Source organism: Panthera tigris, chromosome E3 (assembly GCF_018350195.1).
Source record: "Panthera tigris isolate Pti1 chromosome E3, P.tigris_Pti1_mat1.1, whole genome shotgun sequence".
Taxonomy (NCBI): domain Eukaryota; kingdom Metazoa; phylum Chordata; class Mammalia; order Carnivora; family Felidae; genus Panthera; species Panthera tigris.
In genome coordinates this window covers 22,892,958-22,994,050 of record NC_056675.1, presented here as the reverse complement: position 1 = coordinate 22,994,050, position 101,093 = coordinate 22,892,958, and the positions used below count along the sequence as shown (strand labels likewise).

At 47.3% G+C, this 101,093-nt stretch overlaps 4 protein-coding genes across 7 annotated transcripts; 1 reads left to right on the top strand and 3 right to left on the bottom strand.

Moving 5' to 3' along the window:
- Positions 1-228: 228 nt before the first annotated feature.
- Positions 229-34,363, bottom strand: GGA2 (golgi associated, gamma adaptin ear containing, ARF binding protein 2). The gene is made up of 17 exons (XM_042971473.1): positions 34,240-34,363; positions 26,202-26,286; positions 24,990-25,065; positions 23,768-23,866; positions 21,569-21,692; positions 19,236-19,339; positions 17,812-17,892; positions 17,167-17,304; positions 13,444-13,525; positions 9,478-9,603; positions 8,654-8,776; positions 7,885-7,913; positions 7,383-7,516; positions 5,748-5,905; positions 2,956-3,125; positions 1,918-2,028; positions 229-1,374 (listed from the first exon to the last, which is right to left on the bottom strand). The coding sequence occupies exons 1-17, from the start codon at positions 34,340-34,342 to the stop codon at positions 1,264-1,266; spliced, it is 1,854 nt and encodes a 617-aa protein (XP_042827407.1). The 5' UTR covers positions 34,343-34,363; the 3' UTR covers positions 229-1,263.
- Positions 34,364-44,729: 10,366 nt separating this feature from the next.
- On the bottom strand, positions 44,730-65,341 carry EARS2 (glutamyl-tRNA synthetase 2, mitochondrial). The gene is made up of 9 exons (XM_007084095.3): positions 65,162-65,341; positions 62,709-62,864; positions 59,365-59,554; positions 55,563-56,035; positions 54,055-54,163; positions 52,282-52,435; positions 52,057-52,187; positions 45,607-45,742; positions 44,730-45,147 (listed from the first exon to the last, which is right to left on the bottom strand). Exons 1-9 carry the CDS (start codon positions 65,298-65,300, stop codon positions 45,064-45,066), a joined length of 1,572 nt encoding a protein of 523 aa, XP_007084157.1. The 5' UTR covers positions 65,301-65,341; the 3' UTR covers positions 44,730-45,063.
- A 90-nt stretch (positions 65,342-65,431) lies between these two features.
- Positions 65,432-80,526, top strand: UBFD1 (ubiquitin family domain containing 1). Of its 4 annotated transcripts, none has more exons than XM_042971326.1 (8): positions 65,432-65,726; positions 65,909-66,241; positions 67,153-67,361; positions 70,102-70,167; positions 70,326-70,431; positions 71,702-71,772; positions 74,321-74,403; positions 79,077-80,526. In XM_042971326.1, the coding sequence occupies exons 1-7, from the start codon at positions 65,702-65,704 to the stop codon at positions 74,399-74,401; spliced, it is 891 nt and encodes a 296-aa protein (XP_042827260.1). In that variant the 5' UTR covers positions 65,432-65,701; the 3' UTR covers positions 74,402-74,403; positions 79,077-80,526. The 4 variants fall into 4 exon arrangements, with proteins under 4 accessions (XP_042827260.1, XP_042827259.1, XP_042827261.1 ...); XM_042971325.1 differs by lacking the exon at positions 79,077-80,526 and adding an exon at positions 76,784-76,871 and having other exon boundaries at positions 65,433-65,726; XM_042971327.1 differs by lacking the exon at positions 71,702-71,772 and having other exon boundaries at positions 65,434-65,726.
- Positions 80,527-86,699: 6,173 nt separating this feature from the next.
- NDUFAB1 (NADH:ubiquinone oxidoreductase subunit AB1) lies at positions 86,700-95,957 on the bottom strand. The gene is made up of 5 exons (XM_042972109.1): positions 95,775-95,957; positions 89,936-90,052; positions 88,694-88,781; positions 87,653-87,752; positions 86,700-86,858 (listed from the first exon to the last, which is right to left on the bottom strand). Exons 1-4 carry the CDS (start codon positions 95,940-95,942, stop codon positions 87,661-87,663), a joined length of 465 nt encoding a protein of 154 aa, XP_042828043.1. The 5' UTR covers positions 95,943-95,957; the 3' UTR covers positions 86,700-86,858; positions 87,653-87,660.
- Positions 95,958-101,093: the final 5,136 nt, after the last annotated feature.

The following is a 101,093-nucleotide window of genomic DNA, read 5'->3' as shown; positions in this document are numbered from 1 at the left end:
GAATGGACTATAAACATGAATTTTTCCTTCAAACCATAAACATAACAAAAAAATCCACCTCTCTTTTCCAGCTTTGTCCAGACCCGCAGGGCCTTGAAGCAGTTCGTCAGGTTCCACAGCATGAAGTCTCCCTACTTCCTCTATAGGCAACGGTGCCCTTTAGGCTGGTCGTCTCTAAATGCAACAGGCTCTGTGTCTCCTACTTTACTCAAAACTCCACAAAGCGTATTTGCTACATGGGTATTTATTCAAGGACTTTCTATATTCAGTTCACCACTTAAATCACTGCTAAGCTCTTTTCAGATCTATTTGCATCAGTCCTTCATCTTGGACGGTGAAGTCAACAGGCAAGAGTGAGCCTGTTAGTTATGGCTGACAATGACTGGCACGGCGTCACAATCAAAGAGCTTGGAGGGTAAATGCTTGTGGAGAAACAAGATGAGAATGGAGAGGAGGGTCCTGAGTAAGGGCCCAGACAGGCTGCCCCACCCACGGAACCTGAGGCCTGCATTAAGGCCTAGGATCTGCTTTCCCCTCTGCCCTGGAAGGTCCTCTCTGGGTGATTCTAAGGCACAGTGGTGAAGGACATGCTTGGCCCACTAAGTGTGGTCCTCTCGTCTAGTGGCAGCCCCTCGCCTGGAAAACAGTGCAATAAGCATTCCATTTAGAAGATCTTCTCAAAAACAAGCAAGCAGCATTCTCTAATGGAAATGGAGACAAGGTCTTTCTTGGAAGAGAGTGCCCCAGAAGACACTCTCTGTCCCAAGACCAACCAGGTCCCTTTTAAGGTCCCTGAGAACAGCAGCCTGGGAGCAGCCGAGACTTTCAAAGGCTGACAAGGCACAGAGTGGATGGATGAAAAGAGAACAATACACAGAAAAAACACAACACAACACAACTTTGGCTTATAAAACCTCCAACCTGAGGCGGGGACATCAGTGTCCACCCACATGCAGAAACAGATGATTGTAGCAGATGGTTGTCAGAAATGCTTTAGCATTTCCCCACACTGCCCACACCCCAAGCCCTGCGCTACCCACCCCCACAACCCCCCACAACACACACACACACACACACACACACACACACACACACACACACACACACGTAGTATCTGCAGAATAAGTCAGAGGTTGGGATCCAGAGCCTGACGTCGGGATAGAACTCTTGGCACTCCGCACTAAATCACCGTGATTAGTCCTATCTAGACAGCAACATTCACACTGGCCTAAGCTCGAGCGGCAGGGTCTGTCTCGTGAAAAGTTAGGCTGCACCCAAGACTGCCAGGTCTGGAAAGTCTTTCACTTCTCCTACTTCGCTGAAAGGCTGTCCGCCCTGGTTGAATGTCAGCTTATACCGTAACCGGATGGGCTCCTGGGCAAAGATAGAAGATGTTAAATTAGTGGGGAGAGACACAGACCAGCCCAGAATTAAGAGCCTTTACCCACCCAGTAGTCACCAAGGAACAACATACGTATGTAAGCTCCACCCCAGTGAGACCTCCCAACAACTGTATGACAGGAACACCTGGCCGGGACCCTTTGGGACGACAAACATGAGGGAAGCCAGTCATACATCCTGGGAGCACTCCCACACCTATGCAGTCCTGAGGTGGACCTCGACTTGGAGGCCAGCTAAGGAGGACGGGCAGGCCTCACCCTTTCAGATGACTCCAGGGTACTAGGGGGAGTCTGTATCACTCTCTTGGTTCCCAGCTATGGCCCTCCGGTCACAGATCCTCTTTCAATAAGCTCCGAAGGAAAACAGACTCAGTGAGGAATATTCCACCACCACTCCCAACCAGGGACTTTAGAGCAAGACCTAAATACACATCTCTCAACCTACCACATTGCCTCCCTAGAGTTGAGGCCCACCCCCTCGCCCCATTCCCCTGCTAGCAAAAGTGCCAGAACATACTTTGTGTGGATTGTCAAGCAACAGCATCTGAGAGATCACAGCTGGAGGCGTCAACGGACTGAATGCAGGGAGCTTGGAGCTGGATGCCGGCTGCAGCTTCACTCTCATAGACTATGGGGCGGGGAGGAGGAGGGGGCAGAGAAAAATCCAACATCTAACTGATTCCTAATCAAGTACAGTGTCAAAGAGGGAGATGAGGTAAACGGGAAAACTTGACCTGTACCCACCACCTGATTAAAGGGTCCAAAAGTCCTTCCTTTCCATAAATAGAATGTACCTGAAGTTGTACAGCTGGCTTCCAAGAGGCAGCATGAGGAGCTAAGGCACATCTTGGGCTGCATTCTCATTCTGCCTCTTACTAGCTCTGTGATCTTGGGCAAATACTTAACCTCTCTGAGCCTTGGACGAGAAATTTATAAAATAGAAGTAATAGTAACACATGTCCCGCAAGATTACCATGAGGATTAGAGAATGTATGTCTTTATTTTTGTCTATCTTAGATCTTTACTTTTAGGACATTCCTCCCATGTTCACTGTGATGCTGGTATGGCTGTTAATCAGGGGGCCCAACTTCCCATGAAAAGCAGTGGATGAAAGATCTTCACTGGCCAGAGTACCTTCTACTCCTGAATACAAGTAACTGGTCCAAGTTGTGCAAGTAACACCAACAGGGTGAATCCTAGCCCTTTCTTGGGTACCCAATATGCATGCCTCGTGCCAGGGGAAAGTTTCCTTTTGAGGTAAAGAGGTTTAAGGACTATGTAACTCTGGAGCTGCTAATATCCATTTCCATGCTCTGTGGAGTCTGTCACAGAAGATGCTCCAAAGAAGAAAAGTCAAGAGGTGGAAAGCGATTCTTAAGGAATCGTTTTAAGATTTTATCTGGATTCGGACATATACTGAAGTCAGATATTCAGAGACCTCCAGTTAAATAAGCCAATAAAATTCCCATCTTAAACTACTTTGAAGATGGTGTCTCTTACACGTAACTAAAGCTTTATTGAGAGAGTCAAAGGAGCTGGCCAGCAGAGGACTCACCTTCGGCACAGCCACTTGAAACATGATGTCCCAGACAGGCTGGGTGGCAGTGCTCATCATGGTCAATAGCAACACCTGCACCTCTGGGTGACCAGGGGCCCCGGTCTGGGAAAAGTGGAGCAGAATTCTGAATCCGTTCCGGTCATACACGATGAGAGGCGGTAGGCTGCCTGGTAGAGAAGGACCGAACCGAAAGGGTTAGCACGACTGCAAACTCCCCAACAGCCCGGCCTAAAAGAGACGTGCGTGTCGTTATCACCCAGTGCTACGCCTTCTCCAGTCAACGCAGCTCCGAGACTTACCTCCTTGGTCCCAAGCTTTCTGCGCAGCCACAACCCAGCCCTCACTACTTCTAGCTGGATTCCTAGAGCCCGTCAAACTGATCTCTCCCACCATCCAGACATCTGAAGCTCATTACCAGTTGGAAAAAAAAAAAATGAACTTTTTTGAAGGAGATAGACTAAAATACTGTAAGAACACTAGAGAAAATACAGAATACCATAAAGAATGAAATAATAAAAAAAAAAAAAACCCACCATTATTTCTACCCAGAAATAAGCATTGCTAATAACATTTGGGCCTATTTCCTCCTCATCTCTTTTGTATGACTACATACACACACGTTTCTTACATTTAATTTTACAAAACTGTAAAGATGCAGATTTCTTCAAATCAGTAGGTTTAATGACATTCCAATGGAAATCCTAACGGGATTTTTTTAATTCCATTAAGAATTGATTCTAAAGCAAATGGAGGGGAGGGGGGTAAATTCAGGAGACTATCCATTTAAAGACAGGGAGTAAGGGCTATTTGCATCCATAAATACTCAAAAGCACAAAACTGAGAGAAATGTAAAACAAAGAATGCACAACAGACCCAAAAGGGGAATTTAACATGTTAGAGCATCTGTTTCAAAATCAGTGACTGATTCACTAAGTGGCAGACAACTATCTAACCTGGAAAAAAATTTTTTTAATGTTTATTTATTTTGAGAGAGAGAGAGAGAGAGAGAGAACGAACAAGTGGGGGAGGGGAAGAGAGAGGGAGACACAGAATCCAAAGCAGGCTCCAGGCTCTGAGTTGTCAGCACAGAGCCCAACACGGCTCGAACCCATGGACCATCAGATCTTGACCTGAGCAGAAGTCGGATGCTTAACTGACTGAACCACCCAGGCGCCCCTGTAAAAAATTTTTTTAATGAAAGATCTTTACCTCATGCCAAACATCACTCATCAAAATGCACGTTCTATAGTTTAAAAATGAGACTATCAAAGATTTAAAAGACTGAAAACATTCTTGAGGCTATGGGGAAAGAGGCAACCTTTCTGGAGGGATCTTGGTTATGCAGAACAAAATTTTAGATGTGTACACCCACATTTCAAAGAATATATCCTAATGAACTAATCAGGAAAATTTAAAACAATGCGTGTCCAAAGATGTTCGTTGTAGCACTGTTTTTAACAGCAAACAACCAAAAACAACACAACTAGAAATAAAAATTATCCTTCAGAAAGGAATTCAAAAGCTGAATGATGGTACCGTGATTATACGTATGTATGAAAACATTTAAAAAAATAAAGGTTTTGAGTGGCCTGGGTGGTGCAGTCAGTTGAGCGTCCAACTCTTGACTTCCACTCCGGTTGTGATCTCACGGTCATGAGATCAAGCCCTGTGTCGGGCTCTGCGCTGAATGAGGAGCCTGCTTAAGATGCTCTTTCTCTCCCTCTGCCCCTCTCCCCAGCTCTCGCACATTTGTGCGTGCTCTCTAAATAAATAAAGGTTTTGAAGAACAATCAAGAGCATGAAAAAACGCTATGGCTTATGGTAATAATGCAGGCTGTAAAACAGTCTACATATACTGTGGTGCCAATTTATTAAGAATATATACGTACATGGCTAAAACAAGAAAATACATTAAGGTATGAATAGAACTTCCGTTTCTGGGTGAACAGTACGATTTAATTTTCTATTTTTTCTGAAATTTCTACATTGAATATGTATTTTCTCACTTTTAATTTTTTAGACATTCTTTTGTAATAGTTTCAGATTTACAAAATGTTACAAAACGCAAAGAATTCCCATATGTTAACATTTTACATAACCACAGTACAATGACCAGAATCAGGAAACTAACATTGAACATGTATTATTTTTAAGTTAAAGTAAGTGTTGGAAGGGCTTACCAACTGTTTAAATTCCTATGCCTGTATCCAGGGCTCTTTGCAATCTGACCCCAGCACACTGAGCCACAGGAGAGCCATGTGCCCAGAGAGAAGGGCCTGCGCTGTATTTCTAAAGACCCTGGTGTCTCCTGCTCACATGCCAGTGTGCTGACCCTATGCAGTCACCTTACTTACTGGGCCTGCTGTTCCTTTCCTTTGTAAGGAGGTAACCTCTGCTCTCCTGCTCTAATGAGGACCCCTAATGGAAGAGGACCACCAGCCAAGTCCTTCCTTTCCTACTAATCCCACCTTTTTGGAGTTATTTCTGCCACACTTGACATTCCCTTCTTGAATTCCCAATGAGTGAGCACCAGGTCTATGAATAGAATCAAGCCCCCTAGTTAGATTCTGCCTGCCAATAGCCTTCACCTTTAGTGTCAGTCCCAAGACAGAGAAATCTTTATGAAAAATAATAGGTAAAGAGACTATGAAGCCACCTCCTTACCCTCTGCCCCCAGGCCTAATCTCTACCACTCAACTTCCCCAGTTTCAGAGCCACCTCCTGCCAATTCACAGCAGATAAAGCTGGCCATCTAATACCAAGGGGCGGGGAGGTAAAATTGTACTTACTGGGTTTAACAGACTCCAAAGGGACAAACACTTGAGCCAGAGGTGTATTCTGGGAGGATGGGGAAGAAGACAATGGGCCAGCTTCCCAGGACCAACCTGGAGAGGACTTAGTGCCGGGGGGCACTTCCTTAGGGATACTTTTCTGTGGAACATAATTCCTGCCAAGAAATTAAAAAAAAAAAACAATGTATCAAGACTAGCAAAAATTGTAGACAATTCCGGGAATCTGAAGAACGAGGTTAAGGAAGGGGAAAAACAAGAAATATGTGTGTCTGTGTGTATTTTAGAGAAATAGGACTCTAGACATGGAATTTAACCTGTGCTTCAGTCGTCTCATCCGTAAAATGGAAATAATTTAGCATCTACTTCATGGGGCTGTTATCAGAATTAAATGAGAAAATGTATGAAAAACACTTAGCGGGCTGTGTGCACATAATAAGGACCCAATAAACTAGAGGTGTTATTAAGATAATCAAGGTTGCAGCTGTCAGGCAGCCTCTGACAACAAGCCGCTCAGTCAGGTTACCTTTCTTGTACATGATCACCAGAGTAACAAGAGCTAGGAAGAGGAGAATTCCAATTTTACACTGACCTCTTCATTCACACTTCGTGACTTTGTCCATTGGGAACACAGATTGCAAAATTTTTACTACAAAATGAAAACTCCAGTCTAGACAGAAGCAGCCCACCCAAATCAGGAAGACTACTGGCCCCCTGTTGAATGGTTAGGAATAAACGGAAGGAAACCCTCCAGGGGTGCAAACAAGAATGAGCGCCCGGCACATCTCTGTTGCCACCGGGGCCCTGTGCCTCTATCGTGGACACAGACACATTCAGGCCATCTGCAAGAAGACAAACTGCTCCAACCTTTCCAGAGGCAAACCAGCCTGTCCGTGTGTTTGCATCCACACCCTAGAGCACCTCTAGTTCTAGGAATCTGTATTACAAAAGCATTCCAAGTGCTTCCAAACAGAAAGCTGTGTAAATACCCGCAAGAGGGAAATGACTAAATATGTGTACACTGTATGCATGTGAATTATTAAACTAGAAGAATGAGCCAAAGTTATATAAATTGATATGCACATGTATCAAAGATGTGACATGAAAAAAACCGCACTGGAGGACAGGTTGTCAATTATGAGCCCATTTGTGTAAAAATAAAACAACATGCGGCGTTACTACACGCATAGAGAGAAAAGCAAAAAAGGAGCATTCGAAATTGTCTTTAGGCAGTGATTTTTGAGACTTTCTACATTATCTATTTGCCTAATGATCAAATTTTGCTCAACTTCAAATTACACTATAATTGGGGGGGGGGGACCCCATGAACACCAAAATCAGCAGCAGCAGCATCTACTGCTGCTACACCTTGAACCAACCCCCTTTTCAGAGGTCCTGACCAAACTACGTCTTTTCCTCTGACTAGGATAGGGAGTCAAAGGACAAGGGGAAAAGTACATATTGAACACTTGGCAGAAAGGAAGAAGCCCTTCCAGGGAGAGAGGTCCCTGGCCGTCTTCAAGTATCGTCCCCGTATTCTGGCACGCTAACCCTGCCCTCTGACCCGGCCCCATGGAAGGAACATGAAGTGCACATGGGAGCCACTCTTCTACTGTCCTTGCCCACAAGACTCACAGAGGCCCTGGACATGGCTGTGGGGAGAGGAGATCCAGCAAGTTCTTTTCTGCAGAAGGGCTCTGAACACCACCACCCGGCAGTGTGCTGGCAGTGGGATTCCTCTTTTCCTCACAGCAATTCTGACCGGCAACCTGTCAAACCAGGAATGGCTAAAATAAGGCCAGAGTATGAATGATCATGAGCCATGGTGACACCATGCTTACAACATGTCCTGGGGCAGGAGAAAGAAAGGGCAAGAGAACATACAACTCCTGATCAGACCTTCAGTAAACTGGAACCTGGATACCGCTAAAGGGAGGAGGAGTATAAGGAGAGGGAAAAACATGTCTCTTTGGAGGTCCAAGCCAGACAGTACAGGCAAGGACGAGGCTTTGGACCTCCAAGTCCACAATCGCCACCAGGCTATGCTGTAGCCCCTTCCCCCATGCCCAGGCAGCACTGCCCTCATGAAGGTAGGTTTAGGGACCTCCCCTCCAGTCCCCAGGAAGAGATGCCTTACCTTGTCAGCAACTGGAGCATCACTGAGTCCTGTAAGGAAGAAACAGAAAGATGCACACCAGTAACTCTATCTGACAGCAGCTGGAGATCGAAGTCATGTTCACCCTTTCTAAGGCATTTAGAAAAGCCTAGGCAAAGCAGATTACCTAAAATCATCCAATTCATTCATGGCAAATCTGAGATTAAATGCAAAGACGACCTGTCTGAACTTCCCAGGACAGGAGTCCCCACCTTATTCATTCGGGAAGATGTTCTAAGACCCCTGGTGGATGTTTGAAAAGGAGAAGAGTACCGATCCCTACATATACCATGTTTTTTCCCCACACAAACATACCTGTGATTCAGTTCAATTTATAAATCAGACACAGTAAGATAATGAAATAGAATAGCAATGTACAGTAGTAAGAGTTATGTGAATGTGGTCTCTCTCTCGAAATTTATTATACTGTACTCACCCTTCGTCTTCTTGTGATGGGAGATGATAAAATGCCTACGTGATGAGATGAAGTGAGGTGAATGACATAGGCCTGTGATGTAGCGCTAGGCTACTACTGACCTCCTGACCATGTATCAGGAGGAGGATCATCTGCTTCCAGACCTCGGGGAACTGGAGCCGTGGATAAAAGGGGGGGGGGGGGGGTGGTCGGGCACTGTATACCCAATTCCCTCTGAAAACAGGCATATTCTCCCCAAGGAGGACCAGCTGACTCGCTCTCCCTGGGAGTCAGGACCACTCTCTGTGCCTGCTCCCCCTAAACACCTTCCCTCACCTAAGGCTGCCAGGTCCTGGTGAAGCAAAGATGGTGCCACAGTCCCAGCCTGCTCAGATCCGCTGTCCACCTCCAAGTCGATCAGAGGGCAGTTCTTCCTGCAGCCTGCTGGATTCTGAAAGACTACGAAACAGTTAGGAAAATATATCAGAACAAGAGCAAAGAGTCCACTTAATGCCTGTCAGCTTCCCACGGGCCTCCTCCCAATCAAAAGACATCACGTCACCCCACTCAATGCACTTCCGCTGAATGGCTTCATGTACAGCCTGAACTGGCCTGTAGAATAGGAAGCAGCCAGAGGACCGCCTTCCTACCCACAGCGGTCCGTGTCCTCCGCTGATGGTCCATTCACCCTGGCTACCAACAGCCCTCCTGAACACAGATAATCAGCATCACTGGAGCGCTTGATAAAAACACCCCCATCCCCACCCCCAGCCAAGCTCTAAGCAGGCTTGATTCAGCAGGTCCCAGCTGGGGACCTAAGAATCTGCATTTCAGCCAGTATTCCGGATGATTCTGACGCAGCTAGCCTAGCCTGCTAGGGACCACTGAAGAAGATGATTATTTTGGTCTTTAGCTCTTATAAATAGGCATTTATGACCTGGGTGCAATGTAGCCATCTGCTTCTGTGGATAGCCAAAGTGAGGGTCCAGCCTGCCAGTTACTTTGTGACGGCACAGGTGGCAGGGGCTGGCGATGTAAAACCAACTCTCAAAGGAAAGGGAAAAAAGGGCAAGGCCTCTCATTTCTATACCATAACCCAGAATATTCTGAGGATCCAGTTCTTCCCCAGGATCTGCAGGATGTCAAGGCAGAAAGCATACCTCTGGAGACAGGTAGGTCTCCCACTGAGCTGGTCACTGTGTTCCCAAAGATGACACGGCCCTCCATCACCTGTTTGTACAGCAGAACTCCCTGGGTGAGGAGGTCATTTGCCTGGAGAATCTCAGCTGGAGGAGGAAAGAGGAAAGTCCCCCTGGTTTAGTTACCAACAGTCTCAGTCTTTTATAAGTCATTCCACAAAGCAGCCACCCATGGCTTCACCAGGTTCAGTACAGCCATACCCCTGCCCCCAGACCCTGTGCTAAGGCCCCTAGCAGACCTAGGTGCTCAATCCCTGAATCCCAATACTTCTAGTTCTCAAGATGCAAGAGGAACCAAATTTCTTCACCTCCTTTCCCAATACCGTACAACATAACTGCCAACATGATTGAAACATGATTCTTTCAACTAAGGAATTGCAACTTTAATTTTTTTTTTTTTTTTGGTGATGAGCACTGTGTATGAAATAAAACTTTAATTTTATTTTTTTAAGTTTATTTATTTATTTTAAGAGAGCAAGTGTGTGTGCACGCATGTGCAAGGGAGTGGCAGAGGGGGAGAGAATCCCAAGCAGGCTCTGCACTGTCAGCACAGAGCCCGACATGGGGCTTGATCTCACAAACCATGAGATCATGACCTCAGCCCAAACCAAGAGTCAGATGCTCAGGGCACCTGGGTAGCTCAACCAGTTGAGTGTCCAACTTTGGTCCAGGTCATGATCTCACAGTTCATGAGTTTAAGCCCCACATCAGGCTCTTTGCCATCAGCACGGAGCCTGCTTTGGAGCCTCTGTCTCCCTCCCTCTGCCCCTTCCCCACTCACACATGTGGTTTCTCAAAAATAAACACTAAAAAAAAAAAAAAAAAAAGTCAGATGCTTAACCAACTGAGTCACCCAGGCACCCTAAAACTTTAATTTTATTTATTTTTTCTAAAACTTTAATTAAAATTAAAAACTGAAATGGTTTTGTCAGTGTAGGATATGAATATTAAAAGAGTCTTATTGGTACTTCATTCAGTTATTGGAAAGCTTTTAAGTGTACAGGGAACAAATTGGTACGTGAATCTACATTTGCACCTGTAAATTTCATAGAGTCTAAACAGAGATCAAGTATTACTGATGAACACTTGGCACACAAATTGAAATGTCGTAAGTATAAAATACACACTGGATTTCAAAAACTCATAAGCATTTCAGTCTACTGAACAGTGTCTCCTGAGAGACCGAGAAAGAACTGGCAGCAGGGTTGAGGCTACATGTAACACTTCGGGCCACAGAGCTAGACTGCTGATTCTCAGGAGTGACCAACTATTTCCTGCCATTTTTCTTAACTGTGGACAGGGGCTGCAAACCGACAAGGGGTTAAATTCACGTGGCAAAATGTTTTATTTTGCATGTGCAAGTTGTTTAAAAATTTAAATTTGATTGTCTTTCAGCTCACTGCCATCAGAGAAAATGATGGGTTTAGACAATAATCACTAAGAGACAACCAAAACCACAGGCCTCTTGAAAACCACCCATGAAATGTTCTTGCTCCCCAGCCCCTCCAAGTGAACCTGCATCTACTCAAGCCCCCATCCAATTTATTATGAATATTAGGAATTTGGGGTGCTTGGGTGGCTCAGTCGGTTAAGCGTCTGACTCTTGGTTTCAGCTCAGATCATGATCTCACAGTTCGTGAGTTCGAGTCCCACATTGGGCTCTGTGCTGACCGTATGGAGTCTGCTTGTGATTCTCTCTCTCCCTCGCTCTCTGCCCCTCTTGCTCACTCACTCTCTCTCTCAAAATAAATAATTAAAAAAAAAACTTAAAAAAAAGATGTATCAGGAATTCATAAGAAGTACCAGATACAGAAAAACATATTAAATGTCATGGAGAATGCCATCAGAAAACCAAGGCCCAGAAAAATTCTATAGGTCAAAGAACATGTTCTTTAGGTAAGAAACAAGAGACAAAGAATGGAGGAGCTATCTATTAAAAAAATAAAAAAATTTAAATAAAGACTGGACGAGGGGCGCCTGGGTGGCTCAGTCAGTGAAGCATCCAACTTCAGCTCAGGTCATCATCTCACAGCTCATGAGCTGGGAGCCCTGCATCAGGCTCTGTGCTAACAGCTCAGAACCTGGAGCCTGCCTCGGATTCTGTGTCTCCCTCTCTCTCTCCGCCCCTTCCCTGCTCACGCTCTCTCTCTCCTTCAAAATAAACACTAAAAAAAAAATTTTTTTAAACATAAAAAATAAGAAAGAGACAAAGAATAAAAAAAAAAAAAAAAAAAAAAAGACCAAAATGGGGCACCTGCGTGGCTCAGTCGGTTAAGTGTCCGACTTTGGCTCAGGTGATTATCTCGCAGTTTGTGAGTTCAGCCCCCCACGATCGGTTCTGTGCTTGATAGCTCAGAGCCTGGAGCCTGCTTCAGACTCTGTGTCTCCTTCTCTCTCTGCCCCTCCCCCACTTGTGCTCTCTCTCGCTCTCTCTCTCAAAAATGAATGTAAAAGAAAAAAAAGACCAAAGCGGGGGGTGCCTGGGTGGCTGTTGGTTAAGCATCCAACTTCAGCTTAGGTCATGATCTCATGGTTCGTGGGTTTAAGCCCCGTGTCGGGCTCTGTGCTGACAGCTTGGAGTCTGGAGCCTGCTTTGGATCCTGTGTGTGTGTCTGTCTCTCTCTCTCTCTCTCTGCCCCTCCCCCATTCATGCTCTGTCTCCTTCTCTCTCTAAAAAATAAAAATAAACATTAAAAAAAAGATTTTTTAATTAAAAGAAATTTTTAAAGTGTAATTTCTAAAAAAAAAAAAGACTCTAGAAATATCACCAACTACAAAGTATGGCTTTTCTGAGTCTGATTTATTTATTTGTCTTTTTATGTTTTTTAATATTTATTTACTTTTGAAGGAGAGAGACAGAACGCGAGTGGGGAGAGGCAGAGAGAGGGAGACACAGAATCCGAAGCAGGCTCCAAGCTGTCAGCACAGAGCCCGATGTGGGGCTCCAACTCACCATCCGTGAGATCATGACCTGAGTGAAGTCGGTCGCCCAACCCACTGAGCCACCCAGGCGCCCTTCTAAGTCTGATTTAGAACAAACAAGAGGCACCTGAGTGGCTCAGGCGGTTGAGTGTCAACTTCAGGTCAGGTCACGATCTCACAGTTTGTGAGTGAGTTCAAGCCCCATGTCAGGTTTTGCACTGACAGTGGGGAGCCTGCTACAGATTCTCTGTCTCCCTCTCTCTCCGCCCCTCCCTGAAACTAAACACACAAACAAAAATTTAAAACAAGAAATGCGGGGGCAGTTAGCAAGAGATGCTAGAGAGAGAAATGCCCAGGGAAATCCGAACACTGAATAGTTGATCACCTTAAAATGTTTGGAATTTGCTTCAATGAGAATAGGTTTGGGGTGGGGAGAGAGCAGTACACATGAACAAGATGAAAAAAGATGGGCCATGAGCTGTTAATTGTTAACAATAGGTGAAAAGCACATAGGACTTATCCTACTATTTCCCTTTCATGTTCTGCAATTTTCCATAATAAAAAGTGTAAGATGTTTTAATACCTTTGCACAGGTACTGAAATTCTCCATCGTCTCTACCATTATCCCTTCTGCTCCTCACCAGCCTGCCTCATTTAGGTTGGCTACCCAGCCCACCAACTCAGGTCGGTGAAACCTTCAAGATGCTGCTGTTTCCCAGATTTCTGTGGACCTGAGCCTTCCTTCTGGCATCGCCCTCTTGCCCCACCTCCAGGGCACGTTTCCACCTCTTCTTTCAGACCTGCTGACGGTTGCTTGCTCAAGCCTAGGCTTTCCTGGGAATCGGTTCGAAGCCAACACAGGCCATGCCCTTCCAAAGCCCAACTTCCATAAAACCTAAGGTCCATCCTGTCTTGTTTCTGGCACCACCGCAGCCCCGCAGTAAGGAGCACGTCTGTTCTGCCTCTGGTGTACCGTCTGTGCCTAGAGAAACAGAACCACATTACCGAGTGCGTCATCGTCATCTGTGGTGTCACTCGCCAGCCGGAACAGGGTGGGCCGCAGCTTTTCACACCGTTCATACACGACCTGAGTGAACAGAGCTTGGTTTCACCACACACAACAAGGGCCCACAGCAAGGCCCTAGGTGCCCCCAGGAAGCAAACAGCAGAGTCTGGGGCTGCAGAATTCTTAGGCTGTCCCAAATGCACGACTGCAGGTTTGAAGTGACGTGGCCACTACAGTGTCAGAAAAAGTTTGGGTTACGGTTACACGAATTTGTAAACTCACTAAAAAGGGGAAAGAAGACCTCAGAAAAGAATCCACGTTCTGAGTGTGTATGGCATTATCTCTTCTCCAAGCTCCTTTCCCTGTGCCCCCAGAAGAGCTTTAACAATGGGGTGACTCCATATGGAAGCCCTCCGTGACTACCCTGCTTTAAAACTAATATCCAAACTCCCCATCCAACTTCCCTCTCCAACAATGCCCCCGGACTCCCACTGCAGGCTCTCCCAGAGCTAAACCTCATTCCCCACCAGGACCGTCTGGGCAAGCTCATTCTCCTCCTCCCAGGGAGAGTGCTCCGGACAACTGCACCTCCCACACGCCACGTGTTGAGGAGGACACGCAGCCTCTGCACGTGTGAGGCTTCCCTCCTTGCAAGGGAGCTCAATGAACACACGAGTCCTCCCTCACAGTAGTGCTCCCTTCCCCGAGCTGTGAAAGGACATATCTGATAGGGGAGTCTAGGAGACAAGCAGGACGGAGCCCCTTCCTCCTGCTTTGCTCCTGAGACCCAGCTGCCCAGACGGAAGCCAACACTGGGCTCTGCTCCTACCAGCTTTATGTTTTAGAGAAGGAAGCCCCTTGCGAGGAGAAGAGTGATGTGCCAGCATCATCTCAGGTGGTAGGCAGACCTGCCTGATTAAGGTTCAGCATCAGGAAGCCACTTGCCAACACTTCCGTGCCACTTTTTCCAAATGGGCTTTACCCACTGTAAAGACGAAGTTTTGTCTCCTGCCAAGTCTCTCCTGTCTCCTAGCTGGTTATCACCCTGGCGGGGGGCGGGGGGGGGGGGGGAGGGGGGGGAGTTGTACTATTTAGAAGCCCAGCAGGCCAACCTTCCAGAGGGACTTTGGAGCCAACTCACCACAGGCGACTGGTTTTGGAGTGTCTGCCTGGCCCAAGCCCACTAATCCTTCTGAGAACTGTCCCCTCTGGCCACAAAAGGCCAGCATGACCCTCTCTGTAATTCCATCCAATCCTGGATGTAGGTAGGTTGATTGACCTGGGATAGATACAGGAGCCGTGCTGGACAAAGAGGTTTCTCTCAGGAATCTGGAATTAGGAAAGATACTAGTTGTTTCTGTGAACCCTGTGAAATGGAAGGACAGGGAAACTAAGGTACCACATGAAGGCTGCTGCTCCTGGGCAGAGAAGCATAAAAAGCTGGAACGCAGAGAGAGAAGACAAATGTAGCTTGCAGAAGGCTGGAGAAAGCAGAGCTCCAAAGACAGACTAAGAGTGGCAGGCTGGGACAGCATTTCAGTGCCACCGCCATCTGTCTGCACCAGGCTGCAGTGGCTCAGCTACAACACCAAAAGCATCAGCAACAAAAGATAAATTGAACTTCAAAATTAAAAACTTTTGCTTCTTGGGGTGCCTGGGTGGCTCAGTCGATTAAGCGTCTGACTTTGGCTCAGGTCATGATCTCGCAGTCCGTGAGTTCAAGCCCTACGTCAGGCTCTGTGCTGACAGCTCAGAGCCTGGAGCCTGTTTCGGATTCTGTCTCCCTCTCTCTCTGACGCTCCCCCGTTCATGCTCTGTCTCTGTCTCAAAAATAAATTAAAAAAACAAACAAACAAAAAACCTTTTGCTTCAAAAGACACTGTCAAGACAGTGAAAAGACAACCCACCTAATGGGAGAAAACTGTGTGACAAAGGACTGGTACCCAGGATATATAAAGAACACTTATAACTCAAAAATAAGGAGACAACCCCATGAAAAACTGGGCAGGGACACCGGGGGGCTCAGTCAGTTAACAGTCTGGCTTCGGCTCAGGTCATGATCTCACGGTTCATGAGTTCGAGTCCCACGTCAGGCACTGTGCTAACACCTCAGAGCCTAGAACCTGCTTTGGATTCTGTGTCTCCCTCTCTCTCTCTGCCCCTCCCCTGCTCGCACTCTGTCTCTCTCTCAAAAAAGAAAAAAAAAAGTTAAAAAAAAACTGGGCAAAGGATATGAACAGACGTTTCTATAGACAAGATGATACACAGGTGGCCAACAGACACAGGAAAGGAAGCTCAACTTAAACTATCAGGGAAATACATTTCCAAGCCACAGTGAGGTGCCACTCTACACCCACTAGGATAACTATTATGAAAAAGACAATAACAAGTGTTGGCAGCATGTGGAAAACTTGAACTCTCACACGTTGCTGGTAGGATTATAAAACGGTACAATGATTTAGCAAACAGTCTGGCCGTTGCTCAGAAAGTTAAACGGAACCACCATATGATCCAGCAGTTCCAGTCCTAGATATATATACGCTCAAGAAAATTAAAAGTTTACATTTTACAAAAAACACTTCTATACGAATGTTCACAGCATTTGTCACAGCCCAAGTGGAAACCCAAATGCTCAACTGATGAATGGACAAAATGCGAGCTAGCCATACAATGGAATGTTATTCAGTCATAAAAAGGAATGAAGTTCTGATACATCCTACAAGATGGATAAACCTCCAAAACATTAAGTGAAAGCAGCCAGGCTCAGAACACCACATTCTGTAGGATTCAATTTACACAAAATGTCCCAATAGGCAAATCTACACACCCAGAGCAGATTAGTGGATGTCAGGAGCTGGGGAGGCTGGGCGTGGGGGTGGAGAGTGACTGCTATGGGTACTGGATTTCTTTTAGGGCTGATTAAAATCTTCTAGTTAGTGTTGATGGCTGCTTTTAAGATATATACATTCTCAATAAAGGTGTTATAAAAAAAAAAAACCCTCAAGATGTGTAGGACGTGGTGGAACTGGAACTCTTAAGCAACGCTGTTAGGAACATAAAATGGTACAACCACTTTTCAAGAAACTGGCCAACTATTTTCCAAAGTTAACTATACACTTAGCATATGACCCAGCAATCCCACGCCCAGGCATGTACCCAAGAGAAAGGAAAATGTATGTTTATGCAGAATCCTGTACACAACTATAAACAACTGTTTATAGCAGCTTAATTCATAATCACCCAAAGCTGGAAACAACCCAAATAGCCATCAACAGATGGACAGACATATTGTAATACATGCATACAATGTAATACCACTCAGCAATAAAAAGCAAGCGATCAATACACACGCCATGAATGGATCTCAATTACGCCAAGAGGGAGAAGCCGGGAGGGAAAGAAAGAGAAAGAAAAAAAGAAAGAAAAATTTTATCATTCCATTCATACAAAAGTCTAGAAAATATAAATTAATCAGAACAGAAAGCAAGCCAGTGGCTGCTTAGGGATAGGGAGACAGGGAAGAAAGGAGGAGAGGGATCACCAAGGGGCATGAGGAAATTCGGGGCGGGGGCGGGGGCGGGGGGGGGGGGGGGGGTGATGGGGTTTAGGGACATGTTTACTATCCTGATTATGATGATGCCTTCATGGACATTCACGTGTCAAAACATGTCAAATTTCTAGTATGTCAATTACACTCCGTTATACTTGAATTTACTTTTTACCTGCAAGGCCTCCTGGTCTGGTGGGGCCTGCCCCGGCCTGCGGTACACGCTTAGCATTTCCTGCAGCACCTTCACATGACTCCGTACCTCCTCCACAGCACTGACTCTCTTGGACACCTTCTCTGATTTCTCTTGTTCCTTTCGGGAGAGAGAGGATGGAAGTGAAGGAGCAGAAACCCTGGATAAAGCCTGAATGAGGGACGGGAAAAGAGGCACTGTGCTGGCGAGCTCAGGCAAGTCACTAACACAGTGAGTAGGCGGGAGTGTTCCCTCAGTGGGCGAAGAAAACTCAGTGGGCCGAGAATTCCTGTGAAAGGCAACGCAGTCCAGGGACAGGGCAATCTGCAGCTTTGTACCACCAAACTCAATCCCTCCGAAAAACAGATTCCCAAATAGACTTTCTGTCACTGGGACAGAAACCAGGGTCTATGAAATGCTTTGGGCCCCTGGACAAACGTACTTGGGAAGTACCCTGCATGGTTTCTGCTTCCAGTCACCATCTTGCCCTTCAGGGAGCCCGTGGCTGTGCCCCAGTTTTGGGCCCAGAGCCCATCCTTTTTCCAGTCCAATTGGGCACCTATGCCCTCACACACATATACGTGTGTCAAATGCTGTTTCTGCAGAACCCAGTGGAAAGACGCCCACCTCCTTGACCAAATTCTTGATCAGCCTGTTTGCAGCCTGAAGATCCTCAGGGTGATTGCTCTTCAGAAGCCTCGTCAGAAGCTGAAGAATGAACAAAAAGAACAGGTGAAACCACTTCCCTCTGTGACAAATGGCCCAGACTAGTAGAGGCAGCAACAAGAGAACAGGAACAACACCTCCTTACTTTACAAGCATCATCTTACCAAATGCTCACAATGACACCATGTAGGGATTAGGACTATTCCCACAGACCACAGGTTTTCAATGGGGCAGGAGGGTGGAGGATTATATCCCCCAGGAGACATCTGGCAAAATCTGGAGACGCAACCAGTGAGTAGAGGCCAGGATACTATAAACTTCCTACAGTGAACAGGAACAGCCCCCAGTAAGAAAACGATCTGGCCCAAAATATCACTAGCACTGAGGCTGTCCTGGGCCATGTACTCTGTGATGTGACAGACCTCGGTGATCTTGTTCACTTTACTCCCCATGCCCAGCAGAACGCCTTGGACGTGGGAGTCACTCGGTCGTCCCTGATGGCACTAAAGATGGCTATACTGATGCCCAGAGTGTATAAGCAGCTTGCCCGAGGTGACACAGGATTCTATCTTTCTCCAAAGTCTGTGCCATCCTTCGTCTTCCCCCCTCTGCAACTGTAAGGCATCAGTAGGAGAAAGGCCAAAGAGAAAGGCAGCCCAGAACCTGGCCCTGCTTGTTCTGACCTCATGGCCACTGAACATCTAAGTCCAAGGGAAGGGCACAGCTGAGGGGTGCAGTGAGAAGGCAGCGCGTACTACGGACTCACACACAGCCTGAAGCTTTCCTGGTACTACATTTCCCAGACCTTGTGTGTGACTGAGAACAGTAATCACCAAAAGCACCACCAGTGCTCCAGGGCCCTCTCCCCATTCAGAGGCACTCTGACGCTATTCCTAGGTCTTTGTCCCACTCCTTACTGATGTCTGAGGAGCAACAAATTATGGGAGGCAGTGGCAGAAGGAAAACGGGTGGCACCAGGCTTACTGGCACTAAAGAAAAAGAGCTGAGCCAACATGTAACCAATTCTTTCCACCATCTTCCCCTAATACCACACATACGCTGGATACGACTGATCATCCACACTGCCCACTTGGGTCATCCTTTTGTACCTTGTCTCCCTCGGGAATGCTTGCACAGATAAGGTGGAGGGCACAAAGAACGTGGCTTTACTATGTGGCCCATCCATGAAGAAAACATCCAGACCTTATGTCACCTTATTCTAAGAGCCTCCTCCAGAGAGAACTCACTAATGCACCTCCCCACATTCCCCCACACTTTGGTTCAGGGATCAGAGCACATTCCAGGGGATATTTCAGGAGAGTCTCTACAGGAAGGGGTCCGATCAGATTCAGGTCAGTCACCAAGGTCAGGGAGGGGCTCCTTACCTTGGACTTTTCCTCATCAGCATCAAAGATAGAGCTCTTGGGCCAGGGAGAAGGTGGAGGCAAAATTTTATCCACTGGTAGTTTAGGGTCTTGCTTTACGATCCCTAAAACACGCAATTCATGAAGTTACAATATGGATATGGGTACCCACTGACTTCACATAAAGTCTAGAAACCCCCAGTTCCTGATGTCCCACTGGGAAAACACTGTCAATGACCTTAAAGGAATACACCCAGGGTATGACCAAGGCTCTGCATCCCCCCTCAGGAGACTCCAAGGAAGGAGCACACAAAGACAGGGGCATCAGAGCCAACTAAGTGAGAACAGAGCCAGACCCTAGGGCTAGTGGGCCATGGGCCTCATGCTATAAAAAATACTGATCATTGTATGCAAGTACATAAACCTCCCAGGGCCCAGAAATTACTGTAAGATCTGACACTTATAAAAACAGTGACTACAGGGGCACCTGGGTGGCTCAGTTGGTTAAGCATCTGACTCTGGATTTTAGCTCATGTCATGAATTCACAATTCATGAGATCGAGTCCCACATCCAGCTCTGTGCTGACAGCACAGAGCCTGGCTGCGATTCTCTCTCTCTCTGCCCGTCCCCCACTTGTGTTCATTCCTCTCTCTCTGTCTCTGTCTCAATCTCAAAATAAATAAACTTTTGGGTGCCTGGGTGGCTCAGTCAGTTAAGCGTCCAACTTTGGCTCAGGTCATGATCTCATGGTTCGTGAGTTCAAGCCCCACGTCCAGCTCTGTGCTGACAGCTAGGAGCCTGCTTTAGATTTTGTGTCTCCCTCTCTGACCCTCCCCAACTCGTGCTCTCTCGCGTGTGCATGCTCTCTCTCTCTCTCTCTCAAAAGTAAACTTTAAAAATTTTTTTAGGGGCGCCTGGGTGGCGCAGTCGGTTAAGCGTCCGACTTCGGCCAGGTCACGATCTCACAGTCCGAGAGTTCGAGCCCCGCGTCAGGCTCTGGGCTGATGGCTCGGAGCCTGGAGCCTGTTTCCGATTCTGTGTCTCCCTCTCTCTCTGACCCTCCCCCGTTCATGCTCTGTCTCTCTCTGTCCCAAAAATAAATAAAAAACGTTGAAAAAAAAAAAAATTTAAAAATTTTTTTAAACAAAATAAACTTTAAATAAATAAATAAATAAATAAATAAATAAATAAATAAATAAAAACAGTGAGTACGTTTGACAGGAAAAGATAGTCCATCCTGAATCCAGGTTCCCTCCTGTACAGAGCCCTACAGACTCCCAGCTTCTGCACAGGACACAGAAAGGCATGAACTGCTCCTCCAACACTGACCAACATGACCCCGGACAAGCTACAAATCTACCACTTTTCTTGAATCCACCAGAGTGGAGATTGCAAGGCAACACACACCCTGGAATCTGAGGAAAAATGGGAAGGCAACACCAATGTGAGTAATTCAGATAAAATGGTTTCTAAATGGTTTACAGGCTGGCATACGCCAGCAAGAGAACACAACCTCTGAGGCCTGTAACATGAGAGGAACAGGCTCTTCTCCAGGGCCCTCACCCGCACTCCTGGAAAGACAATGGGAAAGGCCTGACGTCCCACCTAAATTCTTCTCTCTCCTTCCAGAACCTTCAACTGCTGGGGAAGGACAATAAGCCCTGGAGTTCTTAGAGCAGTGCTGAAGACTTACTACAGCTGAGGAACAGTAAAGAAAACCCTGTGGCCCTGGGGGAGGGGCAGGATCACGAACAGGTCCTGCCGGGACCCAGGGACACAATGTCCACTGAAGACAGAGGCTTAGACAGAATGGAGAATGATGGTGCCTGCCCCCACCAGGCTAACGGGCACTGGGTAACAAGTAATAGCAGTTGACCGTTAGGAAAGTATCTGGAATAAAACCCTCTCTGAGGCGCAGAGCAAAAAGGAAGACCTAATGCTTGGATGGAGCAGATACAGAGGAAAACTCTAGCAAATCAGCTCCCACACTAAACACAAGCTAACACTGTAGGAACTTAAAATCTGGTATAGTGAGAGTAGCTATAGCAACAATAGTCTCAAACTCAGCTCAACTCCTGCCCACGAGAAGGAAAGGTCTGTCCATTGCCAGGGATCAAAAATTATTTATGGGATGCCCGGGTGACTCAGTCAGTACAGCACGCAACTCTTGATCTTGGGGTTGTGAGTTCGAGCCCCCACGTTGGGTGCAGAGATTACGTAAAAATAAAATCTTAAAACAAAAAAATAACCTATTTGTCTCAGTCTCTACTGTCCTACACAAAATGTCCAGTTTTCACCAAAAAAAGCAAGAATACTTCTGTGAAGAGGAAATGCAATGTAAACGGAGTCCAACCTTGTTTCTTCAGCATCTGGTAAGCATCTCGGATCTTGATATCCTCTGGAAACCAGACTGTCCAACTAAAAAGTATTTCAATGACTCTTCCTTTAACTTTTTCCGTGGTCCAGGACCCTAGGTACTGAAAATAAAAAGGAAAGAATTAGAAAGCTGGAAAGGACTGAGCAGACCAGCCAGCACACGCTACTACTAAAGAGGTAGCCGCTGAGGTCCAGGGAAGCGAGATGCCCATGGCTGGTTGAGAGGTGAGGCAACAGAGGCCAAACTCCCTGGCACTCAGCCCCAGGGTGCCTTCTGGGTTTCAAGGAGTCACCCTCCAGAACTGCTAAAATTAAACCCACCATATACTGGTCTAGATTAGAGCCACCGGGGACACTCATTTTTTGAATGAGGCAAGTATGGAATATTAAAAGAATATATTTGGTCTTTGTCCCTAGTTGCTGGCACAGTTTCAACAACCCCTGGAATTTCTTGAGGTACAGGAATATCTTTTGTTATTCATAATGAGCCCCTTTGAACCACACCTCAGTGTATGTTAACCATTCATGGTGAGCACTTAGTTTCAAGGGAGACTGACCACTTTAGAAAAGCCCACCGTGTGATGAGAGGGTTGGAAATTTCAGCCCCAGCCCAACCCCCAGGAGGGAAGGGGGCTGGAGATGACAGTTCAGTCATGGCCAGTGATTTAATCAAAATGTCTACATAACTCCAGGTAAAACGAGGTCTGGAGAGCTTCCTGGTTAAAACACGTGATGTACCAGGAGGGTGGTGGGGAAGCTCTGCTCCCCATTTCCTCCAAGACCCTGGTCTATGCAGCTCTTCCATCTATATCTTGTATAACAAAAGGGTAATAACAAGTACAGTGCTTTCCTACCTCTTGTGAGTGTTTTTAGTGAATTATGAAACCTGGTAGAAGGCGTCATGGGAACCCGAATCTGCAGTTGGTCAGAGAGCAGAGGAAGTAGCCTGGGGACACCTGAGACCCCATCTGCTATCTGAAGTAGGCAGCACAGTCTAGGTAGGACTGAGCCCTTCACAGGTAAGGTATGTAATAACTCTGGGTAGTTACTGGCAGAACTGAAATGAATTAAATTGTAGGACACACAGTTGGTATCAGAGAATTGCTGAGAAGTAGCGAAGGAGGGCTCCATCAATGTTAGGTACCCAAGAATGGTGTTGCTAAGACAGGGGCCAGGAGAAAAGGTGCCAAGGACAGGCAAGAAGGGACATAAAACTTAAAGCCACACCTGGTATCTCTTGCCATTGCCATAAAAAAAAAAAAAAAAAACCTGTCCTCAAGGGACTCTTGGGTGGCTCAACTGTTGAGAGTCTGACTCCTGATTTCAACTCAGGTCATGATCTCACAGTTTGTGAGATCAAACCCCGCGCTGGGCATGGAGCCTGCTTGGGATTCTCTCTCTCCCTCTCTCTGCTCCTCCCCACTCATGTTTGTTCTCTCTCTCAAAATAAGCAAACTTAAAATAAATAAATAATTTTTAGAAAGAAAGAAAGAAAGAAAGAAAGAAAGAAAGAAAGAAAGAAAGAAAGAAAGAAAGAAAGAAAGAAAGAAAACGACCTGTCCTCAAGCTTGAGTTCCTCACCCCTCCAAGCCACCACCACAAGGCCATCTTTAAAGGGAGAACGTGAAGACACGGACAAAGACAGAGCACTGCTGATGAACATGACCAGCATCCTAGACCTTGGAGAGGCTTGGGGAAGGCCATCGGAAAAGACGTGACCACCAGCTGACCTGCAAGCTGGACTTGGGCAATCAAAGATCTCTCAGCCCCTCCGCTGTCCTCGGAATACGGACAGTCGCGAGACAGTGATGTGGTATGGACAACACCCACACAGGACACCTGACTGAATCCACTTAAGACCTCTATATAAACTTCTGCTTATTAACCCTGCCACCTACCAACCTGGAGTGGCCTCTCTCTGCTCTGCCTGCCCTGCGTGCAGAGGCCGATTTCAGATTATACCTGGGAAGTTCCCTTGAAGGTTACGAACCAACAAAGAGGAAAGCTGTCACGTGCAGGATATCCCCTCTCGGCTCTGTCACAAACTGGAGACAGGCTGGCAGGCTCCGCTGTAAGCAGGGCTACCTCTGGACAAGAGGTACCTCTAGGGGACAAGAGGTGGAAGGATGGGGGTAGGTACAGTAACAGGGAACAGGGCCAAGCCCACGGTGCTCACCTTTGGGGACAACACTTTGATCAGCTCATTGAGGAAGCGGAATTTAGCCACCTCGTTGTGGAACTTCTCCCCACAGTAGTTCACACACATCTCCAGCACCTGCACAGACACAGGACCCCCATGAGAAGGGAAAACCACCGGCTTCAGGACTCATCTCAAATCTGATGAGCATTCGCTGGAACCATGGTGAATGTTTCCTCAAGACTACAAAGACACTGAAGGGGTGCCTGGGTGGCTCAGTCGGTTAAGCGTCCGACTTTGGCTCAGGTCACGATCTCACTATCCGTGGGTTCGAGCCCCGCGTCGGGCTCTGTGCTGACTGCTCAGAGCCTGGAGCCTGTTTCAGATTCTGTGTCTCCCTCTCTCTCTGACCCTCCCCTGTTCATGCTCTGTCTCCCTCTGTCTCAAAAATAAATAAATGTTAAAAAAAAATTAAAAAAAAAAAAAAAGACTACAAAGACACTGAAGTTTGAGGAAGGGTGACATTTTCAGACTAAGGAAAAAATGCTACCTGTTTGATCTCACTGTAACCATCAGGTCTGTGCCCAGGCAGAAGCTTGGTGACATGTACCCAGAGGCCTCCTCACCTTTTAAGGAGACCCTTTGGGCAGATGAAACTGGCTAGAGAATCATCTCCTCCTCAGAGGCAGGAATCTGGTATGTGAAGCACAAGGGCTGTTCAGCCAAAGGCTGCCTGCTGGCTTCACAGCTCATCTCACACCAGCATGGCAGGATGGGCCTGCACATATTTTCTTTGGTCCACACTACTGTTTCACATTTCAAATTAGTTACAAATATCGATGAATTCAGAGAATTCATCTAAAAATCTGAATTTCTAATTTCTCTTGGAAAACAAAGTTCTAGCAACTCTGGGCCCAGACTCACACCTCGCAGCAGCCAGCTGGCCCTGTGCTATGGCGGCCCTCGCCTGTGTTTCCGTCCTCACCCCGCGGCTCACTCATTTATGTGACCTGTCAGGCCCTGGTACATGTGGCACTTGAACTTGTCAGCCCTGGTCTCCGGAAGACAAAAGGAAATAAAACCTTCTCTTCTCCCCACACAGCGGGCTCAATGCTGCTCTCTAGAAACAGACCTCAGATGGGGCAACCCGAGCCCAGAACTCCCTCTTAGATGCTCTCCACCACACTGAAATGCGACCGGGGTCCAGCACTCTCTAGTGTCACGACAGGCAAGCTTACGCTAAGGGGCAAGCCAAACTCACCGTTAACGCATAAAGAGCTTCTTTCTCTTGTGGAGACTGGATCTTGTGGGCCAGTAGCCAGGGTGCATGGGTTGGGCTAAAGGAAAACAGAGAAAAAAGAAAACAGAGAGAGGCGCCTGGGTGGCTCAGTCGGTTAAGCGTCCAACTTCAGCTCAGATCACGATCTCACGATTCATGAGTTCGAGCCCCATGTCGGGTTCTGTGCTAACCGCTCAGAGCCTGGAGCCTACTTTGGATTCTGAGTCTCCCTTTCTCTCTGCCCCTCCTCCGCTCACACTCTGTCTCTCTCAAAAGTAAACATTGAAAAAAAAAGTTTTTAGTGAAATAAAATAAAGGAAAACAGAGAGACCTGGGCTATGGGCGGACAGGAAGAAACCAACCAGTACGGCTGAGTATGCTCAGTCGAGTCACCTCTCTTCCAGAAGCACAGGTCCCAGAGCAGAGGTGGACTGACTCACACCCAGCACACCCACGTGCCTCTGAGGAGACCAACCCCCTACCCACCCTTCTTGCAGTGACAGCACCTGCTGTCCTCCTCCCGTCCACAGCAGCACATCATCCTGCCCATAGCCAACCCACCCCTAACGTCTCTAAAAGTGCAAGCTGAACACCCAGGGCCAGATCTGCGTGTAACCAGGTCACGAGCAGTATAGACCCTGTCTGTCAGATGACAAATGCTCAATAAACACTAGAGCAGAAAGTGTGATAAAACTTCTCACTCATTTCCAAATGCTGACTATTCAGCAACACGTTGATTAAACAACTGATGACTAACTTGATTCTTCAGTTCCTATCCAGATGCTTTGGGAACAGAAATCAACAAAATCTTACCCTTTTCCTGCTTATTCTTAAGAAAGATGACATTTAAATTATGGAGAACACACTGATCTCTATTGCATTGCTACATAACCTTGCTACATCCTACCCGTAACATTTAGAGGTCTCCTCAACAGTAGTGTCTTCTAACACTAAAATTCTTTCCAAATAATTGCCAATTACAAGTGGACTATTCTGTTTAAAAACAAACAAACAAACAGAAAAACATGACTTTTGGGAAAAAGTGTTCTCAGATCACGGAGGGGAAAAAAAAGGAAAGAGAGCCTTACCTTCTTTCTCTTAAGTAAAACAGACCCATGAGACAAAAACATGCACTTAGTCTGAGGTATCCCCCTTATCTGAGGTGTGTGTATATGTGTGTGAAAGTCACCTTACCCATTGGGATCAGTGTTCACCTGGTCACAGAAATTCTGGATAGCTGACCAATCCTGTTCTGACATGCTTGGGTCTGTGGCTTTATCTGTCAAGGAAATAAAAATAAAGAATAAAAATAAACATACACCCCACCCCCCTGCAAATAAAGTGGCAGCCAAGGACTGTGATATCACTCCTGCAGGGATTGCAACTCGCAGGCAGAGAGCTGAAGGGACAGGACCCTGGCTGTGCGGTTGGCCACCATCAGGCACAGTGTCTGGCACATGATGAGGCTGCAGTGAAGATCTGCTGACTGAATGAACACAAAAGCTCTTGTCCTACAAGAGACTCTACTTCCGGGGCAGGGGTTGGCCTGTGTGTGCCTCCTTCATGCCTCCCGTCAGGACTTCCCCACTTTGGCCCTGCAACGAGTGTGAGCAGGGGCCAGAATCTGGGAGGTTAGTTGTAAGTTTCTGAACTGTGTGAACTAAGTGTAGAACATACCACAAGTCTCTAGGTGGCTCCACCTGGTCATCCCACCGTCTCCTCAAAAACAATACCCTTCAAACTAACCCTCAGCTTACTGAAATGCTTTTTGAGCGTCCTATGTAAGAAGCTTCTCCACGTAACAGCGGCTTGCGTGGTCTAATAAAAGGACCTCCTCACGTTCACTCTTTAAAATGCTGTTCCTTTCCATAAACTTACACATTCCCAGGGACCCCAGATCCAATCATGCTAGGGTCCCCTGCACTGGACATTAGTATTTGGATGAAATCTGAGGACATTAAGCGTCGAAGGCATGGGGGCACAGAGACACCTCCAGAAGGAGCATTATCAGAAGGCCTAACTTAAGACCATGCTCCACTGAGGGGAGGGGCGATCTTTGACCTTCCTGGTGCTGGATGACAGCAGCTTCTTCTCCTGCTGCTGCTGCCTAGAATTCCTGTCTGGTCGCCCAGAAAGCGTGTCCATCACGCGTGTCCCGCCCCAGACTAAACCAGGCTCTGCTCTCTCACAAAGGAGCTGCTGGGAGGCCTCTGTCCTAGGCTTTCCTAACTGCCACCCCAACTCCTTCCTGTCCAGTTCTCTGGGGCCTACCCACCTCTCCAGGGAAAGACCTTCCTGATCCTGACAGAGAAGATCTTTCAAGCTCTACAATAGGCTGATTCTAGGGTCCTGTTTCCGACATTATTCCTTTTGCCTGACCCTCTACTCCTCTCCTCAAAATCCTACCCCATTCTTCAAGGCCCATCTGACTTTCCACCTTCTCCCAAAACCTCCTCCCACTGCTCTAGCCCCCGAGATTCTCCTCCCTTCCAATTACTAAAGATCCCAGGGTCAAGCAGAGTATAACCTTTCCTGACGAGAGTCACACTTCTGTCATGTGGAAGTCATGTGTCTGTCCACCTCAACAGTAAGACTCAAAACGCTAACACCATTCTGGCTGGCAATGCCCACATTCCCTCACCTGTTCCTCTTCAAAGCTCTTTCCCTATGCTAGATCTTGAAAATCCTCTCCTGGGTGCCTGGATAGCTCACTCGGTTGAGTGTCTGAGTCTCGATTTTGGCTCAGGTCATGATCTCATGGTCATGGTATCAAGCCCCGCATTGGGCTCCACGCTCACAGCACAGAACCTGCTTGGGATTCTCTCTCTCTCCCTCTGCCTCTCTCCCACTTGAGCTCTCTCTCTCTCAAAATAAACAAACAAGGGGCGCCTGGGTGGCTCAGTCAGTTGGGCATCCGACTTCGGCTCAGGTCATGATCTCGCAGTCCGTGAGTTCGAGCCCCGCGTCGGGCTCTGTGCTGACAGCTCAGAGCCTGGAGCCTGTTTCAGATTCTGTGTCTCCCTCTCTCTCTGATATTCCCCCGTTCATGCTCTGTCTCTGTCTCAAAAATGAATAAACGTTAAAAAAAATTTTTTTTAAATAATAAATAAATTAAAAATAAACAAACATTAAAAAAAAAAAATACTCTAGAAGGCAAAAGCCATATATTCCCTGCAGTGCTTAGTACAATGTCTTACTCAAAGGCACAAAATAATTACTCATGAAATAAATTATTTAAAGCAGTGACTCCGGAGATTCTGATTAAGGAGGTGTGACTCATCTAAAATAATTCTGCCCTATTTAAGCTTCTTGAAGTTTTAGTTCACTACAAGGTCAAGGTTGACGCCTCCAGGCATTCAGACCTCAACATGCAACTGGACCCAGAGGCAGAGATCAACAGAATCCAGCTTTCCTCCTCTGGCATCTCCCCACCACCACCACCAAGTGAAAAGAGTTAGACAGGCACCAGCTTTTCCAAAGGAAGAAAATACTTCTATGAAATTAAGTCATGTTCCAAACCCTTAGCCAAGGCAACGCAGCTAGATCTATACAGTGTAAGAGTTTCTTTTTTATTTGTATCATGAGGATTCCCTCAAAGTTTATCCCAGCCCCCAAATAATAGCAATAATAGTATTAGATGCTTTTTCTTTTTTTTTTTTTTTTTAAGAAGTTACTACGTGTCATACACCAGGCTGAGTGTTTTCCAAGCCTCCCTTCCTTCTAATCTTCAGAAGGGAGAACACCACCATCATCTCACCATTTTACAGGTAAAGAAGCCTACCCGGCCACAAAAACTGGAAAACAACAGGAACGGAACTTCAGTCTCAGGTCTGGCCCAAGCCGGGGCCCCAACATTTCTCAAGGTAAACTCAGTTCCTTGACAGAGACAAGGCCTCTTTGGGAACTAGTTTCTTCGATTTTCTCACCACTAAGTCATCAGTTCCCTAAAGCAAGAAGATGAGTCTCATTCACCGTCACGTGTTCTAGCACCTAGAACAGTAATCGGCACAAAGATCTATTGAATGAATGAATGATTCACCCTTTGCTATACACAGTTTGACCAGTTGGCTGGACATATTTCTGACTCCAGGAGATGGGTATTCCAGTTCTGAAACAACTGGGTTTCCCAAAACATAATGCTGGCCTGTCAAGCTATCTCAGAGGCCTCGAGCAGCTCCAAAGAAAAGACCCCCAGGGGACCATCAGCTGGGTCTGATCAGGCCATGGCACTGACCCAGGTTTGTAGGATACCCATCTGCCCCAAGGAGTGGCTGGGGGCAAGCAGGGCATGGCCAAGGAAGAACTCAAAGAACCCCTTCTCTGTTTCTCACGACTGCCACAGTCCCCCTGGGGGCCATCCTAGTGGGTTTATTTAGCTGGCACTTGGGCAGGACAAACAACACTACCACCATCTATCTGCTTAATAAAAGCAAAGTTTCTATCCATTTCAAGCCTGCTGCAGGATGAGAGGTATTAAGAAAACAGCTGAGCCCTCCAGCCATGAGTGAAATAGCTCATCTAAGAGTGACCAAATCAGAAGGCAAATCATCTCACACCAGCTGCCAACCAACCACAGAGTCATGACTTTGGCGCTCTGAGCAGCCTGTGCTAGAAAGGGGAACCCTGGGGCTGTGGGGAAGCAAGTAGTCACCTCAAGGAGCATTTAGCATTCAATCCTTCAGGAAGCACCCACTGACCCCTACAGTAATCCAGCGGTCATTCAACCAAGCACACTGGATGTGTCTTGGGTACCGAGACCCACCACAGGAATCTCCTATGCCATGCTCCAAGATAAAGAAGGAGCTCAGCCCGCCAGAAGCTGGGAGCATATAAATAGATTGCAACTTGACCACCCCAGACTCCAAAAGAGGCACAAAAGGGGGGCTGGAAGGAAGACAGGATACATCACCTGGGGGTAGGTCCAGGTGGAAGGAAGAAAGGGATTTACCGAGCACCCCACTTTAAGCACAGAGGATGGCAAACAGCCCCTGGCAGCACATCTGCAGCTACCATCCTAGAGACCGAGGGGCCCCAGTGCTGGTTGGAAGAGCATGGGACTGGCCAAAAAGCTAAAAGGCCCACTAAGAGGGCAGTGAGTTAAATCAATTACAGTATATCCATATAAAGGGACATAGAGGTTTTCAGTAACAAAATGAGACGTATCTATGCAGTCATGTGGAACAGCGACCAAAATCAATTAAATTTGAGGGTAGAGGGTTACAGAATGCACAGAGCTGCTATTTGTATTTTAATTTTTTTTAATGTTTATTTATTTTTGAGAGACAGAGCATGAGCTGGGGAGGGGCAGAGAGAGACAGAGACACAGAATCCATCCAAAGCAGGCTCTGGGCTGTGAGGTGTCAGCACAGAGCCCGATGTGGCTCGAACTCACGAGCTGTGAGATCATAACCTGAGCCGAAGACGCTTAACCAACTGAGGCACCCAGGTGCCCCGCTATTTGCATTTTTTTTTTTAATGTTTACTTATTTTGGCAGAGACAGCATGAGTGAGGGAGGGGCAGAGAGAGAGTCTCGAACAGGCTCCACACTATCAGCACAGAGCACGATCTGGGGCTCGACCTCACAAACCTCGAGATCATGACCTGAGCCGAAATGAACAGTCAGATCCTTAACCCACCGAGCCACCCAGGAACCCCTGCTATTTGTATTTTTAAATTATAAGCTTCTAGTAACAGCTTCCTGATGTTCCTTTGGAGAACTACTCCTCCCCAGTTCTAGGTCCAAAGTTTTTTTTGTTTTTTTGTTTTTTCTGCTAAGCCAATATGAGTGAGTTTTCTCCCATTCACAACTGAAAACACTAATAATAATAATATTTAACACTACATGCCAGGCACTATTCTAAGTGTTTCACATGTATTAACAACTCTAACAAGGACAGGTTACTACTATCCCCGTCTTTGAGACACAGCTGCCCTGCCCGCTGAGGCCAGATCTGTTAGTGACCTGAACTTGGCAGTCATCAGACTGCAGCTAAAGTGACTTCTTCCTCCATCCAGACCAGACTCAGGGAACGCAGCTATACTGTCCTTGCCATACCATCACCACCCCCCCCCCCGCACCTCCTTGTCCTTCCTTAGCACCAAGTCCACTGTGCCCCACTCCCCCATCCTGGCAAATCTAGTTTAAAGGTTTTTATTTTTTTTTAATGTTTATTGAGAGAAAGGGAGGGAGAGAGAGAGAACGCGTGCGCAAGCAGGGGAGAGACAAAAAGATAGGGAGAGAGGATCCAAAGTGGGCTCTGCACTGACAGCAGAGAGCCCAATGCAGGGCTCGAACTCATAAACCCTGAAAGCATGACCTCAGCTGAAACTGGATCCTCAGCCTCAACCGACGGAGCCACCAAGGCATCCCCAGCAAATCTAGTTTCAACCGTAGTTTGCCTCCTCTGATCCTACTAGAGGTGGAGAATCACACAACCACGAAGACTAGAACAAACATTTCTGATGTCCAATCAACACTTGGAGGTCCAAACTCAGAGGATCTCAAGTGTGAAGGAGGAACGTGATCCTGCCCCTCTCCCCGAGGGTACATTTGGCAATATCTGGAGACATTTTTGGTTTTATCTGGACATTTTGGTGTGTGCTACTGGCATCTAATGGATCGAGGCCAGAGATTCTACCAAGCATCTTATAATGCACAGGACAGGCCCCACAACACTGTTATGGAGCCCAATATGCCATCGATGTCAAGGTTGAGAAACCCTGTTCTCAACCATACAGGTGGGCTCCGTTTTGTTTCCCTTCCCAAACTTCTCCACTTCGTTCCTGGATCCCCTGGTTCCACTGCAGCCCCCAACACTCAGCAGGGAATGGCGGGGGGCAGTGATACTGAAACTTATTTGCATGTGTAATCATCTTTATCTCCTTCCCCAAACATTCAGAAAAACACAAGGTGCCCTTCTCTGCGAAGCCAAATCACCCCTTTCTGCTCGGGCTCTGATCTCCCACAGCATCTTCAAGCCCTTTGCCAGGAGCTACAGCACTGGACTTGGAATTTAAGGATAGTTCCTCAAAGGAACAACAGGCTAAAGAGGGGCTTACAAGTGCCGCTCTCCTTGTAAGATCTCCTTTACACCTGAATTCCCTCTAGCTACCCTCCCTCCTTCCTTTCACAAAGGCCATCAAACAGAAGGAAAAAAAAAAAAAAAAAAAAGGCTAGTGACCAGGGGCTACTCTCTCTCCCTACACCAAACTTTATGTTTCAGAGTCGTTGCCAACTCTTCAAAACTCAAGAGATTTTACATAAAAATGTAGGTTCTAGCTCTACCTGAAAAACTAGAAGATCCAGCACCTTTGGGACAGTAGCCTATAACGTCTGGGGCTAAAGAACCCCCTCCTCTGGCAGTCTTGTATCCTGTTAGCTCCTGTACGGGGTCAGCTGACAGCCATCCTTGTACCCAGCCCACCTGACTCTCTTTTTGGCAACTCCAGTCTAGGCATGTTCTCCACCACCTAATTAGCCGCTTGTCCCCACCATTTAACTCAAAGATGCCTCATCAGTAACCTTTTAGTTGCCAAATTCAACGTTCCCCCTTCTCCTGCCTGACCCACCTCCATCCTTCTGCAGCAAAGCTACCTACCAACTTGCACCCCTCCTTTGAGATCTGTGGCTCCCCACCCTCCCAGCTCTCCCCCTGCCTGTGTCCGCTCCGCCCGTGTCAGGCTGCTTTCCCCACCTGCTTCCTAAATGGTGAGGTTCTCCACGCCCCATCTGCAAACCTCTGCTCTGGACAAGCCCTCTGTCAATGAACTGAAGATTCCCACACTGGCCTCCAGCTCTTACCCTCTCTGCAGCTGACCACCTGCCTGGAGAAGGTCTCTTTTTGGCTGTGCCACTTGCACCTCAAACTCCACAACTCAACCATCCCTTCCTTCTTAAACAAGTCCTCCTCACAGGTGAGTCATTTCTAACCAACCAGTTACCCCGAGTCCGAACCCAGAGATCCACCCCAGACTTCTTCTGGTCTCCTGCCTCCATTTAAATGCATCAAGGCTGCGGACTGTGCCTACTAATGATTTCTACTGTCAGTCCCAATGCCTTTGTCCTTCTTCAGCCCCCCAACACTACCGAAAGACCTTTTGTATTTACTCTCCTCCTTAACCAGTTTGGCTCCACATGGCTGCAGGTAATGCTGTTAATAGGTGTACCGGATCAGATTCTCCAGCTGAAAACTCCACCCCAACCCCACCCCAGAATAAGATATAAACTCCTTTCTGCAGCATACAAGCCCCAATTAGCCCTGCAGCCTCTTTTCCAGGCTTTGTTCTTCAGGCTTTGCACTCTAGCACTACCAACTACTGGTTCCGAGAATGCTCCACACTCTCTTGTCCCCAGCTTTTGCACATGCAGTTTCTTGTGCTTGAGAGATGTTCTTGCCTACACTGTCCACTTAAATGCTAGATCTGCTGTGACAATCCCCAGGTAAACAGATCAACTCCTACCACCACTGTGGGCCCCCACCCCCAATGTCCATTAGTAATGACAAGGTGCCCTTACTGTGGGCTTGGACCCATTAAACAATGTCTTTGTGATCAAGGGCCCTGTGTTATGCATCTCAGAGGATTTCCAGCACCTAGCAGAGCCCAATACAAGCTGCACGGTCTCTGTCCTCTTTGAATTTCAATGCCTCATCCGTAACACAAGGACATAACAACCCCTACCCCCGAGGGCTGTCGTGAAGCTAACCGTACACGTAAGTCCGGCCAGAGTAAACACGCGCAGAAGGTATAAAGGGCTTGTTTTGACACTGACGACCGCAGCCAGCCAGCGAGCTGTGCTAGCTCCAAAGAGACCGCAAGAGGCTGCCTGGCTTGCACGAATAAGACCAGTCCCCTTCAGTGTAAACGTCCCCATCTCCAAAACGTGGTTAATAATAGAAGCTGCCTCTTGGGGTCGTAATGAGGTTTAACAAAGGCTGGACTCCTTCTAGCAGTGTACTTGACACAAAAGAAAAGCTCAACGAACGCTAGCCATTACGTTTTTAAGGTTTATGAGCTACGACGACAGTGATGGTGGGCAGTGGCAGGGAGCAGAGCACGTACACTCGGGCCCGCCGCGCCGCACCCGGGCCGATCCCCGCACCCCGGCCCAGCCCAGCCCCCTCCCCGCGACCACCTGCCCGCCGCCGCGTCCGAAGAAAGGCCTGGGGAGGCGGGAAGCCAGGCCTCACGTGTGGCTCTGGGCCCGTGCCGAGGGGCGGCCCCGCTACTCACTGAGCCACAGCTCCAGCGCTGCTGCCGGCCCCGGGGGCCCCTCGGCCGACTCCGCCCCCGCCGCGGCCTCGGCCCCCGCAGGCACCGTCGCCGCCGCCGCCATGGCCCAAACCCCGCTGTTCGAGCCACTGCCGCCCCTTCCCCTCTGGCTGCCACCGCCGCCGTCCGGCGCGCTCCGGGGCTGCCGACGCGGCAGGCGCGGGTTTGGCACGTGATGGGCGGGGCCTCACACGGCCCCGCCCATCGTTCCGGCCCCCGCCTCCCTGCGGTCTTAGGGGCCCGGGGAGGTATCTTACCAAGATGCTTCCCGTCTGTCGGGGCTGCGTTCGCCCGGTCTTCTCGACCAGCAATGGGATCAAAGCCCATCAAGCCAACTTCGCGAGGCCTGCGCGCTCTTCTCCTTTTGGAGTAGGCTTGTCGGATGAAATGCAGGACGCTCACTTAAATTTGATTTCAGATAAACTCGGTATAGTTTGGGGGTATTTTTAACCAGCGGGGTCTTGCGCCACACCACCTTCTCTGAAATGACACGCCCGCTCTCCTCTATACTCCCTTATTTTCTCCATCATACATTACACCATAGATATACTACAGGTTTGCTTATTTTGCTAAAGGATAATTTTTCCCGAAAAAGTCATGATTCTCACACATATTGAAATGAGCACGTATTAAATATTTTAACTAATTAGAAGGGCAGCAAGCAGATGCTATAATCCATTCAAAAGAGAAAAAAGGTTGGGGCGTCTGCTGGCTCAGTTGCTAAGGATGAGAGTCGGTTTTGTGGTTGATAAGTTCAAGCCCTACATTGGGTGTAGAGATTACTTAAAAATAAAATGCTAACCAAAAAAGCTTAAAAAGGTAAATTTATACAGAATAATGGAATGTTGGAACACATGGACAAAGGGACACAAAACCAGCTTTTCCATCAGCAGTGAGGGTTGTCTGTCCAGCCCGCTGAATAACTTGCATTACTATCATTCATCTATGAGTAACCGCCTTGTGAGATGTCTGTGCCACGAAGAAAGGCAATGCAGAATTTTCCTTCCAAGCACAAATTGTCGATACTCCATTGTCTGTTTCGCCCCACTAATAAAAGCAAAAACTTTGTATGCTTCTATAACCCCAGGTGCCAATAAATATTTGTTGAATGGCCAGATGAACCCTAGAAGCAGTAAGAGGTAGCTGTGGGGCTTTGTCCCCTCTCTGAAAGAGTACATCAACCTTTCTAATTTTGACCTCAAACTGTCTCATTGATCAAGCTCTTAACAGACAAAAAGCCCCAGTGAGGAAAGCATCCCGTGATAGGAAACAAAACTACCCCCTCAAGCAAGAAGGACCACCCTGAGCCAGCAAGACCCGTCCTGCCTGACCCTAAGACAATCGTGACCTGATCTTCAGTGCCCACTTGCACGTACCCACCAACCTTTGTCCCACATTTTCCTTACATAAACCTGGAAGTGCTTTTGGCACTTTGGAGACAGTCTTTGAGATGTTACATGGCTCCCTTCTCCATGTTGTTCTCACAGAAATAAATCCCTTTCTTGTTTCACTCTCCCCCTACCCCCCTTGGCTCTCTGCTTTTGGATTTTGTCAGCAGTGAATGGCCAGACCTGGTCTGTTTGGGACCTCCAGAGCTAGGTGCTTGCTCTTGGCACCCTTTCGGCCCAGTGATATCCCTACCCCAAATAAATACACAATCTAAGTGAAGTACAACCGTTGTGCTGTTTCAGAATAAGCCTAGCCACACACATCTCCTGCTGGCAGATTGCTGCCCATAGCACCCTTCTATATGGAAACTGTCACAAAAGGGCTCTGCAGGACAAAGAAATGACATGTTTACTGTATGCCTGCTTCTACGCTACCTTTTTTTTTTCTTTAACGTTTATTTATTTTTGAGATAGAGAGAAACAGAGCGTGAGCAGGGGAAGGGCAGAGAAAGGGGGAGACACAGAATCTGAAGCAGGCTCCAGGCTCTGAGCTGTCAGCACAGAGCTCGATGCGGGGCTCAAACCCATGAACTGTGAGATCATGACCTGAGCCGAAGTCGGATGCTTAACCAAGTGAGCCACCCAGGTGCCCCTATGCTAAACCTTTCACCTGTCTTAGTAAACAAGTTGCTATAGCACAATATCCCAGACAGGGTGGCCTAAACAACAGACATTTCTCACAGGTCTGGAGGCTGGGAAGTCCAAAGGTGCTGCAGATTGGGTCCCTGGTAAGGCCTCACTTCCTGGTCTGCAGAGGGCTGTCTTCATGCTGTGTGCTCACAAAGTGGGGGGAGAGGAGGCAGCGGAGGGAGGTGGGAAGAGAGGGAAGAGGGAGAAAGCATGCCCGTGGTCTCATTCTCTTATAAAGACACTAATCCCTTCATGAGCACCCCACCCTTGTGACCACATCTAAACCTAATTAACTCCCAAAGCCAACCGGTCCAAATACCATCACATTGGGAGTTAGAGCTTCAACAAGAATTTCAGGAGACACCTTCCAACTAGAACATTATTCATATAGGAGACATTTTGTATTTCAATGAAAACTGCATTGTCTATAGCACATCCTTTCTGTTATCTTTTTTCTGGTTCTTTGGGAATTATGTTACACCTCTGAAAGCTGTAGGTTAAATAAAAGCAATGAAAAGTTACTGTTTATAGGCATGCAAATGAATTCTGTCCCAGGAAGATACAACCCTCTCCATGTGGAAAAACCAGTTTGTCTCCATCTGCACGTTCATTTCGATATTCCTGAGCTATAAATGTGTCTGTACTTTGGATTCTCCTTTGAACTGGCTGTAACATCTCATCAGTGTCTTCATTAAAGAGTCAAATAAGATATATTTTTTTTAATGCTTATTTATTTTTGAGAGAGGGAGAGACAGAGTGCAAGCTGGGGAGGGGCAGAGAAAGAGGGAGACACAGAATCCAAAGCAGGCTCCAGGCTCCGAGCTGTCTGCACAGAGCCCGACGTGGGGCTCGAACTCACGAACCATTGAGATCATGGCCTGAGCCGAAGTCGGATGCTCAACCGACTGAGCCACCCAGGCGCCCCTGGAGTCAAATAAAATCTTTAACACATGCCCATCTCTTAAAAATTCTAAACACCTGGCAACACTACAGCTGGGCTTCCTCACTGCAACAAATGTCTGGCGATGACTAGAGACTGGGCCCTGTAGAGGGGCAGGAGTTCGTATGCCAGGAACCATCCATCACTTCCTAAATATTTCTTACACCCGGTTCCTGATTTTAAGCAACTCCACTCATTTAATATTTTGACATGTAGATCAGTTTTCCAACTGGTATTTGCATCACTTGAAGGGCTTATTAAAACACATAACGCAGGGCCTGACCCACACAGTTTCTAATTCAGTGGGTCTGGGGTGAGGCCCAAGAATCTTTCTAACTAGTCCCCAGGCGATGCTGATGCCGATCACTGGTCTAGGGACCACAACCGAAAGGTAAAAGGGTAAGTGGGCAGTAAGGAAGTGTATTGGGAGTTCAGAGTAGTGGTTGGGTTCATAGATCACTGAACTTCTGGCACTTTATAGATGCAAAATAATTATTGGTGGAGCCGGAATCCTCTGGCTCTCCCTAGCTAGCTCTCAGCACCAGATGGGGCTAATTGTACCTTGAGTCCTTTCTTTTGCTTGTCCTGTTCCCTCAGCCTGGAACAATCTCAACATCCTGTCAAACTACCTCAGCATTGGGCTGCCAGATTTAGCCAATAAAAATAGAGGAAGCCCAGCTAAATCTGAATTTCAGACAAACAATTTTTTAGCACGAGTATGTCCTAAACATTGCATGGGACTTACTTATACTAAAAAAAATTATTCATGGGGCACCTGGGTGGCTCAGTCAGTTGAGCATCCGACTTTGGCTCAGGTCATGATGTCGCGGTTTGTGAGTTCGAGCGCCGCGTCAGGCTCTGTGCTGACAGCTCAGAGCCTGGAGCCTGCTTCAGATTCTGTGTCTCCCTCTCTCTCTGCTCCTCCCCTGTTTGTGCTCCCTCTCTCTCAAAAATAAATAAACATTAAAAAAAATATTCACTATTTATCTAAAATCAAAATTAAAAGGCAAAAACCCAACTCCTTCTAAAGAAAGCGTTCCCCACTGGCTTCCTCCGCCTACCCCAGGATATCCATATCCCTCTACCACTTTGATGGCCTCTCCACCATCACCTCCACACTTACATTATCGTAATTGTTAGTCTCACATGAGACTCTCATCTCTTTGAGGTGGGGACCTTCTCTTTCCTTCTCTGTTCTTTTCAAACTTAACAAATAAATGTAAATACACACATACACATATAAGTATATAAATAATTGGGGGTGAGAAATACCTGTGGACTGAGCATCTGTAATTAATGAGCCCTTATTATTCCTCTCCACATTTCCAGGCCTAACAGGGCCTGGCACACGATAGGTATTCGTCAAGTGAATGAATAAAGACAGGATTAAATGGATTCAGTTTAGAGGGGTTCTCCAGGTAAAGAAGGCCTCCCTTCCTTGGCTGGGCTGTCCTACTGCAATCAGGATTGGGGGAGGGGTGGTAGTGGGCAGAGCTGAGGGGACTCCAGCCCAGAGGGGAAGGCCGTGGCCCTAACATTTGGCCCAGCTATGCAGGATAAGCTGGAGATCCCCAGGGCATCATAATAAGCATGAATGCCAAGACAAACTTGAACTGACTTCTAAATTTAAAAAAAAAAAAAAAAAAAAAATTCATTTCCTGTGATTCACTAATGAAAATAGTAGCCACAAGTGATGTGAAGTTCCTGCACACTGCAAGTCAGTATTCTAACTAAACATAGTGACTTTGGCAACGCCAGCGCCTGTGCACTTGACTGCTCACCCTGACCATCCAACTTAATCAGAGGCAGATCTGGCCTTTTACTCAACGGTATCTACTAAGCACCCACCAGTGAACCAGTGCCATTCTCAGCACTAGGGGTACAATGGTGAAGACAGAAGAGGCCCCTGTTCTCGTGGACTCTCCGGTCTGACACTAACAAATAAGTGCAGAATTGCTTACATACACAATTAGTTACGCAATCGATTCCAATTGTGTGCTTTGGAAAAGAATAGGGTGCTGATGATTAATGACAACAGGAAGACCTTCTGGGAGGAAGTCAAAGGTCTCCCTGAGGTGATAGCCGGGCTGGGATCTGAAGGCTAAGAAAAAGGTGACCAGGCAAAGCCAGAGAAGAGCGGGTTGGACTCACCTTCCAGTCACAGAGAACAGTAGTTAGCACGAAGGCAGGAAGGAGACATGCCTAGGGCCCTCGGGAGGGCATATGTGGCTGGAGGCCAGACAAGAGGGCACGTGAGGGGCAGTAACGGATGAGGCCGTGATAAGGATGCATGGCTTCATCATGACAACAGCTCTCCTCATGCCTCATTTTTTAATCCTCTCCCACCAGGTCTGGTTCTGCTCAAATCTGTGCAGCAAAGCTGCCAAAACGATCTTTCCAATAACCCATGAACCTGATCGTGTCCCTTCCCTGCTCAAAACATTTCAATGGCTCCTCACCTTCCACCTCCCAAAGACTTAATTCATGTCTTCACTAACTGAACCCCCACTTTGTTCAGGTGCCCACTGTTCCCCAACCCCGCCATGTACCTCAGGGAAGAGCTGGCCCTGCCCCCAGCTCTGGGTCTGACTGATCTATGAGGATGTCTCTCCTACTTCCCCAGAAGTTCAAGAATGGGGAAGTAGAGCCGTGAAGGGTGCTTGGAGAAGTTCCCTTACTTTTAGAGAGAGAGTCACAGAAAGCCACTATTGCTGACAAGACATGAAGGAGGAAGTGCAGAGAGGCCCAACCACTTAAGCCAGCCAATTAATTGCAAGCAGAGGCAATCAACCAGAGGCTATTGGCTGAGGCCAATATAGTAGAGATGGAAAGACCCTGGGTCCTTACTGACGTCCTGAACGTTTAATTAACCAACCCTAGAGCCTGCCTTACCCATCAACTTCCTGTCACGTGAAATACTAAATCTTGTCTTAAGCTGGTTTGAATCTGGGTTTTTTGGTTTTGTGTTTGTTTGTTTTTTTGCATCAGACGGCACACTGATACCCTTAACCTGGCAAAGAAGGGCCATTTGGAATTTCCCTCTGCCTGTTTTCTCAGCCACTTTGAGGCCCCCTCAACTCCTACCCTTAGTTCCAATCATGCCCACCTTTGTGAAGTTCCCCTTTCCTCCTTCTGCTTGGAATACCCTTCCAACCCTCACAGACCTGGGAAACTCCTACACATCCCTTAGGACCCAGTTCAAAGGTCAGTTTATCTGTAATGCCTTCTGGCACCTCTGAACAGATTAAAAGCCTCTCTCTCTGGACCCTGCTATCACTCAGAGGTCCTCACTTTCTAAGTACTCATCGCTCTAGTCCCTGGGAAGGTAGGAATTATGTCATAAGACAAATATATTAACTGATGAATATACCACATCCAATTTTAGTTCCCACTGCACATCCTTCTGTATTGAACTATTCCATTTGTCCCCATCCTTTACTTTAGAGTCTGTGTCAAAAGTCTATGTCTCACAGAGGGGTGCCTGGCTGCCTCAGTCGGTGCAACATGTGACCCTGGACTCTGGGGTTGTGGGTTTGGGTCCCATGTTGGGTGTAGAGATTACTTAAAAATAACATTTCTCTTTTAAAAAGTTAAATATATATATATATATATATATATATATATATATATATACACATATATATATTTTAAATGTTTTTATTTATTTTTGAAGGAGAGAGAGGGAGACAGAGCATGAGTGGGGGAGGAGCAGAGAGAGAGGGAGACACAGAATTCAAAGCAGGCTCCAGGCTCTGAGCTCTCAGCAGAGCCCAATGAGGGGCCCAAACCCACAAACTGTGAGATCATGACCTAAGCTGAAGTCAGATGCTTAACCAACTGAGCCACACAGGTGCCCCCAAAATAAAATATTTTTTAAGTCTATGTATCATAGATAGATGGATTCAAAGCAAATTACAGGCAGTGGACCAGACTGTTAACTACAATTGCATATCTTGCAGGAGAGAAGCTTGCAATGAAAGCAATGCTGGGAAACTATTAGAATTTGGCAGAGTTGGACTAGCTGATGACTGTCACTTCTGAACACACTAGTCTGACGGATGGGGCTCTTATTTTCTTCACAAGATCGTCACTTGATTCCCTACTACATGTCAGGCAATAGGCCAGGTACCAGTTATAACCAAGAATGAGACAAACTTCCTGCCAGTCCTAATCTCAGGTTCTTTAGAGTAAGCCAGGCAGTAAACATGTATAAGTACACTAGATAATTTCATATAGTAAGCCGGCCTGCAGAGGAAAGACAAGGGGAGCAGACACGTTAGAAACTGCAGTCTCAGACGGACAAGAGTGGGTTTGGTGGGTTTGCAGATAGATTCCAAGCTCTTGTAAGTTTCAGCTGGAAGCCCTCCCCTTTGGATCTATGACAGCCTACCTCTTTCAACAAATTCCTTTTGTGGCTTAAATTAGTCTGAGTGTGTTTCTAGGTTTTGCAACCAAGATCACCATTTCTAAGAATGAAATTACCAGTGGTGGTGACAACGGTAATTGATAACATTTAAGTGCCAGGCAGTTTTAAGAACTTTACATACATCATCTATTTTAACCCTTACCACTCTGAGACACGAACAATTGTCATCCCCATTTTACAGATGAGGAAACTGAGATAAAGCAGATATGGTAAGTAGGCAGTAGAACTGGGTTTTGAGTCTAGACAGTTGGCCTCTGTGGCCTTTACCACTTCACCGTGCTCTCAAAAGTGCTGGGGGATGGACTTGAGGTTATTTCAAATGTGTGACATCCCTTCACACACACCCACGGTCTTGAGCAAAACCCCCAGTCTGAAAACCCAGGCTTCCTCCAACTGAGGACGTGGCAGCAGCTTTATCAACTCACGAGCCAGAGTTCCTTGTAACCATCCTGTGTGTCATAGAAACAGAAGCTCTGATGTATCACTCAGTAAGGAGTTGACCTTGGGCTCTGGGTTGTCATAAGCCTGAGTTTAAATCCTTGCTTTGCCTCATACTATAACCTCAGAACAGTTCATCAACACTTCTGTGCCTCAGTTTCCCTACCTGTAACACAGATATGAGACTACCTTCCTCATGTGGTTCTGGAAATTGAGTAAGGATGGACTACAATGTTTACCAGCATAATATGAGGCACAGCAGTGGTCGAGGCTCACATATGTGCACGATAAACCCTAGGTATTAGTATTCTGCATCTCCTTCTGTGGGAAATACCTGTTGTTTCTTCATTACCCCTTCTTCTGGAAAAAGCTTCCTACTTTTCCTTGGGGATGACTCTTCCTGCATTGGATATAATTCTTGAGGGACTACCTATTCCTGGCTAACAAATGGCAACACAATCACAGTTAGTTCTAACCACTGGTGTCTAAAAAGACATTCTCTCTTTATTTTTTTTACTTTATTTTTATTTATTTTGAAAGAAAAAGAGAACAAGCAAGGGAGAGACAGAGAAAAAGGGAGACAGAATCCCAAGCAGGCTCCGTGCTGTCAGAGCAGAGCCTGATGCGGGGCTCGAACTCACGAACCGTGAGATCATGACCTGAGCTGAAATCAAGAGTCAGAGGCTTAACCGACTGAGCCACCCAGGCTCCCGAAGACACTCTCTTTTTAGAATCTAAATCTTTTAGAGACACCTGGGTGGCTCAGTTAGAAGAGCATGCAATTCTTGATCTCCAGGTTGTGAGTTTGAGCCCCACCTTGGGTGTAGAGATTACTTAAAATAAATAAAATTAAAAAAAAAAAATCAAAATCTTTAGATGAGTCATCCAGAACTAAAAGAGAAAACACAGTAGGGAAACAAACCACAGCAACAAAAAAACTAGCCGAGATTCAGACATCCCCACTGAAGAACAAGACTGGCCATTAGCTCCTGCTGCCTCGATAACCAGAGCGCCCTCGATTCCTGTCTTTTCCAAGCCCTGATTCTTTGGCTTTCTCATAGATTCCTTGACTCTCCCACAGACTTAAACTCTCCATAAACCCGTAGTCTCCAATCAACTTATGTTTGGCAGAGTTGGTTTCTATTACTTGCAACCAAAGAACTTCATCTGATGTATTTTTTGAAGCGAAGACTAGGACTGCGCAAAGCGTAACAAACCCTGAATCCCCTTTCCCTACTCTCCTGGGCAAAAGGCTATCTATTGCTGGGTGACAAACTATCCCTAAACCAAGTGACTTGAGGCCATAAACGTTTATTATCTTATAACCTGTGTGTGTCCAAAACTCAGGAGCAACTTTGCTGAGTGGTTCTGGCTCAGGATCTTTCATGGAGGATGGTGTCTGAACATCTGACCGGGGCTTGGAAGACCTGCTTCCAAGATGACTCACTCACATGGCTGCGGGCAGGAAGTCTCAGTTCCCTGTCCCATGGATGTCTCCAGAGGGCTGCCCGAGTGTCTTTGTGATGTGGAAGTTGGCTTCCCACAAAGCAAGGGATCCAAGAGGATAAGACAGAAGCCACGAGGCATCACAAGTCGGCCCTACTCAATGTGACTTCTAGGACGGCGGAATGACTGGGGGACATTTTGGAGGCTGGCCGCCACACAGGAAAAACTTAGGAGCCCCAGCAGGGTCTTTTTCAAATTTTTATTTTATTTTTCCAGTACAGCTTTTATAGGCATACATGATCCTCCTTTCTCTTTAGCTATTCCTATTCACCCCAATGAAAACACCTATTTCAGGGGCACCTGGCTGGCTCAGTCGGAAGAGCATGTGACTCTTGATCTCGGGGTTGTGGGTTCAAGCCCCATGGTGGGTGCAGAGATTACTTAAATAAATAAAAGTTAAAAAAAAAAAAAAAAAGAACATCTTATTTCAGAAACCCGCAGACAATGACTTACAAGAATGGGCAGAAGGAGGAGGTAGGTATGAAGAAAAAGGTGTAAAACAGAGGGGATGAAGGTCTCCAGTCCGAGGACCAGGTCTGGAGAACTAGAAAAGAGGAAAAAAGGGCCTTTAGAGAAGGAGACACAGGCGCCCGAATACAAGGACAAAGCAGAGTGTTTAAGAGTGGCATAAAGCGTAGTGCTCACCCTCGGCAGACGGTCACTTCTTTTACAAGCCCCAGAGAGTCTGCCATCCAGTTCGGCCCTGCTGGTGTCATTCATCTTTTACTGCTTCACCTACAAGCGGGGCCTGAACACTGCGACCCGTGAGTCCAGGGAGATGCCAAGCTGTTAGGGGCTGCACTGCATCCCCTCAACACTCCTGTGCCGAAGCCCTAACCCCCAGGACCTGAGAATGTGACTGTGTGTGGAGACAGGACTTCTAAAGAGGTAAGTTAAAATTGGGCCATGAGGGTAGGCCTTAATCCAATCTGACCCGTGTCCTCATAAGAAGAGATCTGAACACCCAGAGAGACACCAAGAGCACACACTGAGGAAAGACCATGTGAGGACACAGAGAGAAGGTGGCCAATGGCAAGCCAAGGAGAGAGGCCTCTGGGAAGCCACATCTGCTGACACCTTGAACTTGGGACTTCCAGACTCCAGAACTGTGAGGAAGTAACTTTCTCTTGTTTAAGCCATTACGGGAGCCTGAGCTGAATATGACACAAGCCCTCGTGAACCAGCTCCTAACCTGTGCTGTGTAATGTGGTGTCAGAAGCAAGCACGAGGTGAGAGGAAGCCATAAACGCACTGGGTGCACCCAGAGACCGTTTCCACTCGGGATTCCTTCTGTGAGCTTCCTGATGGACCCCAGGCCCCTTCTGCTTTGCTCTGAAGGCAATTTCCATGCATGTCCAGGTTCCTAGGGCTGCCTCTTTCTCTGTCTTATCTTCTCTCTAGCTGGAAAGCACCTTCTGTATCCGTTCCCGTACTTCCTTCGCTCCCAAGGACACCATCATCTCAGCTACCGGAGGTCCTTGCTAAGAACAAAAAGAGAAACTGCCTTATTGCCTTATACTGCCTAAAGAACTAAAGCTCAGCCCCAGTCTGCAGGCGCTACACCCCAGGCCAACCCCAGTGCCGCTGCCTGCGTCTGAAGGGGCACAGTTAGCATTGCGTTGTCTTTACTTTCCGTGGCCAAGGATGGGTCCCAGGAGCGTGTTTTCCCGTGGTGATATGTCTATTGGCCCCCCATCAACCGCCAGCTCCAGGCAGGCAGGGAGAGTGCATGTTTCATTCACTACTGTGCCCACTGTACCCAGAACGGTGCTTCTGCATAGTAGGTGCTTCCATAAATACTATCTGCTGAGAGACTGAAGGGAGTGATCGTGTTTCATTTGTCTTTGTACCCCCAAACCAGAGCATGACTGCCATTGAATGTCAGCTGAATGGATAAATGAGGGGCTCCAGGGAACAGTCCAGCCCATCTGCCCACTTACCCGCTGTCCACTGAGGGCCACTCGGAGGACTTGCATCACGTTGCTGTGTTTGGTCCCCTCCAGACCTTCTGATACCTTCTTCAGTTCTCCACTCAGCACGTCCTGAGTTAAGCTCATATCGGGTCCTTCTAAAAGCCTAGAAAAGAGGGGCGCCTGGCTGGCTCAGTGGGAAGAGCATGCAACTCTTCATCTAGGGGTTGTGAGTTTGAGCCCCATGTCAGGTGCAGAGATTACTAAAAGAAGGTAAATAAACTTAAATAAATAAATAAAAGCCTAGAAAAGAGCCAGTCTATGAGGGCCTGCATGGGCCAGCGGCAAGTAGGTAAGAGGGAGGATTTCTGAAGATTAACATTCACAACCAGTGTTCAAGTCTGCTTGGGGGAGAAGGGAAGGAAGAAGATCCCCATCCCTTTCCAATTTGAGAAAAAAAACAAAACAAAAAAAACAACTAAGGAAGCAAATACATAGATAATCCAAGCACAATACAGGAAAACGCAGATGGTACCACAGTAAGAGGATTTACTAATTTCTACCTCAAGGTCATGTGATCGCTATGCCTCAGTTTTCTCATCTATAAAGTGGGGATAATAATAGTGTCTGTAACTCACAGGGCTATGGTGGGGCTGAGTTCAAACTTGTTAGGCACTAAGTACGTGGCTTGAATAGACAGTAACACTAGAAACTAGTGTTTCAGACTAGTTTTTCTAGTCTGAAACACTAGATCTTGTATTTCATTTAGAAATTAAACATTAGCGGGGTGCCTGGGTGGCTCAGTCAGCTGAGTGTCTGACTTTGGCTCAGGTCATGATCTCACGATTCATGTGTTCGAGCCCCAAATCAGGCTCTGTGCTGACAGCTCGGAGCCTGAAGCCTGCTTTGGATTCTATGTCTCCCTCTCTCTCTGACCCTCCCCCACTCACATTCTGTCTCTCTCTCTCTCAAAAAAATCAACAAACATTAAAAAAAAATTTTTTTAAAGAAATTAAACATTAGCTAATATTTATTATATCCAAGAGCTCAGAAACATTGCAAGAGAATCTAAAAACAAACTCAGAACAGGTTAGACATAGGATGGAAGAATGAAGCCCTCTGTGAACTTACTTGAAACACAGCTTTAGGATTGGCAGAGGGGAGACTCTTTGGGCAGGGGAGAGGGCTTGTAGCACAGAAGGGCAGAAAGAAAGAGACTTCGGGAGACCCCGGCTCCAGTAACAGTACTGCCACCAACCTGCTACAATCATTCTTTTATCTTATTTTAATTTTTTTAAATGTTTCTCTATTTTTGAGAGACAGACAGAGAGAGAGAGAGAGAGAGAGAGAGAGAGAGATTCCGAAACAGGCTCCAGGCTCCAAGCTGTCAGTACAGAGCCCAATGTAGGGCTCCAACTCACAAACCGTGAGATCATGACCTGAGCTGAAGTTGGATGCCTAACCAGTTGAGCCACCCAGGTGCCCCTACAATCATTCTTTAAAAAAAATTTTTAGGGCAACAACCATGATCTTGAACTCCCCACCTGCCTGTATTCTGGGACACGACAAAATTTAGGTCTATCCGATCTGCTACATCCATGCTGGCCTTTATGAACTCCCCAATAAAGTCACAGATGCCACCTTCCCAGATGGGAAAAGATGGCCAGGAACAGCACCTTGCACAGCTGCATGAAGAAGTAGGTGACCCCAGCCTGTGTGCACTCCCAGAAGGGCTTGCACTCTGATAGGCCACTGCACCTGTAGGTGACAAAGTCGGGACGTTGGCCAGCATGAAGCAGTTCTCAAAGTAGAACAGGGTTATGGTGCCGGCTGCCTGGGCCCACCAGAGCACAGGCTGCTGCATCAGCCAGCCTGGCGCCCACCTCTTGCTACAAACATTCTTTGCCCACAAGTTGAAGCACTTAAGGATCTAAAATCCAGTAGGCCAGGGGCACCTGGGTAGCTCACTCAGATGAGCGTCCAACTCTAAATTTTGGCTCAGGTCATGATCTCACCGTTTGTGAGTTTGAGCCCCACATCGGGCTCCATGCTGGCGGTGCGGAGTCTGCTTGGGATTCTCTCTTTCCCCCTCTCTCCCTACCTCTCCCCAGCTTGCACTCTCTCTCTCAAAACAAATAAACTTAAAAACTTTTTTAGTTAAAAAGTTAAAGAAAGTTAAAAAAGCTTAATGAGTTAAAAAAAAGCATAAATGTTTAGAAAATAATAATAAAATCCAATAGGCCAACAATCGCCCTCTGCTTTGCTGGTAGCCAGCTGAGATCCTCTCTCACCAGTGTGTTTTGAGTTTCAAGAGAGATTCCCCATTCAGTTAGAGCTTGACTTGCCAAAAAAAAAAAAAAAAAAAGAAATAAAATAAAATAAAAAATTTCTGAGTTGGAGCGGCACCTGGTGGCTCAGTTGGTTGGGTGTCCAACTTTGGCTCAGGTCATGATCTCATGGTTCATGAGCTCAAGCCCCACGTCGGGCTCTGTACTGACAGCTCAGAGCCTGGAGCCTGCTTTGGATTCTGTGTCTCCCTTTCTTTCTAACCCTCCCCTGCTCTCTCTCTCTCTCAAAAATAAATAATAAACATTTAAAAAAATTGTTAATCTCTGAGCTAGAGCAATGGACGGGAGCAGGGTGGGTGGGCCTGTATTTTACAGCACCTTCTCAGTCCCCCTCAGCTCTTACAGAAATTCCAAAGTGGAAATACTGCAGAGGGCCTGGACAGTTCCACTGGTGCGGATGGTCCACAATGCCAACTGGGGTACTGCCCGTGCTCAATGGGGTCCAGACAGTCCCCTGCCACTGATAGGCTTCACGTGGAGGGTGATTGGCTGGGGGACCCGTGCTCATAAGTAATGGGAAGAAACTGCCTCTTGGTACCGACAGATTCCCTTACTAACTCTGGATTCTGAGCCACTGAGTTTCAACAGGAGGCAAAAATAACCATGCTTATTGCATCATTAACTCGGCCACGTGCTTATTATTATTCCTATATCCAAAAGATAAAATACAGAAAATATAAAATTTAACACGGAGGGGCCCCTGGCTGGCTCAGTCAGTTGAGCATCTGACTCTTAATCTCAGCTCAGCTCATGATCTCACAGTTTAAGGGTTTGAGCCCCACTCTGGGCTCCTGGCTGACAGTGCGGAGCCTGTTTGGGATTCTCTGTCTCCCTCTCCCTCTCTCTCTCTCTCCCTCCCTCCCCAGTTCATGCTCTTTCTCTCCCAAAATAAATAAATAAACTTAAGAAAAAAAAATTTTAATGTGGAAAATGGGGTGCCTGGCTGGCTTGGTCAGTAGAGCATGCGACCCAATCTCAGGGTCATGAGTTTAAGATCCATGTTGGGCATGAAACCTACTTAAAAAAAAGTTGTTAAAATTTACCATGGGAAAACATAGGAACTCTCCTCTATGCCACTGTGGGGAAGCAGGCTGCTAAGGAGCTGGTAGAAGAGGGACAGGCCACAGGCAATGGCAGCTCAGGACACATTAGAGCTGGCCCAGAGCTTGGCGTGGGTACAGAAGGGACTTCTAAGAAATCTGGCAGCTTCAGAACACTTGGGTGTCAGTTTTCCTGTCCTAAGTGGGAGCCCCAGAGTGTCTCTGAAATCTAACCCCATGGCAGGGATGTGGAGTTAAGGCAATGGTCCTGGTGAATTAGCACTAAGAGCTCCTATTGTGGAATGCCCTAAATTAAAGGAGTATTGTAATAATGACTCTTGGGAATTTATCCTAGAGATATAAATGCAAACCCGATTAATGATGTCTATATGTGGCTATTCACTATAGCGTTGTTTATAACAGCAAAATTTGGAAGCAATCCAAATGTCCATCAATAGGAAATGAGTTAAATAAATTATCGTAAAGTGGTACAATAATGGCCTAAGTGTAGCTGTAGAAAATAATGAGGATTCTAAGGACTGGGCAGATCTACAGATATGTTAAGTGAAACAAACAAATCAAAAGACACAGAACAGTGTTACCGTATTTTTGTGTAAAAAAGAAGGATCGTTTAGATATAATTAAAAAGGGTAGAAATGCGCAGACAGTTCTGGAACTGAACAGATGGGGGACAAGGATAAAACTGGATTTCCCAATATCTACCTTTTTTATACTTCCTAGGTTTAAAAAAATTTTTTTTAACGTTTACTTATTTTTGAGACAGAGACAGAGCGTGAGCAGGGAAGGGGCAGAAAGAGGGAGACACAGAATCCAAAGTAGGCTCCGGGCTCTGAGATGTCAGCACAGAGCCCGATGCGGGGCTCGAACTCATGAACTGCAAGTCCTGACCTGAGCTGAAGCCAGACGTTTAACCAACTGAGCTACCCAGGTGCCTCACACTTTCTAGCTTTTAAACTCAGGTTTAAGAGGTCTGAATGGGGGCACTCTCTCTCTCTCAAAAATAAATAAACATTAACATAAAAAAAGGTTTGAATGTTTTCATAATCAAAACATCAAATTTCAAATTTTAAAAAGACAAAAATGGAGTTACATATCCATATCACTGAATACTCAGACATTACATAAAGGAAACTGCTAAGTGCGGCTACATTTCTATTGGGGGCTGCAGTAGGAGGGAACACATACTTTTTGCCATAGACCTTCTTCTACTATTTGTATCATACTGTATTTTTTGCCACATGATTTTCTTATCATTTCCAGGTGTTTATTTATTATGACAATACACTGAGGGTTTCTAGATATCAGGCACTGTCCAAGCACTTTGGAGAGAAGCGTATGGCCTCTAGGCCCAACCTCGCCTGGGTTTGAATCCCTGCTCCTCCAACTTACTGTTATTTTAGGCAAGTTACTTAGCCTGTGTCTTGATTTTCTCATCTATAAAATGGGGATAACATTTTAACCAGATACTTTATTAGGTGGCTGTGAATTTCAGTGTATACACATATCCACACACACCCTGTGTACATACGTATACAGACCTAATGTATATAAATAGCAAGTTGTGGGGCGCCTGGGTGGCTCAGTCGGTTAAGCGTCCGACTTCAGCTCAGGTCACGATCTCGTGGTCTGCGAGTTCGAGCCCCGCGTCGGGCTCTGGGCTGATGGCTCAGAGCCTGGAGCCTGCTTCCGATTCTGTGTCTCCCTCTCTCTCTGCCCCTCCCCCGTTCATGCTGTGTCTCTGTCTCAAAAATAAATAAACGTTAAAAAAAAAAAAAAATTAAAAAAAATAGCAAGTTGTAGGCATGTGTAAGTAAACGCTTAAGACCTACTTTCATCTTCATGACAAAGGTGGGAGGAGGTAGGTAAAATGGACACTGGGTTTTGCTGCCCAGCATCCACCTCCCTTTCTCCTGATACCCCAAATCTCCTTGAGGAATTACCTGGCTTCCATTCTCAGCTCATGTGCCCTGGCTGGGGGTCCATTTACGGCCCAGGAGTTGATGAGCTAACCTACGCCAACCGGCACATCACATTCCCCAGGCCTCGTGTGACTGGTTCGGAGAGAAAAATGTAGCTAATTGGGTTCCGTCAGAGTTCATCTTAAGACACAGCTGAGGCTTTGTGATGTTGGAGCTGTCTTACAAACAGGGCGCAGACATGAGAGAGGCTGCTCTCCTTTTTTTCCTTTCATATATAGTGATAAAATTTTTAGCCAGGCTCATGGCTGCCAAGTTAAAAAAAAAAAAAAAAAAAAAAGTTTTCCAGACTCCCTTTTGGCTTGGCATGGCCATAAGATAGGCATTCTGGCCAGCGAGATACAGGTGGAGACGAATGTGTAACTTTTAAGTCTGTTCCGTAAGGAGTAGGAGTGTCCCATCCCCTTCCCTTTTTCCTCCTTCCTCTTCTGGCTAAAGTATGGATGGTCTATGAGCCACCATGCACCGTGTGGACAAGAGCAGAATCTAGAGACATCAGGACCCTTGAGATATGGAAAAAGCTCTTTAGCCCTGGATCGCCACTTCCTCATGGGGTAAGCACTGTCATTTCCTTTGTCTGGTAGAGAGCCCCACCCTCCATCTACTCAATACAGAGTCTCTGCAGAAAGAGTAGCCGGCATTGAGAAGTGTGGAACAGAAGGTCAAAGGGACAGAGAGAAAAATAAGGTCTTGGTGACATGTTTTTGGCCCCTGAATTAGGCTGGGCTTAAGCCAGCTTTGGTTGCATTTCTGTTCCTGTACAGTTAAGACTGTAGTAGCATCTGTACGTTAGGGGTGAGGAAATGGAAGCTCAAAGAGGTGCCATAGTGACGCCACCTGGGCAGGAGAAAGGACTGGGTAAGCGGCAACACTGGCAGGGAACCCAGGTGAACCCAACCCCAAACACACTGCCCTCTCTGGGGAGGGTCTGGCTCCTCTGGGAAAGCCCCCCTACCAGAGTGACCATCTTGCCAAGACCCTGTCACTAGCCATGCGTTGTGTGGCAGGCCCCGCAGCCAGTCCTGGAGGAAGGGGGCCCTGGGAGGGAGAGGGAACTCGGGGGCGGAGCCTTGAGCTTGGCCTGCAGCAACTCACCCCAGCACACGCTCAGCAATCAAGTCCACCTTCTCCGAGATGGCGCCCAGCTGCGCTCGGCCCACGGCAGGGCGAGTCCACAGGTAGGAATGTGCTGGGGAGACCAAATCCTGCAGGCGGCAAATGTGACCCTAGGGGAAGAGGCAGTCGCTGAAAACACTGCAGACAGGGAAGAAGGGGGGCGCCACCCATTCCCTCAGTCACCGGAGCTCCCTGACACCACACCTGTCTCAGCAGGATGATCCTCTCCACGTAGGCTGGGTCCAGGACATCCCTGTCTCGCAGCTGGCTGCCGAACGTCTCCTCCACCAGGGCCTGCAGCTTCCCCACCAGCTGGCGTCTCTGGGTCTCACTGCTCACCAACCGACGCAGGTGCAGCCTGTAAGAGAAACCAAGGGACCGTGCAGCCACTGGCATTCCCAGTCCCCTCCAAACCCTCTCCCTAAGGGAGCAGACAAGGTTTGAAGAATGACACGTTATATGAGCTGTCCCTCCCACAGCCCAGAAACAGATCATACAGGAAAGGGATCTGGCCAAGGTCTAAGTCAGCCTAAGAGCCCCAAGCAACTCAGGTATCCTGTTGTGTTTCTAAGATAGTAGCTAACATTTTAAACTAGGAAGAGATCACATAAAAACAGAGATTTCTGGCTTCTCTTGGGATATCAGAAAAGATCTGGCTGCAAAGGCCCCTCGTGCCCCACACTTCAATAGCGGGAGCAGAGTGGAGGCCGCCTGGTTTACAGGCACAGAGCACTCCAGTTTGCCAGGGCCTCTGCTCCCCAGTGCCTCTCCCCAGGCTTGCTACCTACCCCCGTGCTGGCTGCTGGCCTCGACAGGCACCTGACTTTACAAGGTACAATCTACAAGTGTCTGCCTCCTTGCATAGCTTAAAGCATGAGACTCCGGCACAAAAAGGCAGAGATCAAGAACACAGATTTATAGGATCTGAAGCTCAGAGTGCACAGCTGTTTGAATCCAGGGCTCATAATCAAGAAGTTCAGGTTTTCTTGTCAGTTCCAATGTTCTTCTTTCCAGAATTCTTCTAACTGCCTTGCTCCCTCTCTTCGGGAGCAGCAAAGCCTTAACCAGTCCTCAGTCCCCTCCCTAGGCTGCCCTGGCATGGAAGAAAGGCAGGCGGTAGGGTTCAAGTTGCATTCACTGGTGAATACCCCATTCAAGGGATGCCTGCCGTTTGCTGCGTGAACGGGCTGGTTATGGAACACTGCCCTATGTGTCATTTCCTTCTATGCAAAAGACAGCAAAGTCAGACAACTGATCTGATGTCTGATGGGAGATAAATGAAGTAACAACCTTCAATACCTGCAGTCAATGCGAATTCTCTGGGCTCATGCAAGTAAAGCACAGAGAGCCTGTCCTCAAACCAGTGCTCAAGAGACGGCATCCTTGAGTCCCTTGTCCCTTAAGTACACATCTATCTGCTGGCTTTACCACCAAGGCCCTTAGATGGATATGTCAACAGTGATCTGAACTGTAACTGGCTTTAGAGTTCTGAGTGAAGAGTTACATGAAATGTAAAACAGGTGTCATGAGACAGTGCTCGGTCACTGTGTTGGGGGGGGGCAAGGGGGGATTCCAAGGCGAAGATGCCCCTTTTCTCTAGGCCATGGCTAACAGAATCCATGCAAAGGACGACCAGAAATAATGGTAATGACAGAGACAGTACCTACCATTTACAGAACACTTTTTATGTGCCAGGGGGTGTGTACAACACCTTGATGCAACGTTTAATTTAACTGAACTCCTATAACAACCGCAACAGGTAAGTACTGTTATTAGCCCCATTTTCGAGAGGAAGAAACAGAGGCTCCAGGAGGTTAGGAGACTTACATGCTCTGTGTTCACGGAGCATCAGACACATGAGCCCACAGTAAAAATCAGGTCCGTGTGACTCCAAAGCCCACTAGACCCTCTGCCATGGGTACCCTCATTAGCAAGAAAGCCTTTTTGTACCAGCGGCCTCCCTGCTTCACCACTCACCTGTTAAATTCCGGGAGCTTCTCCAGGTCCAACAGGGCTGAGTGGCAGGTGACCCGGGTCAGGTCAAACTGTGTTATCAACTCAGGCAGGGTCCTGCCCATCTGGTTCTCTGCAAGGAGGCAGGCCCAGCCTCAGCCCCCTCCCTCGCTTTTCAATCACAAGGGAGGCTAGGTGATCACGTTCTGGGTTTCCCATTCCATTCTGACCCAAGGGATTCAACTTCTCTTTTATAGATCACGGGCCTTGAAGGAGCTTTCATTTGCAGAAAGGGTTCTGTCACTCAGGAAAAACAAGTTTGAAAACAATCAGACTAGGGGTGCCCGGGTAGCTTAGTCAGTTGAGCGTCCAACTTCGGCTCAGGATATGATCTCACGGTTCATGGGTTAGAGCCCCATGTTGGGCTCTGTGCTGCCAGCTCAGATCCAAAGCCTGCTGTGGATTCTGTGTGTGTGTGTGTGTGTGTGTCTCTCTCTCTGTCCCTCCTCCATTCATGCTAAGTAAATAAATAAACATTAAAAAATTTTTTTTAAAATAATCAGGCTAAACCAACTCTCACTGCCCTCAAAGATGTGGGTTGCAGGAACAGCATGCTCATTGACTGGCTGTGCCCCAGAGATTCTGACTCTGCTGGTTTGGGATGGCGTCTGAGCATCAGTATTCTTTCCAAGCTTCCCAGGTGGTTCCAAACCTCAGGCAGTGCGGAGAATCGCTGCACGGGGAGCTGCTTCTCCAGAGCTGCAGCCCCGTCCCATGCGGTCAGCAGGCATCGTGGCCAGGCCTAGGCCTACAGGGAGTCTCTGCCGGGTCCCTTACAGGCTGCATGGCTTTGCCAAGTCATCAAACCTGTCTGAGCCTCACAATTCTCTTATAAACAGCAAGGATAATTTAATCCTCTAAAGACTGTTTTAAGGAGTAAATGAGATAAGAGCAGAATAAACGGTAAGCAGACTACCAGTGCCACATTTCTAGAAATTCCCTCCACAAAGAGGTCATCCTAATTTGCTGCTTCTTTAAACCTTGGGCTCTAAGTCTTGGACCAAGGATAAGGGCTCAGTTTGGAATACACTAGGGTCATAGCAGTCTTAGTAATTCTGTTGGAACCCACACTTGCCATAGTGGGAGTAATATAATTATAATAACCATAAGATCTACGGTTTTTGGGCAGAGTGGCAGATACCTTACTGGGTGCCTCATACTCATGAGCTCAGTGAATCCTAACTTAACCCTATGAGGTAAACACTTATCCCCATTTCATAGAAAGGCAGGGAAGGCTCAAAGACCATAAGCTCCTTACGGGCAGGGGTTACATTTAGCTAGTTCACTGTTGTAGCCCCAGCACTTAACACAGCGTCTGGCTCAATAAACATCTGTTGAGAAAAGAATGAATTTAGGCAAGAGCGTGCAGCTAGTATATGGCACAGCCTGGCCTGAAGACCAGGTGGGCCTGAACCAAAGCCCCAGCTCCTCACTGCTCTGGTCCCACTGCAAACTCCCAGGTGGGCAGGTACCTGCAAACCCGGAGCCACAGTTGGTGATGATGTCCAGCAAGGCATCTGGCAGGAAGTCGGCAGCAGCAAAATGCTCCAGGAAAATGTCTCCTTGCCTCTTGGACAGCTTGCTGCCATCCCTATTGAGGAGCAGGGGCAGGTGGGCAAAGCGAGGTGGTTGCCAGCCCAGGGCCTGGTACAGAAGTAGATGCTTGGAGGTGGAGACCAGCCACTCGGAGCCCCGCAGCACGTGGCTGATGCCCATGTGGTGGTCGTCCACCACGCATGCCAGGTGATATGTGGGAAAGCCATCGCTCTTCAGGATGACCGGGTCCCCCTCCACACTAGCTACTTCATGCCGATTCCAGCCATACACCAGGTCCTGGAAGGCTGGTGCCTCCCCATCCAGGCGGAAGCGGATAGCAGGTTTGGGGCCTGTGGCTAGCTTCTGGGCCACCTGCCCCTGGCTCAGGTTCCGGCACCGATTGTCATACCTGTTAAAGCAGAGCGTCACAGAGGTTAGGATGACTACAGACAGACTGAATTCCGTCTTTGTCTCTGATAGTTGGCTGACCTTGGCAAGTCATCTACTTCTCCAGCTCTGTTTCCAGTCCTGGACAGGGAGCGGAGTGACGTCTGGGGAAGACAGTAATTGGTAACAGTGTGGCAGACACTTGCGCCTGCCTACCTGCCAGCCTCTCCCTCTTCTTCCTTGCTAATGAGGAAATAGCAAAATGCCTAGTCCTGGGGGTTGAATCACAGCTGGTGTGGCCAATCATGCAATCCCATTCCCATTTGCCAGCAACTGGTCCAGGCCAGACCACTCTAGTCCCTAAGACTCAAAGAAAAGTATGCCTAGAGGCAGGGGAGGCTTAGGCTCTGGGGAAAGATTGCCTCTCCAATTGAGAGCAAAAGAGCCACAAGAGGAAAATTCCTCTGCTTTCCCCCTGTGCCCTTCAGATGTTGTCCTGTGAGGGCAGAATGCCTGCAGCCTCCGCAGCCACTTGCAACTAGTGTAGGGGGTGGGGCAGGGGAGGTGGGAAGAAGCCACAACAGAGCGCTGATGTCTTGAAGCTGCTGGTTTTATCCTTGAGTCATCCACCTCCAGACTTCTGCAAAGTAAGTGACAAATGTCTGTGTGGTTTATGCCCTGGCTACTCCAAGTATGGTTTATGGATCCCTAGCAACAGCCTCACCTGGGAGCCAGTCAGAAATGCAGCATCTCGGGCCTCAGCCCAGACCTGGTGAATCTGAATCTGCATGTTAACTAGATCCCCAGGTAAGTCGTCTGCACATTAGAGCATGAGAAGCTCTGATTTGTCCCCCACTCTCTTTTAAATTCTTTATTATTATTATTGTTTTTAAATTTATTTTTGAGAGAAAGAGAGAGAGACAGTGAGCAAGCACTTGTGTGCAAGTGCTGGGAAGGGGCAGAAAGAGAAGGGGACAGAGGCTCTGAAGTAGGCTCTGCACTAACAGCAGAGAGCCCAATGCGGGGCTCGAACTCATGGACCGGAGATCATGACCTGAGCTGAAGTCGGCCGCTTAACCAACTGAGCCGCCCAGGCACCCCTATTCTTTATTTTTTTTTAAGTAAACCCTACCATCAATATGGGGCTTGAACTCATGACCCTAAGATCAAGAGTCGCGTGCTCCATCCGCTGAGCCAGCTGGACGCCCCTGGTTTGTCCCTTTTATTAATTTTTTTAAATTTTATCTATTTATTTTTTTAATTTACATCCAAGTTAGTTAGCATGGTTTGTCCCTTTTAAAAGGGGTGTTCCATTACTTAGTCCCCGAAGAATCCTGACACAGAAATGTAAAGCTTGAAAATATACTCCTTGACACAGAGCTAAGTGTTCAATTAATAAACGGCTGCATGGATTCCACAACAGAACTTGACTATAATTTTAAAAAATAACCTACCAATAGACAAGTAGACTATTTATGACAAAAAAGTAAAGCTGCAGTGAATATCATGACCTCATACAAATATCCAATGCTTGTCCAAACAGTTCATTTAAACTGGAACTCAGTGGGGGGTGCCCATGAGAGCTTGACTCTTGACTTTAAGGATGTGAGTTCAAGCCCCACATTGGGCATGAAGCCTATCTTAAAAAGGGGCGGGGCACTTGGCTGGCTCAGTCGCAAGAGCATGTGGCTCTTGATCTTGTGGTCATGAGTTTGGGCCCCACGTTGGGTGTAGAGATTCCTTAAATAAACTTAAAAAAACTTTGTTTTAATTTCTTTAAAAAATAAATAAGTAAATAAATAAACTGGAACTCAAGATGTCCTGATGCCACTGCTGATGGGAAGCAAGGTGGTCAAGGGCCACAGGCAGTGTCTATCAAAGCTCCAAACTGGCCCTGCAATTCCTCATCTGGGAGGGTCTCCAACAAACACCCTGCACACGTGCACAACAACATATGTCAACATGATCCATCCCAGCTCTTTCATTATAACTACAGATTAGAAATGGCATCAAGATTCATGAGTAAGAAACTGTTTAACGGATGTTACATCTGTACAATGGAATACCATGCAAGCATAAGAAAAATGTGTGGGCCTATATAGATTGGATAGCCTCAAAAAAGGTAAGTGGGAACGGTAAGTTGCACAATCCGTATATTGTGTGCTGCCATTGGAATGGCGAAGAGAATACGTGTTCATCAGGGTACATGCGTTGAGTGTCTCTGGAGAAGACAGAAGAAAATTCTAGGGGCACCTGGGTGGCTCAGCCGGTTAAGCATCTGACTTCAGCTCAGGTCATGATCTCACGTTTCATGAGTTCAAACCCCACACTGAGTTCTCTGCTGTAAACTCAGAGCCTGCTTTGGATCCTCTGTCCCCTTCTCTCTCTGCCACTCTCCAGCTCACATGTGCTCTCTCTCTCTCAAAAATAAATAAATATATGGGGTGCCTGGGTGACTCAGTTGGTGAGTGCTGTGCTGACAGCTGTCAGTGCTGTGCTGACAGCTCAGAGCCTGGAGCCTGCTTTGGATTCTGTGTCTCTCTCTCTCTGCCCCTTCCCTGCTTGTGCTGTCTCTCTCAAAAAATAAACATTAAAAAAAATTTAAAAATAAACGTTAAAAAAAAAGAAAGAAAATTCTAACTGCAGTTGTTTATAGAAAGAGAAATTGAGGGGCCAGAGTTAGGGTTAGGAGAGATCTTTGCATATACATCTCTCTGCCTCTGAAAAAAACTTTACTTACTCAGAATTACAAATAATTGAAGTTACTTTACGTGTTACTACTGCCTGAGAGCCAGTGTGGTCGGCAGCTCTGACATGGCCCCAGTGATGCCCACCTCCGGTGTTTCTGCCCTTGTGTCATCCCCTGCCTGGAGTGTGGGCTGGACCTAACAACTTTCTTTTTGGGAAGAGAATGCGGCACAAGTGACAAGATGTTGCTTCCTCTGTTCAGTTACAAACAGACTGGCTTCTGTCTTGCTCTCTTTTGCTTTCTGTCCACCTTGCCCACAGCGAGGCCAGCTGCTATGCTGTGAGCTGCGCTGTGGACAGGCCCACATGGCAAGGAACTGGCATCTCCGCACAACAGCCAGTGCAGCCCACGGTCAGCCAGCAGCCTCATGAGAGAAATGGAAGCGGACCCTCTGCAAGGCCAGTCTTGAGGAAACCACAAACCTGGCCAAAACCTTGACTGCAGCTTTGAGAGAGACTCTGAGCCAAGGGAGCCAGCAGAGCTGCGCCCAGACTCCTGACCAATGAGGCCGTGCAGGGACCACAGTTTGGGGGGAATCTGTCATGCAGACGAGGGACACACGCGACTTTGGGGAAGCAGCCTCGACAGGCTGGGGCTCTCACCGGGGCGTCTGGTGATTCCTCAGGGCCTCCTTCTTCAGGAGCTCCAGGCGCTGTGGTGAGCAGAAGCAGGGGTAAGCAGCGCCGGACTCCAGCAACGCTTCCGTGGCCCGGGCGTAGAGCTCAAGTCGCTGGGATTGCTGGTACGGCCCCGCTGGACCTCCCCGGCGGGGGCTCTCGTCTGGGGGGATGCCTGCGGCACAGCAACAGAGAATGCTCACCAAATTCTAACGATGAAGATGCTGACAGCACCAGTTCAGCACTGTTCTGTGTGCCTTATGCATACAGTAAAGCTTTTAATCCTCACAACAACCCTCAAGGTCGTTACTGTCGCGATTTCCCTTTTATAGGTGACCAGTTGAAAGACAAGAGAGGGTAAGCGCTCAAGGTTGTGAGGCCTGAAAGATAAGGAGTCACAGGGGTGTGTCACCTCCATAGTCCACGCTCTCAACTGCCCTTCCTCTCCGTCTGTCCTTTCCCTGGGGAGGGGGAAAGCAGCCCAGGCCCGGAAGAGCTGGCTCCAAAGAACGAAGTATGGTTCAGGGCACAGCCCTGGCTGGACCCCTGGTTCTTGGCCAGAGAAGCTGTGACAAGGGATCCTGAAGACGGGTGAGGGCCGCAGTGCCAAGCACCTGCCAGGCTGCTCTTATGTCCCATGACTTCCATCAAGCCTCAGAACCACCCTACTAGGTAGACGCCATCGTGACCCCCATTCAGTACGGACGCTGAGGCACAGAGGGGCTCTGTTACATCACTTGGCCAACAGCAAGCAGTACAGATGCGTTCGAAGCCAGGCCAGGGGCCACAGAATCCACGCTTTTCACCCTGATTGTACTGCCTCAGCCTCCTTCCCCGCAAAGCGGAGCTATGCTCTAGCATGCGGGGCGGTGGCAAGAACGGGACGCACTGGTACTTTCAAAGCGCTCAGCCCGGTGCACACACGCAGAACCACTGCGATGGGTGCCGTTATATGAAATGCGATCTGTTGTAAGCCACAGCTCCAGCCCAAGGTCCGGTTTCCTCAGGTCACAAAGGACAGATTTAACCAATATACACTTCCTGCAGAGACAAAGGGGACACAAAAGAGCCGGATGGTGGTATTTCTTTCTTTTCTTTTTTTTTTTTTTTTTTCAACTTTTTTTTTTTTATTTATTTTTGGGACAGAGAGAGACAGAGCATGAACGGGGGAGGGGCAGAGAGAGAGAGGGAGACACAGAATCGGAAACAGGCTCCAGGCTCCGAGCCATCAGCCCAGAGCCTGACGCGGGGCTCGAACTCACGGACCGTGAGATCGTGACCTGGCTGAAGTCGGATGCTTAACCCACTGCGCCACCCAGGCGCCCCCGGATGGTGGTATTTCTACCCTAAACGGCTTTCAATAAAAACCACTGATTTGTAGACTTTGAAATGGTGACTTTCGTGTCAGGTAAATTATATGTCGATTACACACAAAAAGGGTGACTCCTAAATTAAGAAGCCACAGAAGTCAGCTCTGCCTCTCCACCACACCGGAGAGGAAGCTGTGCTGAGGGGCTGCAGGCGTCATTTACACAATCGTGCTGCACCAGGGGCTTCAAGGGTAGGACTCTTTCACCCCTGGACCTCCTGTTCAGACAGTGGCTGACATATAGCAGACGCTCAGTGAAATCCAAGTTCTCATCCTGGCCTGCCTGGTACTGCAGGTTCAGTACCGGCCAACTTCTGTCCTCACATCTCTAGTCCCTCTGCTTGGTCACAGTCCTTGGGCCATGCTGGCCTCTTTGCTGCTCCTCTAATACACCCTATGCTTTCCTTCATCAGGGCCTTCACATCTGCCATTCCCTCTGCTTTTTAAATTAAAAAAAAAATAATTTTTTTCTAATCTTTATTTTTGAGAGAGAGAGAGACAGAGACAGAGAGACAGAGTGCAAATGGGGGAGGAACAGAGAGAGAAGGAAACACAGAATCCGAAGGAAACACAGAATCTGTCAGCACAGAGCCCAACACAGGGCTCATACTTATGAACTGCAAAATCATGACCTGTGCCGAAGTCGGATGCTTAATCAACTGAGCCACCCAGACGCCCTGCTTTAAAATTTTAAGTTTATTTATTTTGAGAAAGACAGACAGCACGAGTGGGGGAAGGGCAGAGAGAGAGAGGGAGAGAGAGAATCTCAAGCAGGCTGCCAGCGCAGAGCCTGATGTGGGGCTTGAACTCATGAAACCGTGAGATCATGACCTGAGCTAAAACCAAGAGTCGGGTGCTGAACCTACTGAGCCACCCAGGTGCCCTGCATACAGTCTTTGAACAGTCTTCGTGCAAGTAGCCACAGGGCTGGCCCCTCACTTTGTGTGATCTCTGCTTTAATGTCACCTCCTCAGAGAAGACCACCCTGTCTAAAACAGCATCCCTCCCTGTCAGTTCTCTAACCTGTTAACCTTTTCTCCATAGCACACATTAACACTTAACATCATGGTGAAAATGAATTAATTTATCTGTCTTCCAATTACTGACAACAGAGTCTCTGTTCAATGCTGGAACACGACCTAAATTACAATAAGTGATCTCCTTGAATGAATTCCTTTACTCAACTAATCTCAACTAAGCATCTGCCATAATGTTCTACAATAGAAGATAAAAATGAAATCAGTTTCTGCGCTTTGGGAACCCAAAGTCTAGTTAATAATTTACTGCAGATTAAAATACACATCTCATAAAAGTCTCGGTATTTTTGGTATTTTTCCTTGGAGAACTTAACTGGTTGTACCTGTCTTGACAGGTAAGCAATTGTTGACCCAGGGAACACAAACACACTCCTCCTTGTCTTCCTGGGGTTTAGCAGTCCTTCAGATTAAACTTCCCATAAGAAGACTGACTTTAGAAGCTGTACACATTTAGTTTGGCTCACACAGTGTGTTTAAAAAAAAAAAAAATCTGAGTTCAAGTTTAACAATGGCAAGTATTCATTAAAAAAAAAAACAAAACAGTAACGAAAACCTGGATTTCTGGCTCCTCTTGGAAGTCAGAAGGTTGGACAAGCTGGGCCAGCATTCCCACATGGGAACAAGGGGCTGGAGCCTTCTGCTCACTACACGCCTCGCCTCTCCAATTCCATCTTATGCTTGGCCTGTGTTTCCTGTCCGTTCCCAGTAGCACCTGACACTCTAAGAACAGGAACCTCAAAACAGCCTCAGAGCATTTCTTTAGCATCTTTTTTGGGGGGGGCACGTGCCTCCTGAGGCAGCACAAATACACCTATCTCTCCAGGAACTCCTCATTGTCCAGCTTGGGCCCTGTGAGGCCTACTGGCTCCTTTCCCTGCTCCCACTTCCCCCTTGGAGAAGGGTTTTTTCCCTGACCGCCTCACCTGCCCACTCCAGCATGTCTTCAATATTCTCTGCTGCCCCAGGCACAAGGCGGGTCTGATCCGTGTCTTCCAGCCTGAGGATGAAGCTCCCCTGGTGCTTCTTGGCAAAGATATAGTTGTATAAGGCAGTGCGTAGGCCACCCAGGTGCAAGAAGCCTAGAAGAAGAGAACACTCAGTCAAGACAGGGAAGATGAACTGACACACCTCAGCCAGACGCAGGTAAGCCCTCCTTGTACCAGGACGTCCCAGTGAATAGCGAAGCTCAAGGAACAGCTACCCCTGTCCCGTCCTTCCAGTCAACACCGAGACAGACTGCCACAGGAGAGGGCAGGGGTGGTCAACCTCTTTAGCCCCTCATTCTGGAAATAGAAGACCACCCAAGTTTTAGAGCATGTAATTTTGTGGGAAAAAAAAAAAAAGACTCCAACTCTTCCTAACTGCACCCACTGTTCTACTTAGATTTGCCTCAAGGCCAAGTTTTACCCAAATAAGGACAGAGGATTATCCACTGAAGCCATTACCACACATCCATTTAACATGTACAAATTCAAAGATGTGCTTGGGTGAAAAAAAAATATCTTATCTTCTTTGGTCCAGGCCATGGCTCTGACTCCATAACGAGCCTCTCTGCATCTACAGGTTCAGGATGCAGCATGGGACCCATAAGGCTCTTCTGGCATCAGGCAAACTTCTTCAACACGGATTATGTGTGACCTTCTGCTAGTTATTACAAGGCAACCACAAAACCAGAGGTCCCCAAGACAGAAGACAGGGGTCCAGTAGTTGAAAGCAAGACCGCTTAAACCAAATCAATCTGGGTTTAAATTCTGCATCCACCATTTACCAGTTGCTATCCCTTGGGCACTTTACTTTATGTGTATGAGCTTCAATCTCCTCATCCGCTAAGACTTAAAAAAAAGAAAAGAAAAAAGAAACTTTCCTTACAGGGCTGTTGTGACCTAAGCGCTGGTCAAAGTATACCCTTCAATTAATTTTAGCTATTAATGACCTATGTTGTTTCATAAATCTGTCTGTAGTCAGTATGTTTTATCTGTCTGTAGTCAGCAGCCTTTTCTGTATGGGCTTTTCCTGCAAATCAGAAAAAAAAGGAGAACTATAATCATAATAGAGAATATTGTTTATTAAGTGCTTAATACCAGACCTTGCTAAGTGCCTCAGTTGCATTAGCTCAAACCCACAAGACAGGAACTATTACTAGCCCTGTTTGGCAGAAGGTAAAACTCAGAAGCTCAGGAAGGTTATGCAATTTGCCCATGTCACACAGCTAACAAACAGCAAAGCTGGCAATTTGGACCCAGCCAATCTCAGACCTTGTGGCCCCCAACCACTACGTGAGTGCTGTGCAAAGCCAAGTACAGACACTTGCTGGTCTAGAAACTGCTGCCAGTTCATACCAAGTAAGTACAGAAATTGAGAAAAAATATTTAGAAACAGCAATTTGACACAGTAATTTTATATTTGGTGAATTCAATAGAAATAGGCTCATATTTTGTATGCTTTCAATATTTGTCCTTTTTAATAACTCATTTCTGTTGGTTATATAAAAATACTGATCCATAATCAATTAGAAATTAAAAACCAGTCCTGTCACCATGGTCTGAGAGGCCGGCTCTACACTGCTGCCTGCCAGGAAAGATCCTGTCACTCTGTGCAGGTGGGATCTTGACACAAAGGCTTACATGTGGACCCACAGGTTCTGAATGAGAGGAATGCTCAGTGTGGAGAGGGCAGAAGGAAGCCTCCGTGAGAAAAACAACCGGGGGGAAATGGTGGGGACACCCTGACAAGCTCTCCACTAGGGCATACAGTGAGCCTCTGCCTAATTCTTTTGGCTTGCTGAGTGCCAACATTAACCACAGGGCCTTTGTACCTGCAATTTCCTCTGCCTAAAGTCCCTCTTACGGACTTCATATAGACTTCACATACATAGACTTCTTGTCTTTTGGTTCTCAATTCAAATGCTACATCCTCAACACGCCCTTCTTGAGCTTCCTATCTAACCCCCAGACGCCTACTCTGCTTCATTTCTTTTATGGCATCTGTAACTAAAACTACAGTTATTTTTACACGTATTTGTCGCGGCTATAATGTATACTATAGGATAGGCTTCTTGAGAACAAGAGCCAAAAACGTTCCTGGAGACCACGGCATCCCAACGCCTAAAACAATAGCTGGCACACTGTTGGTCCTCAATAAACATTTATTGAATACATGAAAAAGGGACCGAAAGTAATGGTACAGTTCGATAAACACAAAGAACTTCCTGGCAATGTGAATAAATTACGCTCGTGGGCCTACTTCTACGCCTGCAAAATAGGGTCGCGCTGCCCGCCCAGTCTGACTCGACCGGAAGGGATTCGTTCGGGAATATTCGGGGGGCGGACACGGTACGATGGACTTCGACCTACAGCGTCACGTCCGCCCAGGTTACCTGTGGGGCTGGGGGCGAACCGCACCCGCACTGCAGCCCCGGGATCAGTGCCCATGCTGGCCTCGCGCCGTCCTACCAGGCGGCCCAAGGCCGCGGGGGGCCTCGCCGACTGCAGCAGCCTCTTCAGAAGCACCGCCATGTGGGATGGAACCGCACACGTGGGCTTCTCGGCGCATCACTTCCGAGGACCCCTTCCAGCCAATCCGCGTCTGCCACAGAGGGCGCAGCCCCGCCCCTTAAAGGCGCAGGCCTCCTAGCCTGCAAGCCCACGCTCCCCAACGCCGCTCCGGCCCCACTAGGCCTCTAGGGGGCAGAGCCCATTGAGCGGGCGATTTCCCGGACCCGCCCCCCTCGGGTCCTGAAAGCTAAAGCGTGGCAGGGGCCGGGCAGGGGAAGCGGAGGAGGCGGGTCTCCATAGAAACGTCCACCTGTTTCCGGCCAGGCTGTGCGAGATTAGGGGCTGCTGCGGGGGCCAATCTCAGCTAGCTCGTCTTTTCCCGGCGGCCTCTGCGGGAGTGGTGGGTGTTGTACACAATCATCATGGCGGCAGCCGGAGCCCCGGATGGTGAGTGTGGCGGTGGTGGCGGGCCCCCGGGGTGGGCCCAGGTGAAGCGGGCCTCCGGGAGGGATGCGGTCCGGTCCGCTGGGGAGTAGTCTGGCTCGGGAGCGGAGGTCCGGCAGCACCCGAGGAGGGTTGGGTCCCAGGCCCAGCCTGCGGCGAGCGCCCACCCCCTAACCCCCTTGCAGGCATGGAGGAACCTGGCATGGACACGGAGGCCGAGACGGTGGCGACCGAGACCCCCGCGCGGCCCCTAAACTGCGTGGAGGCCGAAGTCGCGGCGGGGGCGGCGGCGGCCGAGGACTCCTGCGCCGCGCGAGGCAGCTTGCAGCCGGCCCCGGCCCAGCCCCCTGGGGACCCTGCGGCCCAGGCCTCGGTCAGCAACGGCGAGGACGCTGGCGGCGGCGCGGGCCAGGAGCTGGTGGACCTGAAGATCATCTGGAACAAGACTAAGCACGACGTGAAGTTCCCCCTGGATAGCACAGGCTCTGAGCTAAAACAGAAGATTCACTCGATTACAGGTAATCGTCGTGGCACTGTCAGCGACAGCCAGCCTTCCTCACCGCGCCTGCTGATTCCTAGTGCTTGCACTGTGCTGAGCACAGGGCTGGCCACCCTCTTTGCATCTGCTCCGTCAATGCTTAGAATAGTTCTTCGGAGTAAGTACTAATATGCCCATCGTTCAGATGGGGAAAATGAGACCCAAAATCATAGAGCTAGAAAGTGGCTGAGCTGAGATTCAGGCCCAGGCCTGACCCTTAGGCCCCAGCTTCCAATCAGTGTTGCCAGAAACCTCTTTTATGAAAATCATCTGAGGTACATGTTAAATTTACAGCTCCTAGGCCCTTTCCCCTAGAGGGTTTGATTCAGTGTATCTGGAATGTGGCCAGAAATTTATTTTTAGCAAATATCTTGGGTAATTCTCATAAGGGAAATTTAGGAAACGTTGCTGGCCCCTTTGTAGATTCTTATACTATTTAGTTTTCAGTTTTGTCTTGTTTACAGCACTTTGTCAACTGAAATGATTTTTTTTTTTAAGTTTTCTCCACGAAGCCTGTAAGTTCTCTAAAAACAACTTTATCCTTACTGATTTCTGTATCTTTGAGGCCTGTGGTCTTTCACTTAGTATTTGCATGCTTAGAGGGTTGAGGAACAACTTGGAATGAATGATAGCTGAACTTAATTGAATAATTACTGAATACCGGGACACTGTACTAAATGTTCTGTTTCATGTCTAAATCCTTAAAACAAGTTTATGCAGAAGGAATTACTGCCATCACAATTATAGAATTTCGGAAACAGAGAGAGGTTGTGAGTTGCCTGAGCACACAAGGTGGTGGAGGAGTATTCATTTCCAGGTCTGTTGCCACATGACTCTGGTCCAGGTGCATTTTTCATCCCTTCCTTTGACTTTCTCCTATCTTTTCCCAAGGTCTCCCTCCTGCCATGCAAAAAGTCATGTACAAGGGACTTGTCCCTGAGGATAAGACATTGAGAGAAATAAAAGTGACCAGCGGAGCCAAGATCATGGTGGTTGGCTCCACGATAAATGATGTTTTAGCCGTAAACACACCCAAAGATGCTGCCCAGCAGGACGCAAAGGCTGAAGAGAACAAGAAGGAACCGCTCTGCAGGCAGAAAGTGAGTCTGTCATGTGATTGCTAGTCCTGGGAAGTTTGAGGCTTTGTCCTCTGGAGCGTTGGCTGGTGATATTCTCCCTAGAATAAGCTCCTTTTTGGACAGGGCCCATGATGGAAATTTATGGCAGCAGTTGGGTGCGGCTGGCTGTTGAGTGGAGGTGACAACCACCTGAGATTTGCAACTTTGTCTCATCTGGCGGGTCAGTGTGTCTCAAGTCTACTTACTTTAGGATAAGGCCTTTGGAAAGGCAGGCTCCAGGTATTGAAAGGAATCAGTTGTGGATTTCCCTTCTCTATTCAGTGCCAGAGAAAAATGCGACTGTTAGAATTAACCCCCCGTTTTATACAAGTGCTTACGTTTGTTTTTTCGGTTTGTGGCTTCCCCCAAGTCAACAAGCCATTTCTGGATAGGCACAGACTCGGCAGAGAGAGGTTCCTCTAAAACTGACTTTTTCAGGAAGCCAAATGAAGCTGACTAGGAACATAACCACACCGGCATTGGGTTTTTTCCCTCCTGGTCTGTGAAATGGGCGCCTGATTTTTTACCTCCTCTGTTGCTCATGTTGGATAGGAGAGATCCAGCCTTGTCTTCTGCTCAGTGTAGCCATTAAAATTCTTTTCGTAATTAGGAAAAGTGAGAGTATTTCACCGTAGAGGGAAACCCCAGTCGTTGTCCTGGAGCCTCTCAGGCACTCTTAGTAGTGTCCTAGCAAAACAAATAGTCTCAACTTTAATCTGTGTCCTGAGTAGAGTAGACTAATCTGAACCAAGATCAGTTTTAGTAATCATACGCACCAAGGCATGTGGCTCATAGCGTGAGAAGATAGTTTTGTGTTATAGATCCCTATTCCTCTATATGTGCTTCCAAAATCTGACCAGGTATCAAAACGTAACCAGAATTACTGTGAATATTCATGTTTTGCTATAGAAATATTCATGTGTTCAGTGACAAGGTGCTGCCCCAGATTCTACAGAGGATAACGTGTAACATATTAAAAAAATTTTTTTTTTAATGTTTATTTAATTTTGAGAAAGAGAGAGAGAGAGACAGAGCATGTCTCTTGGGAAGGGCAGAGAGAGAGGGAAACACAGAATTTGAAGCAGGCTCCAGGCTCCAAGCTGTGAGCACAGAGCCCAGCAAACTCAACGAACTGTGAGATTATGACCTGAGCTGAAAGCAAGAGTCAGTCAGACACGTAACCGACTGAGCCACCTAGGTGCCCCATGTATAACATATTTTTAAACTATATTGCTTTTATAAAGTTTACTAGATTTTGGGGTTTTATAAAAATCTAAAACATCTGTCTGTGGAGTTTTAGCTAAGGAATCATAAATCTGTGTTAACACTTAAAAGGTGTTTGCTTGGACATTTTCACCCCCAAATATGAGATCAAAATGTAACCAATTGAGTTCTTTTCCATTTACCTATCTTCCTTTGCCGCATCTATGAAATTGTGAAATGTGAGCACGTCAGAAGTGAGTGTTCCCACTGGTCACACCCCTGGAGCATTACACGCTTCTTAAACATAGGTTTTGAGTTACTAATGGTAGCTTAACAGTCTTAAAACTGTTTTCCTCAACACAGGGAAAGTTTTTCCAAAAGGTGATTGTGAGGTATGAGTCGAATTAAGCTGTTAATCTCTGCTGCTTTGTTTCATTGATGCTAGTTATGAGGACTGACATGGCCTAATGAGAGGGACCCATTCTCCTGGCTTTTTATCAGCTTGTTGAGGAATCTGGGGCTAATACGTGTAGGGACCCTCTGCTAGCAGTCTGGCACTGTTGAATTTATCCCTGCCAGAGGGTTTCTGCCGTGCCAAGGAGGCTTTGAAGTGGCCACCTGGTGCTTCACTTTGGTGGAATTGTTTCCCTTCACCCACTGGCTGCTCGGCTGTTTTTCAGCTTTTCCAAATAGGGAGCAAATAATGACCTAGAAAGCCACAGGTGGAGAGGAAACAAGCTTGGGCATTTGGGCTGGTTAAGAGCTGTTTTAGGGAGCCATGAGCCTAATGAGAACCCTTAGCAAGCTGCCTCAAACCCCCTGGGGGGCAGGGTCAGAGGCTTCTTAATGTCAGTCTAGAGAGCGATCAGCATTTCTCTTCGAAATGTGGCTCTCCAGGCTTTCTGTTTAGCTGGGGTTGAGGGTGGGGGAGCGGGGAAGACTTCTGCAGTAGGCTGAGTTTCCATTTGTTGGAGCAATGCCCCTTGTAGGCGGTTAGGCTGGTTACCAGCCTTGTGATCCGTTTCTTTGGGAGGTTAAGTTGACAGAAATGGCTGTCATTTTGTACCTAGCAGAAAACCACCCTTTGCGGTTCTCTTTAGCTTGATGTTTGTTCCTTTCAGTGGCAATTTTTTTGGTCCGAGGAGGGGAGTAGAGTTCATTTGAATTAGCAATCTGGAAACCTTCGTTGCTCCAGAACCCTGATGTGTAATACGGCAGCCGCATAAAATTGATTAAAATTGAGAATTCAGTTCTTTGGTTCTACTAGCCACATGTCAAGTACTTAATAGCCCCAAATGTCTTGTGGCTGCTGTTTCAGACACTACGGATATAGGAGATTTCTATCAGAGACATTCTTGCCCCTGCTCTTTAATGTCAAAAGACCCATAATCTGTACATGTTAAAAGCTTTTGAGCCAAAACATCAAGGCTTTCTTTCTCTTTTTCAGAAAGGTAGTAAGTAATATGACTAAAATGGAGTCAGCCATTTCATTTATTATTTCTTCTGACTTATGTTATAGCAACACAGGAAAGTGTTGGATAAAGGAAAACCTGAAGATGTGATGCCATCTGTTAAGGGTGCCCAGGTAAGCCAGACTCCTTTGTGAGCGTTCTGAAAACGAACCAGACCCGCCTTCTGACCTCCTGAGGTTCCTGTGATCACGTCCTCACATCCTGTCCCTTGTCCTTCTCTGTCATGCCATTTTTCTAGTCCCTATCTCTCACTGTGCTCCTATGCCTCTAGGAGCGCCTGCCCACGGTACCCTTATCCGGCATGTACAATAAGTCCGGAGGCAAAGTGAGACTCACCTTCAAGCTAGAACAAGACCAGCTGTGGATTGGCACTAAAGGTAGGTTCCTGCTCTTGCCTCCTCCCGGCTCGCCGCTGCGGGCCCTCAGTCTTGGGTGCGACTGTGCTCCTCCTGAGATTTCTCTCTTCACTGTGCTTTGCGTGCCCCTGGCTTTTGTCTTTGCTTTTAGATGCTCACCTTCTGTTTGGACCTTTTTCCCTCATTCTTTTCAGTCTTCTGTCAGGGCCAGTCCTTCAACAGTGGCTCTTCACTTGTGCCCAAAACCAGAGGTCCCAAATGCGTGGCCTGAGGGCCAGGTCTGATCCACAGACCAGGGTTTTTTGGGTTTACACACTTTCTGTAAAAATCAAGAGATTTCACTTGATCTCGTGTGGGGGTTTTTGGGCTTCTCTTGAAAAAAATAAAAAAATCAAAAGATGTAGCTATTCTGGACCTGCATTCTCACATGGCAGCCATCGGCTGGAGCCCAGTGGTAGTTTCAGATGAGCCGCAGTCCTCACTGCCCTGTTTGCCTCCTGTGGAGCCAGCTTTGTTCGTGTATGTCACCTGCCTGGCCCCCGGATGTCAGCGTTTGTCCCCGTACCAGGTGCATTCCTAGTACTGTGGACCTGTCCCCACCCCCCTTACCTGTTTGTGCTCTGCCTGCCTCCACCTACCCCTGCCTGTGCCCACTGGGGCAGGCTGCTGCTTGCTGTTGGCTGGGAATTGTCTCTGACTATCCTCACCTTGCGTTCCCCCAGGTGGTTCAAAGTCGTGTCAGTTATGCTCCAGAATTATCTGTTTCCCCCTGCCCTTTTTTTTTTTTGCCACTCTGTTGTGCCAGTTAAGACTCCTAGCATCTTTAAACTTGGTTTGTTAAAGCAAGTTAACCTATTTCCCTGCCCGGTCTGTGTTCTGTTCTGTCCCGCCCATCTCCCTCACTGGCGCTCAAAAACCTTTGGCTCCTTCGGACCAAGTTCACATGCCTAACACATAGTGTCCAGTGTTGTCAAATTTTGGATCTAGGCTTCGGCCCTGCTTTCCCTGTTAATACGCTGTGGGTTTCATCTGCATCAGCCTGCACTTTCCACCACGCTCTGCACAGCCCTGTGTGTTTGCTCCTGCTGGGCTTTTACCTGGAATGCTTACTTCCCATTCTTTGTTATTAATAACATCTTCTGAGGCCCTACTCAAATGTCCTCTCCTATTGAAGCCTTCCCCGGTGCCTCTCCCACCCTCCACATGAGTTGCTGCCGCTTCTGTTCATAGAGCACTCCGTTTACATCCCCAGAGCACTCATTACTCTCTGACTTGTCTGTCCCCCTGTTAGATTCCTGGAGGGAACCGAACATGCCTAATTCACCTGTTTGTGGCCAGCACTGTAGGTGTTCAGTGTTCGAGGTAAATGCTAAAGAGAAGTCTAGGGGGTTCCATCACGTGAGGTTACCTGGTTTCAGGGACAGGCCATTTAATGTGACTGCTTAACATGGGACCACAGTTTAATGGAAAATAATAATCAGAGGGGCAGTGGGGAGTGAGGTGTCTTCTCCTTGAGAATGTCAAAACATGTTTTCTTGTTTGTAAGTCTGTCCTGGTTCTTAAGGCGAACAAAGAGCAAAATGCCAAAAACGCTTGAGTTTTCTAACAGTTTTATGATAACTTGCTGTATATTCTTCGTTTCACATTCACCTCTAACTGCATGGTCAAAAAGCAGGTTTTGCAGAATACGTAAGGGCTTCCCTAGTTTTCCCAAGGGTCTCTGGACCCTCTTTAGTAGATCCTTCCCTTCCTGCAGAGCCTGTCACAGCATTGGTTTTCTTTCATTGTGAGCTTCCCTGCCTCTGTCAGATCCTTACTTGTTCACGACTTTGCAGTTGGTTTTGCTTAGTTCTCCATCATTGCGTTGACTTGCCCAAATCCTGCCTCTTCCTCAATTTTTACTTTCTCTTCCGGGTAGTCTGATTGAAACAGTTGCTAAGGCTGATGCAAAAGGTCCCTGACGGCTAGGAGGACAGGTGCAGGCTGGGGAGGCTGGATGATGACTAAGTCTGCAGGTGCCCGTTGGTGCCTCGGGGAACATTTCCATGTGAGGTGGTTGTGTAGGAAGGCCATTCTACCTGCGGCCCTAAGCAGAACCCCCTGTACCTGTGTTGGAGGTTTTATATCAGCTTGTAGGAGCAGCTGCTTTCCTGTTTTGGCATGAAGGCAGCACTCTAGAAGAATCTTGGTATGTGGGGGTTTCAGAGCTATCGGAAGCCTCCTTACTCACCAGCCTGATTAAAGGAGCATGGCCAAGACCTCTGTTTTCATGGTTGACCAAGACTGAGGTTTTCACTCTCGCCCAGACTACTGTTTCGATATATGTTGGGCAGTGTCCTCACTTGCCCAGGAGTCTTGTCATCTGAGTGTCATAAGCAGCCTCCCAGCAGGACAGCTTGTTCTGGGAGTTGGCTACCAGCCACTGGTTTCATCTTTCCACTGGCGAGGAGCTGCTGTGGAATGACCATCCCGGCAGCTGGTTGGCCTCTTTGTCGATGGAGTTCGTTCCAGAGTGACGCTCAGGGGCTCCTACATGCAGCTTAAACTCTCTCTGGGGTAGCCCATGTAGCAGGCAGTCCTCCCAGCCTCAGGCCCAGCTGCGGGAAGGACGAGCTTCAGGCAGGAGACGTGGGTGGTCGAAGCCGCCAGGGGGAGCCTGTGCCCTGGCCGTAGGGGAGGGTCCAGTGGGATCGAGCTCATTGCTGTCACTAGGAATGTGGGCCCAGGATCGACTTTTCAAGAGAAGCCAGAAATTTATCTTTTTGTGTGAAATCTCTGGACATTTCAAGGTGGCTGGCGTTTAAAAGTGTTTCAGTCTTGAAGACGGCTGCTGGTCCGGTCCTGCCCGTGGGTCACTGTTTTAGAGCCACTGAAAGTGAAAACCTGAATGGATGTCTTCACGTCCGTTCTCCCCACCCCCCCATTTTTCAGACCCCAAGGCCCACAGAATGGAAATAAAATTTGTCCAGTCAACCAGCCGGATTAGAACCCAGGTCTCTAAATTCTAGATCTGTTTCATCAACTCATCTATTTTCAGATTCTGCCTTTTCCAGTTTTTTCTTTCTGCAAAGGCTGTAGTGAGTTTTTTTCCAACTTGATTTAACTTTGCTGAGAACCTCCCTGTCCCCCGCTGTGTCTGCTGCTCTTAGGGGGTGGGTTCTTGTGCAGGAACTCCGCCCCTCCTGCCTCCATGCCCCATCCTGCGGCACTTGGCTCACTTCCCCCAGGCTCCTCTCACTCCTGGCATCCCTCACTGCCTCCTCTTTCTTACCTGCCACCCTTAAACTTGCTGCAAAATGTCTCCTGAGCCTCCTGGGATAAGTGATATCTCGAGGGTTAATCACAAGGTGTTGTAAATGTTTCAGGAGAACTTCTTCAGGTGTGTGTATATGGAGGGTTGGGGGGGCTGGGAGAGGGAACGGGGAAGTGGGAGGGCAAGTGAGGAGGAGAATGGGACAGAAACTAGTGTGAAACCCCCAAGCACTCCTTGTCTGTGTGAGCCACAGGGGCACGTTGTTGCCTCTGTTCTTGGTCCTCTTGATTGTCCCTCCCCCAGGTGCCAAAGACCTTAGCCATTGCTGGGCTCGGGCAAGAACATTGCAGTGGAAATCCTTGGGTGTTTATAAATTGCCAGACTTTAAAAATAACACCGGGAAAGCACTGTCTCTGCTCCCAGAGACCTTTAATATGTCATTGCGAGTCCTGTTCCCCGTTTGCTCCCGAGAAGTTTCCAACTGCCAAGCAAATCTCTGGGAGTGCTGGTCAGAAGACTCTGTCCCATCATCCCTAGAGCACATGGGAGACTTGAGATTCCAGTAGATCCCAAAGCCACCATCCTGATGAGGGACTGCTGAGTCACAGGAATGGACAGGAGGGCCTTTGAGTAATCACTGTAATCCCTCTCAACTAGAGCGGACTGAGAAATTGCCCATGGGCTCCATTAAAAATGTGGTCAGTGAACCTATCGAAGGACACGAAGACTACCACATGATGGTAAGTAACCCGGCGTGGGTTAGCCTCTTACTGCACTTCTGCTCATCTAGCAGGGAATGGAGCTCTAACTGAGCTTTTTTAACTGAAGAATCAAACTCAGTGTTCAGAAGACGCGCAGTTTAAGACCCTCACGTTTTCTTGATCTACCTAGAACTTTATCTGTGACCTATTCCTCAGTTTATTTTACATCCTCTCCCCACCAGTGTAAAGGGGACATGTTCAATACCTTTATCTTCCTCTTGTTTGTAATATTTTGTCTTTAGACCAGGAAAATAAATACAGAGAGGAGGATTGGCTCGCGGGTTTTCATTTTAACTTTTGTCCTACGTATAAGACAAAATCTCCCACTAACCTGGGCGTTGGTGAAGACGCCGGGCAGTCCCCTTCTGTGATGGTGTTGCTCTTCTCAGGCAGCAGCCATCAGGTGGCTGAGGACTCTGTGGATAAGATGGGGTCTGTGGTCCTCATTCTGCATGGAAGTTTCCTCTAAAGAGAGCAGGCTCTTCTCTCGCGGGATGACGTTCAGAGGCATTCCCCAGGTTTATGCAGAGCAAAGCCAAGAATCCAGTGATGCAGTGAACGGAGCAGCTCAGGCAAACCCCTGAATTCTCCCAGCACTATTAAGAGGGGCCACTTTAGAAGTGAAGTTTGGTTACCAGAACTTTTAAGTTACTATGCCGGGGGCCTGACCTGAGCCATTACTAGGTGGTGCAGATGTTTTAGCTTTAGCCGACAGCACTGTAGCTGTGTCAGCCCTGTCACGGAGATGAGGAACGGCTGTGGCTCGACCTGCGCAGTGGTGTTTACAGAAGTCCTCTGCAGAGGGAGGTGTTGGAAGATCCCAGGAAAAAGGGGTTCTGGTGTTAGAGAAGTTCTCTCTGGACAGATGGCAAGTCTCCTGGCTCCGGGGGAATGTCAGCCCCGTCCCCTCTCTTGGCCTGTTGGGGTCTGTCCGCTCCGAGGCACTGAAGCCAGGCCATGGTTGGGGTTGCAGTCCCTGGGCCACAGGGCTTTTGGGTGACCTGGGAGTGTCACTGTCAGGCCCTCCAGCCTTAAAGGATTGCAGACGTATTTGTTCTGCTTACTCAGCTGTTTTTTCCATTTATGAAGTCGGATTCTGGGTGTTTTCAGCTGGGCCCCCATTTTGCCCGGTAGCATTTGCAGCCCCGGTTTTCAAGCAGCCTGGTGAGAGGGATTTCAGACCAGTCGAGTGGACCTTTCAAAAGTTGGTTTGGATGGTCAATGCCTTCTTACTCGGTTTAAGTGCTTGTTTCTCTCTCAGGTCCTCTCCAGCAGAGAGTAGCGCTCCTAGCCCCTTCTCGTCATTAAACACCATTAAGTGGCATCCTTACCTGTAAGCGAAAGGACTTCCCTTGTTTTTTAGATGCCATATCAGTCACTAGATTAACAGTATCATAGTTCACATCAGAGAAGGATGGCTGTGCTTTTCGTTCTCAGAGAAATGTTTTAAAAGGCAGAAAAGAACAGAGTAACAAACCCGTATATCCGTCACAAAGAAATGATCATTGGAAATATTTTATGAATTGCTTTAAACCCTTTTTTTTTTTTTTAAATAAAAGAAAACCTACCAACAGTGAACACGTCCCCAGTGTCTCCCCCTCCCCCATGACCATGAGCATGATTTATCATGTGGATCCTTCCCAGCTCTCTACACTTTTACGTTACTATAAATCCATGGACGAGATACAGTACTGTTTTGTGTTTTTTCAGTTTTCATAAACGGTCTCATGGTATGTATCGTTCTGCAGCTTGCTGTTTTTGGTTTGACATCGTGATCTGTCTGTATTAACTATAGATCCAGTTCGTACCTTTTGAAAAGTAATCCCGCATTCATACGAGCAGGCCACCATGTCACTTTTAATTTTGCGTTCCCTTACCGACGGACATGTAGGTTTTTCCGGGTTGTCCCCAGTTCTGACAGCGCTGCTTTGAACGTTCAGACCTGTCTCCTTGTGCATGTGTGACAGTTTCTCTAGGGCAGTGGTTGTCAGACTGGTCTCTGGATCAGTAGTATGACATCACCTGGGAACTTGTTAGAAATGCAGATTCTCAGGCCCCAGACCTCCCTGAATCAGAAACTCGAGGGGGTGGAGCCCACCAGTCTGTTCTAACAAGCCTTCCAAATGGTTCTGATGCACACTCAAGTTTGGGAGCCACTGCTTTAGGATTGGCTATGCTTAACTTGCCCACCACCTTTTGGTTTTTTGTTTTGTTTTTGGACAGGAGAATGCTCCCTGTGTGCACAGTTTTCCCCTTCCTGTAAAGAATTCACTTCTCAGCCCTCCCCCGTGTGTGTCGTGCTGCCTGCTTAGTCTCCCGACCTCTGAAGTACCGCTTGGTTTTCCTTTTTCCCTTCCAGGCGTTTCAGTTGGGCCCCACGGAAGCCTCTTACTACTGGGTGTACTGGGTCCCAACTCAATATGTGGATGCAATCAAAGACACTGTGCTGGGGAAGTGGCAGTATTTTTGAAAGCACTTTCACCTCTGGCCCAGGAGACTGACCCAAAGTGAAGGACATTGCTGGGAGAGGCCTGCAGCATCCCTGGATTTCAGAGTTCTGGGACTTTGTTCAAAAACAAAAAGCTATATCCAATCTAAGGTGATGTGGTGACTGAAGCCAGAGGTGATGTACTTTCACCATTAGCTTAATTTTAACTTAAAATCACCAGTTCCCTTTTCTTGCAGTCAGCTTCATATCATTTTTAAAGTTGATACGGTGGAAATCAATAAATCTGAATTCCGAACATGTTGTGTGGAATACTCTTAAGTGCGTTTGAGAGTAGATCTACCAATTTTGTTTAGAAAAGAATGATCAAAAGCTTGCTGGTTTCCTTTTTTTTTTTTTTTTTTTTTTAAGTGACTTCAACTGAAATATTTTCATAAATCTTTGGTTGCAAACATTTGGACTGCGTTGTGATGAGTTGGGTTTTTTCTTTTTCATATAAAATTGTATGCAAACCGGGGGGGTTAGTAAGCCATATTTTTCTGTCTATCGATTCAGATTTAATTCTTTTCCCTTTTTTATGTTCTCACTTCTTAGATCTGAGTTTTTGTTTTAAAAACCCAAAGATGTCAGTTCCTGTTTTTGTACCTCATCAATGCTTCCTCTCCTGGCCTCCCTCCCACCGTGCTGCTGCTTGAGAATGTGCGGCGGGAGAGGAAGAGCTGTTTGGTCTAGGGAAGGGAGCTCTTGCACTGGGCCCTGATCTCCGGGGAGTTCCACTGCTGGTGCCGTGGTTGTCTGGCAGCGTCACCGATTGGGCCTCACGGCCCAGCCTGGCGTGAGTGCCCTGGGGATGCACTGCTCAAAAGCCACAGCTTCCGGGCCAACTAAGGCCTCTCTGAGGAGGAGCTGGGTGGAAGACAGTTTCTCCAGCCATACAGCCACAGGCCCAGATCCTTCTTTCTTTTGGAATTCTGAGAAATTCTTAAGCAGTCCAACAATTATTTCAGTTATGCTTCTCCATTTGGTCCTTCTGCTCATGTGTTATGTTCAAGTGTCCTTCATCCCAGGTCCAGAGATGCTGCCTTTCTCAAAAGACTTGTTGACCTAGTGGGTTGGCCGATGTATTTAAACATCGAAAACGGGATAAGTTACTTTCATGAATTAGCTCACCTTCTTCTGGTTTTAGCCCTTCTGTTCTTGGTACATGTGAGCTTCTGTTGTCTCCTTATGGCTTGATGGACTCTGACACGAGGGCGAGTCTCTTGGTGAATGATCCCCTCTGTGCTCTTTGCTGTTCCTCTGCTGGCTGTCTTTGCCACTCTCCTCTCCCTGGCTGCAGGCTCTCATAGTAAGGTTTGGCGAGAGATTTTCCAAACTTCACATTTTGGATTCTAGGCTGTTCCCCCTCATTCTGTGAAATGTAATTAGCATGTGTTCGCCTAAGATGACTATTCCTTGTGAGCCAGTTAATGATGATACTCTACACCCTTCCCTTCCAAGCTGTAGTTCAGGCATCCAGCCCATGTAGACAGACTCGTGCTTCTCACGGTATAGCCTGTGCCCGGTTATGCATCTGAGCAGGGAAATCTACTCTTGCTTTTTTGGGGGGCATACGTACATTAAGTGAAGTGTCGCATCCAAGAAACCACGTGTTTGTCATCTCTTGAAGAAGGAGCAGCCGCTGCAGTGTTTCTGTCCTTGTTGGCCTGCGGAGCCTGGAGAAAAGGGCTCCTTTGCTACTTGTCAGAGCCTCCCTCTGCGGTGGACGGGTCTGCAGAGGAAATGATCACGTAGCAAGTGGAAGGTCCTCTCGGTGTGAATACTGCCCTCTTCGTTGGCCAGCGTCCCTGTCCTGGAGACGTGTCCTGACAGGGCCACACGCCCACTTTTGTTCCCACAGAGCCGGTGTCTCCGTCCCCAGACTGGCCTCACAGTGCTGCTCTCCGAGGCCCTTCCCGCCAGGTCTCCTGTGTGCCCTGTTCAGTGGCTGCACATGCCGTCTGCCCTCCTTCCTTCCCAGTGAGAGCGTGTGTCCCTTTGTCTCCCTGCTCCCCAAGGGCCAAACCGCTTCTCACTCAGGCTGCTGTCATTTCTAGGCAGGACCAAAGCCTGCGTGAGCCTTTTTGTTTTACGTAAAATGGTGCTTTTTTCCTTACTTCGAGATACTATATATAAATAATAATGTCAACGACGTCTTTTCATACAGAACCGTTGGAGTATTGCTTTATGGAGCTCAGTAAATTTGCTAGAATGATCTTGAGCTCTGGCTCCTGACCCTGTCTGCATGGAGACCTTGCTGGGAGCACTCGGGAGAGCAGAGGTGGACAGCTCCAGAAGCCGCTGGGAGAAGTATTTGATTTAGATCCATGTCTGGGTCACAGCAGTATTCACGGGTTTGTCACTCAGTCCCGTGAGCGGTCTCTTCCTAACCTTGTTTACGGTCCAGAGTATACTGACTAAATCTGTGTTAGCAAAATGAAGTACTCGTCCCCCTAGGTGGCATCACAGTGTTAATTTTTCCTCAGGATTATTCCTGTGCAGCTCCTTCCCTGTTGGAGGGGAGCGGCTCCTTCCCCGGGGTCATGCCCTGCCTCCCTGTGGCAGAGGACTTGCAGGCGGGTGGCCTCAGGAGGACAGACGTCAGGCCTCTCTTCCCTCCCTGAGCCCTCTTGGCCAAGTAGTGACAAGGTCACTCGTGCCAGGGCTCCGGCCCTCGCAGCTCTGCTTCTGTCAGTCTGGTCAGAGAACTTAGAAAAGCAGATTTGCGAGTTGCTGGAAGTCTCTGGTGTGAAGTATTTTAATTGAAGCTGGGCCTTTTGCAAGTGGCGTTAGCTCTTTGCAGATGGGATTGAACTAAGGATGCCCTCGCGGACACGGTGGGGGCCACTGAGGCCTCAGTAGGTTCCTTAGCGGCTGCTCTACCTGACAAGGGCCAAAGAGACCAACTCTGTCACTTTGCCACATCTCAGAAAAGTTGCCATATTTCATCCGGAAGGGACTCGCTTTCCTCTTCTTCTTCCTTTAACCATGTGCCTGGAGGAGCCGTCCTGGGCTCTCGCACTTGGCCCACCCTTGCTTTGCTGGGGCTGAGAAGGGGAAGGGATGGACTCCACGTGCCAGGGCCGTGTGAGGGCAGGCCTGCTTTCCACCCCATCTTCTGAGGGAGACCTCTCTCTTGCTCCTTGCTGCTGTGTTCATGCCTGTTGTCTTGGAAAAAGGATGGTCCCTTTGTCTTAAGGCTCTGCGAGGAAGTCCTCTCCAGTTAGGAGAGGACTGTTTCCTTCCTAGTAGGGCCGGATGGCCTCTCTGAAGTTACAGGTGGTCGGGAGCCCTCCAGAGTGCAGAAATCTGGCACATCTCCCTGCCAGGCTGGGTGGTTCTACTGCTTTCTAAATTTCTAAAAACCTCTTTCCTTTTCTTTCTTAAAGAGTTCTGCAGAATTATTTGACAATATACGTAAGTACCATGTTTCCTTGTGGTGTGCGCTCTGTTCTGGTTTCTGTTTTTAAATCAAATGCCTGTTTGGGAGGAGATGAACGTATTTAGTCTATTAGATTTGCGCTGCTGGATTTTTTTTAAAGTGTAACCTTGACTAGCTGTCTTATTGTTTATCCTGTAAGATTAGTCTATCAATTAAAGTTTGATAATTAATTGCGTCTCCTTTTCCTTCCAATTTTTCACGCGCCTAATTCATACTGGGGATTGACCAACATTTGGGACTGGGCCCGGGGCCATTTTTTTTTGCCAGCTGTGGTCTGTCATAGTACTCTTATTTATTTGGCTTTAAGTATATCCAAATTTGTTCCTGTGAAAAACAGTTGATACAGAGATTTTGGTCTATTTACCATGTTAGCCAAAATGACCTACTTATCAGACACGCTTGGGGTAGGACGGCCCGCCTTCCATGCTCTGGCCTCTAGGTGTCAGAGGGAGGCTGTCTCCCTGTCCGTATGCCTTCTGACTTGTGCCTCGTGTGACTTCACCTGGCCATTCAGCCTTTGAGGGCATGTTTAATAAAACACTGAGATGGAGTTACAGGGGGGAGTTGGGGTGGGAGAGAAGACCTATTTCCAAAAACAGGACAAAAACAGTCCTCGGCATGAAGAGTCATGATAGTTTGTCAGAACTGGTTTTGATCCAGTACCACCCATGGGACCCTCTCTCCTTCTCTGCGCTCTTTGTAAATGTTCCGGAAGGTTCTGGTCTCATTGCTCTCCCCCCCCCCCGCCCCAACTTTTTCCCCCTTATTTTCCCAGTATCTCAATCCTGAAGCAGTGCTGCCAGATTCTTAAGGATCTGTTGTATGGGAAAGAAGGGTGGGCTGGGACCGGGCCACGTGCTGTACCTTGGCTGATTCGCACCTGGAGAATCTGTACAGAGGATGCTTCTGGATTTTATCCCAGTTTTGAAGTTATTCCAGGCACCTTCAAACTAATAGGACGAGCAACTGTCCTCAGATGGAGAATGAGATAAACTCCATCCTGAATATCCTCCCGTACCTTCTGGGGTGATGTCTGGCATTTTCTCAACAGTAGTAACCGACAGAACCCTTACTACAGTCAGGGTCCCATGAACCAGTCATTAGGGCAAGAGGCAAGGACTTCTTCCTACTCTTGCTCAAGAGGCACTCTGCTTAGCCCAGCCATCCTGCAGGAATTTGAGATCCGTCCCACCCATGAGCTCTCTGCTAACACCACTTGGCTACTTTGAGCCAGATTAACCCCTCCAGCTTTCCCTTGTTTGTCAAGGCTGGTTTTGATCTGAAGCTTTCAATAGCCTATCTTACTCCCCAGATAGAACTTTTCCTACTGTTCACCCCATTTTATATAACTCCTAATTCTTGAGTTTCTTGCTTCTGTTTTATTCCTCTCCCCTTTATCTAATGTTAATCCCTTGCTGTTTTCCCCTTTTTTGTTTTGGAAAATTTCAAACCTACAGAAAGCTGCAATCTGCTACAGTGACCACCTCATACTTTCACCAAGGTTCACCAGTTGTTAAAATATCAACAACATGTGTTTGCTTTCTTCTCCAGACACACATGCACTTTATTTTGCTGGAACATTGGACAGACATACAGAAATAGTGACACTGAGCACTCACCTCCTAAGAATGACACTGCTGTACCTTAGCACAACACCATTGTCTCATCCAAGAAAATTCATATCAATTCAACAATATCTGTTTTACAGACTGAAAAACTTCTAGAGCTTATTTTTCCAACTCCTAATCCTTACGTTTTTGAATCTTTACCCTGGTCTTGTGTTTTTTCAGTACCCACTTAGCCTTTCTGCTGTTGCTAACCTTGGTTTTTCTCTCCCACCTTAATTTCCCCCATATATTTCTTTCATCTTAATTTTCAGTGTGACCCCAGATCTCTTCCTTTCTTGTCCTGAGCCTTGCACTACTTTATGTCATGGGCTTGTCGCAGTTGGCCACAGCTGGGGTTCTGGAGGAGGTGTGCTCAGGGAACTGGCACGTCACAGAACAGAGTCCTCTCAGCCACCATTCCAGCTCCCTTCTCCATCTGAGTCTAAGTCTTAAATACTCCAGGGGTCCAGGCATCAGAACTCTTGGTTTTTGGTGACAAACCTGATTCGCATGACGTAGGCACTGATTCAGCTCCTGTAAGTGGAAAACCAAGGGTCTCACACCTATAGCCCGATAACAGGCACTCAAGTCAGGCTGTCGGGCATCTGACCCACTAACCCCCAACTCTGCTTTGCCAGATAGTGCTCTTATTGGGGGCTCGTTGCCCTTGCCCTCCACAAACACATGAACGTGGTAACCTCAGCATGGTAATCTGGGCACATACTAGTAGTTGACTTCCATTCGTTGTGAGTCTGGGGCTTTCAAATACTCCAACCTGTAGAAAACAGCAGCTTTGGAAGACCATCAAGCAAGGTTTTGACCTCTTGCTCTATGCCAGGCCAGTGCTACTTGGAAAGGGACTTGCTCCAAACACTGCCTTCCGGTCCTGTGACTTCGACTTCTTCGAGTCTTACCATATGCCAGGCACTGGGTCAGATTATGTATGTGCGTTAAGTTATATTGTCAACACTTCACCACATCCCTCGTCTCCCCCACTTAACCCAGTAAACAGGTGCAGACAAGCGAAGTGGCTGAGCCAAGGGTGTGTGGAGGCTACCATCCAGAACCCAGTTTTGCCTGATGCCAAAGTCTGAGTTCTAGATACACACTTTATTGTTGAGAACCTAGGCAAGTCCTTGGCTACTTTGTTTTCTTTCACAGATTTTCTTCTTTCCCTGGTTTAGCTGGATGTCTTAAGGGCACTAACTTGAGTTTGTAAATTGTATTTTTAAACTTTGAACCCTGACATTTGTTTTTTAATTGGCTACCATGTTAAAAATCAGAACAGTAGGTAATCCAGTACTTGATAAAATTTCAACTGGTAGGTAATTTCTCACTCAGTTCTCAGCTCTGATCCATCCTTCACTTTAGGCTTACACATGTAAGGATCCATCCTGGGAACTGAAAGTCAGGAGTTAAGGCTGGGGGCTTAACTCCATGGGGGACTTCACAGCTGAGGGAACCAGCACGGTGTGGGGGTGGGGGACAGGGGGGGAGCACTTCACAAACTCACCCTCCAGCCCCGTGACTCCAGTCCGGAGTTTTTCTTGAGCTCTTGCTGGTTATCAGTTATTTGCTTGGGCTAACCCACAAACAAATCCAGCACGGTCCTCAACCTCAACCGAAATTCTATCCTCCAATCTAATCCTCCTCCATTCCCTATTTGAGGCAGCAGCTCAAGCAGCACTCAAGCCAGACACTTGAGACAGACCGTAGGCTCGCTGCCTTCTTCGTCTGACCAAGTGTGGCCATTTTTATTCCCACGGTATCTTTCCAGTCTGTCCCTCTTTATCCCAACCCCCAAATCTGCATTTTTCTCATGGGCTCTTCCAGTAACTACCACGTCCATCCCCTCAGCGTGCCCTCTGCATAGCTGCCAGCGTCTGAGGCCAAGTGTATCTGACTGAGTCTCCCCTGCAGAAGATCCCGTCAGCACCCTCTGCCAACGAGTTCCTTAACCAGGCTAAGGCCCTCCTTTGGGACACAATCCCAGCCAGAGTCAAGAGCCATAGGCGGCCCCACCCAGGAGCCCATGCTGTAGCAATGTCCCAGACTGAGCAAACTGACTTCCCACCTCCTGCCGTGGTACGCGATGCTCGCCGGCTTGCCTGCCCGCCTGGCCGGCTCCTGCAGAACCTTAGAAACTGCTCGGGCTTCATTGCCCACCAGTGCTTTTCCCAAGTATCGGTGCCCCTGCTTCTGTTCCACTCCTCCCAGTTTCCACATACTTTTAAGTGTCACTTTTATATTTTTCATTTATTACACAATACATGGTATTTATAATTAAAGAAATACTGATCGGCAGAATTAAGCCAATGTATTCCTACTACATCATGGTGATCATTATTAACATTTCGGTAGGTGTTTTATAGAAACGGGATCATGCTAAACATCGATCTTTCCACGTCATTGTGTAAAATTATTTCTATTTAACCAATCTCGTATGATTGGACATCTATCCATATGCTGCCAGTGTACCCTTCGTTACATGTACGCGAATTTTTTCCTTTTTTAGTTTGGCAAATTTCAAACTGAACAGCAGGAAGAACAGTACAGTGAACACACGTGTGCATGCACACGCCTGTCAACTGGCCACCAGTTGTAAACGTGCTGTGTCATTCTTTTTTCTTCTCTTGTGCTGACCATCTAAAAGTTAGCTGGGGACATCTTGATGCTTTACTCCCAAGTGTAAGTCTCTGTCCCCTAAGAATAAGTTCAGTCTATGTAAGGCTGTTATTAGATCCAACAAATTGAACATTGTTTTGTCACCTATACCCAGTCCAGTTGTCCACTGAACATCTTGATCTTTTTCCCCAATCCTTTCAAGCTTCACAGTCCATGAGGTTGACATATCTCTGGTCTCCTTTAATTTAGGATAGTTGCCCTTTTTCCCCAGGGCACTGATTTTTTTTAAAGTCCCACCTTCTCGATTGATTTCCTGGTGATTAGGTTCAGGTTAATGATTCCAGCAAAACCCGAAGGTGACGTCTCTCTCGGTTCATCAGATTGGGAGCAGTGGTGCTTGTTTGGGACACTGCTGATTCTGAATAGAACGTATCACACGGATTCTGACCATCTCTTCTATGAGATGGGGAGCTGAGGACGGAGACACGTGCTCAGACCCCACCTGGCGAAGCGTGCCCCATCCATGGCAGGGGTGTCATTGCTTCACTGGGTGAGTGAGTGCACTTGGCTGTTTGGAGGACACGGAAGAGTGAAGAGCAACGTGGCAGAACTGGAGATGGGACAGGAAGCATGTCAAGACCGGCTCCACACCACCCTCTCATCAAGGGAACTGCCCGCAACAGATGCACAGATCCCCAAAGACATTTGTAGGAGGCCACTAAAACCAAATGCACGCAATCCCATTGATTCTGTTTTAATTCACACACTTTGGAATACTACATTTGGTCTGCCTGTGGTGGCACACGAGTCTGTCAAAGAATTTTCCAACAAGTTCTTAGAGCAGAAATATCTTTGCTGTTAACACCCAGATCCTAAAATAGCATTACCAAGGAATTATCTGTGCGTGACTCAGTGAGTTTTTTCCCTTATTCTGGCTCTTTGGAAACTTCCCAAGGACGTGAATGGGCATTGCATTGGCAGTGTGTGGTTAAGACGGTAGCAAAGCATTCACTGCCAGCACTGACGCGCACAGACTTTGTGACCTCAGGCAGAAACAACCACTGATGGGTTTTTTGGCGGAATGTGCAGCTGTCAAGGGGTTGAAATAACCAGAACAGTTTACCCCGGATGTTAAACTGTGGTTCATCCCAAAGCAGCTGCCTGCAGCTTATTTTCTTCCCTGTTGGCTCTCCGGCGCCCAGTAAGCACGCAGGCCATTCCCTGATTAAATGCTGCTGTTAAGAGAGGATGCTCTTTGTGCTCCAATCCAGCATTTTCCCAAGAACTCGTAGTATTAAAACATACGTATACGGCACAACGTAACGATGAACACCTGCCTCCTGTTACTGGAAAAGCAGGTATGTCTGCCATCTGCCAAATGTATGAGAGCGGCAGCACAGAAGGCACTGGTGGCACCGGGTGCCCCCAGGAAGGAACCCAGGCCCAGAAGGGACTGAAGCCACCTCCTCTCTCGGCCATAAGATCCTCTCCCAGCTGAAGGTCAGTCAGCCCCTGCGCTTCTGGAACAACCTCCTATTTGCCACAAGCCCTCGCTTCCCCTGCCTACGAACAAGACGTTTTGGTAAAAGTGGAGTAATTATTTTGGCAGGTCTCACACGGAACCTCATCAAGAGCGAGGCGGCTGCCTGCCTCAACCCCGAGGACCTCACACCGTGCCCGTAAGAATAAAAAGAGAAGCGCTGGTACTTTCTGATGTGTGACTTACAGACTGACTTACGTGTCAATCTGACCTTCCAGTAGCAAAGAGAACTTTCTGTCCTCCCAAAGTATTAAATTCTATCCCTTTGGAAAGAGATCCACAGGACAGGGAGAAAAAAAAATCGTCGCACATGCTGGTGTCAGCTGATACATCTGATAATCAAACTAATGGAGCCCCCCCAAATTTTTTTCTAAGGCAAAAAATCCTTTTATCACGAACACTCATTCCTTACATTAGAAGTAATGGGAGAGAAACTTATTTCAAGTACACTGCTAGAAAAGTTTTTTTTTTTAACGCATGAATCCCAAGGACTAGCCAAACCTTTAAAAATATTAAGCAAATTCAATATACACAAGTACTTCACAGACTCTGAAAAACTGAAAACTGAGAAAAATGTTGGTTTTATAGATTTATTTTCAAAGGGCAAAACGGACAATTTAAATACAAGTCTAGACAGAATTACTCTGTCAAAGGCGGCAATAATGCCAAAACGCGTTCTCACTTCCAGACACTTGCCAGCATCTTCTGAGTCTTCTCTCAGTGAAAAAAAGGGGTCTGGCAAAAACAAAGTAAATTCAGTGTTTCTCTCTGGTGCACTGACTTTTAGGGACTTGGAGGTGCTCAATCCAGGGTAACTAAAGTTATAGATACTTGATACAATGTTTTATTTAAAAAGTCAATCACTTGATTATCTTAAGAGTCTAAATAACAATAGCTAATGTCTACTGACAGGCTTCTTTACCATCAAGCATGGTTGTAAGTGATCTGCATACACTACCAACTTTCTCCACCACAAAATTCCCAGGTAGGTCCTGTCATCATCCCCATTTTACATATGAGGAAGCAGGTTTAGAGGCTAGACAGCCTGCCCAAGGTCACCAGACTTACAGACCCGGACAGAGCTGAGAATCAAGTCCAGTGTCTGACTCCAGAGTCCATCCTCTTACCCAGGAGGCCTCTCCTGCCTGATTAAGCTTCAGGCCATCTCACAACTTCTGGGACATCAGGCTGGGCTGGCTTCGGGTGGGTAACTGAGGGCAGTAGAGGGCTCCGCTTCTGGGTTACCTTGCTCAGTGTTTTGTACAAGACTGCTTTTATGAGGAGGGCTGACAATCAAGGAAGTCCTGTCCAAGAATGAATTGTTCACGGCCCGTCTCAAGGATAAAGATGATCACTAAGGCCGGCCCCCTCTGAGTGGCAGATAACCAGAAGGGACCTGCATTTCATAACCAGTGAAAATCTGTCAAGCGTTTCCAATTTTTCCATTTTTCCCAAGTCTTACTTTACTGAAGAGCTACAGAGAGATTAATTCTATGGGAGAACAACATTCTGTAAGTCAAATTATTTACCTGATATTTTATTCATAAACATCCTTCTTATCTGCAATGTAATCTACAATTTCTTGTGGACACATTAACTTCTCAGCATCTGTATCAGGGATTTCAAACCCTGCAAAGAAAATGTATAATGCATGAGTGTAGAAAAAATCCTTTAAAATTAAAAGCATCTAATGCTTCCTTACCACCCACAAGTGCATCAAAATTCTCCAGCAACCCCGAATCCCATTTGTTATGGGCCAGTTATGTTCTAGACAATAGTCACATAATGTGTATAACAGCTGGTTCTTTTTTTAAAAGATACAATTCATATGATAGAAAACCCACCACCTAAAGTGTAAAATTCAGTGGTTTTTTAGTATATTGGCAAGGTTGTACAACCATCACCATTATCTAATTCTAGAACATTTCCATTACCATGTTCCCATCCTACCCCTAACTGATGCAATCGCACTGGTGAGCATAATCTCTGAGGAATTGTAACTAAGTTCTGTTCTGTAGGGTGGCACAGAAGCCCCTTGGCTTTCATTCAGGCAACTTACCCAAAAACTGCTGTGGAGCCTTAAAGAGGTCTCCTGTGCACAACTGTCTGAGAAAGCCACATAACCTGGGAGTGTGCATGGGAGGCTCTGCAGGAAGCCAGGCCTGTACGTGTGTGTGTTCTGGGCACACCCAGTTACTTCTCTGGGCACGGTCACTTTGGCCTAGCTACGAGAGGTGCTGAGGTGTGGTCAGCGTCTCCAAAGGTAAGGTTCTGCTTGAGGTGGAGCCCCCACCTCAAGCATCTAAGTCCATCCTCCCCCAGGCCTTTCCTGGTCACTCAGCCCTTGGCACCACAGCGGGCACCCTACTGGCCCTGTACCAAGTGGGTTCTAATTGAAGGCACCATCCCTAGCGTTGACTTCACCTGATGCTCACCTGATGCTAAGTAAGCAGGCGTGTATGTGGCGGGGGTGCTGTTTCTATTTCTATATTTGATTCAAATCCCAATTCTGACTCCCAGCATTTCATACGCCTAATTACACTGTGCAGACCCCAGACTTAGCCTTTTACCAAATTCGTCCTCCATGGCCATGATAATCTCCACTTGGTCCAAACTGTCTAAGCCCAGGTCTTTCATAAAGTGGGAATTTACCGAGAGCTGCAAGAAAGGAATGCCAAACGCAAAATTCAGTCCGTGATCACATTTGTTTCTCAAAGTAACAGGGAGGTACAATGTCAATTAATCATTAGGTAGAAGAGGTTTCTTAAAGAGGCCATATTTTAAATAGTGATAACCAGCAGTTTATGTTTAACCCGTGCCAGCATTATATCTTAACTTATTCAACCTTGTTTTGAAATGGTTAACAATATATACAAGGCTTAGCAATGGATTTCACTTTATGTATTTCACTAAGATCTTTGATTTTTGCTCTGAAAAACTATCCTGGAGATGTAATGTACAACACGGTGATTATAATAACACTGCATTGCATATCTGGAAGTTGCTAGGAGAGCAGATCTTAAAAACTATCATTATAAGAGGGTGCCTGAGTGGCTCAGTCAGTTAAGCACCTGACTTCAGCTCAGGTCATGATCTCACGGTTTGTGAGTTTGAGCCCCGTGTCGGGCTCTGTGCTGACAGCTCAGAGCCTGGAGTCTGCTTCAGATTCTGTGTCTCCCTCTCTCTCTGCCCCTCCCCCACTTGTGCTCTGTCTCTATCAAAAATAAATAAATGTATAAAAATTTTTTAAAAATGTCATTATAAGAAAAAAGTTTCTGTAACTATGTGTGGTTATAGATATTAACCAGACTTAACTGTGATCAATTCAAAATATTATATAAATATCATGATGTTGTATACCTGAAACTAACATAATGTTATTGCCAATCAGACCTCAATAATAAAAACCCCACTATCCTACCGATACAGTACATTCAGTTATTAAAGAGGGAATTTATGTACCACTGTGAGAAAAATACTAGCGGATAAATTAAAAAGCAACATGCAGAACAGTGTTTACAGTATTCTACCACTTGCGTTTTAAAAAGGGTAGGCGATAAGGATCACATAGTACATAAAGTATACATACATGTACAAACGTGTATACTTCCTTGCGTATGTACACTTCCTTGCGTATGTACTATCTCTGGAAAGATACACAAGAACCTGGTTCCACTGGCTGCCTCCCAGAAAGGGAACCATGTGGCTAGGACTCAGGGAGACTTTTTACTGAATATCCCTTTGAACCCTCTGAATTCTGTACCATTGATTAAATGCTAATTTAAAGAAAAACATTAAGCCACGTCAGTTACCTTTTCAGGGTCGATCTTGTCATAGAGTTTCAAGACATAAAGAACACGGTCCTTGATTCCCTCTAACGTCAAAGGGGGCGCATCACTATACTGGCGGCACAACTGCGTTACTGGAACCTAAAGCAAGGAAGGGCAGGAACGAAGCGGTGTTGAACCTAACATGCCTCTAGGTCAATGCACTAGCCCACAGATGCCTTCCACGGGGCTTTTGGCACTTCAGAGAACCCACATCCTCTGATTCTACTCTGGCCATTAGGCCACCCGGGGTCACAACGCTGGGGTGTTTCAGAAGCCCTAGCGGTTCAGCAGCATAAAAATGGGCCTCCTTTCCCCTCAGAGCCAGGACTGCCCCGTCTGGCCCAGGCAGACTTTCTGCCACTAAAACCAGATAGGGTCTGCAGATAAGTGGAAGTCTTACTGTGGCACCTTCTGCAGCACTGCCACCGTTAACAGGCATGCCTGAGTCAAAGTAACCCACCTGGAAAGAGCTGTCACGGTAAATGGAGAGGCAGCTCACCCTGAGGGCCACACCGCAGGTCTAAAATGGCCCCAGCAGTGATTACACTGACCTTGGCCAGGGCAAATGAGCCAACTACCAGCCCGAAGGAGATGAGGGAGCCTGACAGTCCTTATGGTCCAATTTGTTTCCCTTCAGGGTAGGCTTGCCTTACCGCCACCAGCAAAACCATGAGGCTTTCTGGGTTTTACCATGATGGCAGTGGTATCTCAAATGTCTCTGGTACTAGCCTACTTGATATTTAGCTAGGTATTAGAGTCTTGGATGGATTCTTTCACCAAATCTGAAAAGAAGTCCAACTCACAGCTCAGCAGGCTTAACGTTGTGGAAGGGACAATGCAGAACAAGAGAAACAAAACAGCTGTCTGATACTTTTGCTCACAATGAAGTCCCTAATCTGAACCGGTGTGTTTACCTTTTAAAGTTGATTTTAAACCTGCAGTTTTGAGTTCTTAGGGCAATTTCCCATAGAAAGTGGGTTTGTGTGTTGGGGCTCAGGTCCCTGAGACTGACAGAGGTCTATGAAAATCATAATTAAAAATGCTGCTGAATGAACCAAACCTGTATATACCTCTATATAAGAAATATTTATCTTGCAAAAAAAAAAAAAAAAAACCACATACTGAAATCAGGTTTAATCAGCAAGCTATAAAGAGATTAGATGAAGAGCTTTATGGCTATTCTAAGGTATTTCTGAGTACTTTCAGAGTTTAAGAGCACTTATTATTTTTGGCTAAATGTGTAGTGTCCTTTCCTTTCCGACTGCAGTGTGAGTTAAGGAGACTGCTGCTCTGGGACCATCTCTGGGCCTACTTAACCACAATCACTAGAAGTCTCCACAAGCCACAAGTAAAATGAAGCAGCAGAAGGGACCAAAGAGAGGAGAAAGGAGTTAATAGTGGTGATGACAGGAAAGAACTTTGAGGGGGAAGGATCTGGCAGAGGCCTTGTCTGTGCACATCAAGAAGAGGTATGAGGGGGAATTCCTGCTGAGAAGGAAGGGAAAACGGGAGGCTGTGCTGCAGAGCCCACGAGGGAGGAGGCCGGTGAAGGCACATCTGCACACAACTACCCAAGTGGCCCACTAGGTGTCAGCACCGTCCCCAGCAGCACTGGCAGGTGCACGCACTTGGGTCAGGTGGGCACCACATGATAGTGATGAAAATAAAAGGGTCTCCACCTGGAGAGCACATGCCAGTCCAAAATGGGGGGCTACCGTGGGCTCGGCATAGGGCAGGCAGGTGCAGTGGGGGACGGCTCAGACTCTGGAATAAGACGCCTATGTTTGTACCCTGGCACTAGCTCTTTCTTACTAGCTGTGTGGCCCTGGGCAAGTTACTTAATCCTTCTATGTCTCAGTTTCCCTATCTGTAGAATGAGGACAATCAGCAGTACAAAGCTCACAGCACTGCTTGAGGTATCACCGAGAGAGCGAGAGAGCGTGCAGGGCTGAGAACCGCCCGGCTCATCCACAGTGAGTGCTCTGGAGGCCTGCCTAGGAGGATCAGTGTAATGACCTGCCAATCTGAGGCTCTGGTGGTAATGTGGCCCCTAAGTACTTGATCCCACTCGTTCCCTCTCATGCCCCCCCCCACCTTCTGGTCTCTTTATGGACTTCTTACCCTAGGCTGGACTATGGCACTGCGCTAGGCACTTTACAACCATCATCTTCATTCTGACAATAGTCCCATTTTACGACAGGAAACTGAGACAAAGAAAAGTTAGGAATCCAGCCCCAGGTCTCCCAGCTTGGCCTCTCGGGAGGGTCTTATTGCCTCCTTCCTGCTGGACTCAGGTATTTAAAAAAAGAGAGAGAGAGAGAGAGGGAGGCACACAGAATGGGAACGGACACCCCTGCAGTGTCCCCAACAATCAACAATGTTTTTGGTGTTGTTTTCCCCAAGATCTACACTAAACAATTCTATGTGACATAAGTCACCTCCTACAGCCATCAGAGAAGGCGTTGTATGCAGGCAAAGAGTAACTACCCTCTAGACCAGTAGAGACAAATTACCTGGTTCATTTCCCTCAACATCCATCCATCTCTACTCAGGCGCATCTCTGACTAAGGGAAACCGAGGAACCTCAGTTTAAAGCTAAGGAGACAGCTTCAAAGGCCATCTCTATCAACTGCCCCCCCCCCCCCCCAAACAGCTCCACCCGGGTCGCAGACATTTTGACATCGGTTTGGAAATCCTTACGTGTCCCCAGAACACCTGCTCGCAGACCTTTATTCCTTATTTGCCCCCTGGTGCTCTGGCCAGAGACCAACGTCCACCCTTCCCAGTGTCTCACCATCATGTTTACTGGGTCACCCAGCCTGGCTGACTGGGAGGAAAGATCTCCCTTATTCAACAAACCTTGTTTCACATTTACTCCCTGCAACCTACACAGAACACCCACATTCCTTAGCGCCCTTCACAACATGCCTACATCTACCTCAACTCGGGTCTCCCCTCCATTCCACTGGCACCCGAGGGTCAACCATAAGAGTGCCAGGTTCCTCCTGGTCTTTGCACGTGCTGTTACACCCTGGCCTGAGTGCGTGAGAAACTGCCGCCTTTGAGACTCTGCTCACCGGAGGCACTAGGTAGGTCCCTCTTCTGTGCTGAACACGCACCCTGTTCTCACACATGGCTGTCTCAGCAGCCCGTGAGCTGTGCCTCCTGTGCCTAGCACTGTGCTGTAGGCTGGAACTACAAAGATAAATAAAATATGACCGCTACCCTCAGAGGAGCTTTTACGGCATAATGGGAAAGACCAATCCAAAGAGATTATTTCAGTTGTAATAAAAATGTAGCAAGAGCCATGACAGATGTATTTGTAGGCTGCTTCAGGAACAAAGTCGTCATTCAGTCCTTGACAGGCAAGGAAGAAACAGATACCAAACCTGGAGTTAGCCCTGAAAGGACAGGGTCATTCAAGGAGGGAAGGTCAGGCCGAGAAAGAGAACTGAGGCCTGAAAGTGTAGCCGGTGTGTGTGGTAAGGAGACCGAAGGGTAAGGTGGTTCACAGACAGGCTCTGAGGCTGAAGAGGCAGGGCCCAGGGCTGCAGAGACCTGAGTAAGACAAAACAGCTGGGCTTTCCCTGCACAAGCATTCTGCCTTCATCTGGGTACCGTGCCCCATAGAACACTTTAGAAGTCTTCTTTGTGCTTTGCCTTTGACACAGTTCAGATTTGGGGCCTGCCTAGGTCAAGAATAAGACATCCAAGTTCCATTTTAGGCCACCACCCTTGTTTTTCTTACCTTCGATTTTATACTGTCATATTTTTACATCCAGGAGACCTGCTTCATAGCTCCTTTTAGGGGGCAGGGATGAGTCAGAATATAAATGAATAACTAGTTCCCCTGGAGTCAGCATAGTGGATAGATTTGAGGAGAAAAAAATCTAATGGAAAAGAATGGGTGGAATAAGCAATAGCCCAGATGAAATGGGCGAGGGCTGGAGGTGGAAGTTTGGGGTAACTGGGAGACAGGCAGTAACAAACCAAGAGAGTGAAGAGACAGACCAGGAAGAGAGTGTGGTAAGAGATCTTTGGAACTTACCAACATTTAAGGGTTAGAAAGTGTCCCAACAGGGTAGGAGCAGAGAGACAGGGAAAAAGGAACCACAACGAACCACAACAAACAGTGTAGAACAATCTAGAGAACACCAGCAGGGAATGAGCTGGCAAGTTTAACACGAGGCCACAGAATGTCCAATGAGTTATTAACTAGTGTCTTTCCTTTGTATCTCTCTACCTTCAACAGCTAGAATAAGGTCTGGCCCATAGCTGTCCTGTTCCTTTGAAAGAACAAGTGTTTACTCACTGTCTCTTCAATCAGCAAAGGATGTAAGGTGGTTAAATGGGAGCACTTGGTCAAAATCGCTTTGTAAATATAAATAAAATAGTTTTTCTGCTGTATACATGAACCAAGCAGAGGTAGTGGAACATCTCTGAGCACCCTTCCATTCAAGGTGTGGTCCAAGGACCAGTGGCACCAGGATCTTCTGGGAGCCTACTATAAATGAAGACTCTTGGGCCCTTTCCCCAGACACTGTATTTTAGCCCAAGTGATCTGTAACAATCAAGTCTGAGAATCAGTGCTCTATGAATAGGGACAATCATTTTGCATTTTAACCTACAATGGAAATCCCTCTCAGGAAGAAAACATTCAACAACTCTACATACTGCCCTTTACCTCTTAACTTCAAGGTGACACTTTCAACCTTTTGATTCAGGCAATGGGACCAATGCCCTATGAATTAATCCATCACATGGTCATCTCAACCCTAGCCACAGAAAAGAATCACTTGGTGACTTTTAAAAACAGACACCCAGGCCCCAACTCTAGAAATAATGATTGACTTGGCCTGGGCATCCTTATTGTTATATTCTAATATGTTGTCAATACTGAAATATTGAAACCACTATTAAGTCCACTGGTTTGGGGGGGGGCGGTTCTCAACTTGACCCTGAGAGTCTATTCTACCTTAGGGCAGTAGTTCTTGATCTTGGCCCAACCCTTTAGTCACCTGGGGAACATAAATGAAAATCCATGCCAGGGCCTCATCTCTGATAAGTAAATCAAAATGCACAGTGGTGGGGAGGAGGGGTAAGGGATTTCTTCCCCCTTCTTTTAAGCTGCTCAGGTGATCTGAATGTGCAGCAAGGGTTGAGGGTGGAAAATGACTGCCCTAAAGACAATTTCTGCCTCACAAAGGTTTCATCCGACAGAAAGGCTAAATACTGCTTTTTTTCCTGTCTTTCCTTCAGGAAGCAAGTGAACAGGCAAAAGGCATTACAGGGAGAAATCCCGAACGAGAAATGCTCTGGAGAAGGTTATAGGCCAGTGTGGCTTCCTTTTTGCACCTTGTCATTAGTTTCCCCCTAGAAAGCTATCGCGGTATTTGTCATTATAACTACAACTAACGGAAACCAGTATTTTGAGAGCTTGCCAAGCACCGCAACTAGGTGCTCTACCTACAACATCCTCTCAAAATCTCGTTGCAACTCCATAGAGACTAGTACCCCAACTTTATCAGCCGTTCAGACTGATATTAGGAAGGTAATGGACTTGCTCAAAGTTTCGGAAAGTGGGAGCCAGCATTTACACCGAGGGGTGTCTGGAGGGTCTATGCTCCGGCTCTTAAGCACTAGGACACCCGAGCTCCCAGCAGGGGTCAACCAAGCACCATGAGGTAGTGGGACAGGCATTGAGCCAGATGTCCCCTGGCCACCCCCGCCGCGGCTGGCGTGGCCCCGCTGTCTGACCCCTCCCCCCCCCACCCCGATCCCTGACCCCTGCCAAGCCCGCAGCAAAGTCACCGCGAGTCACCTGCGCGAGCACCGAGGCAGGATGCAGAACCCCAGGCCTCGTCCGGGCCCCCGCGGGGCAGAGGGTGTTGCTGAGCGGCCGGACTGCGGCCAGCGTGGGGACCCGGGGCAGCGGCGCGAAGGCCGCAGGCAGTCGGCGGACACAAGCGGAAAGGACACGAGCCGCCATGGCTACGCTGACCCAGGATGCACTGCGCCGCGCCCGCCGGCCCAGTTTCCTCTCTGCTCCGCGCAGGGGACGCACAGAGCGGCGCAGCCTGTCGCCACTGGCCGTAGCGTCCCCTGGCGGCTCCTGGTGGCACTGTGTCCTCCTGGAGTGCGGTCCAGCCCTCCAGGGCAAGAGGCGACCCGCCGCTAGCGCCAGAACTAGAACCTCGTGCTTAGTGTCTTTCCCTAAACACTAATATGTGACACAGGAAAGGAACTTAGTTTTATTTATTCTCCGCAAGTTGTGAAATACATTTGTTTAAAAGGGTTTTTTTTTTAATGTTTATTTTATTTATTTTGAGAGAGAGAGCGCAAGTAGGGACGAGGCAGAGAGAGAGAGGGAAAGAGAAACCTGAGCAGGCTGTCCGCTGTCAGGCTGTCAGCGCGGAGCTGCAGGCAGGGGGGCTCGAACCCACCAACTGTGAGATCACCACCGGAGCAGAAATCAAGAGTCCGATGCTTAACTGACTGAGCCACCCAGCGCCCCGTTTAAAAGTTTGATGCTGCAGTTATTCCACAGGTATCAAAATTACTTAATAGTAATATTAATCAAAAGTATTTAATATAATCAAAATAATTATAAGCAATATAAATGTGAAAAAATCAGAATCAATTTAAATACATGTTGGCTAATAAATGTGGGAACTACAAGAAAACAATGTACAACTTTTAAAACTTAATAGTTCACAAAAATGGAGTAAGTGGGAGAAATTTAAACTGCTAATCTCATACTTTCTTAGCCAGTAAATTGAAATGACTCCAAACTCGGAAAATTGCCTGGATGAACAGTCCAATAATGCCTTCAGTCTTCTGTCTAGTTTTCTTTAAAGTTTTTATTTTTATTTATTTTGACAGAGATAGTGGGGGAGGGGCAGAGAGAGGGAAAGAGAGAATCTCAAACAGGCTCCTTGAATGTCAGCACAGAGCCCCACGTAGGGCTCAAACCCACGAACCGTGAGATCATGACCTGAGCCGAAACCAAGAGTTGGACACTGAACTGACTGAGCCACCAGGGCACCCCTCTGTTTCTTTTTACTTTTGTTAAATTCAAATATACAGTAGAGCTAGGCAGTAATTCCAGTTCGGTAATGAATGAACGAACACTGAGCACATACTTGATGTAGTAGGCATGAAGAGTATTGCTGTGAGGCCCCTGCCCTTCAGAGGTACACAGGCTAATGAGGGGGACTGTGACATTAAGCAATACATTAAATACCGTGTCTTAAATTTAGAGCGTATGTTCAGAGTGCTCAGAGGGTGGGCAGTTAGCACAACACGGGGGAGTTCCAGAAATGCTCCGTGGAAGATGACAAATTAGCAGGGGAAGTAGATCAAAGCAGAGGCAAAGGCTCTTCCAGGCAGAAAAGACAGTTTGGCATGAACTACAAACAGCTCGTTATGGCAAGAGTATTATGTGGGGAATGGAGTCAGGAAGCTAGAAAGGTGTCCAGGGAGCTTGTGATGCATGTTGGCAAACCTGAACTTTATTGTTCAATTGAAGGGTTTGACCAGGGGAGTGATAAGGTCCCACTCTAGCAACAGAATCTGTGGATTTATGGAGGACAGGGGTGGGGGTGTGAAGGTGGCCAGAAGGGCCTGACCTGTGGCAGGGGCCATGGGAATGAAAGACCTGAACTGGAAAGAGATTTAGGAGGGAAAAGAAAGCAGCAGGGCTAAGTGAATGCATGATTAGATAGGAGAGGAAGGAATCTCAGATTTTTGGCTTAGTGGGTAATGGTGTCAGCAGTTGAAACAGAACACACAAGGGGGAAGATAGCTCATTCTAGTGCTTCTAGATCATCTGGTAACAGTCAGTTGGATATAGGACTGGGAAGCTCAGAGAAGAGACTAGGGCTGGATGCAGGTGGGGATGAAAACCTCTGGAATACATCCATTCTGAAAACGTAGGGTTTTGGGGGCACCTGGGTGGCTCAGTTGGTTAAGCATCCGACTCTTGATTTGGGTTCAAGTCATGATCTCACGGTTCGTGAGGGTGCATACTGCTCATGTGCACTCTCTCTCAAAATAAATAAAATAGGGGCACCCGGTTGGCTCAGTCGGTTAGGCGTCCGACTTCGGCTCAGGTCATGATCTCACGGCTCGGCTCGTTGAGTTCGAGCCCCGCATGGGGCTTTGTGCTGACAGCTCGGAGTCTGGAGCCCGCTTCAGATTCTTTGTCTCCCTCTCTCTCTGCCCCTCCCCCGCTCACACTCTGTCTCTGTCTCTGTCTCTGTCTCTCTCTCCCAAAAATAAACATTAAAACTTTTTTTTAAATAAATAAATAAAGGCTGAAAGTGTAGATTATTTTTTCAAAAAGCTTGACTAGGAAGAAAGGAGTGTAATATTAGGGGTATATGAGAGGACAGTGGAGGAGGCCTCTGGCCTTGTTTTTAGACTAGGAGAAACTTTGGCATGTTTATGGGCTTAAGAAGAAAGCAGGAAGTTGAAGACATAGGGCAGAAGAGAGAAGTGGCAGTCAGTACAGGTCCCTGGGAACAGGAGAGGATGAGACAATAGTGTAAATGGGCTTGAAGGAAGGAGGGACAGCTGGTAGGTTGGGGGGTGATGTATGGAGGAAGCTGACAGTTGATGTTTATACATCCTTTGATGGGGGTGCTACTGGAAAGCACCAGTGCCCTCTCTGAAATCTTCCCAGCTCCTGAGGATTTGATCCCAATCTTAATATTCAGCCTTTCACCCTACAAACCATGGAGACTGACATTTTCTCTCTAGGTGTTTGCTGAAGGAAAAAGTAGGTCTCTTAAAGTGTATCATTTAAATAAGAGGTGATTTATTATTTTTGACCAAAAGGACAAAATGTAACACAGAAATAGACAGGTCGTGGGAAGAGAGGGTTCCAATTGTGGGCTTAGCAGGTTATCAGGCTCTTCCTGAGTGCCCCCCCCCCTTCTGTTAATGCTGCACAGTCACATCACAGGTCTGTCCTGGAGTGTCACCAGAAAGGAGTAATCAGTCTGGTCTGTCACTGGTGGCTTAAGCAGATTTAATGGGCCCTGCTCCTCAGACTCCAATGAGATTTTCTGGTCCAGTTTTCTGCGGAAATAGAAGGCTGCCTAATAAGCAATACAATGATGGCGATGGAATCAGGATGCTGGAGAAGCCTGGTGTCCACTGCCTGCACTGCCACGGACAGTCTGGTTGGCATCACCAGCAGCAGGATGATTCCTGAGGCTCTGTTTTCCCTCCCCAAGACTGGAAAGCCTCAGCTCAGGTATCACCTCCTAAGAAAGGCCTTCAGGGACCACCCTATCTAAAATAACAGATCTGCAGGGGGCGCCTGGGTGGCTCAATTGGTTGAGCAACAGACTCCTGATTTCGGCTCAGGTCATGATCCCAGGGTAGTGGGTTTGAGCGCTGTGTCAGGCTCCACGCTGAGACTGGAGCCTAATTAAGTCCCTCTCTCTGTCTCTCTGTGCCCCTCCCCTGCTTGCTCTCTAAACAAATATATCTGTAAAAATAAGATAACATACCTCCTATACTCCCTCGCTATCCCTCCCCCTACTTTATTGTTCTTCATTGTACTTATCTCACTGCTTCCCAGCTTTTTTTGTCCGTTGGTGGGGGGAGATGTTTATTTTTATTTTCTGTCTTCCCACTAGAACGTAAACTCCACGAGAACAGACTGCCTGGCTTGCTCACTGCTGTAGCAACTAGCACATAACAACTAGCATATAACAGATACTCAATATCTTAATGAACATACAAATTTCACAACAGTGGGATGGTACTCCACAGTCTCTTTTATTTTTATTTACTTATTTTCTGAAGTTTATTTATTTATTTAGTAATCTTTACACCCACCATGGGGCTGGAACTCAGGACCCAGAGGTCAAGAGTTGCATGTTCTTCCAACTGAGCCCCTATGCAGTCTATTTTAAATTAAAGGCACTACATGTTATTATATTTGGATTTAACACAAGAAAAGAAACAGAGGGCGCCTGGGTGGCTCAGTCAGTTGAGTGTCCCACTCTTGGTTTCGGCTCAGGTCATGATCTCACAGTTCGTGGGTTTGAGCCCTACGTGGGGCTCTGTGCTGACATTCAAGGAGCCTGTTTGAGATTCTCTTTCCCTCTCTCTGCCCCTCCCCCACTATCTCTGTCAAAATAAATAAAAATAAAAACTTAAAAACTAGACAGAAGACGGAAAGCATTATTGGACTGTTCATCCAGGCAATTTTCCGAGTTTGGAGTCATTTCAATTTACTGGCTAAGAAAGTATGAGATTAGCACGTTTTGTCATCTTCCACGGAGATTTCTGGAACTCCCCCATGTTGTGCTAACTGCCCACCCTCTGAGCACTCTGAACATACGCTCTAAATTTAAGACACGGTATTTAATGTATTGCTTAGTGTCACAGTCCCCCTCATTAGCCTGTGTACCTCTGAAGGGCAGGGGCCTCACTCTTCATGCCTGCTACATCCAGGCAAAACATCAAGGGGCAATACTCTTCATGTCTGCTACATCATGTGCTCAGTGTTTGTTCAGTCATTACCGAACTGGAATTACTGACTAGCTCTACTGTTTTCTTGACTCTTAAATCTTAGAGACAGTATGTTTCTCGGGATTCCTGAGTAAATTAAATCTTTGTGAAAAGCCCTTTATTATCTTTATGTGCTAGCAAATAAAAGTATCTCATTCATGCCAGAGATAGTGGGAACAGAATGAGTGTAAAAAAGTTAAATCTTTTATGCAAGTGTATCAAGGGGAAATTATGAAGTTGCCAAAAACCACTCGAGTAAACACCATAAAAAGGTATTTTTAAAAGAGAAGTAATTGGGGCACGTGGGTGGCTCAGTCGGTTAAGTGTCTGACTTTCGCTCAGAGCATGATCTTGTGGTTCACGAGTCTGAGCCCCACGTTGGCCTCTCTGTACTGAGAGCTCAGAACCTGGAGCCTGCTTTGGATTCTGTGTCTCCCTCTCTCTCTGCCCCTCTCTCAAAAATAAACATTAAAAAAAAAAAGTAGTACAAATAGGTTATATGGATCATGAATATATACTCTCAGTAAGAATGTTGAGCAAATAAATACTTATCATATGGGACAAAATTTCCAATGATACCACCAGATTGGGACTGTAAACATCTGTCTCTCAA

Excerpts from the sequence above, each read along its gene's own strand:
- GGA2 (XM_042971473.1), bottom strand. The coding sequence starts at position 34,342 with ATGGCGGCGGCGGCGACGGTGCCTGCGGGGGCCGAGGCCGCGGCGGGG. Across the intron at positions 7,517-7,884 it reads ATGCTCCAGTTGCTGACAAG|GTTGCCGGTCAGAATTGCTG; the intron begins GTAAGGCATCTC and ends CTGGTTTGACAG. Across the intron at positions 2,029-2,955 it reads TTCAAGTGGCTGTGCCGAAG|TCTATGAGAGTGAAGCTGCA; the intron begins GTGAGTCCTCTG and ends CCCGCCCCATAG.
- EARS2 (XM_007084095.3), bottom strand. The coding sequence starts at position 65,300 with ATGGCGGTGCTTCTGAAGAGGCTGCTGCAGTCGGCGAGGCCCCCCGCG. Across the intron at positions 52,436-54,054 it reads AAGCTCCCGGAATTTAACAG|GCTGCACCTGCGTCGGTTGG; the intron begins GTGAGTGGTGAA and ends TTTCTCTTACAG. Across the intron at positions 45,148-45,606 it reads TGGCCCTCAGTGGACAGCGG|CAAGGACCTCCGGTAGCTGA; the intron begins GTAAGTGGGCAG and ends TTTTGTTCTTAG.
- UBFD1 (XM_042971324.1), top strand. The coding sequence starts at position 65,702 with ATGGCGGCAGCCGGAGCCCCGGATG. Across the intron at positions 66,242-67,152 it reads GAAGATTCACTCGATTACAG|GTCTCCCTCCTGCCATGCAA; the intron begins GTAATCGTCGTG and ends TCTTTTCCCAAG. Across the intron at positions 67,362-70,101 it reads AACCGCTCTGCAGGCAGAAA|CAACACAGGAAAGTGTTGGA; the intron begins GTGAGTCTGTCA and ends CTTATGTTATAG.
- NDUFAB1 (XM_042972109.1), bottom strand. The coding sequence starts at position 95,942 with ATGGCGGCTCGTGTCCTTTCCGCTTGTGTCCGCCGACTGCCTGCGGCC. Across the intron at positions 88,782-89,935 it reads ACAAGATCGACCCTGAAAAG|CTCTCGGTAAATTCCCACTT; the intron begins GTAACTGACGTG and ends CCTTTCTTGCAG. Across the intron at positions 87,753-88,693 it reads GGCCATGGAGGACGAATTTG|GGTTTGAAATCCCTGATACA; the intron begins GTAAAAGGCTAA and ends TTTTCTTTGCAG.